We start from the raw sequence: 138116 nt of genomic DNA on the forward strand, positions 1-138116 counted from the left end.
ACAGGAGCTGGGACTTGGTCCTGGGGGAGTGGAGGGAAGAAAAAAAAGGTTTCAAAGTAAAAAATGGTGGGGTTTGCAGAAGCAGGTAACAACTTCCACTCTTCTCCCAGAGCCAGGATGAGAACCCGGGGGAAGGGTTCCCAGCTGTTTCAACCCGGGGAGCCTACTCTTGGTTCAGAGCTAACTATATCCTTTTCTTCCTTTCCTCCTTCTTTTCCTGAGTTTACTTAATTTGCTGCTGGTAGCCTATACTTTAAACTGACCTAACAGGCTTAATTGGTTTCTTTCCACCTCTTCCCCTCCTCTCCCCCTGCCTTTTCCACACCTTTGTTTTTCTGAAGTTTTAATGGAAGGTACTTTGAATACTTACGTGAAATGTTTTGGGGGTTTGTTTGTTATTTGTTTTGTTTGGGGCAAAGGATGATGGTCTGCTGTATTACACTGGAATTTTTGAAGTAAAAGATCCATGCGCAACCATGGAGACAAATGTTTTACTGCCTTTTCAACAGTCTCAAGGTAAAGACAGCACAGGTTAAGGCAGCTGTGTGGCAATAATTGTACTTGGTGGCTGAGTTGTTACAGACAAATTGCACTATCTTAAAGAACTAAATGTAGGAGTAAGTGATTTTAAAAAGTAAGTTAAAAGTTACAAATATCTTTTGCAAAAATTAATAACACAGTGTTTGGAGAGCACTCAGCAGGAGAATCGAACATCCAGGAGATGCACCAGCATCCTGCCAGGCTGGGGCCCGCCCAATCCACCCCCTTCCCCGGCCGCATGGCACTGGCCCTGCAGGACTGGGACGGGCAAGGAACAGCGCATGGGCCAGGATCACACAGAGCAGAGGCAAATGTGGCTGCCTGGCTTTGGCAAGGGAAGAGAGCGAGTCCAGTTAGCTGGTATGCCATGGCTGCTAAGCCCCCTCCCACTACTTGACCCAACGCCCCATCAGCCTAGGGCCACGGCTTGGAAGTTCCCAAGAGACAGGGCAGGGTGTTCCCAAGAGCAGGCCCTGGACTCCAGGACTGATGCTCCTGGCGTGGAAGCAAGTTGAAACGTGGACAGTTGCAGAGGGTGATGCTGGGAGACCTGCCGCCAGCTCTTGTCAAGGTCCCCGTCTCCCCTGGACACGGACATGCCCAGCCAGAGCAGCCTGGCTCACCTGGCTGTTCAGACACATATCACAATGAGCAGAAGGGGGTTAGTGTTTCAACTTAGGTGTGTGCATTGCAGCCTGCGTTAATCTCACTTGTAACAGCTGCAGCTCGCAGGCCAAGGTGATAGTGGAGCGTTGGCACAGTGGAAATCACCAGCTAGGAGGGGCATGAAGGGCTGGTTCCCCACAGGTGCCAGGTCCACCCCACAGGGAAGGACCAGCGACACCAGAGGGACAAGAGTGGAACGTTAAAGAGAACAAGACCTGGTTGTCTCTCTCCCCACCCCGCAAACAGCCGTACTGGGTCAGACCAAAGGTCCATCCAGCCCAGTATCCTGTCTGCCGACAGTGGCCAGTGCCAGGTACCCCAGAGGGAGTGAACCTAACAGGTAATGATCAAGTGATCTCTCCCCTGCCATCCATCTCCATCCTCTGACAAACAGAGGCTAGGGACACCATTCCTTACCCATCCTGGCTAATAGCCATTGATGGACTTAACCTCCATGAATTTATCCAGTTCTCTTTTAAACCGTTATAATCCTAGCCTTCACAACCTCCTCAGGTAAGGAGTTCCACAAATTGAGTGTGCACGGTGTGAAGAACTTCCTTTTATTTGTTTTAAACCTGCTGCCCATTCATTTAATTTGGTGGCCCCTAGTTCTTGTATTATGAGAACAAGTACATAACTTTTCCTTATCCAATTTCTCCACATCACTCATGATTTTATAGACCTCTATCATATCCCTCTAGTCTCCTCTTTTCCAAGCTGAAAAGTCCTAGCCTCTTTAATCTCTCCTCATATGGGACCCTCTCGAAACCCCTAATCATTTTAGTTGCCCCTCTCTGAACCTTTTCTAGTGCTAGAATATCTTTTTTGAAATGAGACCACATCTGTACCCAGTATTCCAGGTGTGGGTGTACTGAGATTTTAGGGTGACCAGATGTCCTGGTTTTATAGGGACAGTCCTCATTTTTGAGTCTTTTTCTTTTATAGACACCTATTACCCCCACTCCCCCGTCCTGATTTTTCACATTTGCTGTCTGGTCACCCTACATGGTTTTATATAGAGGCATTAAGATAGTCTCCATCTCATTCTCTACCCCTTTTTAATGATTCCTAACATCCTGTTTGCTTTTTTGACTGCCTCTGCACACTGCGTGGACGTCTTCAGAGAACTAGCCAAGATGACTCCAAGATCTTTTCCAATTAGTGTGATGAAGTGGGAATGATCTTGATGCTGAGTGGGGAGTATTGACCTGGGAAGGTTGCAGGGGAGTTGGGATGGTCTGCACTGGAGAAGGGAGGATACCTGAGCATGTCACCTCTGACCCCAGGATGGGGGTTGGAGGCCAGGTGACACCTCTGTCCTGGAAACTGGACAAAGGACACAAAGGCTGGGGGAGGAGCAGAGGAAAGGCCAGAAAGGAGAAGGCTGGAGGGGGGAACTTCAGTTTGGAGCTGGCTGGGAAATGGAGGGGAGCCCCGATGGGGCTTGGGTTTCCCAACAGGGCTGTGGCCTCCCTGGGGCCCCCCCCAAGATGGACTTGACTGAGGGGGTCCTGTTGTCTGTACTGGCAAGACCTGTCTTGGACTGTGTTCCTGTCGTCTAATAAACCTTCTGTGTTACTGGCTGGCTGAGAGTCCTGGTGAAGTGCAGGAAGCCGGGGGTGCAGGGCCTTGTGTCCCCCCCACACTCCATGACAATTTGTTGTAGCTAAATTAGCCCCCATAATATTGTATATAGAGTTGGGGTTATTTTTCTCCACTGTATGTTACATCCCTCTGCTCCCCCCCCCCCCCCCGCCAGTCTTGCAAGTGAATTTCTCCCATCAGCTGGGTGTGCAGGTCACAGCAGGAGGGGGAACGGCCTGAGGAAATGGGGCTGATTGCAACTGGGATGCCAGGGACAAGGAGTACTAGGCACTGACCAGAGCCCTGCTGCTGGACAGAGCCTGATCCCTGCTGAAGCTTCACCAGGGAGCTCCCTGGTCAGAGTTCACCTGTTTCAGTCTTGTAAATGTGATGAACTGGGGCTGTTCTCATTGTGGTCTGTGAATGCTGAATGGGGAGTGTTGGCCTGGGAGGACAGTCTGCACTGGGGGATGGGAGACTGGCCTTGAGGGAGGAGACCTGAGTGTGTAATGTGAGAACCCAGGCTGGGGGAGTTTTTCAGCTTAGAGCTGGCTGGGAAATGCAGAGGGGCCTGATGGGGCTCAGGCCTCTCAACAGGGCTCTGGCCTCCCTAGGGCCCAGAGGGACCTAACTTAGGGGGCCTGTTCTCTGTACCGGCAAGATCAGGTTTGGACTGCGTTCATGTCGTCTAAATAAACCTCTGTGTTACTGGCTGGCTGAGAGTCACGTCTGACTGCAAAGTGGGGGTGCAGGACCCTCTGGCTTCCCCAGGACCCCGCTGGGGTGGACTCGCTGTGAGAAGCTCACAGAGGGGCAGAGGATGCTGAATGCTCCCAGGAGGTGAAGCCGTGTGAGCTTCTTGCCCTGCAGACAGTCTGCTCCAAGGGAGAGGAGACTCCCCAGAGTCCTGCCTGGCTTTGTTGGGAGCAGGTCCAGAGCATCGCCTGGTGACTCCATGACAAATAACTCCTGTCTTTTCCCTGTACAATAAATGTGTAAATAATTACAGGCTTGGCTACAGGCCTTGTCCTTAATGTGAGATCTAGGGGGCAATAGCCCTGAGGTAAGCGACTGGCCCTCAGGGGGTGGGAGCAGCCTGAGCATTGCTGAGATTCTTGGCATACAGAGCAGTGCACCCAGGGGTCTGACTCAATGGCCAGGCTGGGGAAGGGCCACAGTTTACAGTGGAGGGCTGGCTGGCTGGCGAAGTCTCAGCAGGGAACTCACAGCCAATTTCGGGTTTGTGCCCTACATCTGAACAGTGCCAAGAGCATCTCCTCAGGCAGGCTTTCCACTCCCTGGCGGCTGCAGGCACTTGGCTGGCTTAGTTACAGCAGATTGCTCCCTGGCCAGCACTTTCAGCTCGAGCCCCACAGAGCAAGCCCAGGGCCCTCAGCTGGCTGTAGTAAGGGCCCCTGGAAACCCAGCTGGCAGCAGCTCATTGCAAGGATTGGCTCTGAGGTCAGGCTGTTGATAAGCTAATCACAGGGGTGATAGTACGCCAGCCTCCTGGCCCTGGTGGAGAGCGGCGTTTCCCCATGGAGCAGGCTTCCCACCCACTGGCAGTATAGGGAGCCCTAGGTGCCTGCCCAGGAGAAGCAAAGTGGCCAGAGTGCTGTAAAAATGCTCCCATGCCCCCCTCCAAGGGAGGCAGCTAGGGAAACACACAGGTTACATGACACCCCTTCCCAGCTCTGCACTGGGCCGGGAGGAGGCCCTACTGGAGCCTGGCTTGAGGCAGCTGCCAGCCATAACCATCCACTGGGGAAGCAAGTTCTCAGGATATTGAGCCTGGGGGAGCTGCACATTTTCCCTCAGGATACCCAAGGGGGTGGATGGTTTTTTCAAATGGGCATGAAGCAAATGGAAATGCAGGGAAGTCAGCCCGTCCCTTCCCCCAGCTGAGCCACTGTGAGGATCAAGGTATAGGTATCCCAGTACTGGTATTTGCCTGTCCTTCAAGCTGTGAAACACTCTCTTATTAAGACATAGCCTCTTAGCTACCACAAATAAAATGCAAATCAGGGCAGGATAATCCAGATTCTACACTCCGAGCAAAGCAAGGAACCACATTCCCCCTCTGCTGTCTCATATTGCACATGCCCCTTGTGTGCTGTGCTGTCACCTTGCACACAGGACAAGGCCTCAGCACAGAGCCAAGCCCTGAAGAATCAAGGCCGATTCAAGGAAAGCCAGAGTCCAGTACCTCAAGATACCTGCCTGACCTATCAGTCATGGATAAACTAGCTGCCTCACACCGCTGGGTGTATGCTGAGTGCATCTCTCAGCATGGCAGCACCGTGCAGGGGAATGCTGTCACCCCATGGGGCAGCTGGCAAGCTCTACACCTGGGCATATGGTGCAGAGTCCTGGGCACAGCCGGGCAGGAATGAGGAGACCCTGGACGAGGCTAAGTCTGGTCTCAATGCATGAAAACATTGTCTCATTATGAGTGGGCTGTACACATGCCGAACGCCAGCACGGCTCTGCCGTCTGTTCCACTGCTCACTGTCTCAAGCCTGTGAAGAACAGGACGCAGTCTCTCACAACTGCCCTGAACAACCCAGCTGGAAAACACATTTGGCACAACTTTTGCAACAGTGAAAGGGGAAGCAGCTTCCAGATTTGGACTCTCCCTTAACTCACCCAGTGGTTGCCCTGACTGGTAACCAGCTACAGTCCCCACCCACAGCAGAGTGTAAGAAAACCCATCAGTGATGGGTTCCAGCCCCAATATGCCCTGGGCTGCAGCAGCCCGAGGTGGCAAGCTGACCCCAGCCTGCTTTTCTGCCACGAGTATGAACATGAACTGCAACAGCAAATACACACACACACACACACTACACAAACAGTACAACTCTATTCAGAGCTCATCCTGGGGAAACAGCAGCTCCCTAGACACTGGGTATCAGACGAGGCAGCACTGACAGTACACGCACAAAGTGAGTTGTACCCCAGACTGCGCGGGAGCAGAGCCCACACGGCTCCTGGTGTTAACGCACAGTGCCTGCCTGCCTGCCACTAGGAACTCGAGACTGGCACAATGAGACTAGAGCTAGTAAGAGCAGCAGAGGATGGGGGTGTGCATAATGCACAGGGCGTTTCCCTCGGTTTGTTAGTTTACTGCTCATTAGACAGTCTGACGTTTGGACGGGCTTTTCAGCAGGACACTAAGCCAGCCTACAGGCGCCGCAGTACGGCAGGACTGGACAGCACTAGGCAGAGCAGCTGCAGCCTGTTCTAGTGCGAGATGCAGGTTAGGCTGCGGAGGAGAGCTGCAGCCTGGACTGGGGGCTGGAAGGGTGCTAGCTCAGAGATTAGCATTCAGCTGGTCCCCTTGCTTTGTGTTCACTTCCCCGGTGCTTGTCACCTTGGATACGCCTTGGAGCCCAGGTCAGCTCCCAGCCTTATGCCAACGTGAGCTGCTTCACACAGGACTCAGGGAGAAAGTCCTGGCCTGGATTTGTAATCCCAGCCACCTGAGAAGGAGCCTCCACAAAGCAGTAAAGCCTCTAGTCCAACCCCCCTCCCCCCAGCCTTGGCATCCACACAGCATCCACAGCTGTAACACTCCCGCCCATCGGCCCCAGGAAGTCACTGTCCAAATGCGTCGCAGAGGGTGGGCATGTCTCCCTCCTGTAGAGGGCTGGACGTCAGCAGCCGATAGACCTGCACAAGATGTGGGAAGCCCCAGAGCCAAGACAAGCCACATGAGAGATGAGATGAGGAAAGACAGCCAGATGGGGGCTTGCCAAGGCCTGGAATAGGGAAGGGGTGTCGGACAGAACGCGTGGACAGCCCAGTTGGGAGTGTGCAGCTTTGTGCAGAAGCTTAGCAAAGACTAAAAGGAAAATACCTCAGCTGAAGGAAAAAAAATACCACACAAATGTGATCTGAGATTCAAAGCCACCTTAGCCCTTCCTTCAGGGGTCTCCTCTACCGAGTTTGGGAGCATTCTCCCAAGGAGCTCAGCCTTGCTAGCAGCACATCAAGATTTGCTACCATCTTTAGGTTTTGATGGAAGATCACCTGATTCATCCATTTCCTCTGTCAGACTGACATGAATGTTTGACAAAAGAAACCTTTGCAAGGAGGGTTTGAAAGTGTCCTTCCTTTCAAGTGAAAAGTGCCAGGAGTGGAGGCCAATGGGGTCCAGAGAGTTCTCTGGAGACCCATCAGCTTGTACTCTCTGCTTCTCTGAGGGGCTGTCAGCTCCCTGTTTTAGCAGCAGGTTTTGTATGCCATACACAGTAACTATGTAAATAGACCACTAAATTGGACACTCCAGAACCAACATCTGCAGAGTTACAGACATGCCCTAATGGCAGTCAGTGGACCAAGAAACTTTGTGCACAATCACAACTGGGGGCAGGGGCAGGAAGAAACCTAGCTCTAGGATTTCCCAGTCTAAGCCTGGGCAAGGCTAATCTGTCAGTGTAGCGAAGCGTCCAGTCCACACCTCACCTCCTAGCCATTGCCCTGTGAGAGCCAGGAGCCTTCCTTCGGTGACAGATACCCCCTGGCACAGGATGTTGGCTCATCAGATGCAGGAATTCCATGCTGTTTGTTCTAGGTGAGGGAGGAGGTGTCCTTGAGACAGGCTATTTGCAGCTGTTGGACCCTGCCTGTACCAGACACATCCTCGCTCCACCAGCCACACAGGAAGAGACTGCACAATGAGAACCGCTCTTGGGGAGCAAGGTCCTGCTGTCCAACGTCTGCTTCTGCTGGATCCTTCGTCAAAGAGATGTCCAGCCTTGGGGCTGATCAACAGGCGCACATGGGAGGGAATGGCTTTGCTTATCCAGAGGGATAATGAAGCCACTGTGGGCTGGCAAAGAATGCTCGTTCTTGGGCCCCTGACAGCTCCAAGAACAGGGCTGCAGATTGCTCTAGAAGTCCTGGCTGAAGTAACTGTAGCCCCCAGGGGCCGTTGACTCTTCCCGAACATACTGCTGCCTTGGGAACCGTCCTACGCTGGGCACTGCTCCTGGCATCCTGCACAGTGAATGGAGAGGAAGAAAGGGAGAGTAGAGATAGTCAGAACCACTCTGGAGTCTATCAGCTATCACTGCAAAACAAGCATTGCTGTCATTAGCCATGCCCCTAGGCAGCTGGGCAGCACACTGACCTCGAGGAGGCAATGTGCTTTCAAGTGACCTATTTACAGCACTAAGCACAAATGTCAGCACCCAGTACTTGTTAGAACTGTGTGTTCACAGCGCCATTGCAATGTCTGTCAAGTGTTTCCATTATAAACCAAGTTTCCTTGTTTTCTTCCCAGTTAGGTTGTAGAATCCAACTTGGAGCTGGCAGCCAGCAGACTAGGGCTTAGACCAATAGCCGCTTAAAACAAATCAGGTCCAATGGCCGCAAAGACCGGCAACACCAGACTCTGTGCTCCCGGGAGCTAAAAGCAGCTTCCTGCTTAACTATGCTGTTGTAAGGATTTTTTTTTCTGTAACGGGGATAGTTATTGCTCTGTGTCACTAGGGAAAGAGCAGAGTTTTTCGGAACACATTTCGTTACACTGTTCTTTGGGCTAGCATTGAAGAGCCCTGTGTTGTGGCAGACAAGTGTCTCTGTGGGTGTTCTAAGCTATAGAAAGGGCTGTGTGCAGTGCAAGGAGCTGCAGTGGGTCCCACTTTGTTTTCTGTGAAGAACGTCGTAGATTTGAGGGCTCTACAAAATGGCTACCAACATTTAAGAAGTCACTAAAAGCAGCCCTGGCTTAAAAAGGCCAGCACGTGTTAGTCCTATTTCAGCAGCAGAGGCTGTGGAGCTCATTTCCAGTGCACACCCCACACCTCTGCCTGGAGGTGCAGTACCCCAGTGCGAGCAGCCAGCTCCAGCTCACCAAGTACACATGGAACACAAGCACTTGTGAAGGATGTGTGCGAGACCACAAGCACCCACATTCCAACTGGAGAGGGACACCAACAGCCTCCTGCCTCCCCAAAGTGTCCTGAGCTTGTACAAATGCAAACAAGGTCAGAACTAAGGCCAAAATGCAGGGCAGGTGAAGCCCTCAGCACCTTGCACTGCAAAGGTTGGGCACCTCCTCAGTGCAGCATCCTGCCTTGGAACACTGTCAAACCTGTCAGAGGAGTCTGCCTGTGCTGGAGTATTCCCCCCGTAACAAAATCCATGGAGGGGCTGCTATTCCCTATGGTACAGAAGGGGGGTGAAGCACCTTCATTCTGCCTGTCCCCATTCCCAGATCTTTCTTAGCATCTCTGGGACACTTGGTTGGACGGCAGGTTTCCACCATGGAGATTTCCTACTACTGAGCTCCCCTCCCTTTCTAAGGAACACTTCACCCTACCAGTTTGGCTTCGTTACGAGCACCCTCTAATTTAAAGCTCAGAATCAGGGCTCTCAACTGTGGAAGAGTCTAGTACAAATGTTTGTGGTATAACATATTGAATGTTTGCCTAGCAGCCTGTGCTCATGGAAGCAGTTCTCAGGTCAGTAATACACTACACAGAGCAGGTAATCTGATGTGCCCGGTTACAGTACACTTAGTGCTACTGTCTATGATTGAATGTGCCAACTCCAGACAGGGCAGCAGAAAAAGCTGGAGCTGCGAACAACTCTCCAGCTAGGTGGCTTTATTGCTCCAGAAATGTTGCTCAACAGAAGGAAAAAACAAATAAAAAGTATGGAACTTTCTCTGTAAGTCCAGATTTGCGTAAGCCAGGTTTGCATAACTCGGGGAGCATCTGTGCAGCCAACCCGCTGATCAGTTGCTTCGTGTTTTTGGTTCACAACTGGCAAACAGCTCTCATATGTAGCGACCTACCAAATTCATAGTCCATTTTGGTCAATTTCAGAGTCATAGGATTTTAAACATAGTAAATTTCATGATTTCAGCTATTTAAATTTGAAATTTCATGGTGCTGTAATTGTAGGGGTCCTGACTGAAAAAGGAGTGGGGGTGGGGAGAAGAGAGGAAGGAGAGTGGCAGGTTATTGGGGAGGGGGGGGAATTGTGGCCACACGGATACCCTTACTTCTGTACTACTGCAGGTGGCAGCGCCGCCTTCAAAGCTGGGCAGCTGGAGAGCAGCGGCTGCTGGCCAGGAGCCCAGCTCTGAAGGCAGGGCCCCGCCAGCAACAGCACAGAAGTAAGGACGTCACGCTACAGTACTGGTACCCTCACTTCCGCGCTGCTGCCTGCAGCGCTGGGTTCTCAGTCGCCAGCTGCCACACTCCAACTGCCCAGCTGTGAAGGCAGCAGTGCAGAGGGCGGCGTGGTGTGATATTGCCACTCTTACTTCTGTGCTGCTGTTAGCAGGGCGCTGCCTTCACAGCTGGGCACCTGTCCAAGAGCCGCCACTCTCAAGGCAGCACAGACGTAAGAATGGCAATACCACAATCCCCCCTAGAATAACCTTGTGACCCCCCTGCAACTCCTTTTTGAGTCAGGACTCCCAATTTGAGAAATGCTGGTCTCCCTCATGACATTGGTAGAGTATAGGGTAAAAGCACACAAAAGACCAGATTTCATGGTCTGACAAATTTTTCAGGGCCATGAATTTGGTTGGGCCCTACTCATATGCTAATGCGGCACCATGGATTGGCCTGCAGAGGGAGCTCTCTAAGCAAAACTGACCAGAGTGTAAACTGCAGTGTAGTCATAGTTGTGTCAGTCCCAGGATGACACACACAAGAGCCTGGTCTACACCACACGTTTAAACCGAATTTAGCAGCGTTAAAACGAAGTAACCCTGCACCTGTCCACACAACGAAGCCCTTTATATCGATATAAGGGGCTCTTTAAACCGACGAGGGGAGTAGCGCTGAAATCGGTATTGCCATGTAGGATTAGGGTTAGTGTGGCTGCAATTCGATGGTATTGGCCTCCGGGCGGTATCCCACAGTGCACCACTGTGACCGCCCTGGAAAGCCATCTGAACTCAGATGCACTGGCCAGGTAGACAGGAAAAGCCCTGCAAACTTTTGAATTTCATTTCCTTTTTGCCCAGCGTGGAGCTCTGATCAGCACAGGTGGCCATGCAGTCCCAAATCCAAAAAGAGCTCCAAGATGGGCCATACGGGAGATACTGGATCTGATCGCTGTATGGGGAGACAAATCTGTTCTATCAGAGCTCCGTTCCAGAAGACGAAATGCCAAAGCATTTGAAAAAATTCTCCAGGCTTCGATAGACAGAGGCCACAGCAGGGACTCAGAGTGCTGCGTGACAAGCATAACGGAAAGCCAAAGAATCAAATGGATGCCAATGGAGGGAGGGGGGGACTGAGGACTTGAGCTATCCCACAGTTCCTGCAGTCTCCGAAAAGCATTTGCATTCTTGGCTGAGCTCCCAATGCCTGAAGGGTCAAAAACATTGTTACCAGTGGTTCAGGGAATATGTCGTCAATTTACCCCCACTCCTACACCAGGGAAAAAAATCGTTTCTCACCTCTTTTCAATGTCACCGTACGTCTACTGGTAGACGGGGTGCTGCAGCGCTAAACAGCAGCATCCTCTCCCCTCCCCTCCCTGGTGGCAGACGGTACAATATGACTGATAGCCGTCCTCGTCACCATCCTGCGAGTGCTCCTGCCTGGCCTCGGTGAGGTCGGCTGGGGGGGCCTGGGCAAAAATGGGAATGACTCCCGGTCATTCCCTTCTTTAAGCTTTGTGTCCTGGAGATTCAGTCCTGGCAGATGGTGCAATAGGGCTGGTAACCATCCTCATCATCGCAGCAGGAGGCTGTGCTCCTCTTCCCCACTACCCTTTAATGAGTAATGGAGATGTCCTGCCTGGAATATCATAGCAACTGGAGGCTGCCTCCCCCTCATTTTATCTCACTAAAAAGTCAGTGTTTCTCGTTCCTGCACTCTTTATTACTTCATCACACAAATGGGGGGATAACTGCCACGGTAGCTCAGGAGGGGTGTGGGAGGAGTGAAGTGACGGGTGGGGTTGTTGCAGGGGCACCCCCTAGAATGGCATGCAGCTCATCATTTCTGTGGGATGTCTGGGGCTCTGACACAGAGTGGCTGTGCTCTCTGGTTCTCTAGCAGACTTGCCCCATATTCTAGGCAAGACTGACTATTTTTAGACAAAACAAGAAGAAGAGAATGACCTGGGGAGTCATTCCTATTTTTGTCCATGCGCCCCCGGCCGACCTCAGCGAGGCCAGCCAGGAGCACCCACAACAGCAGCAGACGGTACAATATGACTGGTAACCGTCATCGCCAATTTCCAAAGCAGCAGACGGTGCAATAGGGCTGGTAACCGTCTCTGCTACCTTGCAAAGGCAAGTGAGTGCTGCTGTGTAGCACTGCAGTACCGCGTCTGTCAGCAGCATCCAGTAAACATACGGTGACAGTGAAAAAAGGCTAAACGGGCTCCATGGTTACCATGTTATGGCATCTGCCAGGGCAATCCAGGGAAAAAGGGCGCGAAATAATTGTCTGCCGTTGCTTTCACGGAGGAAGGATTGAGTGACGACATTTACCAGAATCACCCGCGACACTGTTTTTGCCACATTGTGCATTGTGATCTCAACCCAGAATGCCAATAGGCGGGGGGGACTGCAGGAACTATGGGATAGCTACCCACAGTGCAACGCTCTGGAAATCGATGCTAGCCTTGGTACATGGACGCACACTGCCGAATTAATGTGCTTAGTGTGGCCGCGTGCACTCGACTTTATACAATCTGTTTTAAAAAACAGGTTTCTGTAAAATCGGAATAATCCTGTAGTGTAGACATACCCAAGATGGGGGAGGTAATCTTTTATTGGATTAACTGCTGTTGGACAGAGAGAGACAGACACATGCCTTCAAGCCACACCACTCTACCTTGAATGGTCCCATACACCAGGTGTTAGCTATTGATGCTAAACAATCTGTTCCACCCTGCATTTAGCAGTGACCCTGGGAGCACCTTTTCCAGACATGAAGAAGAGCTCTGGATGGCTCAAAAGCCTCTCTGACTAACAGAAGCTAGTCCCATAAAAGAGATCCCCCCACCACCCACCCATATCTGTGCAAACAGACACTAGTGGATCTTCGTCTTAAAAGGAGGCGCACAAATTTGCACAAAATGCTTCGTGTAGGTTGCGAGGCACCCTGAAGAGTGCTTCCAATTCAATGGCATGAAATTTAACTATACAATGTAACTACTGCCATTGTAAATGCATTTAAACCAAAGATCACTTACTGATTCTTGTGTTTGAAGCCGCTGATGTGAGCTTGGTACTGCTCTATGGAATTCAGTACTATATTACATGTGTTGCAGGGGTACCCCTTCCCAGCTGAAACAGACATCAATGTTAACAAACAGCTATCCAATCACTTGGTGCCTGAGGTAGAAATAAGCAAGATCAATCAATTGGACACACCAGTGAAACAGTTGCTAAACAGAAATAAATAGCATGTAAAATCCAGCATTCTGATTGGCTGAAGAGATAGAGAGCTTGCTATCTGCCCCGCTCCAGTGGAGCCTTAACAGAGGCCACAACCATTTGGGAACAGCATGCCAAGCCAAAAACATCGTCTCCAATCAGAGTGCAGGTTCCTTCATTACAAAATCCACCCTAATGTTTGAGATAGTTCACGCTCTTTTAATGGCCTGGGGTAGGGTTTGAGAGTTTTCAGTCCAAAATCTGACAGCAATGTCTCTGCAACTCCACTTCTCTCCATCTGTACATCTCAGTTTCAGAGAGTGAACTTTGTAATTTTTCAACTTGAAGCACAAGGGAAACAGCACCACACAAGATTACATACACAACATCAAATGTTAAGATATAGCATGACACGTTGTACGCCATCCCTCAGTCACACATGAAGCTCTGCCCTGAAGCATTTGATCTGCAGTTTGTGCATCATTCAAACGTAACTCTTTCCTGTTGGTAGCTGTCCCACATACATCAGTACTCTTGGGTAAGATGCCAAACTCCAGCTGGAGTGAGATTTCTGGAACTTTTACTGGAGGTCAGAGATGCTGAGCACAAGGGTGTAGGATCAGAAGTGGAAAACATGGCACAGTGTAGGAGGTTAGTTCAGGGGACAACCGCACAGAATTTTCTTCAAGATGAGAATTGCTGTGTATATTCCCAGCTCAGCCCCTCAGGCTGCAAGCTCCTTGGGGCAGGGCCTCAGTCTGTTTGCTAAAAGTGCCATGCACAAAAATAATAAAAACAGGTATCTTAGGAAACAATTAAGAGGCCAAGAACACATACCTCAGACAACATAACTAAGGGGGAAAAATAGCAGTACAATGACTAACAGTGAGAAGGGCAATGCAGCAAACACTCCTTACGATGCTTATGTACTGTCAAGATTTTGGACTGAGAGGTCATTTAGCTTCGAGAACAGTGATCTGGAGTCAGATTTTAAGAGCCAGAAGGGACCATTACGATCACCTAGTCTGCACTTCTGCACAACCCAGGCCAGAGAATGTCACTCCACCACACTTCCTTATGGGAAGATACTCAAGTTAAAGCGATTTAAACTGCATCTCCGCCACCCTAGGCTGCTTGTGTTTAAAGGGAGATTTTAAAATTGTGAGGTACCTAAAGTTACTTATATAAAAGTGAAGATTTTAGATGTGCCTGCTGGCTACACAGATGCAGCCCCAAGATAGACAGTCCAGGGAGATAACCAGAAGGACCATGCGAGGGAAGATGCCAAAGCCTCCATGAAAGTACAGATTTGACTTGGAGCCCAGATTTCATGGATGGGAGCATGGGTGTATGACATCTGAAAGAGCTAGACAGCCACTGTACAAGATCTGACAGCTGAAGGAGTTGCACAAAAATAGACAAGAAAGTAGCTCAGACCAATGCTCTTTGTGCTGCATTATCAGAGTGGCTCTTGATTGCAGCCCCCAGTCTGAAACCTTGTTTGTGATAGGTTAAATGTAACATGAGATGTGACAGACATTACAGGTGCCTCAAACATCCCATGGAAGACAACAGCACAGTCTCTCTACTTCAAAGATCCCAGAGGTCACAGCATCCACCTGCACTTTACAGGGTCAGAATTTAAGTGACTTCACATTGTCTTTATTTGAGCCACAACAGAAGAATGACACTAAACCAGGGCTCTACTATTAGGGAAGGAGCAGATTTTTAGACCATCAGATCACTCCATTGCCAGGCTATTTCTAGTCTAATGCTGGAAATCATGTGCCGTTGGAATCTTCAATCTTACTGCTCCAGGGGCAGGGCAGACTGCTTAGAATCAGCGATACCCATTACTTGTTAGTGCCAGCAGTGCCTGAAAGGTGACATGCAAAGGGTTAAAATCTGGGCTTGTGCTCTTGTACGTCTCTTTAGGCTAGGGAAAGAGGGCCTGAAATCGAGGTCTATAGAAAAAAAAAAAAAGATTTTCTTCTGGCTGTTCTTTATTTTCAAGATATCAGGAATGTAAAGTCTGGTTTCTCTGGTGTAAGGAGGTGCAGTGGGAGGCACAGAGGAGTTTATTGTGAGCTTTTAAACAGCTTCACTCCATCTTCACAGAGACTCTATACTCAACACTGTTTATAAATAGCAGTTAAAGAAGAACATAATTTTAATCAGACTACAAGTCCCTCTCAATAGCTCAGCTTTCCCTCCGGAGCATGTTGGGATGAAGCAAGCACACTACCTCATCAGATGGGACTGGGAACAGGCAGGAAAACCCATCACAGTTCCTATGTATGCATCATAGAGCAGCAAGACTAGTACAAGCCCAGTATTTTCTCCCCTGGCAGGGCACCTTGAAAGGTACCTTAGAGATGGCAATCAATGCTCCAATAGTTCCACTGAGGGATCAGTTCACTTAGCTGTCAAGATCCCTTGGAATCTTTACATCTTGAAACTTTACATCTAGACGGTTAACAGCCATAACACAATTCAACCCCAAGCTAATTACCAACAGCTAAGGTAATACTTCAAGCAGTAACAGGGGTTTATAATGGAAACACCAACAATCCTACCTTAAAAAAAAAAAGTGTCTAATTTGCTGTAAGTCTCACTCTGTTCTCTTCAAAGAGCTGTCAGTCCCAAAGCTTCCACACACCCACTGCCACCTTGAGCCCCTCCCACTCCATCCTTCAGCTACATCAGTAAACTCGGCTGCCCAGGACTCACCCATGGAGGAGGATGCAGGCGCGTCAGGAGTACGACCATAGTGTGCCATCAGCTTGAGTTTGGTCTCTTGCTTTCTGTGTTTCTTGCCTACATAATGCTGTTTTGCCATGAGCGGATTGTTGAAAGTGGCATGGCAGAGGCTGCAGAACTTGTCTGGGTCAGAAGTGCTCTGGTTCTCCTCGTTGGAAGATACAGCAGAGGGAGGAAAGTTAGCCGGGCATTTCTGTGGCGGCATCGTTACTGTAAAACGAAACAGACCACCAATTACCAATACTCAGAGATCTACAAACTAAGCAGCCAGAGTCAGTCTTTGGAATTTTTAGTTTGTTTCTTCAGAGAAGGGCTTTTGACAGAAGTTTTCTTGGAGACTTTTCATTTGGATCTGCACCCATCTCTTCCTTTCGTATCCATAAACGAATACCAAATGGTAAGACAAGTCAGAGTTCCCAAGTTAAATCAGAACTGCAGATCCTCCTTGACATTCACCTGGCCATATCTTGGAGCACAGCAGGCCAACAGTGATATCTTTAAAGAAACTGGAAACAAATCACCTCCACCCACAAGGATGTCAGTCACTCCCAGCAAATGGAAAAAGGGGGAGATACAGAACAGAGCAAGCCCTCCCATAATGTACTTTCAGAGTCACTCCCTTTCAATGGTAGGATATTTAAACTGTGTGTGGAGGACCTGATCCTGCACCATTTGTCAACAGTAGCCTTGCCACCAACTTTATGGGAACAGGACTGAGCCCGATTCAATTCATTCATAGACAAATGCACACAGTTCCATTGCTGTATGATGAAGACACATGCAACGTACTCTTATGCCATAGTGACAGTCACCTTCAAAATATCTGAGCGCGCTCCCCCCGTGAACTGCAGAAAGTGACTTGGTCTCCTCATGAACACCCCTTTATAAAGTCTCCTAATCTGACCCAAAAGAGGCTCCAACGGGTAAGAATGCCAGATGGGACCCAGAAGTTGACTCTCTCTGCATGCATTGCACATGGAGAACTAGGCACTCCAGTTGCTCCAAATTAGAATCGCCTTTCTTAAAGCAAGCTTCAGGGGAATGCAAATCTACAAAACAGACTACCAAAGGGGGGAACAGAGTTGTTGGCATGTGTTTCACCAGTTGCCACATGCTTCTGATTTCTAACAGCACTCGTATCACTAGGAAAGCGTTAGCACCCCAATGCCAATGGGTCCAGAGCTGTAGCAAGGTACTCAGCCACCCTCTAATCTAGGAATCACGATGTGAAGGGAGTGGAAAGATCACCTACTTCCGCTGCTCCTAACAGGACACACACACACATACTGCAGACAGCCATACCTTCCACTCTGGGGGACTGCTGCTTCAGCTTCAGGTTCTTGGCATGAGTCTTGCCTAAGTAGTGAGACATGGCCACAACGGGAGAGGAAAAGGTCATGTTACAGATGGGGCAGCATTTGTTCCTGTCCTCTCCATTGCTGCTCTCCTGTTCACAAGAAGGAATTGATGTTTGAGAATCTGAAGTAACCAGATATATTCAGCTGTCAAGGCCAAGGAATTTGGCGCTGCTTCATGCCTTCCTTTGAAGAACGGCGCTCTTATTTCTGACTAGTCTCACTTTCATCGGGTAGTGGCACATTTTGGTAGGCTATTATGACCCAGAGGAGTTGAGGACAAGGTAGTTGGCAGCATTGGTGCAGGTTCCCAGTCTATTCTCTACAAGGTATGGACCAAGCAATACAAGGCATTGCAGCCAACTCTGTCATCTCTAACTCAAAGCTACTTGACTAGGTTAACAGTGTCTATTTTACTCATGTCTGAACCTACCACCAGACACACAGATCCTCCTTTTATATTCATCCCTGCACTGTATATGCTATGGGGGCATACGCAAGAGGCTGGATTGGAGGTGATTAGGAATTACAGCTGAAGCAGTGATAAAACTTGAATCTGTTACTCAAACTGCATAATCACCATGCAGACAGATCGTGGGAAATGTGTTACCTTTACTGCCTTAAAGGCACCGTAACTACCAGCAATGGGAACTTTGAGTAACATGAGATCATCCAAAAAAGTAAAGTCCAGCAATATAATTAATTCACAGGACATGCTCACTGAAAGTTACACAGTAATTACATCCATGACTGCTCTTAGTCACCTTTTATGCTCATCTGTCCTTCCAAATGTTGCTTCACAGCAGTACTTCTCTCATGGGGGGTACACATTTGTTTAGGGTGCAGGTGTTCCACACACTGGCTAAGAGGTGTGCTCATTGCAGCAATGTGTAGCAACTAGAGGGCTCAGCTGTCCTCACTAAATTACCCAACGCCAACAATCCTCCCTCTGATGTATTATTCCATATTCCACTGCACCTGTCATGGACTGTGCCTGCTAAGTCCCTATGAGTGAAGCACTCCTCAGCGCTTACAGGACGCTAGTCCTCTTCTAGAGCTCTGACCTGGGAGGCCCTGTAGTCTTCTACATCACCTGCTTGGTTTCCAGCTTTATCTTCTTCCCCTGACGGAGCTCCTCCTCGCCGTGAATCGACATGTACCGCCGCACTTTGTTTGCATGTTTTTTGCTCTGGCAGGGAGCGAGGAAGAAAATTGGATTAATGTGCAACAAATATTCTATTCAATTACATCCAAAATAAGAAATCCAGCAACATCTTTGCGCCTGAAGTACCTGGTAATGAGCTAGCTTCTGGGACTCTGAGATGAGCACTGCACTGCACACTTTACACTGAGCGTCTGTGAAAATGTGGCTGTTCTCTCTGATCATACGATCAACTGTGAAGAACAAAACATGGAAACGTGTTGCAGTTTACTTTCAAACAAGGTAGCTATGACTTCAAGGTCCAGAGTCTTTTACTAACACTGTGCCACTACCACCATCTTCAAATATCTGTCACGATAATGTAGTTAGGGGGCCTAGAGTCTTGGATAGGCATCTTTATTATTTTAAATCTATGAGTAAATAATAAATCTCAGCGCACCCAAATCTGCATCTCCCATGCTCTGGTGCTGGAAATGTAGAGTAACTCTCCCCTAGGTTTCCAGTCAGGGTGAGAGAACACAGATGCATACAAATCAAGGAGGAAAGAATCACTATAAGTCTTGAATAACTTCTTAACCTCCCTTCCCACTTGGGAGAAACTCAGATACCACCACCACAATGCTAAAGCGCTGTTGTGTAGTCATGGCAGAGCACTGGGAAAGAGCTCTCCCACTGCTGTAAAATACCCCACCTCCACGAGGGGCGTAGCTACCAGTACTGGTGCGCTGTCTACACTGGTGCTTCACAGCGCTGAAACTTGCTGCACTCAGCGGGTGTTTTTTCACACCCCCTGAGCGAGAAAGTTGCAGCACTGTAAAGTGCTAGTGTAGACAAGCCCTAAGTAACTTAGATACCTAATCCATTTGTCAGAGAGAACTAAAAGTGGAGATGACCTTGAACCCCACTCTGTCCTCAGTCCTAAAGCAGACCTCACCTGTAGAGTGAGCAGGGGCTAATACATATTTTACACCTTTACTACATGAGCAAATAAGAACAGTTCAATGTTAAGGGATGTGCAGCCACAGAAATGCAACTCGGATAATTCACACCCCAAGAAACTCCATTGCAGACTATATAAGAATTCTAAAAATGAAAGAAAAAAATCCAAGGAACATTTCACTTTGGGAAACCAGTAATTAAATCACCCTGGTAACACCAGGGACGATTCAAACTCTCCTCCCGATCATCGACCCACCGCCAGTTTAAACATGGCCTCCAAGCTTCCTTAGCCTGCCCCGCTACCGAGCCAGGGGGCCGGACTGCGCAGCGGAGACGTCCCGAGGAGCCTGGCCCGGCTAGGGATCGGGGCTCTCCGGACTCCCGCTGAGCGCCACTCGCCTGCGAGAGGGGACAGAGAGCGCGGGAGCGGCGTTCAGCGCGGACCCGCGGGGGAAGCGGCACGTCGGGGCCACGCGCGAGGCGTGCCGGGCTCGGGCGGCTCCACAGGGCCCCGGCCCCGGCCCCGGCCCCAGCACCCGCCCCCTCGGGGCCGCGCCAGCGGGAGCCCCGGACCCACCTGCCGCCTTCCCCACCGGCAAGGCCGCGGCGTCCCCGTTGCTACCCGCCCAGGCCGCCATCTTCTACTGGCGCCCCGGCCGGCTCCGCCCCCAGCGCGGAGCTATCGCGAGCTCCGGGCCGTTCTCCGGCGCGGGCCACGTGACCCAGGAGGCAGGCCGGGGCCTCCATCTTGGTTGTGGGCAGAGGCGGCCGGGCGGGGTTGCCATGGGGACCCAGCCGCGCCCCCCCCCCCCCCCCCGGCCCCTGTACCAAACCCGTCCCGCACGCCGGGAGCGGGGCGGGCTGGCCCCCCTGTGCTGGGTTACCGGCCCGGGAGCCCCCGCCCCCTCCCCCAGTGTTCCCCAGTCACAGCCCTGGCTTCAGAACCGTGGAACGGGACGGGGCCATTGCGGGGCGGGGCTTGTGTTGGGGTTCCGAGCCTGCAGGCCCTGAAGAGAGCGGGGAGTCGCCGGCAGCCCCCGCGCCTCCAGGAGCTGGAGCTGTGAGAGCCGTGCCAACATGACAGGGCTCCAGGAGCAGCGGGGCAGCCGCCTTAGGCTGGATCTGTAAAAGCAGCAAAGGGTCCCGTGGCCCCTTATAGACTGACAGACGTTTTGGAGCGTGAGCTTTCCTGGGTGAATGCCCACTTCCTCAGATGCATGTACATGGGGGTATTCACCCACGAAAGCTCACGCTCCAAAACATCGGTTAGTCTATAAGGTGCCACAGGATTCTTTGCCGCTATCACAGGGCTTGTGTCAAAACTCTGAAAGTTGGCAACACTGAGATTCCCCAACACACGCGATAATGTCAAATAAAACACACCGAATCCTCAAGAGAGAATCAGTCACCCAGCGGGAAAGGCTGTAACACAAGAAAGAGAAGGTAAGAGCAAGGCTATGGTACAAACGTCCATAAACTAAAGGAAAAGTTCCTTAGACCACAACAACCTAGGGGAGACGAGGGGTGTGTAGATTGTGCAGACCTTTATATGACTGTCCCCCTTTTTAAAATCTGCTTTGATCAGCAGTGAAAAAGTTAACTGTTGACATTGAATGTCATTAGGCATCAGAGTTAACATTCCATGGGGATTAGGAGGGGTAGTTTACACCTCAGAGCTATTACATCAGGCTGGCTGTAGACTTAGGAAGACCTTATTGCATTAATTTTTGTTTGAGTCACATTTTGAAAATTAGCTTTACTACCAGACAGTTTACTGACTTTTTTTTTTAATTAAAATTTGGATTGTGGTTTGTTGGAATCATCCAACAGGAAAAAGTAATGATGATCTACCATAAACCAGCCCATAGTAGATTCCAGTTCCTTCTGCTATAGCAGGAATTAATTTAAATCCACAAAAAGAAAGAACATTCAGCAATCCAAGATGGTAAAATCTGGACAGAACTCTTCCAAAACCCATACAGAGAACCTCATTCAGAAAAATTCAGTCTAAAAAAAACATTTGTATGACCAAAATATATGTAGGAGGAGATGCCATTAAAATCTGCCAGACCCCACGGACTCTCCCACTACAATATAAACACAAAACTTCCAGAAACAATAGAGGAAGAAATCTTGAGGCCTGGAAAATATTTCATATATGCTTGGTTGTTTTGTAAAGCTTTAGTTCTAAACTCTTGTTCCTAGTGAAATATAAGAGAACCTATTTCTCTCAGGCCTTGGCTACACTGGCGCTTTACAGCGCTGCAACTTTCTCACTCGGGTGTGAAAAAACATCCCCTGAGCGCAGCAAGTGACAGTGCTGTAAGTGCCAGTGTAAACAGTGCTCCAGCGCTGGGAGCGCAGCGCAGCTCCCAGTGCTGCAAGCTAATCCCCACGGCGAGGTGGAGTACGTGCAGCGCTGGGAGAGCTCTCTCCCAGCCCTGGCGCCGCAACCACACTTGCACTTCAAAGCGCTGCCATGGGAGCGCTCCTGTGGCAGTGCTTTGGAGTTTCGAGTGCAGCCAAGCCCTCTCTGTTTGACTCCATTGTAAGTTGTCTCCATGATGGTTGCATCTGTTGATTGTACTGAGATAGGTTAAGTATCAGAGGGGTAGTCGTGTTAGTCTGGTATATATATATGCAAGCAAGAAGCAGGCTAGAGATAACGAGGTTAGTTCAATCTGGGAGGATGAAGCCCTGTTCTAGCAGTTGAGGTGTGAAAACCAAGGGAAGAGAAACTGCTTTTGTAGTTGGCAAGCCATTTGAAGACTCTAGCCTGCTTCTTGCTTGCATATTATATACCTGCCCCTGGACATTTCCACTACATGCATCCGACGAAGTGGGTATTCACCCATGAAAGCTCATGCTCCAATACGTCTGTTAGTCTATAAGGTGCCACAGGACTCTTTGCTGCTTTTGAGATACGTTAGTCTTTGTCCTCTACGTGTTCTCCTCCCTGCAAGTGATATCCAATCTACCATGTACCTTGTGCTTCTGTGCAGTTCGAACATTCACAATGCCACGATAGTTCAAGAATTGTAATATCAGTTGTTTAGATACTAGAATAACCTTTTTTGAATCCCTTCTCTTGTACACCTCCTCAGCTTCTCTTGCTTTATTTTCCATCTAGTGCCACAGGAGAACAGAAACAGAAGGAAAACAGCATAAAAGGTTGCAGAATCTTAACAATGTGCTGGTCTTCAATGCCTCAGAGAACTTCAGCTTTGAGAAACCTTCACAGTGGAACCTAGAGGCAAGATTTTGCAAGATTTCAAATAGCAAACAAGCTTTACAAAGACACTGGAGATATACAGGTATCATCCTTAATTTATGCTATAGAGAAGTGGACAGAGTATATCTTAAATTCTTTGACTTTTCTGAAGACAGTCACAAAGAGGATTATGAAAGGGTTCTGGTTATGTTTGATACCTACTTTATGCCCCAGATAAATGTGGTTTATGTTTTCAGCAGAAAATTCAAGAACGAGGGGAAAACGTTGAATGTTTTATAAGAGCTGTGCATGCATTGGCTGAAAACTATGAGTTTGGAAATTGTGAAACTCAAAAATCTTTCACAGCAGCTACAGTTGAAGACAGCCTAAGTCTAGCTACTCCTATACAGATAGCTGCAGCTGTGCTACTGTTCTGCTTTAATGCAGACACTAGCTGTGCCAATGGGAGAGGTACTCCCATCAGTGTAGCTAATCCGTCTCCCCCAGAGGCAGTAACTAGTAACTGTCTACAGTCCGGATTAGGTCAGTTTAACTACATTGCTCAGGCTGTGGATTTTTCATAACGGAGCCCACCTAATTTTTTAGTATAGACCAGTCCTAGTTTAGAAGCTGTTATCAGAGGCAGCTTGAATGCTAAAAGTCATTGTCATAAAACTGCTGAGGCAAGGTGTAACATTATTGACATGAACTGGGACAGTATAGGTCATTGGTGCAACCAAGGTCCTGTAGTGACACCAAATCTTGTATAAAGGGGGTCTAAGACAAGGTTCTGGTTTGCTGGTTATGATTATGCTATCTGTGTGCATGGATCATTTCTGTATTTAAAGTTATAAGTATTGGCTCTCGACTGTCTGTATTTCAAACTTGTGCTATGCTTCTGGGTGACACTCCAGACAATGTGGCGTCAGCACTGCCTAGCCTGCTTGATGGCCATTGAGGACCATCAGCTACACAACTGACCCATTGAGAGAAGGCAGACATGCCTTGTGACTCAGCAAGACATGCAGAACTCTAAAGTTCTTTTATGCCATGTGCTGGAATGCTTGTCTTTGGAACAAAGAAAAAAAGGCCACAAGGCAAGAGACTATAAAAGGCTGCAGCTCCTCCATCTTGTCTTCAATCCTGCCTCTTGCCTCTGGAGGGACTTTGCTACAAACAGAAGCTCTGAACAAAGGACTGAATGATCCATCCCAGCCGTGGATGTACTTCAGAGACTTGATTTGGACCTGCATCTTATTCCATCACTGCTATAAGTCTGAACCAAGAACTTTGCCATTACTGTATGTAATTGATTCCATTTTACCAATTCTAGCTCTCATCTCTATCTTTTTCCTTTTATGAATAAACCTTTAGATTTTAGATTCTAAAGGACTCGCAACAGCGTGATTTGTGGGTAAGATCTGATCTGTATATTGACCTGGGTCTAGGGCTTGGTCCATTGGGATCTGGAGAACCTTTTTTCTTTTACTGGGGTGTTGGTTTTCATAATAATTCATCCCCATAACGAGTGGCACTGGTGGTGATACTCGGAAACTAGAGTGTCTAAGAGAATTGCTTGTGTGACTTATGGTTAGCCAGTGGGGTAAAACCAAAGTCTTCTCTGTTTGGCTGGTTTGGTTTGCCTTGTGTGCAAAGGACCCCCAGCCTTAGGCTGTAACTGCCCTGCTGTAAGCAATTTGTCTAGAATTGGTACTCTCAGCTGGGTCCCACCAAAGCCAGCATCGTTACAGTGGTGTTTACAGAACATCGAACAGAAAAAAAAAAGTAGAACGTAATTTTAAATTGCTCAGACTTTCACACATGAAAGTCATACAATTTTGCTAATCATTGTCCTATACCTAGCTGGGTACTTTGGGAAGTGCTTGGTTCTGATTGTCCTGGCATTTTATTCACTGCGTGGTAAATATTTTATTTTCCCTCAAAAGTCTTTTTTTTTTTAAATATGCGTAAGTAAAAATCTAACCCCTTTGTGCCACTTTGGCACAGGAAAAAAGTGAGAAAGTGCATAGATCTTCCTAGCTGCTTCCCTTACTGTCATTTATAAGGCTTTACATCAATTTGGCAATGTAGAGGCCTTAAAACTTGTACAGATTTTTATGCTCCTGGGGGAACTGACTGAGAATGGGAAGAGTTAACTAACAATAGAATAATTAACAATGTTACTATGCAGACAGGTTGCTACATTTTGGCCTCAGAGAATGAGATCAATTAACCATCAACTGCAACATTAACAAAATGTGGTTTTTTTTTTTGTTTACAAAAGCTATTTTCTTCAACTTAAAAACAAAAAATTTTCAATAACATGATACCAATATTTCATTGTGTTTTCTTCAGTTCTCAAGAAGTTACAGTTTACTAGGCAGGCTGCTACACTTCTGCCTCGGGGACAGAGCCTTCCTCCTGTATAACAAAAAGACCTACCCTCCTCCATGCCCCTCCAGCCACAGTATCAAGAGAGAGGGACAGAGGCTGTGTCTACACTGCCACTTTCAGCACTAAAACTTTAGTTGTTCCAGGATGTGAAAAAACACCCCCTTGAGCGACAAAAATTTGAGCGTTAAAAACTACCAATATAGTGTGCTCTCGGTGATAAAGCTACCACCGCTTGTTCGGGATGAGGTTTTTTTATTGCCAGGAGAGCTCTCCCTTGGCTGCCGTGGCCGTGCTGTAACATGAGCAGTGTAGATATACCCAGAGTCTCTTTCACTTGTTGGTCAACTCTGCCCCCCAACGGTGATCAATGTCTTCCCCACAGGCACACACGCTGAGCCCCCCTCCCCCAGCAGTGATTTGTGTCTCTGAAGCTGCTCCAGGGACACTGGGACAGACGCGCTGCCTGGGCTGCCAGGGAAGAGACGTGTGTCTCCATGCAGATTTCTTCTGCGTTTTTCTGTGGGGCGGGGGAGCACAGAAATACGTGGGCCATATGAATTCTGTGCCTCCACATGGGCACAGAATTCTGTCAGGAATAAAATAGGCATACATTGTGAGACATACAAACAGCCAGCTGGAGACTGTTACTTCATATGCTACCCTTTGGTCAACTCATGCAGATATCTGACCCTGTGGATCCCTGTAAAGCCCCATGCACCCCTCTGTGCCCTCTGCCAATTGGCACCAAGGGATCTCTGGGTCACGCAACTCATTAACAACACTACTTGACAATGTAATTCAACTTATTGTACTAGATGGGAGTAGTCTGGGGCCCATTATGATGGCAGGTTATACCAACTGAGGCAAAACCCAACAGTAATTCAGAACCTGGCATTCTGCAACTGAGTCCTGTTTGTATGCAGGAACTTGCCCAGCAATGCCTGCAAAACAGGACTAGGGCAGTTTTCTCTGTTAATTATTGTACAACAAAAACCCACATACTTTCTAGAATCATCTCAATTAAAGCAACACACTCTGTTATAAAGCACATACGCTAGATAAAGAGGCACTCCATTCTTAGGTAGCTGCACTCCCAGCCCTCAGTAACATGGACTGCAAGAGCCAGACAAACTAGTTGACTCAGAACCAGATAATGTGTCCATACGCGGAGAGATTCAAAAGACTGGGACTGTTCAGTGTGCAGTTCTCATTACTCCATCTCAAAAAAGATATATTGGCATTGGAGAAAGTATAGAGAAGGACAACGGAAATGAGAAGGGGTCTTGAATAGCATCCATACAAGGAAAGGTTGAAAACACTGGGACTGTTCAATATGTAAAAGAAGAGACGACTAAGGGGGGATATGACGATAGAGGTCTGCACTATCATGGCAGTGTGGAGAAAGTGACTAGGGCCACGTTATTTACCCCTTCCCATAACACAAGAACCAGGGATATGCAAGGAAATGAATAGGCAGCAGGTTTAAAACAAACCTAAGGATGTATTTCTTCCCCCAACCCACAGTGAACCTGTGGAACTCATTGCCAGGAGATGGTATGAAGGCCAAAAGTATAAGTGGGTTCAAAAAGAACTAGACAAGTTTCTGGAGGACAGGTCCACCAATGGCTGCTAGCCACCATGCTCATGGCCAACTCCTGGCAACGGCTCCTTTCTGCCCGGAGGCAAGATGGCGGCGCAGGCCTCGCCCGCGGTCACATGTGAAAGGGCAAACACGTGATCCCAAAGTGAGGCCGCCGCCGCCATGTTGAATGAGGAGAGGGCAGTGAGGCCACCGCAGCCAGCTTGAGTGTGGGCAGCGGAGCCGCTGATCGCGGCGGGTGAGTCGGTTCGGGCCGCGGCGAGGGAGAGGAAACACCGCCCTCGCGCTGCCAAGCGGGCCGGGAGTGGGCAGGGCTACGTCCTGCGGGAGCCACGGGGCCCGGTGAGTAACCTGCCCCCGACCCCCCGCTCCTCCCTCCCGGCCTAACCTGACCCCTCCCTCCAGGCCTGCCCCCCCCGCCGGGTGTTCCCCCTCCAGGCCTGCCCCCCCCCAAGCCGGGTGTTCCCCCTCCCTCCCCCTCCAGGCCTGCCCACCCCCAAGCCGGGTGTCCCCCTCCCGGCTTGCCCCCCCCCCCGGCCGGGTGTCCCTCCCCCTCCCGGCCTGCCCCCCCCCCGGCCGGGTGTTCCCCTCCCTCCCCCTCCAGGCCTGCCCCCCCCTGCCGGGTGTTCCCCCTCCCGGCCTGCCCCCCCCCGGCCGGGTGTTCCCCTCCCTCCCCCTCCCGGCTTGCCCCCCCCCGGCCGGGTGTCCCCCTCCCTCCAGGCCTGCCCCCCCCCAGCCGAGTGTTCCCCCTCCCTCCCCCTCCCGGCCGGGTGTTCCCCTCCCTCCCCCTCCCGGCCTGCCCCCCCCCGGCCGGGTGTCCCCCTCCCTCCAGGCCTGCCCCCCCCAGCCGAGTGTTCCCCCTCCCTCCCCCTCCCGGCCGGGTGTTCCCTTCCCTCCCCCTCCCGGCCTGCCCCCCCCCGGCCGGGTGTTCCCCTCCCTCCCCCTCCCGGCTTGCCCCCCCCCGGCCGGGTGTCCCCCTCCCTCTAGGCCTGCCCCGCCCGCCGGGTGTTCCCCCTTCCTCCACCTCCCTCCAGCCTGGCCCCCCCCTCCCCGCCGGGTGTTCCCCCTTCCTCCAGCCTGGCCCCCTCCCGCCGGGTGTTCCCCCTCCCTCTAGGCCTGGGCCTCCCCCCCCCCAGCCGGGTGTTTTCCCCTCCAGGCCTGGGCCTCCCCCCCCCAGCCGGGTGTTTTCCCCTCCAGGCCTGGCCTCCCCCGCCGGGTGTCCCCCCTCCAGGCCTGGCTCCCCCTCCAGGCCTGGTGTCCCCCCTCCCTCCCCCTCCAGGCCTGGTCCTCCTTCCGACCTCCCCCACCGGGTGGCCCCCCTCCACCCCCCTTGCTGAGTGCCCTCCCCAGCTGGGTGCTCCATTCCTCTCTCCAGGTCTGACTCTCCCTGCTGGGTTTCTCCTCCCTCTCCCTGCCTCCCCCCTCCCTGGCTGGGTGCCCCTGTTCCTCTCTCTCCAGGCCTGATCCCCTCCCGGGTGCCCCCATCCCACCGCCCTGCTGGGTTCCCCAGTCCCTCCAGGACTGACCCCCCCCCCGTCCCTGTCCCAAACCCAGGGCTGGCTCCAGCATTTTTGCCACTCCAAGTGGCAAAAAAAAAAAAAAAAAAAAAAAAAGCCGCAATCGGCACTTTGGCGACAGCTCTACCGCCGCCGCTTCATTCTCTGGTGGCAATTCGGTGGCGGGTCCTTCCCTCCGAGAGGGACTGAGGTATCTGCTGCTGAATTGCCACCGAAGAGCCAGATGTGCCCCCCTTCCCCTTGGCCGCCCCAAGCACCTGCTTGCTGCGCTGGTGCCTGGAGCCGGCCCTGCCCAGACCACTCCTGCACATTACCAGGGTCAGGAGGGCTCATAGCAAGCGACTGTAGGACCCTGTCCAGGGGTGGGGCTCTTAGGGGTTAACTGGGGCTCCGGGCCAGCCTTAGCCCATACCCCCTAGCCCAGCCCTCTGAAAGCCGTGGCTGGTTTATGTGAACGCTTAGGCCCCTGTCCTGCAGGAGAGCCTGGGTCAGCAAGACTCTACCAGAGCACCGGCTCCTCCCCGCAGAGAGCTCCTGGCAGGATCAGGACCTTAGAGAAGTGCTGTCTAGTGGGTCAATTGCAGGCTTGGGACTCCGGGCTCCTGGGTTCTAGTCCTGCCTCTGTGACTGATCTGCTGTGCAATGTCCCGCGATGCTGGCCCTCCTACTGGGTGTTCCGTTCCTCCCCCTCCAAGCCTGCCCCCCCCCCCCGGCTGGGTGCTCCGTTCCTCCTCCTCCAGGCCTGGCCCCCACTCCACTCCCCCTGCTGGGTGTCCCCATCCCTCCCCCTCCAGGCCTGACCCCCCCCCCGGCTGGGTGCTCCATTCCTCCCCCTCTTTGGCCAGATCTCCCTAGATGCGGAGCCGTGGGCTGCTCTCATTGGCTTTAGTGGAACTGGTGTGTGCTCAGCACCTCAGGAAATGAGGCCTCTCCCTGGGACTCAGTGTCCCCGTGGTGAAGTAGTAACTCTGCTTTCTCTTCAGTTCGTATAAATCTTTCGCCTTTTACTAAAGATTCCTGTCAATAAGGCCAGGCTCTCGAGGCTGCAGGGAGGTGGAAGGGAATAATGGCTGCAAAGAGCCCCAGCCAGGCCAAAGAGGCTAGGGAAGGGCCTAGTGTGGTGGCTAGTTCATGGTGCTGATTGTGAGTGGCATGTATCATTCTTGAAGGGAGGGAGCTGTTTACAAAGCAGCAGCCCCTGTCTCAGACCTCTCCGAAACTTACCTGTGGAGGAGAGTCATTCATTTTTGGCCTCATTTTTCAAGCATTTTTAAGCTGTCACAGCTTGGCAGGTCTGTAGCTGCAGTGTCAAGATTTTGATGATCCTGTCAGTAATTGTTTTCTGATTTATCAAAATGATAGTTGGGGAGAGAGAAAGTGACAAATAATCACCAGTGGGGGATCTTCAAGGGTACCCCTACAAATGGTACGGGTGGAGAGAAGCATGTGGGAGTTGTCTCATTACTGGGTCACCCTTGCTGCGCTTCGTATCCAAAGAGAAACAAGTGAGTGACTGGAAAGCTAGATGCGAGGCAGTTTGCACAAGTTGTAGTAAGTAATTCATTCTTTAGCTATGTCATTGCTGTGAAAGCAGATAGCATTGCCTCAGTTACCGGCAGTTGTCCCCTCTGAAAGATCGCTGATAAATGCTTCCTTTTTTGCCTTGTTCACTTAGTGTATCTTGTACAGACACTCTCTCTGCCTTGTCAGCCCCTTCTGCGGTGGGAGTTGTGTGGGCAGAGCTTTGTGCATCTCTTTTGGAGAATGTCAGGGTTAAGTAAATCATCGGACCGCCAACTGATGCGTCTAAGTGATCCCTTCTCAAATGGGGTGCTGCACACAGAAGGTGCGTTGCACAAACGGAAGGGAGTTAGGGATGGGGATGCTTTTACTCATTTTTGTTTGCCTTGTTTTCCTGGTAAATCGAGGTTTACAATCAGATTCCCCAAACACGGGGCTATTACACAGCTAGAGGGACTCAGACAGCAGTGGCCAAAGGTCTGTTTGGTGCTGCTTCTGTCCATCATCCCAAAGGGCTTAGTCTGTGCACAGCTTTCCTCTGATAAGGCTCCTCCCCCGCTATAATGGAATCTCAAAAGTTCTGGCTGAGGGCAGTTGCCAGCATCCAGGAGGTGTGTGTCTGGTGCAGGGGAGGGAATCGAAGAGCAGAACGAAAGGAAAGGATAAGAAGGAATCTCCAGCCATGTCCAAATGTAGCTCAGCTGGAGCAGGACAGTTTTGTCTTTCAAGAGCTAATGCCCTTCCCCACGCTGCAGGGTCTTGGTGGGAGCCCTGTTTTATTTCGCAGTACCAGACAAACAGGAATTTATTGATTGTGCCTTAACAGTTGCAGTCACTTTTAAAATCAATGCATACAATTGATACAGCACTTTTCATCTTCGAAGGGCTTCCCAAACCTTATTCATAGATTGCAAGGCCAGGGGGGACCATTGCCATCATTTCATAGAACCATAGAATTGTAGGAGTGGAAAGGACCTCAAGAGGCCATTAGGTCTGGTCCCCTGCACTCATGGCAGGAGTAAGTATTGCCTCCCAGTGTTTCTCAAATGCAGCCACCAGGGCCTTTCCTTGTAGCCAGTCTTCTGGGCTTGGGGGCAGGGGTGGGCGCAGTGTCCCCTCTCCCAGGGCCACACAAACACTGGAGGTGCAGGCAGCTGGTGAATTCCCCATTTTCCCGGGGGTAGGGGAGGCAGGCTTTGGCCACAGGGCTTCAGGCCCCATCCACATGGTGGCAGGCTCTGGTTCCAGGCTCACCATCCCCTGCTGCCTCTCTGCCCACCTCCGCATCCAGGGCTTGCGTGGTTGAGTAAAGCTGCTGTGAAAAGTGATATTAATAAACATACAGATACCGCTTTTCACAGCAGAAGACTTTCCAGCTAGCAAGTCATAGAAGAAAAAAAAGTGCAACCAAAAAAGCAGAAGAAACAACAACAAAAAGACAAGAACATGCAAAGCGACTTATTTCTGTTTTTATTCTGTTTAGGTCCCATAAAGAACAGAGACAACTGTAAATTAGTTTTTACTGAGTCTGAAAAAACCCTACCTAAATAAATTACAGTGATTTGGACAGGAATATGCACATATTTATTTGTTCTTCCTAAAGTTAATCAAATATTTTAGGAAAAACTGTCAGCACGGCCACCAGCAAGAGTTGGTGGCCGCACTTTGAGGCCACCAAAAATTTTGTTGTGAGACCCCCCTAGTCTAGACCAGTAGTTTTCAAACTTTTTTTCTGGGGACTCAGTTGAAGAAAATGGTTGATGCCCACAACCCAACGGAGCTGGGGATGAGGGTTTGGGGTGCAGGAAGGGGTTCTGGGTTTTGGGGGGGCTCAAGGTTGGGGCCGGGGACTGGGGTGTGGGGTTGGGGCACAGGCGTACCTCCGGTGGCTCCCGGTCAGTGGCACAGCCGGGGTGCAGAGGCAGGCTTCCCACCTGTCCTGGCATCATGGACCACGCTGCGTCCCAGAAGCGTCCAGCAGCAGGTCTGCTCCCAGGCGGAGGTGCACAATTGTCTCCACGTGGCTTTTGCCTGCAGGCACCGACCCCCTCCAGCTCCCATTGGCTGCTTCTTGGCTAATTGGAGTACAGAGCTGGTGTTCGGGGTGGGGGCAGCATGTGGAGCCCCGTGGCCCCCCTGCCTAGAAGACAGACCTGCTGCTGGCAGCTTCCGGGGCACATTGGGGTGTTGGAACAGGTAGGCACTAGCCTTCCTTAGCTGGGCAGCACCGCCGATGGCACTTCTAACGTCCCAGCTGGTGGTGCTGACCAGAGCCACTAGGGTCCCTGGGTGCTGAGCAAGGCAACCCAATGCCATACATGCCACAATCCAGTACTGGGTCATGACCCGAACTTTGAAAATCACTGATCTAGACCATCCCTGACAGGTGTTTGTCTGAACTGCTCTCAGAATTCTCCAGTTATGGAGATTCCACAACCTCTATCAGCAATTTATTCCAGGGCTTAACCACCCTGACAGTTAGGAAGTTTTTCCTAATGTCCAACCCAAACCGTCCTTGCTGCAATTTAAGCCCATTGCTTCTTGTCCTGCTCTCAGAGGTTAAGAAGAACAATTTACCTCCCTCCTCTTGTAACAAACTTTTATGCACTTGAAAACTGTTAACACTCATGTCACCCCTCTCAGTCTCCTCTTCTTTAGTGTGACCTTCTCCCATATAACACAGGCTCTGGAACTGCCCCCAAAGAATTCTAGAGCAAATATTTTGGGAAAACATCCAATCTTGATTTAAAAATTGTTAGTGATGGAGAAGCCACCACGACTCTGGGTAAACTGTTCCAATGGTTAATTACCCTCCCTGGTAAAAATTTTACACTTTATTTCTAATATGAATTTATGTTGCTTCCCCCTCCAGCCATTGGGTCATGTTATAGCTTTCTGTGCCAGTTTGAAGAGCCCATTGTCAAATACTGTAGGGCAGGTTTTCTAATTCTTTAATCACTTTCATGGCACTTCTCTAAACCATCTCCAATTTATCAACCTCCTTCTTGAACCGTAGGCACCAGAACTGGGCACAGGGTTCCAACAGCGGGAGCACCCGTGCCAAATACAGAGGGAAAATCACTTCTCTGCTCCTACTCGAGATCCCCTGTTTACGCATCCAAGGATCGCATTAGCCTTTTCAGCCACCAGGTTGCACAGGTACCGCACGTTCAGCTGATTATTCACCACAATCCCCAAATCTGTTTCTGAGTCACTGCTTCCCAGGGTAGAGTCCTCCATCGTGTGACAATGGCCAATGTTGTTTGGTCCTAGGTGTACATGTGTACATTTAGCAGTATTAAAACATATTTTTTACTTGTACCCAGCTCACCCAGGGATCCAGAGCATTCTGTATCAGTGACCTGTCCTCTTCCTTATTTCCCATTTCCTCAATTTGTGTGTCATGTGCAAACTTTATCAGTGATGATTTTATGTTTTCTTGCAGGTCCTTGATAAAAATGTTAAATAGGAACAGGTCCCTGCAAGACCCCACTTGAAACACACTGCTTGCTAATGTTTCCCCATTTTAGTTACATTTTGAGACCTCTCAGTTAGCCAGCTTTCAATCCATGTAAGGTGGGCCATGTTGCTTTATATTGTTCCAATTTTTTAATCAAACTGTTATGTGGTACCAAGTCAAACGCCATTCAGAAATCTAAGTATCCACGTTGTTACCTTTATCAACCAAACTTGTAATCTCATCAAAAAAAGATATTGAGTTAGTTAGACAGGATCTGTTTTCCATAAACCCATGTTGATTGACATTAATTATATTTCCCTCCTTTAATTCTTTATTAATCGAGTGCCATATCAGCTGCTCCATTATATTGCCCCAGATCGATATCAGACTGACAAGCCAGGTCCTCCCATTTACCCTTTTTAAATATTGGCACAACGTTAGCTTCCAGTCTTCTGGAATTTCCCCAGTATTCCAAGACTTATTGAAAATCAACATTAATGGTCCACCAGCTCCTCACCCAGCACTTTTGAAACACTTGTGTGCAAGTTATCTGGACTTGCTGTTTTAAAAATGTCTGATTTTTTGTAGTTCCTCTTTAACATCCTCCTGAAATACTGTCGGAATGGAAAGTATTTCATCATTCTCACATGCTATTACCACATCCTCTGTCTTGTCCCCAAACACAGAACAGAAATGTTTATTGAATGCTCTGCCTTTTTTGCATTATTATTGATAATTCCCCCTTTTCCATGTAGTCATGGACCAACATCACTGTTAGAATTGTTTTTCTTCCTAATGTGCTTTAAAACTCCTCCTTATTGCCCTTCATTATCAATTAGTCCTCATGCCAAGGATTGTCATCCCAAATTTACAGATGGGGGTAAGCGAGGGAAATATACTAAGTGACTTGCACAAGGCTGCAGGAGGAGTGGATGGGAAGTTGTTGATTCCTGCCTCCTAGTCTTCTCTCACTGAGCCTAAGGCCATGGCTACGCTACAAGGTTTGGTTGACGCAAATTACGGCCATATATAGTTGGCAACTTTTGTATATTGCTGAGGTGTGTGCATACTTGGTTGCTTGCTTCAGCATGGTGCATATTCACCATGAGTGGATGCGTCAGTAGAAAACGTGGTGCCCCATGGGTAGGTGTCCTAATGTGACCTGTGCCACTATCTGACACAGTGCCATGTGGGACATTTCTGAGTGCTTTGTGGAATACTAATGATTTTCCCAGGGATTTCTGGGAACAAGGAGTCAAGTTCCCACCATGCATTTCTCCATTCCATGATGCCTGCTCCATGCTATAATTTTCACACCGTTTTAAAAATCTCAGACAGTCCCACACATCATCGCTTTTCAGTGTGCATCCTATTTCTGGCAGAAGCATGTGCCCTGCAGAACTCAGTGTAGTTGCTAATACAGGATGCACGATTCTCCTGTATTTGCAGAACCTAGGTAGTACCACTATAACTGAGCATGCAGTGCGGAAGCTGCAGGGCTATTCCAGTGTAAGAACTGCGTGCTGGTGGACACAAGAAGTAGAAATTCCAGGCTGTTTCTGACATTCGTGGAGCAACTCCACCCAGTGGATGTCGGCTTCTGGGCCTGAGAAACAAGCACTGATTGGTGGGATTGAATTGTAATGGAGGTTTGGGATGATGAATAGTGGTTGCAGAACATGTGGATGCAAATGGCCACATTCCTGAATCTGTGTGCTGAGCTCGCCTCAGATCTCCAGCACAGGGGAGGCCAAAATCAGCTGCAATGACTGTGGTGAAGCGAGTGGCTATCATGCTCTGGAAGCTTGCAATGCCGGACTGCTATTGGTCAGTGGCCAATCAGTTTAAAGTTGGAAAATCTACAGTGGGGGCCATTTTTTTCCAAGTGTGTAAGGCCATTAAGTATATCCTGCAACACAGGACTGTTAGTCTTGATAATGTGCAGGAAATAGTGCATAGATTTGCAGCAATAGGGTTCTTGAAAACTACAGTGGGGTGATAGATGGCACATACATCCTATTCTGGGACCAGCCCTCCTTGCCACTGAGTGCATAAACAGAAAGAGATACTTTTCCATGGTTATGCAAGCACTAGTTGATCTCTGGGGATGCATCACTGATATCAGCGTGGGCTGGTCAGGGAAGCATCTTTAAGAACACTGGACTTTTCAAAAAGCCGAAAGTAAACAGTGATAATGTATGTTCAGGTCTGTAAAATCTTTTGCAATGTAGTGCATTGTGGTTGATGTGTGGGTTTGACAGGTCGGTGGATGTGTAACTATGGTTCTCCATGTTGTCTGGAATGGAGTGATAGGATTAAGGATGCACCCCAAGTTGCCTCCCTACACCTATAGAGGAGTGTCGGGAGCACTGACCATGGGGTTCTCTAAGCCCTGGAAAGGCTGCTGAGTCTCGGCATCTTTGGGCATGTAGGTCAATAATGCTCAGGCAACAAACTCTGATGTTGCATGTAGGTCAAAAATACTCTTCAACATCAGAGTTTGTTGCCTGAGCAAACCCATGATGTCCTGGTGCATTTCCTGATGCAATTCTCCGTTGTTTTCCCTCTCCTGTAGCAACCACTGTCTCCATTCTCAGTCCTGTTCTATGCTCATGCTCATATGGCCCTTCTAAGCCCAGCGTTCACAATCCGAGGCCAGAGAGGACTGGAGGATCTCGCCAAACATATCCTCCATAGTTGTCCTCTTTGTCTTCCTGATCAGAGTCGGGTGTTCAGTGGGCATGGAGAGGGCCCCGCAAGGCCACGGCACCACAGGCTGCTGATTAGACGAGACAGCCACATCATTAGACTTACAGGTACACCGGGAAGTCTCAAGACTCCCTTCCATTATTCCGATGAACACCTGTCATCAGAAATGCTAACTCCCTTTGGAGTGCCTTTGTAGCACAGCTGTGCAGCTCAGGCCATGGTGAATATGGCCTAGCCTAGCAGGGAGGAGTGGGGATGTTTCAAGGAGTGGAAGGTCTAAATGCTGGCTGACTCTGGGCAGGAATATCGGGGAAGTGCGGTGAGTATTGCCATTGTTTTCACAGGCAGTGGTGATTCTGGCTGATATCGCGTGCCTGAGGGTGACAAAGGCACATAGACCCCAGCTGCTGTTGGCATCCCGAAGCTGTCTGGGCACTTACGCTTGTAGCCTATTTCCTGCCATGGTGCCAGCAGAAGTCATTGCAGAATGGCATGGGAAAGGCTCCTATTTTGGAAGGAGAAACAAGCTATTGTCTCTAGGGATGTTCAGGAGAGGTTTGTAGAGCATCTCCAAAAATGTTTCATTGAGAGTGTTCAAGAACGTAAAAGAGACGATCCCTATTCAGATAGACAAAGTACTACCCAGGACCTCCTGCTTAGCCCAACAAACCGAATAACTGAAAAGCGGACGCCACCTCTACGTCTGTGTTTGTTCTACCTCCAGCTAAGTGAAAGAACAGATAGGATGTGTATTGTGCATTTGGACTATCATATTACTTTATAAGAGCATAAGAATTGCCACATTGGGCAGACCTGTGGTTCATCTAGCCCAGTATCCCGTCTTCCAAAAGTTGCCAGTGCCAGATGTTTCAGAGGGAATGAACAGAATAGAGCTATTTACAGAGTGATCCATCCCTGGTCGTGCTGAGATGGAGTGATGAGAACTGCATGCAGTATTCAAGATGTGGGTGCACCATGGATTTACACAGTGGCCTTAATATATTTTCTATCTCTTTCCTAATGGTTCCCAACATGCTGTTAGGTTTTTGGGTTTTTTGACTGCCATGGCACATTGAACGGATGTATCCACAGTGATTCTAAGATCTTTCTTAAGCACTAATAGCTAATTTTGACCCCATCATTTTGTATGCATCTTTGGGATTTTGTTTTCAAATGTGCATTACTTTGCCTTGATCAACATTGAATTTCAATTGCAATTTTATTGTCCAGTCACCCAGTTTTGTGAGATCCCTTTGTAACTCTTCTGTCAGTTTTGAACTTAACTATCTTGGGTAATTTTGTGTCATCTGCAGACTTTCCCACCTCCCTGTTTACCCCTTTTTCCAGATCATTTATGAATGTGTTGAACAGCACTTGTTTACCCTATTTACCTCTCTCCATTGGGAAACTGGGCATTTATTTCTACCTTTTGGTTCCTGTCTTTTAACTAGTTACTGGTCCATGAGTGGACCTTCCCTATTATCCCATGACTGTGTACATTGCTTAAGAATCTTTGGTGAGGGACCTTGTCAAAGGCTTTAGATCCACTGCTTCACCCCATCCACATGTTGTTTACCCCTTCAAAGAATTTTAATATGTCGGTGAGGCGTGATTTAGCTTTTCAAAAACCATGTTGACTCTTCCCCAACACCAGCACGTCATCTTAATCCATGTTTCTGATAATTCTGTTCTTTACTATAGTTTCAACCAATTTGCCTGGTACTGAAGTTAGGCTTCCTGGTCTCAAATTGTCAGAATCGCCTCTGGATCCTTTAAAAAAATTACATTAGCTATTCTCCAATCACCTGGTACAGAGGCTGATTTAAGTGTAGGTTGCATACCGTGACTAATTGTTCTGTAACGTTATTCTCTAACGTTTAGTTTTCTAACATTATACAAGTAAAGGAAGCTATCAAAAGTCAAAGCCTTTGGTCTCTAAACTTGCGGATGGGGTGGGTGCCCTTTTACATGGGGGAGAAGTGCGGTGGGAGAGGAAAGGAGGAAGATAAAGTTTTGGGCAATGAAAAATGCTTATATGGAATAATGCACGTATTCGGGTTCCCTGACCCTTAATCAGCAGCTCATCTGCACTTGTCTGGCGGAAATGGCTTGACTCCAGTAGCATTTCAAATAGCTCCTGGGTCGCCATGTGGTTTGAGTCATCTGGTGTATCTCCTTCCTCTCCCCACCTTGCTTTTGCTGTTCACGGTAGGGGTCTCTGCCTTGGCATCCTGTGAAGTGTCCACAGTCAAAGGCAGGATCCTGGGGAGGTACCTGCCAGGTCTGGCATGTGGTTCATTGTAGAAGCACCAGATTCGTTGTTGGCCTCCATCGCCTCCTGGTATGCCTGGCAAAGTTCCTTTGCTTTCCCATGGAACTGCTGCTCATCCCTGTCATGCCCCAGTCTCTGCATTCCCTGTGTAACCTGCCCATAGATGTCTATATTTCTATGGCTGGTGTGTAGCTGTGTGGGCAGAGCGTCTGTCCCCACAGGCCAAGAAGATCCAAGACTTTTAGCCTGCTCAAGACAAGAGTGGGTCTAGTACTTGTCTTTACGCATGGAGCTGGCAGGGTGTCTGCATACAACAAAGGTGAGGTGGTAGGTGTGCTCGTCAAGGTGGGCAATCAGGAGACAGCATTTAAAAAGCACATGGAGGTTTGTAAGAGGAAAGGTGAGCTTCCAGGTTCTGTGACCTCTGGGCAGTGGGGTTCAAAACCATGACAAGAATGGCCACTGTTGTGGGGACAGGAGCACTGTGGGACAGCTGCTGGAAGACTGTTATGGTTGACACAACTAATGCAGGGTCTGTACTAGCACTTCGTCAACCTAAATAGGTCAGCCGTGGCTCTGCATTGCTCAGGAGTGTGGTGGTATTGCGTCGCTGTAACAGGGTGCTTGTGTCGGCAGGAGATAAATTTTGGTGTAGACACATGCACAACTAGGTCGACACAATTTGACTTAGGTCAACCTAACTTTGTAGCAGAGACCAGGCCTGCATGCTGATGGAGCAATGTGCTACACTCTTGTTCTTCAGTCAGCATGAGTTCTGAGCAGGTTCCTGTCCTTCACGTCTACTGAAGCCACGGCATGCTTGAACTCCTCAGTATCTGAGAGGGAATGTTCTGTTCTGTATTGGGTAATGGGGAAAATAGCCGAGGGTCATGGCTGTATATTTTCTTGTTTCCATATTAGGCCGAAGCCAGTAGATTCAATAGATTTCAACCATTTTAAGGGAGGCAGTGGACCAGTGGATAAGGCCTTGGGCTAGGAGTCGTAGGAGCCTGGGGGTTCTAGTCTTGCATGGTGTCTGTGGGCTTGCAGCGTAACCTGTCTGTGCATCCATGGCCTGGTCTATGAGCCTCTTTATCATAGAATCATAGGCCTGGAAGGGACTTTGAGAGGTTGGGATGTCGCACTCCATATGATTTTATGAAAATATGCTAATAAGTGTGAATGTAATATAACTGGAATATGCTTCATGCAAAAGGTCTCTTGTAAGGTATCATTACAAAGCTTATAATCTGCTGAATGTGATCATCCTATTTGTATGAATGTATCTGTCATGGAGTGTGCGGGGACACAAGGCCCTGCACCCCCGGCTTCCTGCGATTCAGCAGGGCTCTCAGCCAGCCAGTAAAGCACAAGGTTTATTTGGACGACAGGAACACAGTCCAGGACAGGTCTTGCAGGCGCAAACAACAGGACCCCCTTTAGTTAGGTCCATCTGGGGCCCCCAGGGAGGCCACAGCCCTGTTGGGAAGCCCAAGCCCCGTCGGGGCACCCCTCTCCATTTCCCAGCCAGCTTCAAACTGAAAAACCCCTCCAGCCCCTCCTCTCTGGGCTTTGTCCCTTTCCCGGGCCAGGAGATCACCTGATCTCTTTGTCTCCAACACCTTCAGTTGGAACCTTGCAGGGGAGGGGCCCAGGCCATCAGTTGCTAGGAGACAGAGCGTCAGATATTTAGGTGCACTGGCCCTTTGCTCTGCAGCAACCATACACCCTTATTCCACCACCTGGATACTTAAGAACTGCATAGGGGACACTGAGGCACCAACACAGTATTCAGAGAAAATATTAAGAACATTCCCTATTTGTTACAGTATCATTCTTGTATCTGAAACTAGAAATATGAAATATAACTCAGGTCCTGTTGTAATTATGCAAAGTGTGAGCCATGAGTGGTGGTTTGGAATCTTGATGGCTCCCATTAACCAGGGCAATTGACTGTAGATGGCTCTGTTTGCTTGCAAGCCTTCCTGTGAGTCAGGCCGGGAAGAATGAAGGCTTGGGGTCAAACAGGACATGTGACCATGTCACCTGCTACTGGGAATCTACCTCAAACCTGGTGCTTTTCCATTTAGAAGGAGAGATGGTGACAGAGAGACACAAAAGATTCCTGCCTTGGACCAAAGCTTTAGAAAGGGGGTGGAACGGAACAAAGGAGGTTCCAGTCATGAGAAATCCCCTAGTTACCACCTGAGCTGAAGCTAACAAGAATTGTTCCAGGGGACAGGATTGGGCCCAGACTAAGAAGTAGTCCAGTCTGTGAAAGAAGCTTATTGGAACATCTCTGAGGGTGAGATTTCATCTGTAATCAGTTTCTTAATGTATTAAGCTTAGACTCGCATGTTTTGCTTTATTTTATGTGGTGACTTGCTTTGTTCTGTCTGTTATTACTTGGAACCACTTAAATCCTACTTTTTATATGTAATAAAATCACTTTTTGCTTATTAATTAACCCAGAGTAGTAATTAATACCTGGGGGAGCAAACGCGTGTGCATCTCTCTCTATCAATGTTACAGAGGGCAGACAATTGATGAGTTTACCCTCTATAAGCTTTATACAGAGTAAAGTGGCTTCATTTGGGATTTGAATCCCATTGGGAGCTGGGTGCTAGAGACAGGAGCACTTCTTAAACTGTTTTCAGTTAAGTCTGCAGCTTTGGGGCGTGTGGTTCAGACCCTGGGTCTGTGTTGGAGCAGACTGGCATATCTGGCTCAATAAGGCAGGGTTCTGGAGGCCCAAACTGGCAGATAAAACTGGCTCAGAGATAGTCTCAGCACATCAGGTGACAGTCCCAACGAGGTCTCTGTGACCGAACCTGTCACAGAGGTCATCTAGTCCAGTCACCTGCACTCATGGCCATTCCTGACAGGTGTTTGTCTAAACTGCTCTTAAAAATCTCCGATGATGGAGATTCCACAACCTCCCTGGGCAATTTGTTCCAGTGCTTAACCACCCTGACAGGTAGGGAGTTTTTCCTAATCTCCAGCCTGAACCTCCTTTGTTGCAATTTAAGCCCACTGCTTTTTGTCCTGTCCTCAGAGGTTAAGGAGAACAATTCTTCTCCCTCCTTGTACAGTAACAACCTTGTATGCACTTGAAAACTGTTATCATGTCCCCTCTCAGTCTTCTCTTCTCCTGACTAAACAAATCAAAATTGTTCAGTCTTTCCTCACAGGGCATGTTTTCTAGACATTTGATCATTTTTGTTGCTCTTCTCTGCACTTTCTCCAATTTGTTCACATGGTTCCTGAAATATGGCAGCTGGAACTGGACACAACACTCCAGTTGAGGCCTAATCAGCGCGGAGTAGAGCGGAAGAATTAATTCTCGTGTCTTGCTTACAACACTCCTGCTAATACATCCCAGTATGATATTTGCTTCTTTTGCATCAGTGTTACACTGTTGACTCATATTTAGCTTGTGATCCACTATGACCCCCAGATCCTTTTCTGTAGTACTCCTTCCTAGGCAGTCATTTCACATTCTTTATGTGTGCAACTGATTGTTCCTTCCTAAGTGGAGCACTTTGCATTTGTCCTTATTGAATTTCATCCTATTTACTTCAGACCATTTCTCCAGTTTCTCCAGGTCATTAGAATTTTAATCGTGTCCTCCAAAGCACTTGCAACCCCTCCCAGCTTGGTATTGTCTGCAAACTTTATAAGTGTACTGTCTATGCCATTATCTAAATCATTGATGAAGATAATGAAGAGAACCAGACCCAGAACTGATCCCTGCAGGATCCCACTCATTATACCCTTCCAGCCTGACTGTGAACCACTGGATAACTACTCTCTGGAAATGGTTTTCCAGCCAGTTGTGCACCCATCTTCTAGTAGCTCCATCTAGGTTGCATTTCCCTAGTTTGTTAATGAGACGGTCATGTGAGACGGTCATGTGAGACGGTATCCAAACCCTTACTAAAGTCAAGGTGTACCATGTCTACCACTTTACACAGCTTTTTGATGCTCTTGGGAGAAGTGGAGAGTATTGCTCTCAGCAGTTTGCTTGTTCAGCTGAAACGCAAAACCAGCTTTTGGGAATGGAGAAGGAAAATGGAGGTTTAAGTCCATCACCATTTTGATGCTCTCATTTGGCCATGGTGTCTCTTGAGTCGTCTTGGCTGTGCTTTTGCTGATCAGAGCAGCCAGTGCTTTTGTGAACTCCCCCCTACAGTATATAGATGGACAGGGAAAGAAGCTACTTACTGATGCACTAGCTTTTCTTGCACTTATTTACTTGTGGGGTAAGTCTGATTCACTGCGCATGTGCAGAATTCACGTCTGGTGCAGAATTATTTTTTTTTCCTGCAGAAAATACATTCTGCCCAAGAAGCGCTGCTGTTCCACCTTTCGCCCACCTGAGGCCACTGTGGTGCATGAAGAGCCAACTGCATTCATTCCATTAGCCTGCCCATGGAGCCCTGTTAGGAGGCAGTGTGAGGCACAGGGCGTTGCTGGGGCGATCAGACTGGGGTTCAGAAGGGCTAGTGCGGGGGACAGAGTGGACCATAGGGTCAGGAGTTAGTGGGTGACAGCATTGAGCCAGGGGCTGAATGGGAGGGGGGCTCCAGGGCCACACGGGGATGGGGAAGATGTGCCTGCCTGAATGGGAGGGGTTTGGGATCAACCAGGGTGTGCATGGGGGAGTCCCCAACTCCCTAACAATCGCTCCCCTCTGTCCCCCAAAGAAACTGTTCCATACTTCTCGCATCCACACTCAATAGCCTTCCAGGTTTGCTCCTAGGCTCCTTCCCGCTCCCTCTGTTCCTCCGTTATCCCTGACTCCCCCAAGCCTTTGCACTGCTTCTGAGGGGAGCGGGAAAGATGTTTCTATATTGTAGTTTAAATGAATTACTCAAAGTTCTTGTATTAATATGTCTAGTAAGGAATCTATCTGTCAAAAAAAATATTCCTGAGTCTTTTTTTTGTCTGTATTGTTACAGACATACTTACTGAAAGGTATTTTGAAATAAAGTGCCAAAATAATTGAAACAAGTGTGATTATGTTGTGTTATTTTGACAAATAAAATATACAGAATTTTGCAGAATTTTAAAATATTGTGCGCAGAATTTTTAATTTTTTGGCACAGAATCCTCCCAGGAATAGCACTTGCACCTGCCCTCACTGGTGCTGCACGTAACACTGACAAGGTTGCAGTGATAATGCTCGACTCTCCTGGCATGTCAAGTGCCCTTGCTTATACAAAAGGCTTGAGATGACCCTTTAGGGAGAGTATTTCAGCAGAGGACAGCTTGAATTTGCTGTTCATTGGAAAGGCAGGTCATGTGATGTGCATTGCACATGACTTCTTGCTTTCGATCTCTTTCCCACTCTTCTGTCTTGCAGAGCTTGTGCAGCATTTCTTGGAGCTCCTGCTCTGTGAGCATAACTACGTTATTAGAAAACTATGGCTTTTGCACCACATCTAATTGAATGTGAAAGCTGACAACTGGTTTAGCTGCTGTGGTTTCCTATTCTGGAGTGCCAAGGCCACCAGGTTGTCAGCATGATTCACCACAACATCTTGGTTTGTTCTGCTCCAGTGGTAGTGAAGGGTGGTGCTAATAGGGGAAGGCAAGGGTCCTTGATGGAGGGCTGGCGATTTCCTGCTGTAAAATTAGGAATTGAACACATTTGCCGATGAGTGTTAGCAAGAGTAGTTGGGTGGGAATTTACTCATTGCTTTGGAGAACAAGAATGGAAATTAGTTCTTGTGTGTGCTGATGCTCCTCCAAAGCCCCTTCTGAGCAAATCAGCTATGTAAAGTATTCATAACTTGATGAGTAGGGACTTCTGCATGTGGCTCCCAACAGCACTAAATCTACCACGCTTTGCAATAAGACCTAATTCCTGGAGTATTTTGCTTAAAATAGTAAAACTGGATAGCTGTTATGGGAAAACTAAACCAGATGGAAACAAATGGCTGCTTTCAACCTCTTTCTTTTTTTCAGAGTCAGGATGCCGAGGAAGAAGAAGCATGCAGAAAGCCCTGACTTTCAGGACCTGGGCAGGGAGGAGGAAGAGCCGAGGGGCCTGGTCAACACCAAAAAGAAGCGTAGTTTTGTGGATGCCTTTATTGTTATATCTGACAGCGATGGAGAGGTCAGTGGTTAAAAAAGGCGGAACCCAAAATCCTGACTGAGGCATGCTTATCTACCGGTATGTTCCTGAGAAGAGACTTGCCTGAGCGGCACCTACTATGCATCTTGGGGCAGCCTGCTGCACTTTGCCATTAGTGGCCTGCTCTGTTTCTTTTCAAGGTGTATTTCAGATTAATCATGTCCCATTTGGCTACGAAATGAGCCATCTGATTGGCTGGCACTGAGTCATGTCTCTGAGATTTGATAACTAAAACCTGTCCAAACAGAATCTGAAATCTAATTGAAATCATGTTTCCTCAGTCACCTCGCAAATCTTTTTCCAACTTTTTATTTTATTGCTGTTTAATCAAATCACAGAAATGTGGTTCTGTTACATGCAAGTAACTGTTCAAAGTACAGCTAGTGTCAGATCATGAAACTGAATTAAGGAGGCTTGCAGGGGCAGCTCTAGGCATTTTGCCGCTCCAAGCACGGCAGGCAGGCTGCCTTCGGCGGCTTGCCTGCGAGGGTCCACTGGTCCCGCGACCGGCAGAGCGCCCCCCACGGCTTGCCTCCCCAAGCACGCGCTTAGCATGTTGGGGCCTGGAGCCGCCCCTGGAGGTTTGAGTGTAATCCACTCTCATTCTTAACCACTAAGCCGTCAGAGGTAACTGTATTGTTTGTGGTAGCCTGAAGGTGACTGATAGCGTCAGTGGCTCAGGGGCGCTCCAGAGCCTAGAAGCCTGAACTCATGACATGGAAGGTATGTGAAACAGGACCTGATTTGAAACAATATTTTCATTTGTAATTGTTAAGTCTTGGCTTTGCTTTGCTCTGTCAGAGATTTGGCAGCTTTAGCCGCTTTTAGAATTATACAATTTTAACAAGCATTTCCGCTCACTTGCAAGCTCTGGATCTTAAATCAAGTGCCCTTAGTGCCCACATCTAGAGCATCCGTCTTGACAATAAGGCAGTTAACATGTGAGGAGAGGGAACGCACTAGCAGTAAGCAGGAAAAACAAGCTGTAGGGCACATGCTATTGGCTGTTATTTCTGCACATTATCTGAGCTCTACCCCCATTGGGAAATTCCCTTAACTAGACAGAGCTAGAATGTCTGGCAGTAATAGTTCACTGGGGCTAAACCCTCAAGCTCTGTAGTAAGCTAAGTTAACTTCAGATGTCTGCTGCATCGCTGGCCTTTACTACGAAGCCGATAAGGAAAGAAGAAACCAACAGCTGTAAGAGATGTTGACGTACATGAACGATCAGGACCTCTCATTGTCCACAATTATTCCTCTTAACTTCCATGTGATTTGTCTCCTCACTTTCAAGCATCTTTTAAAACATGACTATGAAAAGATTAATCTCCCTGACTATACTGTATGATCAAGTCTATAAACAAAAAAGAGAAATCATGCCTCACCAATCTGTTAGAATTATTTGGGGTGGGGCGGTCAACATACATGTGAACAGTGGGGATCCAGTGGATATCTTGTACTTGGGCATTCAGAAAGCTGTGACAAGGTCTCTCACCAAAGGCTCTTAAGCATAGTAGGCATGGGATAAGGGGGAAAGTTCTCTCATAGATCAGTAATGTGTTGAAAGGCAGAAAACAAAGGGTAGGAATAAATGGTCAGTTTTCACAGTGGACAGAGGTAAATAGGGAGGTCCAGTGCTGTTCAAAATATTCATAAATGATCTGGAAAAATGGGTAAACAGTGAGGTGGTGAAATTTGCAGATGATACAAAGTTATTCAAGATAGTGAAGGCCAAAACTAACTGTGAAGAGTTACAAAGGAATCTCACAAAATTGGGTGACTGGACAGGAAAATGGCAGATGAAATTCAGTGTTAAGTGCAAAGAAATGCACATTGGAAAACATAATCCCAACTATACATGCACAATGACAGGTGCTAAATTATCTGTTAGCACACAAGAAAGAGACTTTGGAGTCACTGTGGATAGTTCTCTAAAAGCATCCAGTCAGTGTGCAGTGGCAAATAACGAACAGCATGTTCGGAACCATAAGGAAAGGGATAAATAACGAGACGGAAAATATCTTGAGGCCACTATATAATCCACAGTATGCCCACACCTTAAATATAGATTGTAGTTCTGGTTGCCCTATCTCAAAAAAGATACATTAGAATTGGAAAAAGTACAGAGAATGGCAACAAAAATGATTAGGGGTGTGGAGCAGCTTCTGTATGAGGAGAGATTAAAAAGACTGGGACTGTGGAGTTTAGAAAAGAGACAAGGGGGATATGACGATAGAGGTCTAGAAAATCTTGACTGCTCTGGAGAAAGAGACTAGGGACGTGTTATTTACCCCTTCCCATAACACAAGAATCAGGGGTCCCCTGATTAAATTAATAAGCAGCAAGTTTAAAACAAACATATGGAAGGACTTCTTTACGCAACGCACAATCAGCCTGTGGAACTGATCAGGGGATGTTGTGAAGGCCAAAAGTATAACTTGGTTCAAAAAAGAATTAGATGAGTTCCTGGAGGATAGATCCATCAGTGGCTATTAGCCAGGATGGGCAGGGTCACAACCTCCTACTCTGGGTGGCCCTAAACTTCTGATGGCCAGAAGCTGGGACTGGACAACAGGGGATAGATCACTCGATAATTGCCCTGTTCATCTCCTCTGGAGCACCTGGCACTGGCCGCTGTTGGAAGAGAGGACACTGGGCTGGATGGGCCATTGGGCTGATCCAATATGGCTGTTCTATGTTTTAAATACATTCTGGTGGCATAACTGGCCATATTACAGAAAGGGCTGCTCAGAGAACCCATTAATGAGCCACTTAGGTTCTGTTTAAGTGACAGCAGTTCACAGTCAGTTGGATAAGTGGGTTTATTCAGTCTGGTCTGTTTCTACCTCTAAATCCTTGGCTTCCAGATCCGGAGTTGTAGCAGTGCCCTCCAGTTTTCTCTCCTGGGAAGGATCTCTGCTTCCTGTGGGTTCTGAATAATAAATGCCCGGCTTCTGTAACTTACCCTCAGCCTTGCCGTGTACATCTAGTTGAAGTTTAGTCCTGAGCCTTGTAAGTGTTGATTTTGCTCCAGCAAGACCTTGTTACCTGTTGTAGGAGGCATGTAACTCTCCAGATAAATAGCAGTTTTAGAGAACAATAAATTCTGAGTTCATCTTGCAGTCGTTAGGGCATGGTTCAAGATTCAAAGACTACAAGGAGAGTCTTGGACGGCGTAGAATCAGTGGCCTTTTCCCTTGGCAATCTCCTGGCAGATATCTGCAGTCCCCAATTTTCCTCCTAGACGAGCAGATCTTGTAGCAGAAGCACCTGGAAGGCCTCTGGTTTCTTACTATTGATGATCTCTGGCAAACTGGCTGACTTGGGAATTTCTTAGTCATGCTATATTGCCAAGCTCATCAGTGCTATTTTGCCAAGTTTCCTCCATTTGCTATGGGCTTTTCAGTGGCATCTGAAAAGTTTCATCTGCAAGAACTTTTCTGGATAGTGGGTTGTGTAATCCACACTTGACTGCCTGTGACTTATCCTGGAGCCAAGGAACTCTTGTCCTCCTTCTTGGAAAGAGTCAAGCAAATTTGAAACTCTTTTCCCAACTCTATGGGAACAGGAAGAGATGACCATACAGCATTCCCTGCACAAACCGAGGTTCTGGAAATGCTGTAGGAAGTCTGTATCACCACATATAAAATGGTCCTGACACATTTTGGTTGGTGAAAGCCTGTGGGAAACACCAGGCCCTCTGTCGACAGAGATTGTTGATGCTTCCTTGAAGGACAATCTTCTGCCCACCCTCAGATCTGCAATATTTCAGCCAGCGCTTGAGAAACGAGCTGACACTAGCATCCTCGCCAGTTACTGCTCTGTCTCCTGAGAAGAAAGATGCTGTACAATTTGACTTGTTGCTGAGTCCCACTGATAGACCCTTGTTAGCCAGAGGTGGAACCTAGCTCTAGTATGGCAATGGTACCAGCCAAGCTGATGACCTGTGAACAGAGCCCAGGTAGCTATGCTAATACTGGTAATCGATCAGCAGCCTTTATAACAGGGATTGGCAACCTTTCAGAAGTGCTGTGCCGAGTCTTCATTTATTCACTCTAGTTTAAGGTTTCATGTGCCAGTAATACATTTTAACGTTTTTAGAAGGTCTCTTTCTATAAGTCTGTAATATATAACTAAACTATTGTTGTATGTAAAGTAAATAAGGTTTTTAAAATGTTTAAGAAGCTTCATTTAAAATTAAATTAAAATGCAGAGCCCCCTGGACCGGTGGCCAGGACCCAGGCAGTATGAGTGCCACTGAAAATCAGCTCGTGTGCCGCCCTTGGCACCTATGCCATAGGTTACCTACCTCTGCTTTATAAAGTGATTGTGAAGTGCTGCTGGTCTGCCTGTGAGGCCTTTCGCGGGGAGGATGGAGTCACTTGAAAGTGGTTTCACTCAGTCATCCTGGATAGAGCCCACAGGGCCCTAATGGGTAGCTGCTTCTATTCACAGAGCTCGTGTGAAGTCCCACAGAGACTCAGCATCTATACCAAACCCTTGGGAGAGGTTGCAAGATGCTATGGGTTGCAGTGCCATCTCTGATGGCACGCAGCTCCACATCTCCTTCTCATCTGGCACAAACACCACTGTTACTCCAGTGTCCCTCATTTGAAGGCACCTGGATAAATAGAAGCAGGTTTATGCTCAGTCCATTGATCAAGATGACGTTGGTAGAAGGAGAGGAAGTGGTCTGAGGAACTGGCAGGAGCGATAAGCTCAATGCCTGGCTTCTGTAACTTACCCTCTGGTAGTCGAGGTAGTGTGTAGCTCTTGGCTTAGGCAGTGGTCTTGTGCCTTTCTTCTTGGATGCAGGCCTAGCCGTGGTGAGAGATGGCTTTTTGACACTTCCACAGTGGGCTACTACAGGGCCCTCTACCTGGGGCTAACTGTGAAGGCCATGCAGTAGGTTCAGGTAGTTCACCATGTAGTCGTTGTGAAGAAGTGGGACTGTTTTTATTGTTTCCTCTGAATACTGTGTGGGTGCCTCAGTTTCCCCTATGCATTTCTTAAGTCTCTAGGGGGTGAGAGTGTTGCAGAGCAAAGGGCCACTGGCCATAAATGTCTGGCACTCTGTCTCCTGGCAACTAATGGCTGGGGCCCTTCCCCTGCAAGGGGATGCTAAAGGTGTCAGAGAACAAAGGAATCAGGTGACCTCCTGGCCCGGGGAAGAAACAAAGCCCAGAGAGGAAGGGCTGGAGGGTAAGTCAGTTTGGGGCTGGCTGGGGAAAGGAAGTGAAGTGAGGGCTTATGTGGGTGTCTGGCTCACGCCCCCCCCCCCCTCCCAGAATGGACCTGGCTGAGGGGGTCCTGTTCTCTGTACCTACAAGCTCTGTTTTAGACCGTGTTCCTGTCATCGAATAAACCTGTGTGTTATTGGCTGGCTGAGAGTCACGTCTGACTGCAGGACCCTCTGGCTTCCCCAGGACCCCGCCGGGGCGGACTCGCTGTGAGAAGCACACGGAGGGGCAGAGGATGCTGAATGCTCCAAGGTCAGACCCAGGAGGTGAAGCCGTGTGAGCTTCTTGCCCTGAACAAGTCTGCTCCAAGGGAGAGGAGGCTCCCCAAGGTCCTGACTGGCTTTGTGGGGAGCAGTTCCAGAGCATCGCCCGGGGACTCCGTGACAGTGGCCTACAATCTGGGTCAGGCAGATCCACGAGAGCACATTCCCATAGTGTTCCATGGTCTGCTGGCTCCCTGTCCACTTCCAGATCCATTCCAAGGTCCTGGACCATCTCTCCACTGGGCAAGGCCTTGCCATTTCTGAGGTTGGCTGCGCCAGCTGGGAAGTGGTGGCCTGAGGTCCCCAGGGTGAAACAGGAGGAGAAGGAGGGCATTGTCAGGGAGGGAGGGTCCTTGGCTCTGGAACTTGCTATCACTGGCAATAACAGTGAGGCTGGATCTGGTGCCAGGGACAGCCCCTTCTCTTTGCACAAGGCTCTCACCAGTCGGAGCTGCGAGTCTGGCACAGGCCCATTGCATCTCGCAGCTCAAGTCTCTGCTTTCAGCAGGTTTGTGCTGATGAGCTGAAAGTCTGAGACTAATAGAGCAGAGTGTGACTGATTTCAACAGCAGCCTTGGCTAGCGCCAGGCGTGGTACTTCCAACGTGGAATTGACTTTCAACGATGAAATTAGCCTCCCTGGTATGTGTGTCTTTCCCATGCAGGGCTCCGTCCTGTGGTTTTGGCTCTGCCCTCTCGTTGCATGCTTGGTAATGCTGCGCAGTTGTGCTGTGCCGCTGACCGGCCCTGTCTCTTTGGTGATCTCTTCTGGCTTCCAGTGACCATTTCTTTTCAAGGTGATGCTGGAAGCAAGCTCCCTGTCAAGTGTGAGAGCAATCGCTGTGTCCGGGGCATGGGAGGGGAATCAAACAAGCTGACTCTTCAGAGGCAGGGAGTTGCACCTGCCTGCATTGTGGCTGGATTTGCTCCCTGGAGTCTGTGCAAAGCAGGGTGAGCAAGGCAGTGTATTTTTCTACTGCCTCTTGGAGCCTGTCAAGAAAAGCAGATGTTTAAACAGCCAAGAGCTTTGGAAGCCAACCATTTTCGCACTTTTTGGACAATGCTTCCAATGAAATTGCTCGTGAGAGGGACCCAAACAGTAAAGAGCAGATTCCTACAAGCAGGGGGGCTGGGACGCTGAGAGTCATGGAACCAAAATGCAAACCCTGCATAGAATGCAAACCACTTCAAGTCAGGGGGTGCAGCAGCACCCCCCCCGCACCTCTAGCTCCAGTACCTCTGCCTACAAGGAGCAGGAAGCTTGGAGTCCTTCAGGTTGCTGTATTTGAAAGCTGTAGCCTGGAGAAGAGGCTTTATCCTGGGCTGTCACTGAGCGCAGCAGTGTACATTAGGTGCATCACACCAGCCATAGCTCTTAGTTTCTCCTTGTACATCAAGTGTGAGTGATGACCTTGGAACAAAAAGCATTGGCTGCAGCTGGGAGATATTTAATTGATTAAGGGTTTTTTGAACTTGTGATCTTATTAAAGAAGCATTTGGTTGAGTGGCCCCTTGAGTTTGTACCGTCCTTGTCGGCAGATGAGCACTGTTAAAAGGTTGGGTCAGCCTATGGCAGGCCCCTCTATCCGCTGCAGGGATCTCCAGGCTGGCTTTGCCTGCAAGCCGAGTACTTCTGGGCAAAGGGTTTCTCTGCCCCTGGAGGTGCAGCCTCCCACCATCAGAAGTAAAACCTAATTAAATAGTGCGTGCTGGTTCTTTGGTTCAGTAAATAAGGAAGATTTAAAACTTTCTGGAGCTCAGATGCTGTGTGCGTGTTTGGGCCCATCAGGCTTTGCTGGATTCCCTTCAGCAGTTCTTTGCACTGGAGCTGTACAGCGGAACATTGTGAAGCAAATTAAACATTCCCCTGCCTATAATTTTACTCCTGAAACTGTTAAATGTCTAGACTCTGTGTACCCACAAATGGTAAAACAGAGGGGCCTCCTGCTCTCTGTAACTGAGCGTATGAGACTAGAGACACATCAAGGGATTCTGGTATCCCGGCATGCTGAGCTAGATCCCTTTCCAGTCATTGGCTCCATTTCTGGGTAGCGGGTTTTGTAAGTGTTTGTTCCATGCATGGGAACAAGCAGCATCTGCAAAGGGAAGTCGAGTACGTTCCTAAATCACGTCGGGGATCTGGGATGAGCACTGAAGGCAGAAGTGTTGCGAGTGATCTTTGAGATTGTTTTGGTAGTTGCAAGAAGGAAGGAAGAAGACTGATACAGCTCAACTGGTGGTGCAGCAGTGCTTCGAGAGGTGGGCTGAGGATTACAGAGTCTGCCTGGATTATACAGGAGGGGGATAGACCCTCTGAGGCATAGAATTGGCAGGCCAGTGGAATATTATTTTAACTGCTGAACCGTGGGTAGGCTGAGGAGGGGTAGATGGGGAGTTGGAGGGGGGAAGTTACTCTAATCCCAGCTAGAGCAAATCATGGTGTGAAACAAAGTTTTGGCTTTGGGGACAGAGCAAAAGGGGCAGATCTTAGAAATGACATTAAGAGCGAAGTCCGAGCCTGGGTGTGGTTGGAGAAGGGAAAGGAATAGTTAGAACTAATCCTCTGGTGCAGGGGTGGCCAACCTGAGCCTGAGAAGGAGCCAGAATTTACCAATGTACATTGCCAAAGAGCCACAGTAATACATCTGCAGCCCCCCATCAGCTCCTAGCACCTCCCACCCACTGGAAGCCCTGCCAATCAGTGCCTTCCCCTCCCTCCCATCTCCTCCAGATCAGCTGTCCTGATCAGCTGTTTTGTGGCATGCAGGAGGCAGGGGGGGTTAGGGGGAGGGCATGGCAGGCTCAGGGGAGGGGGCAGGAAGGGGTGGAATGGGGGCAGGGCCTGGGGCAGAGCCAGGGATTGAGCAGTGAGCACTCCCTAGGCCCATTGGAAAGTTGGCGCCAGTAGCTCCAGCCCCGGAGTCAGTGCCTGTAGAAGGAGCCACATTTTAACTTCTGAAGAGTCGTGTGGCTCTGGAGCCCCAGGTTGCCACCCCTGCTCTGGTGGGAGCAGGAGCGTAGGGATAGGCATGCTTGCTCATTTTGATCCAATTCTGCAATCCGTGGAGGAAGGGACTGCAGTAGGCATAATGTATTAGGGGTTTCAGGAAACCACTTAATAGTGTGTCTTGCAAAATCTTACTTGGATAAATAATTCAGCTTGGTTTGGGTAGGGACACTCCTGGGCTGATAACCTGCTACGAAGGTATCAGCAAAGGGTAATGATAAATAGCCAGGAATCTAGTTCCGCAGAGGTCAGTAGCAGAGGCCACAGGGGCTGGTGTTAGGACGTTCAAAAAATCCACTGATATTAAATTGGGAGGAGTTCCCAACACATCAGTACAGAGAGACAGTCCAGGATAAAAACTATGGGCAGGAAACAGCAAAATGTAGATTCGGTTTGGAAGGCTGCAGCATAGCCGTCCAGGGTAAAATAACCTGAAGTGAGCACAGCACCTGGAAGGAGCAGCCTGGGACAGGACAGCGGCTCGAGGTGGAGGGTGAGGGTGAGGGTGAGACAGGTGGCAGATTCCAAACGTGCCTGACACTAAATGTCTTGGAAGCTGCAAAGTAAGAGAGCTGCTGGCAGGGAGCAGGGAGATGTTAGTGCCTCTCCGGCTCTCCCTGGAGAGCTGTTCCTTGCTGGGCCCAGCTTTACTAAATGATGCTAACTGGAAGGAATTCAGTGGCAAGCAATGTAAATAGCCAGGGATCTTCAGCAGCTGCCTGATGTATGTGGAAACGTGTGGCTTGACTAAGGCCTAACAGGGCAATGTATGTAAGCACACGTGTCATTTTAGTCATGTGAATAATCCCATTGAATCAATGAGCTTGTAGTAACACAGGTGCTTATGCAGTTTGCTGAATTGCAGGAAGCCACAAGACTACAAATGGTTGAAGGCTGCGAGCACCCAAAAGGAATGGCTGATGGGAACATGTGGAGGTCTAAAGTACTAGGATAAAATTAGGGGCCAAGTAGGCTGGCTGTGCTGGCTGGGAAGGGCATGAGGCTGTCTCCCCAAATGAAGGGTTGAAAGCCCTGCCTCTTGGGGCTTTTCCAGCTGTCCAGGACAAAATGCTAGAAGCTCTGCTGATGGGAACAGTCCTCACTTGCCAGTCTGCTGGACGTTAGGCATTTGCTTATGACTCTCAAGGCCAGACAGGTATAACAGGTGCACTGCATTGCAGTGACTGGCATGAAGTCTGTTGTCTCTTTCAGCTCCTGTCTGCATGCTTTGGTTGCTCTTTTAATGGTTACAGAATGTTCTTCAATGAACATTTGAAATTCAAATGTCACACAAATGGAGGATGGTTCCTCAGAGCCAGTGTTTTAGTCTGCGCGTCTTGGGGAAGGTCCCAACTGCTTGTGTCGTTCATGTACTTTGTTTTTTCCTTTGCAGCAGGAGTCCAAGGAGGAGAATGGATTACAGAAGAAAAGAACCAAGCAGCAGCTGGATAGAGTGAAGTTTGCTGCTAAAAGAAAAATTGCACGTAGGTCTCACGTGAGCTGAGTAGAGGGCAACTGGACCGCAGTCAGTATTTTTGGGGCGTGGGGATGGTTGCATGGGATTTTAAGCTGACCTCCTTGCACAGTGATGAATTTCACTCTTCCTGAGTAGACTGTCTGTCACTTGTGTGTTCACCAGGATGAGAGTGCACACACTAGTGCCCCTTCCTAGGTGTTTGTGCGAGCGAGCGCATATCGCATCCAGTATCCAGATGAGGTGTGGAGCTGTCAAGGAAATAACTGCATCCAGCAGCGCAGGGGTCAGGCTGCGTCCCCAGTAGAGCCGCTGGTTGGGAGCCTTGGAGGCTCTGAAAGGCAGCTCCAAATAACATATCCAGGTCAAAACAAAACAAGGAGTGAAACGTTGTAAGTGCAGCAGCTGCAGTGAGGAGCGCATCTCTGACCCTGCTGGAACGCCTATCTCAATGAATGGGGCCTGCTGCTTGCCCCATGGCAGACAGACAAAGGAGATAACGGAATAGGGCGGGGGCAGGTTTCCTGAAACGGCTGGAGGAATTGCGTTAAAATGGGACTGAATCATCGACTGTGTCCCTCGTGCGTGTGGCTCACATATGCGCTCCTTGTGTAACGAGAAGGGTGCTGACACTCCTGGCTCTGCAGCCACTCTGTCGTGGGTCGGGACCTTTGCAGTTTGCTGAATCTGGGCCAAATGGGGCAAATCCTGCCCCCTTGTCTGTGGAGGCAGAAGGCTAAGCCCTCTGTGTGAAGTAGCTGGAGTGGGGAACCTGAACAAAGGAGTGGCGGGGAGCTAGGACTGGGGCATATCCATTGGCCATTCCTTAGCATAGAGTTGGCCCAGCTGCCACAGAGGTGCCGCCTGTCCCAAGTCTTGGCTGGGATGACTCCTTTGCTGCTCCACAGCTGGTGGGTGTGCAGGGGGATTGACGTCCTGTCCCTTCAGCTCCCCGCACACAGCCAGCTGCTCAGACAGAGGCCTGCTGCAGGACTTGGGGCATCACGCCTTGTGTGAGCTCTTACGTCCTGACCTCGGATGGGGAAGGTTTCCATGTGATTTGGATGCAGGTCTTGTATTCTCTATGGGAGAGGGGTCAGCTACCAATAATTAATTCGGCACTTTTCAGTTTCAAGGATGCACTTTTATTTATTATAAACGAGAATGAGGTTTTTGGTGTTTAAGCTTTGCAGTAGAAATCTTTTTTTCTGTGTGTATTTAAACGTGTTCCTTGAATTGCATGGCAAATTGGTGTCGTAAAGGCTCTCTGGAAGCTGCCTCCCCATGCTGGGAGCTCTCTCCAGGCTCTGGTTTGTAAAACGTAGCCTCCCGTTCTTGCCTTCTCGCCAGGTTCCTCATTTGAACCTAAGCCATAAATCTAGTAGATCTGTGACATTTGATTCAGAGACAAACCCACAGAAATCGCCCTCTGTCTTTTCTGGCTGAAGTTGGGACTTTAAAGCACATTGGAACATCTTTATTGTAATTGCACTCTGGATATGTGGAAATGGCGCGATTCTGCATTTCCATTTTGAGTTAATCTCACATTAGCAAGTGTTAGAACTAGAATTAGTGGGGTTGGCATCTCATTCACTATGGAAATGTTAAAAGGAAACATAAATTGCACAGTAAATTGCCATATTAGCATTTTAAAAGACTCTGAAATGTTTTAATTTGTTTAGAGCTGTGATGTCTTAAAAACAGTCTGTCTGCATCTCTCTCCCCTGCCACCATGTTTCTTGGCTGGGCTTGGTCCTAGTGGGTATGGGCTGTTGGATTTCATGCCTTGTCATGATGGATGTCTTCAGTGTCTCTTGGAGTGTGGTATGTAGGAATCTCAGCTTTGGAATAATGGAACTACTGCTCCTTAAAAAATACAAAGCAGAGGCATTCTTGTGGGAAGACTCAGGGTGGGCATGGGCGTGGGCTCACACGTGCCCCTTACTTGCTGGCTGGTGGTTATATCTCTGAAATCCTGAGAATCTGCCATCTAATTTGGACACCCTTGAGATGAATCTTGCCTCCTAAAGCACAGCATCTATTTTCATGCCTCAGAGTTCTGAAATAGTCTGTTTGCACACATCAGTAGGAGGCCAACACAATACTTAGAATTTCTAATCACCATAAATTATGCCCAGTATAATCAACATCAAGCGCACACACATTGCGAGTGTCTGCATGCAGTGCTTAGATACGATCAGATGTACTATTCTGGGTCTCACAGACGAGTCAGTGTACAGACAGCTCAGCTGAAACAGATCAGCCCCTTTGGATTTTACGTGATCTGAGCGGCTCCATCCACTCTCCCAGCAGTTGTGTATTTCCAGGTGGAACTGGGCCTGGGGCTTCCCCACTCCTCAAAGCACCTACACACCTGGGGGGGAAACAAACACATTTCAGTTTTTTCTTGTTGGTTTGCCAGAGACAGCACTTTTCTAGCTTCAGAGGTGGGGCCGAGTTAGTCTGGAGCTGTAAAAAATGACAGAGTCCTGTGGCACCTTATAGACTAGCAGACATACTGGAGCATGAACTTCCGTGGGTGAATACCCACTTCGTCAGACCCACGAAAGCTCATGTTCCAATATGTCTGTTAGTCTGTAAGGTGCCACAGGACTCCGTCGCTTTTCTAGCTGTTCCACATCCACTTGGTTGAAACTGACAACAAAGGTACAATAGGAATTTACTGAGAAATCGGTGCATTTATTGACCTGCCTGGATGTCGATAGCCGCATTCTGCAAACACTTGTGCACCTGGGTAACTTTTAGCACACGGGGAGCTCCAGTGACTGCAGTGGTGGTTCTTTATATGCATAAATGTACTTGCATGTGTACATGCTTGCCCAGTTGGGTCATAGTCTTGCCTGCCTTACAGGGATTGGGGTTTGAACAAGACAGGTGCTGGCTGAGTGCAGAGTATTGTTATGTTTGGTGACAGGACCCTTCTCTGATATATGGAGAATTGTGCAGTGTTTACACTGAAGAGAAAACTCTCTTTTCATGGTTCCTTCTAGCTGGAAAATTACAGCATGACTTTGTCCAAGGACAAAGATTCCCCTGGGTCCTGAGTGCGCTGCAGTCTACCTTCACTTCACCTGTTTCCCTTTTTCTTTTCTTGATTAATTTGTAAAGAAAAATACAGAAACAAACAATACACTGCTCTGAGATGGCCCCAAAGTGAATGCAGCAGTTGTAGTCAGAATAGTTGGAAGAATGGTCCAACCTCACTTGAGTGGAGTAAATAACCTTGTCAGCACAGAATGGGAGAACATCCCCAAAATGTGATGTCCTGTGGCTGGCTGAATGCAGTTGTGCTGTAATGTGGTGTCATTACGCAAGCCAACACGTTCCTCGTTTTTCTCGAGTGAAGCAGTGCTGCTGGATTCTGCTTGCAGCTGGGAGGCAGCGGATGGTTTAGAAAGCAGAGGCCAGGAATCCCTGGGTGCGGCTTTACTGGGGGACATTTCTCCTGTGAAATGGGCTTGGTTCGAGATGCTATAGTTGAGAATGAGGAGGCCCTTTTGTTCAAAACCCCAGTGTTAGTTGCTTCTCAGCTTTCGGGCTAGGAGGGCTCAGGCTTTGTTTTACCCCCAGGTGCAGGCGTGCACATGCCTGAGAGGGTTGAAGGACATCTGCCAGTTGTGTTTGAGTTCTGACCATGGCAATATCTTTTTCAGCTCCTAAGAGAGCTGCTGAGTTGCTTTTCCACATTCTCCATTCTGCAGGTGTTGTGTATTTTAAGCATGGTGAAGAGTAGGGTCGGAATCTAAATAAGTAGGTGTTCTCCCAAGTAACTGCTTTGTTTGAAAAAGGCAACCTTGCGTCTAGGTTGCTGTGACTGAAGAATCCTTTGGGGAAGAAATGTGCTGCTGAACTAGCAGTTCTGAATGCATCAGACCTGGCAGAGTGATCCATCACAGCAGTGATGGGAGCAGGGCGAGGGGTCATTCGCCCCTCGTGGCAGATCTTTCTGGGTACTGTCCAGCAGATACAGCTTGCACCTGCTTCCTGGGGTGAGCCCCTTGCCCTGCTCTGCAGTAGGGCCTCCCAGGATATCGCACACCACAGGGCAATGTGGCCAGTAATAAAGTGTAATACAAAGGAACTTCTGCTCTCTCAGTGAGACTGAACCTTTTAAATACCTTCGTTCGTGATCAAAGTCTAGCTTCTTCCTGTGTCCTTAGGTGCACGTCCTGTCTGCAGCAATGCCAAATGCTACCTCTGTTGCACGCTGAGGGCATGAAAAGTCCTTTTGTAGTGAATACACCAAAGGAGTCAGAGCTGAGATTGCTATGGAAACCTTAACTGAATGTACGGACTTTGGGTCAGTGATTGAGCATTGCACAAGTGTATTATTTTGCGTTTAGTACTGTCTGTGCCCATATCAAAAGTACCGCTTAAGGAAAGCTGAGATTTAACAGCTTTGGTCTGCTGTAAGTTTTTGTCCTAGGAATGTGAGAGTCCCTAGGTACCGTTATCCGTGTGCCACATACGTGCTGGGTGTGTGGGGACATCCAGGAATGTTAATCTGAATTAATTAAGGTGTATATTTGAAGTGGATTAGTTAAACCACTTTAAACTCTTGTTTGAATCCTCCTCCCGCAAGTCAGAATTGAAGTGGGTTAATTCAGTTTAGTTTGTTTAACTTCTGAAGTGAATTCAAATACCGAACGAAGAGCACTTTAATTCTGAATTAACAGCATCCACACAGTGGTTAATGTGGGTTAACGAATCCATTTCGAATTCGCTCCTTTAGTTCATGTGGATTAATTTTCCTGGATGTCCCCATATACACAAGCCTGTAGCTTTACACCACCAGGTGGGTTAACCTGGCTTCTTTCTTTAGAGATGACTGAAGATGAGCAGTTTGCACTGGCTCTGAAAATGAGTGAGCAGGAAGCCAGACAAGTGAACTGCCGGGAAGAGGAAGAAGAGGAGCTTGTGAGGAAGGCCATCGCTGAGAGCCTTAATGTAAGTGTGCCTTTGTACAGAGACGTACAGAAATGTTGCTTCACATATTCCCTTTGGTCTCCATGCAGGAAAGGAGGCTGGTTTGTGTGGCCTGACGGGAGAACTGTAGCAGTTTGGGTGACTTGTAAGGAATGTGGGGACTAACCTCGGTTGTTCCTTGTGGTGGTGTGCAGTATCTGTGTGTGTCCTGCGCACTGGGTGACAGCAGGGCGTGCACGGCCAATATCCTTGGCGTTTGTTTTTGTAATAAAGAGTGTACCTCTTGGAAAGCAAATCTTCTGTTTTTCAGAGCTGCCAGCCTTCAGATTCCCCTGCTGCGACCTCTGCCCCACCTCCTGCACAGGCAACGTGCGAGCCAGTGCAGAGCCACCCGGCTGAGCGAGGAAAGGCTGAGATCCATGGAGCTGTGCCACCCTGCCCCGACTCCCCGCAGTCGGAGGGCAGCGCCCACTCCTGGAGCACAAAAGCTGACAGGAATGGACAGACAGATGTTGCCAAGAGCCCCCTTGTGGTGCTGACGAGGTTAAGCCAGGAAATAGTTGAAAGCTCACTACTATCCAGCATAATCGTATCTCCAGGGAAGAGCCAGCCTTTAACAAAGTCAAATGAAAAGGCTTCCTCGCCAGCAAGAAGCCATTCCAGGGACATGTTACCCAGCCCTTCTGGGGACAGCCTGATCTCCCTGAGCCCCACCTTTGACCGTGTTACTCCAGGCGCTTGGCAGCTGACGCCTCGGAGACTGTTTTCAGGGTCGTGCAGCACTTCAAAAGCAATGGGTGGGGAACAAGACAAGCAAGCTCTGGCCAGCACTGGAAGCTCTGCGGGAGGGCCCACGGCTGGCAGCTCAGCAGTGCTCCGGAAGGGCAGGCCCTTGGAGCCGGGTGGCATTCCAAGGCAGAGCTGTGGAGCCGGAGGCCCTGAGTGTGCTCCACAACGTGGGCACAGGGGACGAGGCTCTGTTTGTGCTGAGCACGTGGAATGGAACAAGGTGCCTGACAATGCGCCCGAGCTTTGTACACTGAGCATGGCTGATGAAAAGTGCAAGCAGGAAGATGCTAGAGACACGGTGCACTATTACTGGGGTATTCCATTCTGCCCCAAAGGGGTGGACCCAAACCAGTACACCCAAGTCATCCTGTGCCAGCTGGAGGTGTACCAGAAGAGCCTGAAGCAGGCTCAGAGGCAGCTCTTGCAGAAGAAGGAGTTTGGTGACCCTGTCGTGCCCTGCTCTTCTCCCCTGAGCCAGAATGAGCATGGGAAAGGGGAGCGAATAAACAGGGCCAGTGGCGTTCCCGACAGCACAGATGATGGCAGGAAGGAGCCAGAGAGTGCTGCCTGGCTTCTCGCCACAAAGGACAGGGAGCCCGAGCAGAATCCAGGGCAGAACTTGGAAGAGGAAAAGAACTCTGCGTCCGAGGATGAACCAACCACCAGCTATTGCCAGGTAATGGAGTCAGCTTGTACATATTGTACAGACAGGATGAGCAGGGGGTGCTAATGCTCTTCATCTCTGTCTAGAGGCCAACCTGTGCAACAGACCAGACACCAGCAAAGGTCAGTGCCTTTCATTTCTACTGTTTGTGCCCCGTGGCTCGCTTCCCCAATCACAGCTCAGCCCCTCTGCTGCTGTGGTCAGCTCCCAGACTGCGCCGAGCACTGCCGGGCATCTCACATGTAGAGCAACCTGCCTGGCAGCGCTCGCTCTTCCAAGACCTTCATCCCTCGGGATTCAGAGCTGCTGAGAGTGTGGAGCCTTAGTGCAATCCCAGGCAGGGCTGGCAAAGCGCATGTGACCTGTGGCACCGCAGCTTAGAGCCAGCACAAGCTTTCCAGATGGAAACGTGGTTCCAGGCCGATGGCCTGCCCTCTTCCTCAGGTGGGTGGGGTACCGACCTTTTTTCTCTTGCGTCCTTTCTACTGCAGACCATAGAGTGAACTGTGTGTGTGCTGCTTGCCCAAGGGTTGTGTGTGGTAGCAGGTGCTGTCCTGGACTAGGGAGTTTGCTGTGCTAGTCGGCCTGGCCCAAGTTGTTCTGCCGGCGGACGCTAGGTGTCGGTGTTTGTCCCTTTTCAGGGCTCTGAGGCAGTGCTGAAGACAGCTTTCTGTCACTGCTCAGTTTAAACAGATTTGGGGTCAGATGAAGTATTTATTACTGCTGTATTTTAGGTTTGTGTCAGCCTTTTCCAACCCTCATTTTTCATACTGACTTATTCCCAGATCCTTGTACAATTGTATCTTCTCCGGGACGGCCGGCTCCGCTCTGTGGTTCCTATTTCCAAGTGTATTTGGTCATTGACCCCAGTTGATAGAAAGATACTTACCTTCCTCTGTGATATTTATATTCTGTCTGGTACTAGTGAACGCTCTCAGGAAAAGCATCATGTCTGCATTTTCTATAGAACGTTGAAGTGCCGGGCGGTGTGCACTCAGCTTGCTTTCTTTCTTGCTTGGGCTTGGATTTGGAGGCTATATTTAAACAAGCCTTAAAGGTGACCTGCAGAGGGAAAAAATTGGCCTTGTGCCCTTTTTTGGCTGCTTTATGATGGATACAAAGGACCCAGGAGATTTGTGTCACAAGCATTTTTTTCTCCTCATCTTTTCCATTAGAAATTCAGGTCTTGTTTAACTTGGAAGGCTCTGTGGTTACTGGAGAGCTAATGAAATTATGGGCTCAAAAGACACTGGAAACTGCCGCAATTGAGGGAGGAAGGAGGGACGTTTAATCACATTGTTTAAAACTGGGGGGGGGTTAATACATATTTCACCCTAGTGCCTAATGAGCTTTGGGAGACAAGATGTCTCAGAGATGCACGGCGGGAGCTCACAGTGCTCGTCTTCCAAACCCCCAAGGGGCCTCCAGCAAAGCCAGGGAAGAGCAGATTTGACCCTGCTGATATTTCTAAGGAGGCAAAGCCTGAAAACTTTTCTGTGAAACCCAGAGCACAAAACCCTGCAGGTCTTTATCTGCCACAAAGAAGCAAAACCAAACCAAAGAGTGTGCATTCATTTTACAATCCCCTTTCCCAGTGCTAACGGAAGAGTGGAGCCCCCCTCCCGTTGACCTCGAGCCACTGTAGGTGATCTGCTGCCAGGGTCAGGATATTTACAGCTCACCTGAGCCTTGGCTGCGCCAGGTTTTCTGTCAGATTTCCCACCGCTGCTGCCACAGATGTTACTTCACTGCCAGCTGTGGTGATGGGAACCCAGGGCCAGTGTAGTTCTGATCCTGTTCGCAGTCGGCTGCCGGTGCCTTCCCATGGCGGTAACCGGGGTGGAGCTGACAGCAGGGGTGGGAAATTCTAGGCCAAAACTCCTGGTGTCGTCACAGCCTGGGGGGTGGGGGGTGACCAGATGTTCCAATATTAGGGGCTTTGTCTTATATCGGCAACTATTCCTCCTCCCCCTGAAAAAAAAAGTGTCCTGATTTTCACACTTGCTGTGTGGTCACCCCGCCTGGAGGTTCCCCACCCCCAGGCTGCTCTTTGTGGTCTGCTTGTGTTGCTGGGGCAGCAGCTGGCCATCCTACCACACCCACTTGGAGTGGTAACTGCTTTTCTGCCAGTCCCTCTGTGATCAACCCCCTCCCCTGGTGCCGTGGCGAGGAGTAGTGCTTGTGGTAGCCCTTCTGTACGCTGCCCTGGGACCCAAACCGGGCGAGAGACCTCCCGGATCGGTTCATTCCATGACTGGCCCCTTGATTGTCCTCAAATTGCCGGTGAGCCCCATTACATTTGGCTAATCAGTGTTGTCAGAAAAATGCACCGTTTTCAGACTCTTATGAACAAAGCTCAGAGTGAATTGAATTGAATCCTTCCTATTTTTCAAAGCCTTTCACGCATGCAGGCGGGCTTCTGGGCTCTGAAAGGTTTGCGCAGAACGGTGGGAAGGGAGCTTGGGAAATCTCAGCCAGCTCTGGAGAATGAGGAACTGGCTGCTAATGGCCTGTGTTTTATTTATACTCAGCATTGTTTCCTTTCCAGGCCTCCCAGGCGCTCTTTGCGGAGGACATGCCTGAAGATGGGGAACCAATGCAGATTACACAGAGGTGAGGAGCAGGGGTCATTTCATAGCCTTGGTTCCTGGACACACAACCCTGCAGCCCCGGCCTGGCAGCCCAGGCAGAAGAGTGCTCTGGGCATGGTGTGGGCTGCAGCTGTAAAGGCTGCTGGTAGATGTCGGTGGACGGTGCCGGCCAGAGTCAGCTCAGAGATGATGGGGAGAGGAGAACTCTCGTTGTTGTTTGACAACAGCATCCCGACATGGGCTAGGGCTGTGCAGGGCAGCTGAGTGGACGTGATCCTGGCCCTGGGGAGCAGCAGTCTAATCTGACTGAATGTAACAGAGCCATAGGATGGGGCTGGGCGGTGAGGATGAGACACTGCAGTAGGATTGCATGGTCTTTCCAGGAAGGCAAGTGTGCAAAGTCTATTAAAAAGGGATTTCGTTGAAGAAGAAAGAACAGAGGGGAAGGCAAAGAAAATGTCATGCTAGAGACAGGGCACGTCTGTGCCCCAGATAGAAACAGCGCTCCAGGGAAGCCAATCCAGGCCTCAGCCGGTGGCGGAAATGGGCCATGGCAACACAATTCTCCTTTGGCTTTACCTCTACCCCTTTGTCCGGTAAAACCAGGTTCTGAAGGGGACCCCAGGAGAGTTGGCCTCTGGTTGCCATCTCTCCCTGCAGGGCTAGGAGACATTGGCTGGGGTGGTTTGCGGTTCTTATTGCGGACTAGATAAGCTCTGAGCAGAGGCATGTGGGGAGGACTTGGGGAGCAGGTTACTAGGGAGGTTTCAATATTTGCAGGCGTTGCAAGCCCAGCTGTGGGAAGCTGCTTGATTCTCATGGTACTTTAAACTACTTTTATAGTTCAAAATGCTTTTGGCATAAAGCTGCTGCCTTTTCCCTGCCTGCTCTCCACTTTCTTCCCCCCTCACTGAGATGGCAGTATTTGGCCTGAACACCTGAGATTAGGGGCAGGGCTTGAAATGCCAGCTGATTGCTCACTTCGGGCCAGTAGGAAGCTCGCCTGGTGGAGCAAGGGGACCTATGCTGCCTGGCTTCTGCAGAACTTCAGCAGTTTTTTAAAAATGCAGAAAGTTTCTAGCTCTTATGGCTGTGAAGAAAACCTGCAGGTGTGAACCGATGCAATGCTGGCCTCTGTTGCCACCCAGAGCTTTCCCAGGCAGCAGAGGCAGTGAAATAAACCAGACTCTGGTAAGTGTCCTGGCTGCTGAAATGTGCTTGGGGAGTATGCCCTGTTAGGCTACTACCAGTTGTCAATTTCAACCTGTGCTGTGTGAGGCTGGTAGTGACAATGATCCCCTGAAAGAGGCTGGCTGGTGGAGCCTTCCCTCCCTTGGGAGCAGCAGGAGCCCTGTGGCTGGGCCATGAAGGAAGAGGCAGCTCCTATCCCCAGTTTCCAGATGGGGGACAGGAGGGTGTAATGTTTCAGGTACCCAGTAGCCAGAGCCTGTTTCAGAAGGTGGGGCTCCCTAGCAGAGACCAGGGCAGCACCCTGGTAAGAAAAGCTGGGCTGGATGCTGGCTTTGCAATGTAAGGGGTTCCAGAGGGCTCCTGCATCACCCTTTGTGTCCAGGTAGCAGGTTTAATCCTCTGTTCGATCTGACCCACGGGCAGCCAACATGCCAGAGTGTGGCCCTGTGAATGCTGCAGTGCGCCGATGGCTGCTGTCTTTCAGCTCAAGCTTCGTTACTCCCTGCTGTGACTTCTCATTTCAGCAGACAGCCCCAGTGACAGCAGATAATGGTGGCTGCAGTCTTCTGAGTTGTGTGCACATCGAGCGAGCTCTCTGGCTGCTGGCAATGTGCCAGTGCAGCCCTTTGTTGGGCAATGTCTGGGCATGCTGGGCAGCCAGCTGCTGGGGCAGCTACAGGAGAAAGCCTGCTTGGGTGTGGGGCGCCTGGCGCAGCATTAGCAAAAGTCGCACAGGCGTTTGAGTCCCATGCTCGGTGCAGAGCGCAGCGGATCGGACTGTGGTTCTGTGATTGGTACTCAGAGACAGGTAATGTAGCAAGCACAGTGGTTTGACTTTAAATTGATTAGCCCATTTTATAACTGTCACAGTAAGTTGTGTTGTGACATTCTTTTTGAAGTGATCCCAGTGTTACACACGCAGTAAACCATGCTCAGCTTAGGCTCATAACAAATGCTTTGAGATGGTTCCTTTAGAAAGAAGTTGCTTGGGGTTTCCACTCAGAATTTGGTTATTTATCATAAATCGATGGTGGCTGTTTCCTCCGCTCTAGTGTGTGGTTAAGTTAAATAAATCTTCAATTTGCAGGTGTGGGGATTCATGCTTTTAAAGAGTTCTTGCATACTCGCTGAGGGCGGAGGGGGTCAGCGTGAGGAACAGGCTTCCTCCACAATGGCTTCCTGTTTCATAAAGAGGTTGCACTCCAGCGAGAAAATGGAGGAACTGGAAGGTCAAACAGAGGAGCCAGACATGGTTACACACTGCACAAAAAGCCACTAAGCTAACATTGGCAGGACTCTGCTGTAGGGAAGCTCTGAGTAGTACCACGTTCCTGCTGCGTTAGAAAGCCATGTACAGGGATAAAAAGGAGAATTAGCAGTAAGGCTGGGGAGAAAGAGCAGTACAGTGTCAAGCAAACCTCCTCCTCTTTTGTCTCCAGCAAGTGCCTTGATAGAGGTAAGGAAGCACTGCTACCCGCAGAACTCCTAGAACTGAGAACAGAAAGGATCAAAGGCATCTATTAGTGCTGAGCTGATACTTTTACTCCTCTCACCTGACACAGTGACCCTCCAGATCCTTTTATCGTGGGCTTCTAGGAGAGGGAAGTTCCTTTCAGTCATGCGGCGGTGCCTGGCATTTAAACCTGTCTGTTAGTTCTCCGGGTCCTTTCTGGCGGTCAGACGGTAATTAGCCAAAGATCCTGGAGTTTGTGTCTGACCCAACTGCATGCTGTGACATTGATTTGATTTGATTTGACATGTGTGTGTTTGCTCTGATAGCATTTCTGCCTTGACCCCATTTGGCAGTAAGAGGAGTCCAGACATTGCCACAGAGAGCCCTGCTGAGGAAGAGATCACTGTTTGCCCTGGTAAGAGCCCTACTGAAATGTACTGAACTTTGCACTGGAAAGGACACATCATCTGCTCTTTAAATCCCACATCATTCTCCCAAAAGAGGAGCCCAGCATTTTTCTCTGTTTTTATTCACGGAGGAAAACCAAGATATCTGTGTTTTCACAGAGCTGAAATTCATGTGTCTGGTTGGTTTCTTTTCTTGGTTGTGCAGCCTGTGTTTGCCTCTTGATTTAAAGCAGAAATTCCACACTGAGAAACTTTCCAATCTGTCCATCTGAGCCCCAAGGTACTAAGGAACTAGCTGAAGCAACTCAGAACTGTTAGCGAATATCTTTGACAGCTCATGGAGGATGGGGAGGGGTGACTCTATGTATTTTGTCGTCCCAAGCACAGCAGTCAGGCGGCTTTCAGTGGCGCGCCTGCGGGAGGTCCGCTGGTAATGCGGATTCGGCGGCGCGCCTGCGGGAGGTCCGCCGGTAATGCGGATTTGGCGGCACGCCTGCAGAAGGTCCGCCGGTAATGCGGATTCGGCGGCGCACCTGCGGGAGGTCCGCCGGTAATGCGGATTCGGCGGCGCGCCTGCGGGAGGTCTGCCGGTAATGCGGATTCGGCGGCACGCCTGCGGGAGGTCCGCCGGTAATGCACCTTCTGCATACCCGCTGCCGGATTGCCGCCAAAGCCGCGGGACCGGCGGACATCCGCAGAAACACCACCAAAGGCTGCCTGACTGCCGCCTTCACAGCGACTGGCAGGCCGGCCCCCGTGGCTTGCTGCCCCAGGCACGTGCTTGGTGTGCTGATGCCTGGAGCCGCCTCTGAGGATGGGTGAGGTCCCACAGGACTGGAGAGGGCAGAAAGGGAAAAACGGGGAACAAAGAAGACCCAGGGAATTATAGATCACTCAGCCTGACTTCAATACCTGGAAAGAGACTGGAACAAACTATTACACGATCTATCTGTGAGCACCTAGAGGATAACAGATTATAAGGAACAGCCAGTTTGGATTTGTCGAGAACAAAATCATGTCAAACCAACCTAATTTGGGATCTAGCAGTATATGGGATCTAGCTTGATTTTTAGTAAGGCTTTTGAACGCAGTCCCACATGATATTCTCATAAGAAAACTGGGGGAATGCAGGCTAGATGGAATTGCTGTAAGGTTGGTGCACAACTGGTGGAAAGTCTGTATGCAAAGAGTAGTTATGAATGGTTTGCTGTCAAACTGGGAGGGTGCATCTAGTGCAGGGGTCCCCAACGTGGTGCCCGGCTGCCATCTAAATGCACCCGCGTCCTGGCTGGCGGTCGAGCATCCGCCAAAATGCCACCGCCGCCACAGTCCTTCATCTGGCTCCCACTGATCTAGTGGGAATCCTGAAGAGGCCTGTCCTGGGTCCTGTACTAGTCCGTATTTTCATTAATTACTTGGATAGTGGAGTGGAGATTATGCTTGTAAAATTTGCAGCTGACACGAAGTTGGGAGGGGTTGCGAGCTCTTTGGAGAACAGGATTAGAATTCAAACAAGTTTGACAAATCAGAGAATTGGTCTGAAATCAACAAGATGAAAATTCAGTGAAGACAAGTGTAGAGTACTTCACTTAGGATGGAAAAATCAAATGCACAACTACAAATGCAGAATCACTGCATAGGTGGCAGTACTGCTAAAAAGGATCTGGGGCACAGTGGGTCACAAACTGAATGAGAATCAGCAATGTGATTGTGACAAAGTAGGAGGTTATTTTCTTCATGTTTTGCATGAATACGGTGTGTGCCTCAGTTTCCCCTGTGTATTAAACAAACACCAGGTGGTGGGCCAAGGGGGTGTGATTTTTTATGAGACCCGATTGGATAGGTGGGACTGCCTTTAGCTGCCTGCATGCAGATAATGACCGAAACACTCCGAACCTGGCAACGGATGGCCGGGGGCCCTCTCCCTAGGAGCTCACCAGCTGCAACAGGTTGGACCCCGGAGAGAGGTGGCGACAAGGTGAACCTTTTGCCCAGAAATGAGACAAAGACTGGAGGAGGGGCAAGGAGTGTGTCTGAGGCTGGGCCTCTGAAAGCAGGGCTGGCTCCAGGCACCAGCCCAGCAAGCAGCTGCTTGGGGCGGCATGTCCAGGTCTTCGGCGGCAATTTGGCGGCAGGTCTCTCACTCCCTCTCGGAGCGAAGGACCAGCCACCGAATTGCCGCCCAAGACTGCAGCGGCAGCGGCAGAGCTGCAGATCGCGATCCCAGCTTTTTTTTTTTTCTCCCCCCTTTTTGCTGCTTGGGGCGGCAAAAACGCTGGTGCCGGCCCTGCCTGAAAGCGAGTCAGTCTCCTGGTTTGGGACTTGGGGAAGGATGGGGAGGGCCAGCACCCTAGGGTCTGGATTCCCCCCCACAGATGGACTTGCTGAAAGTTCCTGATTTCTGTGCTAGCAGGCTCTGTTCTACGCTGTGTTCCTCTTGACTAATAAATCATATGTGTTACACACTGGCTGAGAGTCACTGCTGACTATGGAGCTGGGGTGCAGGGCCCCCTTGGAGCAGTGTGAGGCTCCCCCAGGGGTCCCAGCCAGGGGAGCTCACGGAGTGAATAGGGCGCTGACTGCTCCGAGGTCAGACCCAGGAAGCGCCCGGTGAGAGTGGCCCTGAGGGAGGAGAGACTGTGCTAGAGTAGGGTTGCAACCTTTCTAATCAGACCAAACCGAACACCCCTGCCCTGGCCCGGCCCCGCCCCCACTCACTCCATCCCCCTCCCTCTGTCGCTGGCTCTCCCCCACCCTCACTCACTTGCTCATTTTCACCAGACTAGGGCAGGGCCTTGGGTTGTGGGAGGGGGTGAGGTCTCCGGCTGCGGGTGCAGGCTCCAGGGTGGGGCCAGAAATGAGGGGTTCAGGCTGTGAGAAGGGGCTCCGGGCTGGGACGGGGCTTAGGGTGCAGGGGATATCGGTGGGGCTGGGGATGAGGGGTTTGGGATGCAAAAGAGGGCTCCAGGCTGGGGGGTGGAGCCGAGGGGTACAGAGTGTGGGAGGTGGCTCCGGGCTGAGGCAGGGGGTTGGGATGCGGGGGGTGTGGACTCCAAGAGGGAGTTTGGGTGTGGGAGGGAGCTCAGGGTTGGGGCAGCGGTGCGGGAGAGGATGCGGGCTATAGACTGGGACCAGGGATGAGGGGTTTGGGGTGCAGGAGGGGGCTCAGGCCTGGGGCAGGGGGTTGGCATGCGGGAGGGGGTGAGGGCTCGGGTGGGACTGGGGATGAGTGATTTGGGGTGCAGGAGGGGGCTCGGGCAGGGGGTTGGGATGCGGGAGGGGGTGAGGATTCGGGGGTGGGACTGGGGATGAGTGATTTGGGGTGCTGGAGGGGGCTCGGGCAGGGGGTTGGGGTGTGGGAGGGTGAGGCCTCGTGTGGGACTGGGGATGAGTGCTTTGGGGTGCAGGAGGGGGCTTGGGCAGGGGCTTGGGATGCGGGAGGGGGTGAGGGCTCGGGTGGGACTGGGGATGAGTGCTTTGGGGTGCAGGAGGGGGCTCGGGCAGGGGGTTGGCGTGCGGGAGGGGATGAGGGCTCTGGGGTGGGACTGGGGATGAGTGATTTGGGGTGCAGGAGGGGGCTCGGGCAGGGGGTTGGGATGCGGGAGGGAGTGAGGGCTCGGGGGTGGGACTGGGGATGAGTGATTTGGGGTGCAGGAGGGGGCTCGGGCAGGGGGTTGGGATGCGGGAGGGGGTGAGGGCTCGGGGGTGGGACTGGGGATGAGTGCTTTGGGGTGCCAGGAGTGGGCTCAGGCAGGGGGTTGGGATGCGGGAGGGGGTGAGGGCTCGGGTGGGACTGGGGATGAGTGCTTTGGGGTGCAGGAGGGGGTGAGGGCAGGGGCTTGGGATGCGGGAGGGAGTGAGGGCTCGGGGGTGGGACTGGGGATGAGTGATTTGGGGTGCAGGAGGGGGCTCGGGCAGGGGGTTGGGATGCGGGAGGGGGTGAGGGCTCGGGGGTGGGACTGGGGATGAGTGCTTTGGGGTGCAGGAGTGGGCTCGGGCAGGGGGTTGGCGTGCGGGAGGGGTGAGGGCTTGGGTGGGACTGCGGATGAGTGATTTGGGGTGCAGGAGGGGGCTCAGGCAGGGGGTTGGGATGCGGGAGGGGGTGAGGGCTCGGGTGGGACTGGGGATGAGTGCTTTGGGGTGCAGGAGGGGGCTCGGGCAGGGGCTTGGGATGCGGGAGGGGGTGAGACTGGGGATGAGTGCTTTGGGGTGCTGGAGGGGGCTCGGGCAGGGGGTTGGGGTGCGGGAGGGTGAGGCCTCGGGTGGGACTGGGGATGAGTGCTTTGGGGTGCAGGAGGGGGCTCGGGCAGGGGGTTGGGATGCGGGAGGGGGTGAGGGCTCGGGTGGGACTGGGGATGAGTGCTTTGGGGTGCAGGAGGGGGCTTGGGCAGGGGGTTGGGATGCGGGAGGGGGTGAGGGCTCAGGGGTGGGACTGGGGATGAGTGCTTTGGGGTGCAGGATGGGGCTCGGGCAGGGGGTTAGCGTGCGGGAGGGGGTGAGCGCTTGGGGGTGGGATTGGGGATGAGTGATTTGGGGTGCAGGAGGGGACTCGGGCAGGGGGTTGGGATGCAGGAGGGGGTGAGGGCTCGGGGATGGGACTGGGGATGAGTGATTTGGGGTGCAGGAGGGGGCTCAGGCAGGGGGTTGGCGTGCGGGAGGGGGTGAGGGCTCGGGGGTGGGACTGGGGATGAGTGCTTTGGGGTGCAGGAGGGGGCTCGGGCAGGGGCTTGGAATGCGGGAGGGGGTGAGGGCTCGGGGGTGGGACTGGGGATGAGTGCTTTGGGGTGCAGGAGGGGGCTCGGGCAGGGGGTTGGAGTGCGGGAGGGGGTGAGGGCTCGGGGGTGGGACTGGGGATGAGTGCTTTGGGGTGCAGGAGGGGGCTTGGGCAGGGGGTTGGGATGCGGGAGGGGGTGAGGGCTCAGGGGTGGGACTGGGGATGAGTGCTTTGGGGTGCAGGAGTGGGCTCGGGCAGGGGGTTGGCGTGCGGGAGGGGGTGAGGGCTTGGGTGGGACTGGGGATGAGTGATTCGGGGTGCAGGAGGGGGCTCGGGCAGTTGGCATGCGGGAGGGGGTGTGGGCGCCAGGTGGCTCTTACCTCGGGGGCTCCTCGGAAGCAGTGACAGGTCTCTGGCTCCTAGGTGGAGGTGTGGCCAGGCGGCTCTGCATAGTGCGCGCTCACTGCGTCCTCCTGCAGGCACCACCCCCGCAGCTCCCACTAGCTGCAGTTCCCAGCCAATGGGAGCTGCGGAGCTGGTGCTTGGGGCGGAGGCAGCACATGGAGCTTCCCTGGCTGTCCCTCTACCTAGGAGCCAAGGGACATGTTGCCGCTTCTGGGGAGCCGCATAGAGCCATGTAGGGAACCTGCCAGCCCCACCAACCAGACTTTTAATGGCCCAGTCAGCGGTGCTAACCAGAGCCGCCAGGGTCCCTTTTCAACTGGGCGTTCCGGTAGAAAACCGGACACCTGGCAACCCTGTGCTAGAGTCTTGCCTGACATCACTCAGAGCGGGTCCAGAGCACCAAGCCAGTGACTCTGTGACAGTGATGCAGTTGTGAAAAATACTAATATCAGTCTAGGGTGTCCTGTGTCAGGCATAGGAGGCTCAGCACTGGGGAGGCCCCAGCTGGGGTGTTGGGTCCGCCCTTCGTGAAAGATGTGGATCAACTGGAGAGAGTCCAGTGGAGAGCAGCAAAAGTGATAAGTTTTAAAACTCTGGCCTATGAAGAAAGGTTAAAAAAAACTGGGCAGGTTTAGTCCTGGAAAAGAAGAAGAGACCTGATAAGTCTTCAATAGATTAAGGGCTGTTCTAAAGGGCACTGGTGAGTTGTCCTCCGTCCCTTAAGGCAGGACAAGAAGCGATGGGCTTCCTCTGCAGCCAGGGAGATTGAGGTTGGATATTAGGAAAATCTTTCTACCTCAGGGCAGTTCAGCTCTGGAACAGGCTCCCAAGGGAGGCTGTGGAATCTCTGTCCTTAGGGGGGTTGAGAACTAGTTGGGCAAACCCCTGTCAGGGCTGGTCTAGGGTTACTTGGTCCTGCCTCGGTGCAGAGGGCAGGGAGGTCCCTCCCAGCCCTGCATCCCTATGGCTGCGTCTATACTACTGCGGCCAGTTGACCTACGCTAGGCAAGTCGATACTGCGGGGGGTCGACAGGAGAAACTCTCCTGTCGACTTACCTAGAGTACAGGGATCTGCTGTCGATTTGGTAGGTCTTCACTAGACTCGCTAAATTGACCGCTGGTGGATTGAGGTAAAAGGAATTTTCATCTCACATTTCATTAGCAAACTTGATTGGAACTGAATCGTTTGCTTCTTCTTCGAGTGATTGCTCATATCCATTCCAGGTAGGTGTACGCGCCGCGTGTGCACGTTTGCCGGAAACTTTTTACCCTAGCAACTCCAGTGGGCCGGCAGGTCGCCCCCTAGAGTGGCGCCACTATGGCACTAGATATATACCCCTGCCGGCCCGCCCGCTCCTCAGTTCCTTCTTACCGCCGTGTCGGTTGCTGGAACTGTGGAGTGCGGCTTGCTGTCCTCCACGTCCCTAGCTCTCCTGTACTTTGTTCATAGTCATAGTTGTAAATAGTTCATAGATAATTCGTAGATAGTTTGATAGTATAGTAGTTAGTTAGAGTCTTGTATATAGTTGTTTAACTTGCTTGCGGGTGGGCCGTTGCCCTTCCCGGCGCCCGGCACCGGGCTCATGCCTGGTTCGCCGGGCTTCAAGCAGTGCTCGGCATGCAAGAAGCCGATGCCGACTAGCGATCCCCACGACGCGTGCCTTAAGTGCCTGGGGGAATCGCACATAAGTGAAAAGTGCGTATTTGCAAGGCCTTTAAGCCTCGCACGAAGAAGGAGAGGGATCAACGACTCCGCGCTCTCCTCATGGAAGCGGCGCTGACTCCGGCACCGGCGGCGCAGTCGGCCACTTGTACTCCGGCACCGGACCACGCCGGCACCGGCAAGACTCCCCGGCACCGACCATCCCCGGCACCGGGAGCAGACTCACGACACTCGGCGACTGCAACACCATCGAGGCAGGCCCAAGTGGAGCGCCCGGCACCTACCTTGGCCGCGGCACCGCCTGCAGGGCTGCTGTCGACTCCGGGCCCGGAAGGTCCGTCGAGTCCAGCCCCTCCTAGCTCCCCCTTAAGATCAGGGGTCGAGCTGCTAGTACCATCCACGCCGGAGACCTTTGCCTCGGCACGGGACTTGATCGCGCTGACGGAGCCATCGCAGCCTCCGACGGCACCCCCGGGACGGGTAACCTCCAGAGGCAAACCGATGCTGCGAGCGCTGTCTCCAGAGTGCCGGCACCGATCACCTCAGAGACGTGAACGCTCACGCTCAGGGAGCCGCTCACAGTCCCGGCACCGTTCTCCCAGGCGGTACCGGTCGTACTCGCGGCACTGATCAGCATCTGCACGGTCCCGGTCTGGCTCCTCTCATCGCTGGCACCGAGACTCTAGGAGCCGTTCACCTCGACGTTCGGCTCCTCGGTCGACCTCCTGGCACCGAACTGGTGGTAGGTCCTGATCCCGGTCGACCTCCCGGCACCGCGCTGGTGGCAGGTCCCGGTCACCACTGCCATCCCGGCACCGCACTGATCGAAGGTCGCGGTCCCGCTCCCGGCACCGACATCGCTCCAGATCCCGCTCCGGATCCCGGCACCGGCTACCACGCCGTTCCCGGTCCCGATCCCGGCACCGATACGGGTCGCGGCACCGACCCTTGGCACCGAGGGGAGCATCGGAGTTGGTGTACAGAGACGCCTACCAAACAGGCTCAGCACCTCCGTGGCCTTCTAGGGAACCATCGGTGTCCTCGCAGGCGGACAGCGCCTATGCCTTGGGCCAGGACAGACGCTCGGCCCTGTTCCAGGACCCTCCACCACAGGAACGAGGGCCTCAACAGTGGGGGTTTTGGACCCCATGGGCGTATTGCCAAGCCCAGGGTCCACAACACATTACCCCCCGCCCTACGGGGGAATGCAGGCCACCGGCGGCGACGGTGTCTAGGCCCTCTCCCTCCCTGGAAGCAGACGGCCAGTCCAGCCACCAGGACCCAGAGCTCCCTCCAGTGACGGAGGTGCAGCCCCAGTTAGAACCCCCCGTGGACGCTCTGTTGCCGGGGGTTTCCTCGTCGTCTTCACCGGATGAGGCAGTGGCAGGTACCTCGTCCTCCAGCCCTCCCCCGCTAGATCTTAGGGCACACCAGGACCTCCTCCGACGTGTGGCACAGAACCTAGACTTGCAAGTGGAGGAGGTCTCTGAAATCGAGGACCCGGTGGTGAGCATCCTGTCCGCCAATGCGCCCACCAGAGTGGCCCTGCCCTTTTTAAAAACAATCCAGGCCAACGCAGCTAATATCTGGCAGTCACCGGCCTCCATCCCTCTGACCGCTCGAGGGGTGGAACGGAAGTACATGGCCCCCTCGAAGGGCTATGAATACCTGTACGTTCACCCGACACCCTGCTCACTGGTGGTCCAGTCGGTGAACGACAGGGAGCGCCATGGTCAAGAGGCCCCAGCGCGCAAGTCGAAGGAGGCGAGGCGAATGGACCTCCTGGGCCGCAAGGTCTATTCGGCAGGGGCGCTACAGCTCAGGGTCTCCAATCAGCAGGCCCTCCTTAGCGGCTACTCCTTCAACTCGTGGGTAGCGGCGGGGAAGTTCGCAGAGCTCTTGCCACAGGACGCCCGCCAGGAGTTTACCACCATCCTGGACGAGGGCAAGAAAGTAGCGAGGACATCGCTACAAGCCTCTTTAGATGCTGCCGACTCGGCCGCCCGGACCCTGGCCTCGGGGCTCACGATGCGCCGAATTTCCTGGCTGCAGGTCTCTGGCCTTCCACCGGAGCTCCAACATACTATCCAGGACCTCCCCTTTGAAGGCCAGGGCCTGTTTTCCGCTAAAACGGACCCCAGACTAAAGGACCTTAAGGATAATAGGGTCATAATACGGTCGCTGGGGATGCATACGCCTGCGACACAGCGCAGGCCATTCCGGCAGCAGAACCAACAGCAGAAGCGTCGGCCGTATCCTCAGTTCCGTCCGCGGCAGGACCTCGCTAGGCACCGCGGCAGGAACAACCGACGCAGACAGTCCGGTGGCCAAACGGGGCAGAACCAAAGCTCCACCAAGGCCCCTCCGGGGCCTAACCCTTCATTTTGAAGGTGCGCCCGAGGGCGCAGTACCAGTTTCCCCTCCGGATCCTTCCCCGCAGTTTTCCAACCGTCCTTCTTTTTTCCACCCGGCGTGGACCCGAATAACATCGGACCGTTGGGTCTTGCGTACGGTGCAGGCCGGTTATCGCCTGCAGTTTTCTTCACCCCCCCCCCACCCTCCATCCTCGTCCCTCTTCAGGGACCCCTCTCATGAGCAATTCCTCTGTCAGGAGGTGCACACGCTCCTCATCAAGGGAGCCATAGAGGAGGTTCCAGAGAGCGAGAAGGGCAAGGGGTTTTATTCCCGCTACTTTCTAATCCCCAAGTCCAAGGGCAGCCTCAGGCCCATCCTCGACCTGCGGAAACTCAACAAGTATATGGTGAAGTTGAAGATCCGTATGGTATCCCTTGGAACCATCATCTCATCCCTGGATCCCGGAGACTGGTACGCCGCCCTTGACATGCAGGACGCTTACTTCCACATCTCCATTTCCCCCCAGCACAGACGTTTCCTCCGCTTTGTGGTCGACCGCCAACATTATCAATTTGCGGTCCTCCCGTTTGGCCTCTCTACGGCCCCGAGGGTGTTTACGAAATGCATGGCAGTCGTCGTCGCACACCTTCGACGTTGCCGCATTCACGTGTTCCCCTATCTGGACAACTGGCTGATCCGGGGCACATCGGAGCTGCAGGTCCGCGACCACGTCCGCAGGATCAGCAGCCTCTTTGCTGCCTTGGGCCTCGTCATCAACGTGGACAAGTCTACTCTGCTCCCCACGCAGAGGATAGAGTTCATCGGGGCCGTTCTGGACTCTACCCTGGCCAGGGCCTTGCTACCCTTGCCCAGGTTCCAGTCGCTGTCGGCCATCATTCTGTGCTTGCAGGCGGCCCCGATGACCTCTCTACGAACACGTCTGGCCCTCCTGGGCCATATGGCGGCCTGTACGTTCGTGACGGCATATGCCCGACTCTGCATGAGGCCTCTTCAATCTTGGCTCATCGCGCATTACCGGCTGGCCAGGCATTCGTTGGACACAGTCGTCACCGTTCCTCAGAGTGTGCTGGACTCCCTTCGGTGGTGGCTGGACCAGTCCGTAGTCTGTGCAGGGCTCCCGTTTCATCCGCCCCAGCCCTCGGCATCCCTGACTACGGACGCCTCAGATCTGGGCTGGGGGGCACACTGTGGCGCCCAGAGAACTCAGGGCTTGTGGACCCCGCAGGAGATGGACCTCCACATCAACGTACGAGAGTTGAGGGCGGTCCGTCTTGCTTGTCAAGCGTTTGTCCATCTCCTTCAAGGTCGTTGTGTCGCAGTGTTCACCGACAACACGACGACCATGTTTTAAATCAACAAGCAGGGCGGCACCAGGTCCTCTCCCCTATGTGTCGAGGCGATGCGTCTCTGGGAGTTTTGCATAGCCCATGCCGTTCACCTTTCCGCCTCCTATCTCCCGGGAGTGCGGAACACTTTAGCGGATTGACTGAGCAGATCCTTCCGCTCGCACGAGTGGTCCCTCCGTCCAGACGTCGCCCTCTCACTCTTCCAGAGGTGGGGTCGTCCCCGGATGGACCTCTTTGCGTCCAGGGAGAACAGGAAGTGTCAAGCATTATGCTCCTTCCAGGGTCGGGAGCCAGGGTCTCTAGCAGATGCATTCCTGATCCCATGGGCAACCCACCTGTTTTACGCATTCCCTCCCGTTCCGCTGATACACAGGGTTCTCCTCAAGGTGCGCAGAGACAGAGCTCGGGTGATTCTCATAGCTCCAGCATGGGCCAGACAGCATTGGTACCCCATGTTGCTGGACCTCTCAGTAGCCAACCCAGTTGCCCTGCCCCTACATCTGGACCTGATCACCCAGGACCACGGCAGGCTCTGTCACATAGACCTTCCGTCTCTGCACCTTACGGCATGGCTCCTGCGTGGTTGACAGGCTCTGAGTTACGCTGCTCTACCCCGGTTCAGGAGGTTCTCCTGGGCAGTAGAAAGCCTTCCACCAGGGCTACTTACTTGGCTAAGTGGAAGCGTTTCTCCTGTTGGTGTTCGGAGAAAGGTCTTCGCCCTATGGAGACTCCCATCACCACTATTCTAGACTACATCTGGTCCCTCAAGACTCAGGGTCTGGCATTGTCGTCCCTCCGGGTCCACCTAGCGGCCATCTCCGCGTTTCATCCTGGAGTGGACTGATGTTCCGTCTTCTCCCACCCTGTGGTGGCGAGATTCCTGAAGGGGCTGGAGCATCTCTATCCACAGATCCGCCCTCCTGCCCCTTCATGGGACCTCAACCTGGTCCTAACTCGGCTCATGGGTCCTCCATTTGAGCCATTAGCTACTTGCTCCCTGCTCTACCTCTCGTGGAAGACCGCCTTCCTAGTGGCCATCACCTCAGCTAGACGGGTGTCAGAACTACGGGCCCTCACAGTAGATCCCCCGTATACGGTCTTCCATAAAGACAAGGTGCAGCTGAGGCCACACCCTGCCTTTCTTCCCAAGGTGGTCTCAGCTTTCCACATTAACCAAGAGATCTTCCTCCCCGTCTTTTTCCCAAAGCCCCATTCGTCCCGCAGGGAGCAACAGCTCCACTCGCTAGATGTCCGTCGGGCGCTAGCGTTTTATGCGGACAGGACCAAACCGTTCTGCAAGTCCCCCCAGTTATTCGTGGCGGTAGCGGACCGGGTCAAGGGGCTGCCGATTTCCTCGCAGAGGATATCTTCCTGGGTTACCTCCTGCATCAGGACCTGCTACGACCTGGCCCATGTCCCGACAGGCCGTGTGACTGCTCACTCCACCAGAGCACAGGCATCATCGCTGGCTTTCCTTGCCCGCGTGCCAATCCTAGAGATTTGTAGGGCGACGACCTGGTCATCGGTCCACACATTCGCTTCCCGTTACGCCCTGGTTCAGCAGTCCAGAGATGATGCGGCCTTTGGCTCTGCAGTACTCCAGGCTGCGACTTCTCACTCCGACCCCACCGCCTAGGTAAGGCTTGGGATTCACCTAACTGGAATGGATGTGAGCAATCACTCGAAGAAGAAAAGACGGTTAGTCACCGTTGTAACTGTTGTTCTTCGAGATGTGTTGCTCATATCCATTCCACACCCGCCCTCCTTCCCCACTGTCCGAGTAGCCGGCAAGAAGGAACTGAGGAGCGGGTGGGCCGGCAGGGGTATATATCGAGCACCATGGCAGCGCCACTTTAGGGGGTGACCTTCCGGCCCACTGGAGTTGCTAGGGTAAAAAGTTTCCGGCAGACGTGCACGCGCGGCGCGCACACCTACCTGGAATGGATATGACAAACACATCTCGAAGAACAACAGTTACAATGGTGAGTAACCGTCTTTTTCTTCAGGACCGTCTCTCCTCGTTGGTCCTGCACTGATGTCCTGATTTTGGCTTTTCAGTTTGAAGTCAGTAGTAGGAACAGTTCTCGTTCCCTGGGGAGGCTGAGAGGTTCCTCGCAGCTGGCTGGATGTGACTTTTGTTGATATTGAAAACATGGGATGGCAGATGAGGCTCAGGAGAGGAGGGTGTCCTTGTGACAATGGGAATTCTGTGACTCTGCTGGGTTGGAGAGCTTCATTCTCGCACTGCACAGTTCACCAGCAGACGCCCTGCACGTGCTCTGTGGGTCCCATTTGGTCTCACTCCTGTGAAGCTGCAGCAGCTTTGTCCTTGCACTCTGTGCTGTGACTTGTAACCTGTCATCCAGCTATAGGGTTGCACATCTGCCAACATCTGAGAGAACTGGTTAGAAACGGTGAAAACACTGTCAAGCGACGGGCTAAGCACCCAGAGATTGCGAGGCTCTAGGAGCTGCAGCCCAGGCTGACATGACAGACTTCTGTTTCAGAGACCCAGCCAAATCCATCGGAAGCTATTGAGCCAGAGAGAGAAGAGCTCCATTCAGCCAGCAAAGATGCACCTCTGCAGGTAAGAGAGTCCCTGAAGGGAAAAAGCCAGAGAAGCGTCCCAGCTACAGACCATGTTTACGCTAGCGGGCATTCCAGCAGTGCAGCTCTGGGTCCATGGCCAGACTGCAGTGACGGAGGGTGTTCTGTTGGGTAGGAACTCCACCTCCAGGAGCAACACTAACTAAGTCCCTGGAGCTTCCTTCCATCAGCCCAGCTGTGTCTAGACCGGAGCTTAGACCGGCATAGCTACAGCATTTGGGGGGGGGGGTGCAGTTTTCATCCCCTCAAGCTCCGTCCTATGTTAACTTCCGTTTAAGTGTAGACCAGGCTCCTGGCCTCTATCAAACTGGAAATCCTCATGGTTCAGCAGCAAATTCTACTGGGTTCCCCAGGAGCAGAGGAGGGTGTATATCTGTGACAGTAGGGCCCTAACACCCTGCCCTGATTCCCCAATCCCAGCCACTGGCCGCAGGTCTGCCGGGAGCTCCCTTCGGAGCACCTAGATCAGCTGCAGTGGTTGCTGCTAATCCCCATGGTTGGGCTGCAAGGTGTCAACCAGCCATTGGGCGGAGGGGAGCCAGTTGCTTGCCCTGAGGCGAGAGGGATGGAGCCAAGGGGTATCAGTGCTGCAGGAAAAGTCCTGCTGGGTATCTGTGACTCCCTGCTATGACTGAACTTGCACTTTGGTAATCTCAGGGGTGAGGCTGGGTCTCTGAAGAATCAGTTGAACCTTGGGGCATGCTGCAAACCTTGCTTGTCCCCTGGTGTTCTTGGAGGGGATTGAGTGAGGAGGTTTGGTTTTGCTGGGTTGGACTGAGCCAGAGAGCCCGGGTCCCGTGTGGAGCCCAGAGAGGAGTGGAGCAGAGCGCCTAGGGACAGCACAGAGCCTTGGCTTTTATAAAATGAAATAAATTAATCTAGGGCCAGGCCATTCTCGAGGCCTCGTCGTGGCACTCAGTGCTGTCTCCCCCTGCCTGTGGTGCCACACCTGGGCAGGTGTCACAGCAGTGAGAGCTGGCTTCTGGACCTGCTCCTGAGAACGCTCCTTTGGGTATTAATTTACAGAGGGAAACCAGAGGGGTTCCCAAGCGCTGCTCCGGCAGAGTGCATGAGTGAGAAACAAGCTCAGGGAGTCTACAGCGTGTCTTTGTCTGGGCTCTTAGCAGCCCAGAGTCTGTTCTCTCGGGCCTCTCGTCCTGCCGCACCTCAGAGCAGGGTACATCCACACGCCAGCACTGTGCACAGGACACGGGTGCTCATGCAGCCTTTGGCAGAGTCGGGCTCATGGCCAGGACGCTGGGCTCGTCCCTTACAACCTTTAGATCGTGCCTGTGGCGTCTCGCAGCTAGTGGCTCAGATGTCAGTGACAGAGCACCCAGCGCTAGAGCAGTTACCCTCCTGGGCGTGGGCGCGGCTCCGCAGTGCTAACACTGGCGGTAGGCCCAACGCCAGGGTCGCCTTTGAGCTTTCAGCCTTCTAGGTCAGAGGCAGAAATGCCTGTTGCTTGGCTCGGGGGTTAGCAACAGCCAGGCCCTTCGCCCAGCTAGTGTCCAGGCCTGAACCTGCCCTGGAACTTGAGACCTCCAAGTGGGTGCTGCTTTGCGTTGGGTGCTCAGGCATTGCTGCCTGCAGGCTGCGCTCTCCTCCCGAGAGCAGGCCAGGCCTGGCTCGGCCAGCGCGCAGTCACAGGTTCGAAAAGCCATTCTTGTAAGGTGCAGCACAAGCCGTTTCAGGAGCTGGCTGACAGTTTTTGTTATATGCTGTTGTATTTACATGTAAAATGAGTTATTTACAGCGCGAGTGTAAGTGGTGTGTTTGGACACCTAGTATTTGCAAAAGACGTGATCTTTGCGATTGCTTTTCAAGTGGAAATGAGAAGGAGCAGCGCCTGCTGTTGTCTCCTCACATCTGCATGTGTCGTCTGATTAGGGTAACACCGATCTGATCTGAGCTTTCATATTCAGCATGTCTGATTTTGTATTGGCATGTCCTCATGACTCGCTAAAGTGTAACAAGATGCAGGGAGCCAGAGAGTGGAAAACGGCATGCAAGTGCCAGTGCAGTAACTGGGAGGTACCCACAGGAGAACTGAGAAACGTTCGCTCCAGCTCGGGAGTCAGGTTCCTTGGCAAGACGCTTGCCTGCGAGGCGTTCGGGTGCGGAGACCTGTCAGCCAGCAATCCCAGGGCATTTCCTGAGGTGCCTTGTGAGATACAGCCCAGTCCTGCAGGCCCTCCCACACAAAGTGGCTCCGCTGATGTGGGTGGAGCTCGTGACACAACGCAGGAAGAGAGTCCAGTAGTGAGCTCACTCCTGGCAGTGCAGATTCTTACTCAGCGGCAGAACATGCAGCGGGGGTTGAGCAGCCAGCCTGATCCTAATTATGCTTTTCCTGGAATTGCACTGTTAGAAGGAAGTAGCATCAGTTTCTCAGCTGCCTGTGTGTGTCACGGGCTAGCCCCACTACAGCCACCTCTGCATTCTGCTCCTGCAAGTTCCTTCCAGCTAGTTAACAGTTACACAGACCGGCCCTGGCTGTGGAAAACAGGGTCTGTCCCTTTGTTAAAAGTTCAGGAACCTCCGTGGGAGGCTGCCTGTCGGTAAAGCTTTCTTAGGCAGCTGCAGTCAGGCTGCCGCCTCCTCCAAGCTCTGCTAGGTTAAGGCTCAGTGCGCTGCAGAGAGTTGCTAGCACTGAGGTGCAGAGGCTGGGCCTGGGTGAGGCCAGACACGCAGGCACCCTGATGGTTTTGGATCACAGAGTACTAGAGAAAAGCCATGATTGGTAACTTGTAGTTACAGATTTTCAACCGTATCACCTTTATCTTTCCCCTTTGCCTCTGTCCCTCAGGGCCACCCCGAGGATTCCCGGGGCCTGGGGCAAAGTGGGGGAGCGGACATAAAAAAAGGCGCCACCCGCTGCGACACTTGTACTCACTGAGCAGTGCTCCGAGTCTGCGGCGGGTCCTTCGCTCGCTCCGAGTCTGCGGTGGCAGCAGGTCCTTCGCTCACTCCGAGTCTGCGGTGGCAGCGGGTCCTTCGCGCGCTCCGAGTCTGCGGTGGCAGCAGGTCCTTCGCTCGCTCCGAGTCTGCGGTGGCGGCGGGTCCTTCACGCGCTCCGAGTCTGCGGCGGGTCCTTCACGCGCTCCGAGTCTGCGGCGGGTCCTTCACGCGCTCCGAGTCTGCGGCGGGTCCTTCACGCGCTCCGAGTCGGCGGCGGGTCCTTCACTAGCTCTGCATCTTTGGCAGTTCTGAAGGACCCGCTGCCGAAGACCCGGAGTGAGTGACGGGCCCACTGCCGAAGTGCCGCCGAAGACCCGGACCGCCGCCGGTTGAGTAAAAATTAAAAAGGCTCCTTTAGCCAGGGAAGAGATTCTCAGCCACGGCTCACAAGGCCCCTGCGGGGTCCGGGGCAAATTGCCCCACTTGCCCCTCCCTTCCCCTCGGGCGGCTCTGCTGTCCCTACCCCCATTACCCGGAGTGGAGACTGGAGGAACCTGGTGTAAACGTGCCTCTGTGGGTCATGACTGAGAATGTCAATTTCAGGATGCCCTGCTGAGAAATAGGGCAAACACAACCCAAAACTGGTGGTGGTTCTTTTATATGACACACCAAAGCAGCCACAAAAGTAACCCCGCAACGCAAAATGGATGCAGGAAGTGGTGTCCCAGCCAGTACTGAATGCATCACAGGAATTTCCCATTCTTGGTTCTATATTACTACAGCTTCTAACCTGATATTAGAAGTATCAGTGTATAACCGAAATGGTTTATTAAAATCATGTTTAACAATATTGTTGAATCCCTTTACAAACCCAGCGTAAAACTTGGTTAGACCAAGAGTGGATTGGATCTGCTCTTCAGCATAATTCCTGCATGTTTCATGTGATCTTGCCAAGAACTAAAGAAAATAGCTAATTTATTGATTCAAGCTCTGGCAAATGTTTGGAACCCAATTAACAAGAAGTCAATGTAGATATTAACGTTCTTGGCATTTAGACCTGATAGCAATATGGTAGTGTGCCTCAGTTTCCCTTCTTATACAGCGCATTATGTGTGCAATGTCTTTTCTTCTGTGTACAGTTTCAAGATCTGTTATAGGCACTAACTATGAAATATCAGTATCCCAAGGTCTTTTAACATAAAGTGTGCTTCTGTGTCTCACTCTTAACGTGTTTAAGGGGTTTTCCAAAAGATTAGGCACATGGTACATTTTTACAGTTCTTAGTATTAGCAACGCATTAGAGACAAGAGTTAATATGAGTATTAGGGTTAACCTGTGCCTTTCATTAGCATGAGAAACTTTCCCCCTTTCTCCCTGCTCCATAGGGTGAAAATCTGAGCGAGCTCTTTTGCTTGACAGAATCCATTGGTTGGCTCGGTGGGTCCTCTTGCTACCAGCTATGGGCAGGTCTTTCTCCACAGACACCAGCTTGTTCACTAGTTTTCGGATCTGTAACTGTTACCAATTCCAAGGCTGGACTCTGTCTTACAGAGACACCGTCCATTTTCACTCACATGTTAGACTCAAGGTTCTATTGTCCTTCCATAACCTACCGCTGCTTCCACATGGAATCTGATGTCAAGTCCGCTAAGAGACTACAGGACATATCAAAAGAGTCTAGAGGTGAGAGTTTACCTGCCATTTTCACTCCATCTGAAACCTTCTCAAAGTTATACACACTGGGTCTTTCTAAAGCAAAATCAGTGGATCTATACATCTCAGAAAGACACTGTTCCTTTCTCTATACAGTGATTCACCCTGAGTTAACTCAAATCACTTCCACACCCAGCAGTTGCAGCAAACTGCTTGCAAAAACTACCCTGCAGATTTTTCTCTTCAGGAATCTTTCTAAGCAACAACCCATTTTTCACAGAAATTCTTCCCTTACCCTTTCCACCTAGAGCTTGCTGGAAAGGAACATTTTCCTGAGCAAGAACAGACTCTTTCTGGGTTCACTTAAATCCAGAATCACCACTGGACCATTAGGAGGATTTTTACAAAAACCCCTTTCAGGTAAATTGCTAGACTTCATATTCACAGGATTAGAAGCATTCTCCTTCCTTGTTACAAGTTTCCACACTGTCAGTAGATAACACAGTCAAATTACCTTTATAATATAATATAATATAATATAATATAATATAATATAATATAATTATAATATAATATAATATAATATACCTTCATGCTTTCCTCGTTCCCTGGCTATATCCTCACCCTGATCGGGCAAGGTTGTCATATCTTTACACAGCAACACTCTAGCAATAGGCAAAATAGAAGAACCAGAATTGCTTGGTCTCTGGGAGCTATTTATGATATTAACTGGATGATCCCTGTCACGTGATTGATTTGAACTGGGACCTTATAGAACATGGTTGCAACCAAAGTCCTGTAGTGGCACCACATCTTGTATAAAGGGGGACAAATGAGGTGTCTAAGACCAGGTTATGGGTTGCTGGTTATGATTATGCTGTCTGTGTGCATGTGTCATTTTTGTCGTTGAGGTTATGAATATTGACTCTAGACTGTCTGTACTTCAAATTTGTGCTATGCTTCTGGGTGGCACCCCAGACAAGTTGGTGTTAGCTCTGCCTAGCCTGCTTGATGGTCCATTAGCTATACAATTGACCCATTGAGGGAAGGCAGATAAGCCTTGTGACTCAGCAAAGTGCAGGGACTTGCCCATGTGACTCCAGACTCCATTTTGCTATAATTTTCCACAGTAAGAACAAAGAGGTTCTTAAACCTGGAAAAGACTATAAAGGGCTGATGCCTCATCTCCATCTTGTCTTCAGTCCTGCTTCTTACCTCTGGAGGGACTTTGCTACAAACAGAAGCTTTGAACAAAGGACTGAATGACCCATCCCAGCTGTGGATGTACTCCAGAAACTTGATTTGAACCTGCAGTTATTCTATTGCTGCTACAAGCCTGAACCAAGAACTTTGCCATTACTGTATGTAATTGATTCCATTTAACCAATTCTAGCTCTCATCTCTATCTTTTTCCTTTTATGAATAAACCTTTAGATTTTAGATTCTAAAGGATTGGCAACAGTGTGATTTGTGCGTAAGATCTGATCTGTATATTGACCTGGGTCTGGGGCTTGGTTCTTTGGGATTGAGGGAATCTTTTTTCTTTTATTAGGGTGTTGGTTGTCATAACCATTCATCCCCATGACGAGTGGCACTGGTGGTGATACTGAGAAACTGGAGTGTCTAAGGGAATTGCTTGTGTGACTTGTGGTTAGCCAGTGGGATGAGGCCAAAGTCCTCTTTGGCTGGTTTGGTTTGCCTTAGAGGTGGAAAAACCCCAGCCTTGAGCTGTAACTGCCCTGTTTTAAGCAATTCGTCCCGAATTGACACTCCCAGTTGGGTCCCGCCAAAACCAGCATCATTACAATCCCTATCAAACGCAAATTTAATAACATTCCCTTCCAGGGCTTTAGTTAAATACAGGTCCAACTCTGGGTCAACTGATCAATTTTCAACCATCATGGGCTGACAGGCTTCTGTCTGCTCCACAGGCAAAAGACGAAGTACACTCTCCTTCATTACACATGCTGCTGTTTGCAACAGACAAACAATTCGAAACAGTTTTTCCTTCAACAGATAAACTGTTGCTTTCCACGAACAGTGGCTTATCACACTGATCTACTTTAAGCACATCACTTTTACCTGTGTCAGGCTGACTTTCCCAAGCTTTATTAGCCAACAATCCATCACCCACAAAAAACTACCCTTTTCTTCCTCAGTTAGGGCTTTAATCTGACCAGCAACTTTGATCTGCTCTAGAGAAACATTTCCCTGAGCTTTATCTAATGCCAGATTCACTTCTGAGATACTAAACAGACATTTAGAAACTTCATTGGCAGACAAACCGCTCTTTTCCACCTTCCCCAGGTTAGAGACAGCCTCTTCCTGGTCATAGCAAAATGGGTTAAACACAGATAGAAGATGCAGCTGCCTTTATAGTCTCTTGCCATGCAGCCTGTGCTTCCTTTGTTCCAAACACAAGCTGCCCAGCACATGGCCGGGGAGAACCTCAGAGTTCTGTCCGTAGGCCTGTCCCTGCATGTCTTGCTGAGTCACAAGGTGTATCTGCCTTCTCTCAATGGGTCAGATGTAGCTGATGGGCCTTGATGGGCCATCAGTGCTGATGCCACTGTCTGGTGTGTCACCCAGAAGCATAGCACAAGTTTGAAATACCGACATATCTATACCTCATAATACAAAGGTGCTACAAACATATAAACAAGATTATCATATCTGGGAAATTATGACATTTTTGCAGATCTCTTACATGGCAGATCTGGCTGTGACCGGTGTCCCCGTGGGGGACAGCTGTGGTCACTCCATTAGGGTGAACTGCAAAGAATGGGGCAGACAATCCCCTTCAAGCTGGTGGAGATTCCAATACTTATAACTTCACATACAAAAATGATACATGCAAACAGATAGCATAATCATAACCAGCAACCATAACCTTCTTATCGACACCTCACTCGCCAACCTTTGTAGAGTATTTGCTGCAAATATATACCAGTGGTTGCAACAATGATCCATATGGTCATATTCTGATCAGATAACATCACATCTGGCCATTGCTCTGAGCTCACCCACTGCGAGGGTGGGAGTCTCCCTTCATCAGGGTCCTAGACATGCTGCTTGTGCTGTGCTGGGCCATGAGCCCCTGTCAGGTGTTGAACTCTTGCTTTGCCACATGAGTTTTTCATGCATCTCGCTGGGTTTGCTTCCTGGCATTCTTGGGGTCTCAGTTAGGGGTGCTTTACATTTTACCCAGCGATGCATAGTGGCAGCACAGGTGATCCTTGCCTTAAAAGGAACGTCCAGGGACGCCTGGTGGTGCTTCGGCAGGACATGTTGCCTTTGGAACAAGCATTTGATGTTAGTGTGGTGTTCGCTCATGCAGTGAACTAGTCAGTGCAATTACTAGATCTGACTTGTGCAGTGGGAATGAATGTGTCTGAGCAGTGCAGCAGCTGCGGGAGGGTATGTAGCTGCAAGACAGCCAGGCGCTCTAGGGTAGGCATGAAGAATGAAACAGCAAGAGCTGTTTGCCTGATTTCTTGTCCCCTTCCTCAGGCGGGTGGAGATGAAGAAGCTGGGAACGCAGTCTCTGAATGCAGCCCGTCAGCTGATGACAGTGTGTCGTGCCCGCTGTGTGATCGAGGGTTTCCAGCCACCGAGATTGAGCTGCATGCTATGTGCTGTAACGGCATCGTGGGACAGGATGCAAATGAAGACGTTCCAGGTCTGCTAAGCACATGGTCTCGTGTTTGGGTCCTGTGAGTGTGCGTGTGATTTCCCTCTCCTGCCCCAGCAGCCCTGTGTGCCGGGAGTCTCAGCACCCTTGACTCTTGGCTACAGAGAGTGTAGCAAACACCCTCTTGCTGAGGCCCGCTGAGAGGTGTGTGAGAGGCCTCCTCCCTCTGCCTGGTTCAGCCTGCCCTGGAGGGAGCTCTGAGCCCCCTGGCTTTCCAGCACTCGTGGAATTCCCGTGTAGTCAGTAAGTTACTTAGTAGCCCATTGTGACCATTGCTCCAGGTTCCAGCCCTGGCCGTCTCCTGCAGTCCCACAGTGCAGGACCCCTCTAGGGCCATAGCATACACCTCAGCTGGGACAATCCCAGGAGAAGGAGCGAGCCCCTCACAGGCTTGTGTGTGTGGGGCACAGCATGGAGCACACAGCCTGCACTGAGAGATGACAAGTCCAACACGTGGTACGCTGCGAAGCCCAGTGCTATGACTCAGTGAGTGGGACTATTTAGAGATCTCAAGGCCAGGCGAGACCATTGTGATCATCTAGTCTGACCTCCTGCATAGCACAGCCCAGAGCCCTGCCCCACAATCATCCTTAGGGCAGAGTTGTTAGACAAACAGCCAGTCGGGAGTTAACAATTGCTAGGGAAGGGGAATCCACCACCACCCTGGTAAGTTGTTCCAGTGGCTAGTTTCCCTCACTGTCAAATATTTTTGTCTTATTTCCGGTCTGAATTCATCTGACTTCAGCTTCCAGCCATTGGATTGGGTCAGACCTTTCTCTGTGGGACAGAAGGGCCCATTATTCAGTATTTGTTCCCCATGTAGGTACTGATAGACTGGGATCAACTCACCCCACACCTCCCTCTTTAAGTTAAATAGATGGAGCTCCTCAAGTCTGTTCCGACAAGGCGGGTTTCTAGTCCTTCAGTCATTTTCCTGGCTCTTCTCTGACCCCTCCCCAAATTTACCAACATCCTTCTTGAACAGTAGGCACCAGAACTGGGCACAGGGTTGCACCAGTGCTGAATACGGAGGGAAAACCACCTCGCTGCTCCTGCTCGAGATCCCAGGATCACATAGGTCTTTTGGCCACCATGTCACACTGAGAGCTCATGTCTGTCTGGTTAGCCATCACGGCTCCCAATCTTTGTCAGAGTTGCTAGTTCCCAGTGTAGACATTCGGGCTCAGACTAGAGCCCAAGCTCTGGAACTCTGTTGGGGAGGTCCCAGAGCCGGGCTCCAGCCTGAGCCCGAAAGTCTATCCATCCATTTTTAGCCCTGCAACCCAAGCCCTGCGAGCTCGAGTCAGCTAACCTGGGCCAGCTGTGGCCATGCCGCAGGGCTTTTATTCCAGTGTAGACGTACCCTTCATGTAGGCCCAGGGTTCACACTCAGGCTCTTGCCTAAACCGCCTTCAATCTCCTTACAAGTCACACTAACCCAGGGTCCCAGAAACCCAGGGAGGTGGAGGGTCTAAGCCTGAGTTAAGCTGGGACCTACATTCAAGCCCTGTTGCTTTGCAGTGGAGACACAGCCCCACTGGACTTGTGCCCTGGGAGTTGGCCAAAAGTGTCCCGCAGTCCAACTTCCTTTGTCCTGTGGCCAGTCAGCTTTGGTGCCCGGTCTCATTCTCTTACACTACACCTCAAACTGAGCGCTAGAGCGGCCGCATTTTGGGAGGGTGCAAGGAAGCCTGGTGTTTGGACTTGGGCTCACATAATGCAGTGTAGACGCTGGAGCCCCAGGCTGGGACCCAGGGTTCAACAATTCCTGACCTGGGCATACAAAGGAGTGTAGATGTTCAAACCCAGGGTCTGCTAACCCCGGGCTTACGCTGCAGCGTAGAGAGCCCTTAGGGCTTGTCTCCATGGGACTCTGTTCCAGACTAAAGGAGACTGTATCCCAATGCCTGCTCTGCTCCCAAAGGCCTGCTTCTGCTTTCCTGGGTGCTTGTTTCTGAGGCAGTTCAGTAGGGCTTGAAGAGCTTGTTCTAAGCCCTAAACACTGCGCCTGGACGGGAGTGGTGGGACCTCGCTGCTGGTGCAATGAACGTTCCTGACCCCTGTGCTCATCCCCAGTGAATGTGTGTGCCCCCCTCTCCCCACACCCCAGGCACAAGTGCTAATGGGCTGGTGAGTCTGGAATGAGAACTGAAGGGCTCCGAAGGAGTTCCCACATTCTGCCTCGGGTCACTGCCCTCCGCTGTGCTCTACGGCTGCTACCACAAACATCCCCAGCTCAGTGTTTGGGAAGAAAGCCTAGTATTTTACCCAATGCCACGGCTGTTCACTAACCTCCCATTCCATTATGGCCCAGCCTTCCTGGTCCACAGCAAGTGACAGGAGATGCCACGTGCCCCTCCCTCACCTCCCATGCCACTGACACCCCACCATCTGTTTCCAGAGCACCAGCAGCAGTGCTGCTACTGTACAAAGCTCCCAACACCAAGAGAAGTGGCACTGATGCAGCAAAAAGAGTCACACAACTGGGGCAGGGAAAAGCTTCATCACTTCTGAGAGGGGCCAACATGCTAGAGAATCTTTCCATTAATAGGATCTGCACAAAAATAGCCTGCTAGTAATGGGACTAGACAGCTTGGGGTGGGGAGAGGCAGCCTGAGCAGACACAAACCTTGTGCAAAAGGCAGGAAGCGTCGTCATGCACGGATGGCACTTTGCACCTGCTGAGTGTCGGGCATGCAGTTATTGAGCCTCACTACGCTCTGGTGAAAGAGGCCCACAGGCGGACAGACAAGGGACCTGCCCCAAGCCAGGCAGAAAGCCCTGGCTCCCATTCCTGTGCACTGACTGTACAACCTGCCTTGGCTGGCAGGCCAACAGCTATGCCAGTGGTGATGGGGACGAAGGGCAAATGCAGAATCATTTCCCAGGGGAGTGCTGGAGCCTCACACAGGCAGGGCACCATGCCTGGCTGTCCGGACATGGAGCTGTCTGGAGCCGATGGAGACAGGTTCATTTTCAGACATGCTGTGCATTGCAGAACATGGCCCGGGAGAGGTTACGAGGCTCCTAGTGTGCTGGGATAGGCTCTGTTCCCCAGGTGTGCTCTCCTTCTTGCGGGTCTCTTCTGAAAAGCCGCTCTAGGGATGGGGGGAACTCCTGGTCGGCATTCGGAAGCATAGTTAGTAAGCTGGCTTGTGTGCGTGTGGTGGAGTCGATCAGCAATGCTGGCCATGTTTCTCCATTCCTCCTGCTGCTCTCGGCAGTACAGCTGGGTCTTCCCACGTGATCCCAAAGATTTCTAACAGGCCTGCCGTGCCAGATGTGCTCACAGAACTGATTAACACCTGAGCGAGTGCACACGGCGTCCTGAGACGGCATTAAAGGAATATTAACAGCTGCACCCCATGGAGAGAGCTGCTCTCGCCATGCTGAGTTAGGCGGGCTCTGGGGGGCCTCAGGAATCGGTACCAGGACACGGGTAGGCCACTGTTTCACCCCTAGGCCAGGCAAGGGACAACTGCTTCATTTCTCCACCACAGGCATCTCTGCCTCGCCCCGGGAGCTCCCCGGAGGCTGCCCAGCCGAAGCGCTAGTCACGGACTGGCCTGCTGGGCCAGCACCAAAGAGAAAGGAAAATCAGGGCTTGCTTGAGACCCGGGCTGGACTCCAGATTGTAAGGGCTCGCTCCATTCTGCACAGGCGCCGAGCGCTGTGATAACACGTTAGCAAACAGTAAGAGGTGAATGGCCCTGTATACCGGAGTCAGGCCTTTCTTCTCAGGAGCCCAGCAAATCCCAGAAGCTCCGACGCCAGGCTGTAAAGCAGCTCTCCTGCACTTTGTCCCCATACCCACATTGCCTGGGAGTGCTTACAGTAACATCCGTTTCTGAGCTGGAAACTCAAACATCCCTACCGGAGCCGCCCGAGATATCGGAAACACTCCCTCAGGATCTGGGCGGGTGCTGAGAGCAATTCAACCGCAAGAGAGACACGTTGAAATTCTCCTTTCAGCTGGCTGGAGAGCAGGTCTGCAGAACTGCTTGTTGGCTCCACACACCAGAGCACTAGTGTGGAAGAGGCTGCAGCAGCCCCGGGCAGTCTGGTGGGGAAAGCCCTTTCCTTCACCCAGTGCCTATAGAGCGCTTTCCCCTGAGCTCTCTCAGCTCATGACAGTGGGGGTCGGTACCCCTCCATATCACACATGGGGAAACTGAGGCACAGAGTGAGGCAGTGACTTGAGATTTACTGTGCATGTCAGGGAGTTTGGCCCAGCCCTCACCCAGGGGAGGGAACTGGAACTTTCTTGGAAGCAAGTCACAGTCCTGGTGGGAGGGGCTCACCGGACCCACCCTCTGACCAGTCAGATCTTCTCTCTACCCGGTCCTTGATCCGGGGACATGGGGGAGCAGTGCTGTAGCTGGCGTTAGCAGGTTGTAGGCCACTGTTCCGTTTCATGGGAACTTTCATTAAACCACAAACTCGATCTGAAGCCCCTTCCCGGGGGGCTGCCGGAAGCCTCCTGCCGGGGTCACTGGTTGGCTTCAGGAAGGATAGCAAAGTCCCAGGCCCCTGGCAGGGCCACCCTGAGTTGTCCAGAAGGGAAGACTCCGCCCATCAGCATCCCAGTGCTCCTTTGGCCTTTCCCATCACACATCCCGCTGCTGCCAGGTGGCACCTGAGCTTGCCCCACGTCCTATGCTAGGTGCTTTGCAAGCCCCCGAACGCTGTCAGGAAGGGAGAAGCCACCCAGCAACTGGGTAACTTTCTGTTTGTGTCTCAAGTGCTCACTCAGCGACAGAGAGAAACAAGGAGCAGAGTTGGCAGAGGCAGAGCTGTCCCGCCCCCCGCAGCCATTGCCAAGTAAGTAGGTAGGCTGGCTTCGTAGAGCCTATTTCCGCCGCCCGCCTCGATTCCTGCGCGATCCTTGTAGCAACGGCCCCGTGATCTGGGTTCTTCTCTTGGGGCCCAGCACTGGGGTGTTTGAGCCCCTCGATGGCGTCTGGGGGGCCGCAGACGAGCACAAAAGAAATGTTTTGTTTCAGTTGAGCTCAGCCCACTCTCCATGCGAGGGGTTTCAGGTGGGCCAGTGCAGCACTTTGCTGAGTGCAGGAGCCTGTGGGAAGCAGAGGGTAGATGGGAAGGCTGACAGGATGGCACCTGGAGTGATGACCTTACTTCACTTAGACTTCCAGAGTTGCAGCGGTTTTGCTGAATCTCTCCCCGTGCAGCCCCACCTCCTCCCTCCCACACAGCCTCCGAAGAGAGGATCTGACAGTACAATCCCTGCCTGGGGAAGCCATTCTGCCGTTACAAACAGCGGATGGCAACATTGCTAATGGAATTAGGCTAATTACAGAGAGGACAGCGTCTGTTTAGACACATTCTCTGGTATTCAGCACTGCCTGGAAAGAAAGCATCCGAGAAGAACCCGCTGCGTGGAGCATGCTGGGGGCTCTCCATGCGCGTACTGGAGAGCGTGGGGCCCCTCACTTCCCTCCGGTAACCGACACCCCTCTCCTGAACAGCGATTGCTGTAACCACTGCTCTGTGCCCAGCTCACCCCTGCCAGCCCAGCGCTGGCCTGCAAGGCTGCTGGCTGCTGACTGACACAGGCCTCCCGGGTAGTGCGGGCTAAGTAGGGAAGGGCAGAGACAGACTTGGGCTGCCAGTCAGACAAGGTGGCTCTCTGCTTTAACACGCTGGGTTTGTCTCTCCAGCAGTATGTAACTCCCTTGTGCGTCCCCATAACTCTTCATTTCTGCAGTTTGACAGGGTGGTTTATGTCTGAGCCAGCAGCCGAGCTGATTTCATTACCATCCCACTGCTGCCGCCGCCCGTGGGGGACAGGGAAACGGCTCATCTCTCCATTGTTTAGAGTGGCATCGGGCTGGCTTGACGGGCGATTCCGCTGAGCCGATGCTGCTCCCCAGACTGGCCACCTCAGGGGAATGGCCTGGAGAAGTAAAACGCCATGTTGGGTGCTGCCGAATGAATCCCAATGCACGGCTTTGCTTCCCTTGCACGGCAGGTGTGAGAAGTGCTACCTTTGTAAGGCCCTGGTGCCGCTGGCGGAGTATCCGAGGCACGTAGACGGCTGCCTGCAGACTGCGCGGGACGCTCAGGGAAACCGGAGGCTGCGCAGTGCCAAGGTGAGGGTGGAGTCCGGCCTCATTCCAATGCCCAGATGGGTTTGTTCTGCAGCAGTGTTGCTGCTTGGCCTCCAGCGTGTGTGAGCGGTTGGGTGGCCATGGCTCTGCCCACGGGGGAGCTGCGGCTACGGTCACCTATTCCCTTGTTACAACATCACCGGCACACTCCGAGTGCGGGGAGAGGGGAAGGGCTGAGCCTGTCTTGCTGCATCCCAGTCCTGCCAGTTCCTGGGCTGAGCACAGGTGGAATTGCTGAGAGCGAGAGAGGTAGGCGGGCACAGGGCAAGGGGACAGAACTGTGAAAGGGAGCCCGGGCCCCCAGCCAAGTAACCACTGCTCATAGAACGCCCTTCGGGGGCAAGGAGGGTGGCGGCAGCGTATGGAGGGTGAGGGTGGGGGGATTATGGCATACAGGGGTGGGGGCGATGGCATGTGGGGGTTGGCGGGCGGTGAGAGAGTACGGTGGGCAGAGGGTGTGGGTGGGGGGGGCAGTGGCGGATGGGGGGGCAATGGCAGCAGGCGGAGAAGCAGTGGTGGGTGCGGAGCAGCGGTGGCCAGGGGAATGAGGGTTGAGGGGCAGCACCATGCGGGGTGGTGGTGGCGTAGAGGTGGGTGAGGGCGAGGGGGCGGTTATGGGGGGGGTGAGGGCATGCGGAGGTGCAGTGCTGTGCATGCGGTGGGTGGTGGCGTACGGGGGCTGAGGGCATGCGGAGGTGCAGTGCTGTGCGTGTGGTGGGTGGTGGCTTATGGGGGCTGAGGGCATGCGGAGGTGCAGTGCCGTGCGGTGGGTGGTGGCGTACGGGAGGTGAGGGCATGCGGAGGTGCAGTGCCGTGTGGTGGGTGGTGGCGTATGGCGGGTGAGGGCATGCGGAGGTGCAGTGACGTGCGGTGGGTGGTGGCATACGGGGGCTGAGGGCATGCGGAGGTGCAGTGCCGTGCGGTTGGTGGTGGCATACAGGAGGTGAGGGGGCGGTTATGTTGGGCGGGCTGAAGGCATGCGGAGGTGCAGTGATGTGCGGTGGGTGGTGGCGTACGGGGGCTGAGGGCATTCAGAGGTGCAGTGCTGTGCGTGTGGTGGGTGGTGGCGTACGGGGGCTGAGGGCATGCGGAGGTGCAGTGCCGTGCGGTGGGTGGTGGCATACAGGGGGTGAGGGGGCGGTTATGTGGGGGGGGCTGAGGGCATGCGGAGGTGCAGTGCTGTGCATGTGGTGGGTGGTGGCGTACGGGGGCTGAGGGCATGCGGACGTGCAGTGCCGTGCGGTGGGTGGTGACATACAGGGGGTGAGGGGGCGGTTATGTGGTGGGGGCTGAGGGCATGCGGAGGTGCAGTGCTGTGCGTGTGGTGGGTGGTGGCGTACGGGGGCTGAAGGCATGTGGAGGTGCAGTGCGGTGGGTGGTGGCGTACGGGGGCTGAGGGCATGCAGAGGTGCAGTGCTGTGCGGTGGGTGGTGGTGTACGGGGGCTGAGGGCATGCGGAGGTGCAGTGCAGTGCCGTGCGGTGGGTGGTGGCGTACGGGGGCTGAGGGCATGCGGACGTGCAGTGCCGTGCGGTGGGTGGTGGCATACAGGGGGTGAGGGGGCGGTTATGTGGGGGGGGCTGAGGGCATGCGGAGGTGCAGTGCTGTGCGTGTGGTGGGTGGTGGCGTACGGGGCCTGAAGGCATGTGGAGGTGCAGTGCCGTGCGGTGGGTGGTGGCGTACGGGGGCTGAGGGCATGCGGAGGTGCAGTGCCGTGCGGTGGGTGGTGGTGTACGGGGGCTGAGGGCATGCGGAGGTGCAGTGCTGTGCGTGTGGTGGGTGGTGGCATACGGGGGCTGAGGGCATGCGGACGTGCAGTGCCGTGCGGTGGGTGGTGGCATACAGGGGGTGAGGGGGCGGTTATGTGGGGGGGGCTGAGGGCATGCGGAGGTGCAGTGCTGTGCGTGTGGTGGGTGGTGGCGTACGGGGCCTGAAGGCATGCGGAGGTGCAGTGCCGTGCGGTGGGTGGTGGCGTACAGGGGCTGAGGGCATGCGGAGGTGCAGTGCCGTGCGGTGGGTGGTGGTGTACGGGGGCTGAGGGCATGCGGAGGTGCAGTGCTGTGCGTGTGGTGGGTGGTGGCATACGGGGGCTGAGGGCATGCGGACGTGCAGTGCCGTGCGGTGGGTGGTGGCATACAGGGGGTGAGGGGGCGGTTATGTGGGGGGGGCTGAGGGCATGCGGAGGTGCAGTGCTGTGCGTGTGGTGGGTGGTGGCGTACGAGGGCTGAAGGCATGTGGAGGTGCAGTGCCGTGCGGTGGGTGGTGGCGTACGGGGGCTGAGGGCATGCGGAGGTGCAGTGCTGTGCGGTGGGTGGTGGCGTACGGGGGCTGAGGGCATGCGGAGGTGCAGTGCCGTGCGGTGGGTGGTGGCGTACGGGGGCTGAGGGCATGCGGAGGTGCAGTGCCGTGTGGTGGGTGGTGGCGTACGGGGCCTGAAGGCATGTGGAGGTGCAGTGCCGTGCGGTGGGTGGTGGCGTACGGGGGCTGAGGGCATGCGGACGTGCAGTGCCGTGCGGTGGGTGGTGGCATACAGGGGGTGAGGGGGCGGTTATGTGGGGGGGGCTGAGGGCATGCGGAGGTGCAGTGCTGTGCGTGTGGTGGGTGGTGGCGTACGGGGCCTGAAGGCATGTGGAGGTGCAGTGCCGTGCGGTGGGTGGTGGCGTACAGGGGCTGAGGGCATGCGGAGGTGCAGTGCCGTGCGGTGGGTGGTGGTGTACGGGGGCTGAGGGCATGCGGAGGTGCAGTGCCGTGCGGTGGGTGGTGGCGTACAGGGGCTGAGGGCATGCGGAGGTGCAGTGCCGTGCGGTGGGTGGTGGTGTACGGGGGCTGAGGGCATGCGGAGGTGCAGTGCCGTGTGGTGGGTGGTGGCGTACGGGGCCTGAAGGCATGCGGAGGTGCAGTGCCGTGCGGTGGGTGGTGGCGTACGGGGGCTGAGGGCATGCGGAGGTGCAGTGCCGTGCGGTGGGTGGTGGCATACAGGGAGTGAAGGCGGGACGGGCGGTGGCGAGACGATGAGGGTGTATGGGGGGCAACGGCTGGTGGTGGCATACAGGGGGTGAGGGGACGGTGGTGTGGGGGGGTGAGGGCATGCAGAGGTGTAGTGCTGTGCCGTGCGGTGGTATACAGGGGCTGGGGGAGGGGGGTGTTGCAGCAAGGTCAGGCCACCTGCTATAGTCCCTGGGAGAGGCTGGGCAGGGCAGGCTGGGGCCGGAGGAGGGCCGTCCCTGGCAGCCCCGTGACGGCTCTGTGTTCTCCGTTGTCCCAGGACGTCGGGAGGAGCGATGGCAGACTCCTCAGCATGCTGGAGATGTCCGAGTGCAAGTCTGCAGGTGGGGACACCACATTTCCGAAGCGCACGCAGTGTGGGACCCGGGCTGTTCGACACAGCACTCCCTGCCCATGGGCAGTCACCCAGTATGAGCTGGCTCCGACCCCCCCAGGAGCTGGCTCTTGGCAAGCCGTGGGGGAAAGGCCAGGGCCTGTATCTCCTCCCCATACGCTCCGGGAGCCCCACTGATCTCAGGGCCAGTGCTCCTACCGGGGGCTCCAGCTCAGCACCATGACCAGCGCAGGCGGGGCAGAGGGACACCGATGCAACGTGCTTATGGGAGCCCTGAGCCCCTTGGTAACAGGCCCCTCAGCCTCCCCCTCCCCCCGTGGGCTGTGGCTGATTTCACCTGCAGCGCAGGCTCTGTTGGGGCCCAGCAGGATACCCGTGCCCCATGGCACCCAAGCTGGCAGCTGGAGGTGGGGGCGGGCTGCCTAGCCAGCCTTGGGTCTGTGGGGTGCAGTGGCCAGCTCACCCCTAAGCAGATGGAGCGCTGGGGGTGGAGAAGCCTCCCCAGCCCTGCTGCTGCTGTGGAGCAGGGGCTCCATGCTCCTGGCTTGTCCCCATGTTGGGCTCTAGGCCAGGTCCCTAGGTGTGCTAGTGAGCGCTGGGCTCGGAGAGTTGGGCCCGCTGGAACCTGGCATCGCTGCTCCGTGCGAGGGACGGCCCGGCCCGGCCCGGCCAGGGTTGGGAGTGAGATTCACTGGGTGTGTGAAATGCCCCTGCCCCCGCTTCCTGGCCGAAAGGGGCCACACTCTCCGAAGTGCCCAGGAAGCATGCTGCTCCTGCTAGTGGGTCCTCGGCCCTGCCTGCAGCTCAGCAGTGCTGCTGGCTCCGAGACAGAGCTGCTGCGTCGTGCGAGGCTCCGCTGTGTTCTCATTGCAGATGCTGATGTGGGGCCCATGCTGGCAGCAGGAGGAGACCCAAGGTCAGCCGGTGCTTTTGTGAACTGCAGGTTTCCTTCTCCCTGCCCTGCTGTGCCCCAGCAGTGCGGTGTGCCTGGCTGTCCTGGGCAGCGGCGCCCAGCACCGGCTGCAACCATGCCACGTGGCCGTGTACCGTTGGTGCAGAGCACGTGGAATGAGCTGGGCCTTGAGCTCCCCTCGCGCGGCTCCGCTCTGCCTGGCCAGGAGGCAGTGCCCTGCTTCCACCAGCCCCTTGTGAGCCTCAGGACAGGCCGAGCGCCCCCAGCCTTTGCCTTTGGCTCAGCCTCAGTGCCAGCTTCCCCCTTCCTTCCCTAGCCCTGGGCCGTTCCTTCCTGGATGCTGCTGCGGGAGCCGGGGCCTTTGCTTCTCTCCCTTGAGTGCTCCTCACCTCCTGCTGTCAGCAGCTGAGCTGGGGCTCCGGGCCCCCCACAGCTGGCCAGGCTTGGTGCTGCCCGAGGACAAACTGGCTGGAGGCTGTGACCAGCTGACCTCTTCGGAGGCTTTGCTGCGGAGCCACTGCTCCCTGGCTCCTTTGAGGGCAGGGTGGCCCAGCCAGCACAGTGGGGCTGGGGAAGGGGTGTAGCAGGCAGATCCTGCAAGGCAGAGGGGCGGCTCTCCACTCGGGGAAGGGCAGGTGGTGGCTGGTTCGGAGGGTGCGGAGAGCTTGGTTTGGGGTTGTCCTGGGCTGCTAGAGTAGAGGATTGCCTGGCCCACTCCTGCGGCTCATCCCCGGCCCTTCAGCGAGCTCCCAGGCCAGCTGTGCAGGGCGCGTCGGGCAGCTTCTCCCTCCTGGCTGCTGACCGGAGCAATGCCAGCGAGTGTTTGGGCCTGGAAAGGAGGAGGGCAGAGCAGATTGCAGCGTGAATGGGAGCCTTGTCGGCCGGGCCTAGACGCTGCTCAGCGGTGGTGGCTTCCTGCCTGGACTGGCATTTCTCTCACATTCTCTCCTCATTTCCATCAGGCACACCCTGTCGGGAGCTGAGCAGGAAGCTGGGTGCAGCCTGGCCCGGGAGAGCTCGCTTCCACACATGGCTTTCAGTGACTTGCCCAGTCCAGCCTTGGTGTCCACTCCCGAAGCCGCAGGCTACCCGAGGGGCTTCCAGCAGCAGAACAAGGGCAGCCGGAGGAGGAGGAGGAAATTCTGAGGCGTGAGCGATGGAAAAGGGATCTCGGGAGACCCACAGTGAAGGGGCAGCAGGGGCTATGGCCTTGTCCAGCCAGAGCCCCTGCCCACGGCCAGGCAGCGTGGTGTACTCGTGTGCCAGGACTGGGAGCCGTGGGCGAGAGACTCGCTGCGGCGCGTTCGCCAGCTACACATATATTTATGGATGTTTTTATGAAATGGCAGTGACCTGGTGGAGCATTCTGCGTCTTTCTTTGGGGCCGGGGGGCGGAGGAGGAACAGCAGCAGGGGATGCCCCAGCGACTAGAAATCTTGGTGCCCAGTGCTGTCCCCGGCCTGCCCCAAAGGCCGTGTGTCATGCAGGGCTGCTGCGTACGCTGGCCGAGTGTGGGGCTTAGTTCCTCACAGGCACCAGTGCGAGGCCAGCGGAGGATCCCAGCAATTGCTTTTGGGTTCTCCTGAAAGCAGGAGTGTTTTCAAAGCAGGGTGGGGGGTGCCAGAGCTGTGGCCCTAAGGGGCCGGGACGATTGGCGTTAGCTGTGCACCCAGTTGCTTGTTACGTGAGGCTCTGGTGCCCTTTGCTCCACTCCTGCTTCAGAGCCCCGTGCACTTGCTGGAGGCCTGGCAGGCTCCATGGGGACTGCTGGGAGCTGAGAGAGCCCTGCACGCCCAGGAAATGCCAGAGCTTCAGAAATGTGGGTGTGTGATGTGGAGGGGCCCTGCCCTCCCGAGTCCCATGGCATCTGCTCCAGCTGGGCCAGGCCTCCTGCAGTGCAGCAGCCTGGGCAGAGGCAGTAAGCCAGGCACCTGCTGCCCTGAAAGGAGAGCTGGGGGCTGGCCAGGACCCAGGCATGGCCCCAAGAGTGGCTGCTGGCTGGGAATCAGATGTGTGCTGAGAACTCTGCTGGTTTCCTGGCACGGCGGCCGGCAGGCACAGAGTGGCACGGCGGCTGGTGGGCACAGCAGCTGTCGGGCGCAGACTGGCATGGTAGCCGGTAGGCACACCACTGCTCCCCTCCCAACATTCACCAGAGTCTGCTGAGCTCAGAGGTGGGGGCTAGGGCAGCAGCTTATTGACCCAGCCCCCATACCTTGCATGAGGCCCAGCCACGCTCAGGAAGTGACACAGGAAGGTATGGCCCACGCTGGGCAGGGGGCAGGAGCAGCCCGGCTGCATGACCAGTGGTTGAGGGAGGGGGAGAAATTTGGGGCCCTCTGCAGGGGAGAATCCAACTGAAGTGAGCAAGGTTTGTCCTGTCTGAAAGCTGGAGCTGGGGTTTGCCCTGCCTGTCCGGCCCGAGGGACACTGCCCACGTGCCAGGGTGGGTGCTGTGCCCCAGGCTGGCTGCCCTGCCTTGTCCTCCCTGCAGCGCCCATGCAGGCAGCCAAGCCCAGCCCTGCACCCGGCCGGCCGGGTTGAGCGTGTTGCTTGGGCCCTGTGCTGGGAAGCAGCCAGTTGCCTGGTGCCCTTGAAAGATGCTACCTTCTGCCTCTGCTGTTGGTTTTCCCCCACCCCCTGCCATGCCCACGTCTCCACCCCCAGCCTCTCCCCGGACTGTGGGGAAGCCACTGCTGTGTCTTGCCTGCTCTGGAGCCGCACAAGGCCTATGCCCTGGGGCAGAAGGGTTCTCAGCCTCGCCCCTGTACTCAGCTGGCTCCAGCGTGGTATCTGTCCTCCCACCCACGGGGCAGCGGGGACCTGAGCTGCTATGGGGCACTGGCCGACCCAGGGAGTCTGTGCTGGGCAGGGACTGGAACCCACTGGCCAGGCTGCCTCAGTGAGAGCAGAGCCTGTGCCCTGCTCCAGGTGCTGCCTGACGCCATCAGCCTGGGCAGGGAGCTTGAGCTCCAGGCTCCATTGCAAAGTGCAGGGAGGGGGCTGGCTGCACCCAGCCCACACACCCATCCCTGCCCGGCTGCCCCTCATGGCCGGGGAGCAAACGCCAGACCAGTGACAGCTGCTGGGAAACACAGCTGGGAGCCTGGGCAAAGCTGGTACTTTCTTCCCCCTGCCCAAGTGACTGCAGCCAGCACAGGGGCTGGGGAAAGTCCCCCCTCCGGCAGGCGCTCAGCTCAGTGCCAGCTGGGCTGGGGCATGGAGCAGAACATGGTCCACATGAGTCTGTCGCCGCGCTGGCTTCTGCACCAGGACAGCTGCTGCCCCTCGCCCGGGCTCTCGTGTTCCTTCCAAGAGCCACAGCAACTGGCACAGCTGGCTCCAGGCAGTGCACATGTGTTGGCAAGGGCCCAGTTTCAGCCTGGGGCCATGCCAGAGCGCTCCCTCCCCCAACCCCACCACCCAGGGCTCTTTCTAAGGGCTCCCTACCCACGGCAGCCCAGCCCAGTCCCCCACTGTTACTGGCGCAGGGGAGGGGTTCTCTGTCCCTGCCCAGTGCCCCCTGGTCCTGTCAGCACCAGCAGGAATTCTGGGAAGGGGGTGAAGCCACATCTAGCCCCACATCCTGGCAGTACCCGGGAGCAGGCTGGGGGAGGATGGAGCATGTGGGACCCAGAGGCAGCTGGTGTGCTCGCCCTTGGCACCGATCCCACAGCTCTGATGTCCCAGTCCTAGCACGAGGTCTCTCCCTGCCTCCCCAGGCAGTGGGGGTGTGGGGGGTTGGCAGCAGGGCCAGTGCAAGGATATTTTGTGCCCCAGTCCCCTCCCCCAAGGGCATAAATTAACATGCAAAATCATATTTAATGCAATACGAATGTTGCAAGCTTAAAATATACAAAGACCATGAAATTAATAACAAGGTTTCAGAAAAAATGATTAATCTAATTTTAAATTACTTTTTAGTCCAAAGGAAAAAATCTGTTTTGTTTTTTCGTGATGGGGGGCTGGGATACTGAACAGGACATGATAGTTCCCGGTCGTACCAATCTTATAAACAAGAAGTGAAATAATGAATTGCTTGGAGTGACCCAAAATCCCACCTGTGAGTAAGTGACCATCTCACAAGGGGAGATTTACTAGTCATTTGTCTTGACTTTTGTTTCAGTTGCCGATTTCATTCATGTACTTTTTCCCTGGCGGGGAGGGCAGCATCCAGGGAAATAAACAGTCAAAAACTAACAGAAAAAACATAAAACAACCCGGGGCAAAGAGCCTTTGAGCTGAGGACCTGGGTATTGTACGACTCACCGAGACTCCGAGGTTACCCAGTCGGTTACTTTGGCTCCTCAGAAGCACTTCACCCTCCTTCGGGGCCTTAGAACAGTGCGATTTCTCCACCCGCTGACGAAGTGGGACTGGTCTTAATCTTCCCTCTGAATGCTGAGGAGTGGGGCTCAGTTCTGGCCGACTCTCTGTCTCCTGGCAACTAATGGCCAGGCCCTTCCCCTTGCCAGGGGCTGCTAAAGGTGGGGCAGACAGAGAGATCAGGTGACCTCCTGTCCCGGGAAAGAGAGGCCAGAAAGGGGCTGGAGGGGGTTTCCGTTTGGGAGCTGGCTGGGGACGGCAAGTGCTTAACTTAAAGCTCAACAGTGCTGTGATGGACCGCGAGGACAGGAAATTGACTCTTCTGTCTAAAATAAAGCAGGCACTCAAGCTGTCACAGAGTCCCCGGGCGATGCTCTGGAACTGCTCCCCACCAAGCCAGGCAGGACTTTGGGGAGCCTCCTCTCCCTTGGAGCAGACTGTCTGCAGGGCACGAAGCTCACACGGCTTCACCTCCTGGGTCTCTCCTCGGAGCATTCAGCATGTGCCCCTCCGTGCGCTTCCCACAGCGAGTCGCCCCAGCGGGGTCCTGGGGAAGCCACAGGGTCCTGCACCCCCACTTCGCAGTCAGACGTGACTCTTAGCCAGCCAGTAAAACAGAGGTTTAGTCGATGACAGGAACAGGGTCTAAAACAGAGCTTGTAGGTACAGCGAACCGGACCCCTCGGCCGGGTCCATTCTGGGGGGCAGTGAACCAGACCCCCACGTCTGCACTTCACTCCTCGACCACAGCCAGCTCTAGACTAACAAGCCCCTCCAGCCCCTCCTCTCTGCTCAGCTCCTTTCCCGGGCCAGGAGGTCACCTGATCCCTTTGTCTCCAACACCTTCAGCTGGCACCTTTGCAGAGGGGGGCCCAGGCCATCAGTTGCTAGGAGACAGAGTGCCAGGCATTTAGGTGCACTGGCCCTTTGCTCTGTAGCAATCACACACCCTGATTCCACCACCTAGATACTTCAGAACTGCATAGGGGACACTGAGGCACCAACACAGTATTCAGAGAAAATATTAAGAACATTCTCAGTTCGTCACACAAGCGTTTGCAGGATCAGGGCTTTAGTGGCTCGTCCGCATATTGAGAATTAAACAGCAGATCAGGAGCACCCCAGGGGACAGCCAGTGCCAGGGTGATGGAGGCTGCACAGCACCCGAGGAAGCCAGGCTGGGGAGCCAGACATGCCACCAGCACCCCCCACACCTGTGAAGTCCGACCTGAGCTCTTGGAGCTCAGCCAGCCCCCTCTGGCTCTGTGGGGCAGGGACCCCACCCCCCACAGCATCTTTCCATCTCCCAATGCCAAAGGCCCGGCCCCGCTTCCCTCCAGCTCCCTGCCGAAACCCAGCCCCGGCCCCCAGCACTGCACGCTCGGACTCCTGGTGCACGAGCAAGCGCCCCACCCTGCCCTGGTCTGGGCACGGACCAAGAAGCCCCAGCAGGATAAGCCACCTCTAGTCTCTCGAGTCCAGCCCGCCTGGCCGCGTGGGAAGGAACCTGCTGTCTCCGCCCCCTGGCCCACAGGCTATGCGCCAAGCAGAGCGGAAGCAGCAGCGGGCAGGGGTGAGAGGTGAGCGGCAGCTGCTTTTTGGCACCCCCAAATCTTGGTGCCCTAGGCGGCCGCCTAGTTTGCCTAGTGGTTACACCGGCCCTGGCTGGTGGCACTGCTCCCTGGTGCCTGGGCAATGAAAAGGGGGCAGGTTATAGCATGTTAAGCCCAGGGGGAAGTCTCCCTGCCCGCCTCAGCTGCTGCAATTGACTTTGGAGCAGGGGCAGCCTCAGGCCCACTCCCCATTCCCTCTGTGCATCTCAGCTGGCTGGGGAGGAGAGCTCAGCCTCGTGGTCTCGTCCATCCTCTGCTGTGACCAGAAGCAGATTAGGGGCTTGTGGAGCCCTGGGGAAGAGCAAGTGGGGGTCCCAACCCACCCCAATTGCCTGGGGCCCATGGGCACAGGCTAATCTGCCACTGGCTGCGATGGCCGCCAAAGGCCAGTGATACTAGTGGGGGCATGTTGGGAGATGAACGACCCTGTAGAGCAGACTCATGAATCTCTCTCTAAGAGCCACTAGACAGGGCAGAGCCCCACCCGCAGCAGGTGTGTGGGTTACACAGGCAGGCACCTGCGATTAACCTGGGCTGGGCAGGTTCCTGCAGCAGAGGGGGGCCCTGTGCATGGCCCCGGGCCCTGGGCTGCTGCAGTCTTTCCTGAGCATGGGAGCTGGGAGGAGAACCCAGGCATCCGGACGCCCAGCCCTGTGCTCCGAGTGGTGCATGTACAGGGGTGAGGGGCTGGGCACGGCTGTCTCTGGTGGATTCAGGGAGCCCAGGTCTGTTCTCAGGGTGATGTCCTGAGAACAGACCTAGGTCCAGGAAGCGAAATGTGTGGCTGGGAGGGCAGGGTCCCCGCTTTGCACTGGAGTCTGCACAGATTGGCAGGCAGATGAGAGGGCGGAGTACATGCAGTAAGGGAATACGTGTAGAAAAGCTTTATAAGTTGTCAAATGCTGCTTTCACTTTTGGTTTTCTGCCACAGCTGGGAGAGTGTGTGGAGTGAGCACACGCAGCAGTGCCAGGAGCACCCCGCAGCCCCCAGCACCCAACCCAGCCCCGGTAAGTCAGGGCTGGGCACCAAGCAAGGTGGCAGGGCTGGTGATTGTCACCTGGGCAGGCTGCAGTCGTGGGGGCAGGGAGGACGGGGGGTACTGAGCTCTGGCATTGGCTTGGTCAGGGGGTTGCTTTCACATCTGACCCTCATGGTGCCAGCCGTTGCTCTGGCATATGGGGAGGTGCCAGCTCAGAGATGAATTCATGCGGGACCCCTCCCACAGGCCCGGGCTGAGGAGCTGTTGGCCCATGTGGCAGGCCAGTGAGCAGTGCCAGGTTTCTCACCGGCGGGGCCAGGATGCTCCGAGCCTGTACAGCCAGCTCAGCACCCACTGATTTCCCCGTCGGCTCCTCTACCAAGGGGTGACCTGGGGAACCTGGACCAGGCAGCCCAGCTGCTCCCTGAGCCTCGGGTGGCAGCACCTGCTGGGACCCTTGCATGTGACTATGGTCAGGTCCTAAAGCCCAGTGTCCTGGGGTCACACCCTGCTCCCCCGCCGAGCCGCCCGCTGCTCCAACTGCTAGTTGGGAGGGGGAGGGCTCATTAATGTGGCTGCCTAATTAAAGGCACAAATAATCGCTGAGCTAATTAAAACATTGGGCTCAAATCTACAAGTGCTAATTGGAACTGAAGGTAAATGCAAATTGGCCTGGAAATAGTCTGTCCCGGCTCGGCAGGGGGGCAGTCCCACACTCTTGTCTCCTCCCTCGCAGTCTGAGACACCTCACCAAGGAGCCACGGCTCTCCTGCCGCCTTCACCCCAGGGCAGACACATCTTCCAGGACCAGCCCAGCAGCACCAGGCCTCTGCCGGGGCACTCAGAGAGCGGTGCCAGGACTGGGTGCTCGGCCTACCTGCGGGCACCTGGTATTGTCAGTTTCCCTGGCCCCACTGCCCCCACCCACTGCTTGGGGACAGCCCTGGCTGGAGCAGCAGGGCTGGACACGAAAGCAATTTCCCCAAGGATCCCAACTTGGCCCAGGGAGCCCCTCCAGCCCTGAGCGCTGCAATGGGGGACGCAGGCTCCTGGGCTCCAGCCAGCTGGAGAGAAATGCAGGGTGCCAGTGGGGCATGGCACATCCTGGCCCCAGGAAACATCCCCTCTCTGGGTGCTTAGTGTGGTGGGATCCCGGGGCCCGTCTGCAACTCGCCCTGGCAGAGCCGGTTCCAAGGAGAGTCTGGAGCCTTTCCTGGCACAATGAGGCTGTTCTCTGAGGGTCCAAGTGATTTCCCACCGCCCGCCCCCCCCCCCAGCAGCAGGGTGACAGCCTGGGAGGGGGCACCAGTGGGGCCGTAGGTCAGGGGCCGGGTGCATTGGCAGAGCAGGAGGAGGACTGGCTGGGGGGCAGGTCAGAGGCCTTGGCAGAGCAGAGGGTACAAAGCTGACACAGTGGCCCTAGAGTTTCCTGGTGAGTGTCCCAGTGAGGGGCAGCCCCAGAGCCTGGGCCCAGCCGCAGGCTCTGTGCCCGCACGGGCAGCAACGCTCCAGGGGCTTCCAGTGCCTGGGACACAACCCACTTCCTGGGGCTGAGCCGGGCGTCTGGTCTCCCGCGCCACCTCTGCCAGTTCAGTCAGTGTTGGGAGGGGTACAAGCAGCTCAGGGTAGAGACCTGCTCTTACCCCCCCCTCCCCGCCCCATGGTGCCAGAGAGCCCAGCCTGGCCAAGCAGTAGCTTTGGCTCTGGTGGGGCGGGAGGGAGGCTGCTCCCAGCCCCGGCCCGTGAAAGGCAGCTTCATGGGGTCAAGCCCTGCCTCAGGGGGCACCCGGGGCAGCCCCATGCCGCCTGGTGGGGCACAGAGAACTGGGTCTGGGGCAGCCCTATGCTGCCCAGTGAGGCACAGAGAGCAAGGGTGGGGCACAGAGAACTGGGTCTGGGGCAGCCCTATGCTGCCCAGTGAGGCACAGAGAGCCGGGGTGGGGTAGCCCCACACTGCCTGGCAGGGCATAGCTGCTGATGCCTCCCTCCAGCAAGGAGCTAGAGACCCCCAGCTGCAAGGAGCCTCAGCCTGTGAACCGACTCCCAGGCTGCCCCCACTTGCTCTGCCTGGCCATGCAGTCCTGCAGCCCCTCAGGGCTGTGGCAGCGGGAGGGCTGGGGCTGGGGGGACCTCAGCCCTGGGCCATGTGGCAGAACCAGGAGGGGAGGGCTCTGGCGACTCCAGTCAGGGCAGGTCTCTCCCCGGTGCCTTGCGCTGGGGCGGGACTGGACTGTCAGAGCTTTGCCCTGCTGGCGCGTGCTGGGCTCTGGATCAGGCTGGGCGCCCTGCAGGGACCCTGGGGACGGGGGATGGCAGCTGCTTTCAGGGACGGGGAGGGAATGCAAGGTGGGTGGTGGCCAGGCGAGGACTGAGCCCTGGCTGCCCTCAGGTTGGGGCTGAAATCAGGTCTGGGTGAGGGGAGGGGAAGGGGCAGGCAAAGGGGGGGAAGGGGCGGGGCAGGGGGGAAAGGGGCCGGGGGGGACCAGCACAGTGAGGCAAGGGGCAGTTACACAAGCACAAACTGACTAGCAGTTTCCTGTTCCTTGCCAGCTGACTCTGTTCCCAGAAAGGGCTGGGCCTGACCCTAGGCAGCGTGGGGGCAGGGAGGAGAAAGCTGTGGGGTGAAGCTAGTGCCAGCCCCACAGCCAAGCCTTGGGGTACAGTGGCTGTGCTGTGGCAGGGGAGCTGGTCTCCCAGCATTGGGCACTCCCAGCACTGTTCACGCATTGGCAGGGCCAGTTCCAGTGGGTGTCCCGGGGGCGGCGCTGGCAGGGGTGCTGTGCCCAGGCTGGGAGTGGGAGGGGGGCACGGCCTCATCATGCCTTAGCTCCCCAGGCCGGGCTATCGCTTTGGGTCAGCCAGGCCGTGACAGCATCAGGCAGTGTTCAGGGCTTTGCTGCGGCTTGCCATGCTCAGCTCTGGGCTCCTGCCCTGGGGCAGATTGGCCCCAGCTCCAGGCTGCGTTCCAGGGCAGTGCCCGGGGCAAGTTGTCCTGAAGGCCCCAGTTCCCCAGGCCCATGGCATTTCCTGTCACTTAGCCTGAGGCCTTCCTCAGTGGGACTTGGGGGGGCTGCCGAGGCAAAGCTCTGGCTGGGGTGTCCATGCAGCGGGCGTTCCTCGGCCGGCTGTTGGTGCCCAGGAGGGTGCACAGTGCCACGGGCTGCGTTTCTGTGGGTGGCTCTGTGACGGCCGGGCAGTGTGCGCCTGTGTCACGGCCTCCCAGGGCTCAGGCTCTCAGCTCCGTAGGGCCCTTGGGAGGAAATCCCTTCAGAGCGACAGCCCTTCTCGGGGGTCCACTCTCTCTTCTACCTCCCAGGCAGGACTGGCGCTAGCGGTTTGAGCGCCCTAGGTGCACCGCAATTTCGCCGCCCCGCACCCTGGTCCTGCGGCTCCGGTGGAGCTGCTGCAGTGGTGCCTGTGGAGGGTCCACCGGAGCCGCCTGCCGCCCCCTCCGGCAAAAGGGTGCCCACCAATTATTCTAGCACCCTAGGCGATTGCCTAGGCTGCCTAAATGGTAGCGCCGGCCCTGCTCCCAGGCCTGCACCTCTCTGAGTCTCTAGCATGCCTGGCTCTGCTGTGGGCCCCCACAGGGAGTCCCCTTGCTCTGGGCCCCCGGGGCCTCCACACCCAGAGGGAATAATGCCCCCGCCCCCCGATCTCCAGCCTGAAGTGACTCTCAGCCAGGATAAAACAGGAGGTTTTTGAACGTCTGAACCCAGCCCAGGCCGTTCTCAGGGACCCTGGGCCTGGCCAGTCTCAGCACCATCCATCTGGGCCTGTCCCACACCCCGGGTGGCTCAGGCTGCCTTTTGTCCCCAGTCCAGCAGCAGAAGTCCTCCTTCCAGACGATCATCCTATATCACCTTCCCCACCAGCCCCTCCTTTGTCCTTTGTCTTCCGTCCCAGGCAAACAGGTCACCTGGGCCCTCCTTCTGCCCTCCTTTGTTCCCACTAGCTGGCCCCAACTGCTCCCTCCTGTGATGAACTAGGAATGGTCTTAATGTTTTCTCTGAATAGTGTGTTGGTGCCTCAGTGTCCCCATGGCAGTTCTTAAGTATCTGCCAGAGCAAAGGGCCAGTGCACCTAAATGTCTGACACTCTGTCTCCTAGCAACTCAAGGCCTGGGCCCCCCCTCTGCAAAGGTGCCAACTGAAGGTGTTGGAGACAAAGGGATCAGGTGACCTCCTGGCCCGGGAAAGGAGCTGAGCAGACAGGAGGGGCTGGAGGGGCTCGTTAGTCTGCAGCTAGCTGGGGACGAGGAGTGAAGTGCAGACGTGGGGGGTCTGGCTCACTGCCCCCCAGAATGGACCCGGCCAAGGGGTCCAGTTCACTGTATCTACAAGCTCTGTTTTAGACCCTGTTCCTGTCATTGAATAAACCTCTGTTTTACTGGCTGGCTGAGAGTCATGTCTGACTGCGAAGTGGGGGTGCAGGACCCTGTGGCTTCTCCAGGACCCCGCCGGGGCGGACTCCCTGTGGGAAGCGCACGGAGGGGCAGAGGATGCTGAATGCTCCAAGGAGAGACCCAGGAGGTGAAGCCATGTGAGCTTCTTGCCCTGAACAAGTCTGCTCCAAGGGAGAGGAGGCTCCCCAAAGTCCTGACTGGCTTTGTGGGGAGCTGTTCCAGAGCATCACCCGGTGACTCCGTGACAACTGGTGGCAGAGGTGGGATGTACTGCACCCCGTGAATGGTGCTGCTTGCAGTAAGTGACTGGGGAGCAGTAAAACGAAGGGATAATGAGGACCAGGCGTGCTGAAGGCTCAGAGAGGGACCGTTTCAGGGGGGCAGTTAACCTCTGGGAGTGTGTGACCAGCAAGAAGGACTGTTGGAATAACAGGGTCCCCCTGAGGACTGCAGCGAGCAGTCTCAGGGGCGGAGGAGTTTGCCGCTCGACCCTGGGAGAGAGAAGGATTTTTGCAGTAGCAGGGTTCCCCTGGGGGTTGCAGGAGCAGTCCCAGGGGCGGAGGAGTCTGCAGCTCGACCCTGGCGAAGAGGTGGTGATCACGAGAAGGGCTGGCACACCAGGGGTTCTTCCTGGAAACCATGGGGGAGCCAAGAGCACACAGGCCTGTGAGTCCAGAGCCACTTGGGAACGGTGAAGTGATGGCCTGTCACCATCTCCTTAAGTAGGACATTGTGATCCTGTGCACAAAGAGAGGGTTACGCATGGGGACGTTAATCGTGCAGTTGGAGGAGGAGGACCGCTCTGAGGAGCAGATTCCTGACCCAGATGGGGCTACAAGAGGGTCTGGGAGCAGCTGGAGCAGCAGCCAGGCATCCCCGAGAGTCTGGTCCCCAACCAGACGAGGGTCTTCATGATTGGGTTCCCCATCAGGGAATCGGAGACAGATGGGATGGGAGCAGAGCCCGAGAGAGCGAGAGGACCGTGAGAGAGAGCAAGAGGCTGAGGAAAAGCTGCAAGAGAAGCAGCAGCAGCATGGACTGGTGATGGTGGAGTGGAGAGACATAGGGGGCTGCCCAGAGGTCAGTGGGGAAACACGCCTGCGGGGGCGAGACCCTGGGACAGAGAGAACTGGGGTGGTGCAGTCGCAGATGCTGAGGGACTGTGGGACCTGGGTGAAGGTCCCCGGGGTGAAGCCCCTCGCCCTGCCTATGGCCCGGATCCCTGTGCAGACGCAGGAAGGGTCGGGCTGGCTGGTCGTTGGGGTTCTCCAGGATATCGGCTGGGAGGTCCTGTTGGGGGGTGACTGTCTCCCCTCAGGACAGGATCCAGGCCCTGCTCGTGTAACGGCCGAGGGTTTGAATTCAAATCCAGGGAACCAATTGGCTAGGATGAAAATGGTCATTGAAAATGCAAATGACCTGGCTGGCAGGGGGGAGGGGCTGCTGGGCTCAGGATACCTGCCTACCTGTAACCAGCCCCCTGGGGCTGAGTAGGAGGGAGAGATGCTCCCCGCCCCCCCTGCACACCAGAGAGGGGGCTCACGCTGGCTCTGATGCTGTGACCAGAGCAGAGAGCTCGCTGCCTGCCCCCACTGGAACAGCAAGGGCAGCGCTGAGCACGGGGGGAGCTGAGACCCCAGCTGAGTGGGGGGACACCCAGGCAGGGCAGGTCAGCTGCCAACCAGGTTTGCCTGGTCCAGACATGCTGCTGGGAAGTGATTATACAGCAGGGAGGGAGCTACCAGGGACAGGGCTCAGGGGGGGCTGTGACCCCAGGCCCAGCCAGTGAGAGGGAGCAGGTCCCACTCCCTGCCCCAGCAGCTGAATCCCAGACCGAGCTGCAGAGGGATCCCTCCTTGGAGAAGCTGAGGGAACTTGCTGGCCACAGCGCTGCAAACCCCCTTGGGGAAGGCTGCAGGGACAGAGTCCTGCAGGAGAAGGGATTCCTGTACTGGGAATGGGATCCCCAAGGGGAAGTAGAACTGGGGGGAATCAGGAGGCAGCTTGTGGTGCCCCAGGAATCCACAGGGCTCTTCCTGTTCGAGCTGCTGGACGGGAGGAGAATGAGGGGACCCCTGGACCCGGAAAGGAAGGATTGGGAGGAGAAGGGGGAAGACCCTTGGGGGATCTCTTCCCTGAGGTGGGAGCCAATCTCCCCATCAGATGTTCCCCGTTCAGAGTCACTGGGAAAGCAACCCGGCTGATCCCCAAGGTAGACAGGATGATCCGGTTTTGTGGGGGCTAAAAGAAGCTTAAAGCCATCACAGTGTCCGATGCTGACCCCATGCCTAGGCCTGGGGAGGTTCTAGACAAGCAGAGGGCGATGGAGAACTTGGCCCTGGCAGACACTGATAACATGTGCATCTTTAGCCAGACCTGGGAGGAACAGGTGTCCCAGGTGAAGAGGGGGCTGGGCTGCCTCAAGGAGGTGGGACTGACGGTAAAAGCTGGAAAGTGTAAGGGGGGACGGCAGAGGTGTTGTGTCTGGGCCATGAGGTGGGGAGCGGCTGCCCAAGCCCAGAGCTGGCCAAGGCCAAGATGGGGGCTCTTAACCAAGAGAGCCCGAATCGCAGACCAGAGTGCTGGGAGAAGACCCCGTCCCAGTTTGAACCCCAGAGGTATTGGGGATAGCAAAAGGGTTCAAGCCGCATAAACCTTCCCACATGCAGCCTGCGAGTGCCATCAAGCACACCCGACCTAAGGGAGGGCGTGAGACTGGACTGTCCTGGTGTAACTCACACCGAGGAATGGGAGAGATGCTGGGGCATCCATGGGAACGTTGGTGGGTTCGAACTTCCCCAGGTCACTGGCTGAAGTGACCTCACTCAGTTCAGTCTCGAAGGGGGGAGAGATGTGATGAACTAGGAATGTTCTTAATGTTTTCTCTGAGTACTGTGTTGGTGCCTCAGTGTCCCCATGGCAGTTCTTAAGTATCTGCCAGAGCAAAGGGCCAGTGCACCTAAACGCCTGACACTCTGTCTCCTAGCAACTGATGGCCTGGGCCCCTCCCCTGCAAAGGTGCCAGCTGAAGGTGTTGGAGACAAAGGGATCAGGTGACCTCCTGGCCCGGGAAAGGGGCTGAGCAGAGAGGAGGGGCTGGAGGGGTTGTTAGTCTGGAGCTGGCTGAGGGCGGATGTGGGAGCCTGGCTCACTGCCCCCCAGAATGGACCCGGCTGAGGGGTCCGGTTCGCGGTACCTACAAGCTCTGTTTTAGACCCTGTTCCTGTCATCGACTAAACCTCTGTTTACTGGCTGGCTGAGTCATGTCTGACTGCAAAGTGGGGGTGCAGGACCCTCTGGCTTCCCCAGGACCTCGCCTGGGTGGGCTCGCTGTGGGAAGCGCACGGAGGGGCAGAGGATGCTGAATGCTCCAAGGTCAGACCCAGGAGGTGAAGCCGTGTGAGCTTCTTGCCCTGAACAAGTCTGCTCCAAGGGAGAGGAGGCTCCCCAAGGTCCTGACTGGCTTGGTGGGGAGCAGTTCCAGAGCATCGCCCGGGGACTCTGTGACACCTCCTCAACCCATTGTTCCCCCGCTGGGCACCCAATCTCCAGGCCATTGTCTGGGGTCCTGGCTGGTAGGCGAGGTCACACCTGGTCCTCTGCAACAACAAACCCCATCCCTCACTGTGACCTTAGCAATGTGGGCTAATAGCTCATTGGAAGGTGACAGGGCAGAAAGAGTTAATTACTTCCCAGACTCACAGACTGACTTGAACCAGGGCCGAACTAGTTACGAAGGTCTGTAAATGAGCAGAGCCTTGAAATGCAGCTGGGGGCATTGTTAGAGGTAGAAGGGGAGGTGTTTGCTCAGGGCTTGGGGTGGAAGCAAACAAGCCTTGTTTATTGCTATGGCTTTAATTCAAAGATCAAAAAGAGATGTTAACATTTGTGATGATACTTGGATACATGGCTGGACTTTACAAAAACCAGACAAGCCGTTTACAACACAAGCTTTCCTCTCTACAAAGGAAAAAGGACACTAAACTATCTAAACTGCTACATGCCACAAGGAGCCACAACAGTAGTTCCTTTACCCCACCCAACAACATTGTTACTCTTTCCAGCTATACTCTCAGCCCGGCAGAAGAGTCTGTTCTATCTCGGGGCCTCTTCTTTTGTCCCTCCAAACCCATGAACGTGATACAGTTCTGCTGTGACCTAAAATCCTACTTTTGACGTCTCCGACTCAAAGAATATTTCCAACATAACTCTGAACAGCATAGTAACCCACAGAAGGTGGGTTCCTACCAGCACTACATAAACAAGGATTCTGCGTGGACTCCTCCGGACGGTCAAAACAACAGACTGGACTTCTACATAGAGTGCTTCCGTCAACGTGCACAGGCTGAAATTGTGGAAAAGCAGCATCACTTGCCCCATAATCTCAGCCGTGCAGAATACAACGCCATCCACAGCCTCAGGAACAACTCTGACATCATAATCAAAAAGGCTGACAAAGGAGGTGCTGTCGTCATCATGAATAAGTTGGAGTATGAAAGAGAGGCTGCCAGGCAGCTCTCTAACACCACATTCTACAGGTCATTACCCTCTGATCCCACTGAGGGTTACCAAAAGAAACTACACCATCTACTCAAGAAACTCCCTGAAAAAGCACAGGAACAAATCTGCATGGACACACCCTAGAACTCTGACCTGAGGTATTCTATCTGCTACCCAAGATCCATAAACCTGGAAATCCTGGACATCCCATCATCTCAGGCATTGGCACCCTGGCAGCAGGATTGTCTGGCTATGTAGACTCTCTCCTCATGCCCTACGTTACCAGCATTCCCAGCTATCTTTGAGACACCACTGACTTCCTGAGGAAACTACAATCCATTGGTGATGTTCCAGAAAACACCATCCTAGCCACTATGGATGTAGAAGCTCTCTACACCAACATTCCACACAGAGATGGACTACAAGCTGTCAGGAACAGTATCCCTAATATTGTCACAGCAAACCTGGTGGCTGAACTTTGTGACTTTGTCCTCACAACAACTATTTCACATTTGGGGATAATGTATACCTTCAAGTCAGCAGCACTGCTATGGGTACCCGCATGGCCCCACAATATACCAACATTTTTATGGCTGACTTAGAACAATGTTTCCTCAGCTCTCGTCCCCTAACACCTCTATTCTACTTGTGCTACATTGATATCATCATCATCATCTGGACCCATGGAAAAGAGGCCCTTGAGGAATTCCACCATGATTTCAATAATTTCCATCCCACCATCAACCTCGGCCTAGATCAATCCACACAAGAGATCCATTTCCTGGACACTACTATGCTAATAAGCGATGGTCACATAAACACCACCCTATACTGGAAACCCACTGACCGCTATACTTACCTACATATCTCCAGCTTTCATCCAGATCACACCGCACAATCCATTGTCTACAGCCAAGCTCTAAGATACAACCAAATTTGCTCCAATCCCTCAGACAGAGACAAGCACCTACAAGATCTCTATCAAGCATTCTTACAACTACAATACCCACCTGCTGAAGTGAAAAAACAGATTGACAGAGCCAGAAGAGTACCCAGAAGTCACCTACTACAGGACAGGCCCAACAAAGAAAATAACAGAACACCACTAGCTGTTACCTTCAGCCCCCAACTAAAACCTCTCCAGCGCATCATCAAAGATCTACAAACCTATCCTGAAAGATGATGCCTCATTCTCACAGATCTTGGGGGACAGACCTGTCCTCGCTTACAGACAGCCTCCCAACCTGAAGCAAATACTTACCAGCAACCACACATCACTGAACAAAAACACTAACCCAGGAACCTACCCTTACAACAAATCCTGTTGCCAACTCTGTCCACATATCTATTCAGGGGACACCATCGTAGGACCTAATCACATCAGCCAGGACATCAGGGGCTCGTTCACCTGCACATCTACCAATGTGATATATGCCATCATGTGCCAGCAATGCCCCTCTGCCATGTACATTGGCCAAACTGGACAGTCTCTACGCAAAAGAATTAATGAACACAAATCTGACATCAGGAATCATAACATTCAAAAACCAGTAGGAGAACGCTTTAATCTGTCTGGTCACTCAATGACAGACCTGTGGGTGGCAATTTTGCAGCAGAAAAGCTTCAAAAATAGACTCCAAGGAGAAACTGCTGAGCTGGAATTGATATGCAAACTAGATACAATCAACTTAGGTTTGAATAGGGGCTGGGAATGGCTGAATCATTACAAACATTGAATCTATCTCCCCTTGTAAGTATTCTCACACTTCTTATCAAACTGTCTGTACTGGGCTATCTTGATTATCACTTCAAAAGGGTTTTTTTTTTCCCTTACTTAATTGGCCTCTTAGAGTGGGTAGGGCAACTCCCACCTTTTCATGCTCTCTGTATGTGTATATATCTCCTCAATATATGTTCCATTCTATGCGTCCGAAGAAGTGAGCTGTAGCCCATGAAAGCTTATGCTGAAATAAATTTGTTAGTGTCTAAGGTGCCACAAGTACTCCTGTTCTTTTTGTGGATACAGACTAACCCAGCTGCTACTCTGAAACCTATTATTGTCTTTGTGTCTCTTTGGCCTTGGCTACACTGGCCCTTTACAGAGCTGCAACTTTCGCGCTCAGGGGGTGCAAAAAAAACACCCCCCTGAGCGCTGCAAGATACAGCGCTGTAAAGCGCCAGTGTAAACAGTGCCGCAGCGCTGGGAGCGCAGCTCCCAGTGCTGTAAGCTAATCCCTGCGGTGAGCTGGAGTACGTGCAGCGCTGGGAGAGCTGGCGCCGCGACCACACTCGCACTTCAAAGTGCTTTGAAGTTTTGAGTGTAGCCAAGCCCTCTGAAGCTTGTGGTAACCTGTATCCGAACTGTTTGATGGATAAATGACCCTGTGCTAATTGCCAGGATGTTTGGGAGAAGGAGAGTTAAGCCTATTGTTTTCTCAGGCCGAAAGGCTGCTGGAAATGTATAAAGACCCTGGGATGTGATCCTGCTTCATCTCAGATCTGCTTTGGGTTTCAAGAGGGCGAAACCTTAGCCACAAGGATTGAGATCCCCAGTCACTGACTGGAGCCGCCTGAAGATAGACATTGAACTATAACCTAGGGACTATTTCTAAAAGGACTTTTGGCAACTACAAGCTCAACTCTGCTATGTCTGAACCTCAAGAATTGAATTCAAGTCTGTCTGTATATTGATCTTTGAACCAACACTCTCTCTCTTTTCTTTTTAAATATATTTTAGCTTAGTTAATAAGAATTGACCATAGCGTGTATTTTGGGTAAGATCTAAGTTCTAATTGAACCTGGGTGTGTGGCTGATCCTTTGAGGTCGGAAGAACCTTTTCTTCTATATGATGAGATAAGATTTTCAGTAACCATCATCATATCTGACAGGTGTGTCTGGACAGAGGCCTGAGGCTGAGCACTTTACGGAAACTGCAGTATTTGGACTTCTGAATAACCAGTGAGGTGCAGTAGAAGCTGTTCTGCGCTGGTTGGTAAATCACCAGCGTTTGGGGTTTGTCTGCCCTGTTCTGTTTGCAGTTCACCCTGACTGAGTGACTTCAGCTGGCTCCCACGGGCAGCACCGTCACACCCACTTTGTTACACACACAGAACAGGGAAACTGAGTCCCCTGCACTCTGCATGCAACCGACTGAAAAAACAAGACAATCCCCGCTTCGGCACAGCCTGTCATGGCGCCCCAGGCCCGGCACTCTCACACAGCTCTCAACAGTCCCTGGGGGGCCCCATTCGGAGTGTCGGCCCCGGTAGGCTCAGCCTCTCGACTTCCCCACCTCCTGGGACTGACCCCCAGAGCCCTCAGCACCCCCGGGTCACGCTGTGAGCTTCCTGCAGTGAGTGCACCTGGGTTGGACGCCCGAGGGAGCCGTGCACCCCCGGCTGCCTGACCCTGGAGTGACTCCCCACCAGCGTTGGGACAGCAGGAGGGTTAGGAGGTGTCTGGACACAACAGAGACAAAGTATCAGCCTGGTCCGGCTGGGGCAGTGCAGAGCCTGGAGCCCTCTGACGGCTGGACGCGTCTCCCCTGCCTCCAGCAGCCCCACCTCAGTCCTCTGTCCTCCAGCTGGCCACACCTGGCTGGCTTCCCAAGGATGGGGCCAGCCAGGGTTGGGTGTTGCTAGGTGCCAAATGTCCAGGAATTGGAGGGGCCAGTGTCTTCTGGGTCTCGCCATGGGCCTGGGGCCCAGGCAGCCTGTATTACTGGGCTTCTGCAAAGAGCAAACAGCCCTGTCCCCTCACCTAGTTACCCATGGACCACGTCAGGGAAACCGAGGCACACACACTATTCATCCAAAATAGTATGAAAAATTCCCACTCTGTCACAGCACCCTCAGTGTGTGGTTGTGCAGCTTCCACGGCTGGGTGCGTGCCAGGCTTTGTGCTTTGTGGTTAATCAGTGCTCAGGGATCCGTTGCTCTCTGCGCTCACGGGGGTGAGACTCAGGATTTGCACCCTGCTGGGGGCTGAGGCACTGGGGTGAGGTGGGGGGCTCATGCTGGAGGCCGCTCCACATGAATTATTGCAGTTGCTGAGCTCTGGGGGTGCTGGCAGAGGCTGGCTCTGCCTCCTGCCACTGGGAAGTGCCAGCGCCGTGGCAAGGCTGGCAGCTGGGGAGCCCCCTTGGCCTCTGATTGTGGAAGGGCTCTGGGCTCGAGGGCAGGGCACTCGCCCACCCTGGGGCCTGGTGCACCCAGTGAGATGCCTGCTCCTCCCAGAGCATGGCGGGTGCCTGGCCCGCAGGACAGGGGCTGCGGGGGCCATAGGCTGGCTCTGCAGCTGCCCCTTGGCACAGGGATCTGCCCCTGCTCTCTGCCCCTGCAGGCCCCAGATGAGTTCCGGCCAGGAGATGCCCTTGGTGGGAAAGCCCCTCCCAAGCCAGCTGAGCCCCACGTGCCCTGTCCATGGGCTGGCTGGCGTCAGCAAGAGCGGCAGCCCCCAGACCCAGAGCCAGCACCTCACCACGCAGGTAAACCCCTACTCGCTGCCCTGCTGCCAGCACTGGCGCTCTGCTGGGGGCACTCCCTGACCAGCCCTGCCTCCCCTCCCAGATGCAGAACTCCCTGCAGCCCCTGTGCCTGTCGTTGGAGACTCTCCATCGGGTTAAGAGCCGCATGCTGGAGGCCATGGAGCGGGGCCTGAGCCGCCGGACGCACTCCCAAGCCACAGTGCGCATGCTGCCCGCCTTCATCCGCTCCACCCCGGACGGCACCGGTAAGGGCTAGGCTGTGGGTGCCCGGGGCTGGGAGCCCTCCTGGTACCCGCCCCAGGCTCCCCCTCCAGGGCCAGTGCTCTGGGGTGCTCCGGAGCTTGGGTGTCAGCGCGCCCTGATTCCTGCTGGGCTGTGGCTGGGGGAAGGGAGCTATGCTGGGCCCCACACTAAGAACAGGGGCTTGGTGCCCCAGCTCAGAGTCAGGGCCAAGCCCATCGTGTGCAGCCGGTGTGGGGCCTGCACTCCTGCCTGCTCGCAGGCCCACGGGCACCTTTGCCCGTTGCTGACCACGCCGCACCTGGCGTCAGGCCTGCCCTGGGACCTGCGAGCCCAGAGCTGCACACTGGTTAGCGAGCTGCACCCCAGAGACCCTGGTGAGGGGGTGTGGTGCCAGCACTGTGGGGGGACACGGCTGCACAAGCTGGTGAGTGAAGCCCATCAGGGATGGTACCACTGAGTGACTGGGTCCCTGGATTCTGCCGGGCATGAGCAGCTCCTGCAGAGCCAGGCAGGGCACAGAGCACCCGTGTCCTGGGGTGCCCCCCGTATGCCAGGCCCTGACACCATGTCTGCTTGTCGGGCAGAGAGAGGCGAATTCCTGGTGCTGGAGCTGGGAGACACCCATTTGCGGGTGCTGCTGATGGAGCTGTCGGGGGACACAGACCAGAGGGTGACGATGAAGGAACGGTGCTTTCCTGTGCCAGACGCAATCGCCCAGGGCCCTGGCGAGAAGGTATGGGGGCAGGGCACCCTTGCTCCTGCTGGGTGGGCAGGAGATGGGACTGCAGCTGGCTCCAAGCCAGCCAGTTCTCTGGGCCCCACACAGCTGGCGCCGGGCAGAGGGTCCCTGGGAGCTGGGCAGCCTGGGGATGGTGGGAGCTGTGAGTGCTGCGCCAGCACACTGGAGCCTGGAGCCGGCAGAGGGGCAGGCTTGGGCCTGGGTGAGCGGCAGCCTCTGCCCTGCTAATTCCCAGCCTTGCTCCCCAGCTTTTTGCCTTCCTGGCAACGTGCCTGTGGAAGTTCCTGGACGGGCTCCACATGCCCCAGACGGACTTCGAGCTGGGCTTCTCCTTCCCCTTCACCTGCAGGCAGACGCGGCTGGACCAGGTGAGCGCATTGCTCCGGGCCTGCAGGGGGTGCTGCGGGGGGGATGGCTGGGAGCACTGGGGGCTCCCAGCAGGGGGCGCTGCAGGAGGGTTGGCCGGGCACGTTGGCTAGGTGTTTCCTGCAGGGGGCGCTGCAGGGGGGTTGCCGGGTGCGTTGGGTGGGGGCTCCCTGCAGGGAGCGCTGTAGGGGGGTTGGCCGAGGGCTCCCTGCAGGGGGCGCTGCGGGATGTGGGGCAGGGCTGGCTGACCCCAGTGCCTGGGCTCTTTCCCTGCAGAGCTACCTGATCTCCTGGTCCAAACGCTTCCAGTGCCCCGGCGTGGAGGGGCGAGACGTGGTGGTGTTACTGCAAGATGCCATCAACAAGCAAGATGTAAGGGGGGGATATGGGGGGCAGTGCAGGGTGGCGGCTCCCTGTATGGGGATGGCGCAGTGTGGGGTGGGGGCCCCATGGGTGGGGCACTGCATGGCGGGGTGGAGGTGGAGCAGGGTGGGGCGGGGCCCTCTGTGTAGGCCAGTGGGGGACAGGTTGAGGGCTCCCTGGGTGGGGGTGGGGCAGTGTGGGACAGGGTCCCCTGGGCGGGGCAGTGTGGGGTGGGGTGCAGGTTCCCGGGGTAGGGATGGGGCAGTGTGTGGCAGGCTGGGGGCTCCCTGACTGGGGTGGGGGGGCTCAGTGGGTGGGGCAGGGTAGGGCTCCCAGGGTAGAGGTGGGGCAGGGCCCCCTGGGTGAGGCAATGTGTGGCAGGTTGAGGGCTCCCTGGGTAGGGCGGGGCAGGGTGGGGTCTCCGGGGGTAGGGGTGGGGCAGTGTGTGGCAGGTTGAGGGCTCCCTGGGTAGGGTGGGGGCTCCCTGGGTGTGGTGGGGCAGGGTGGGGCGGAGGCTCCGTGGACAGGTTACGATGGTGGCTGCTGATCATGCCCCCTTCTCTCTGCCCGGCCAGCGCTACCATATCAAGGTCATCGCTGTGGTGAACGACACCACTAGCACGATGATGAGCTGCGATGCCAGTGCAGGGCCGTGCGAGGTCGGCCTGGTTGTCGGTGAGTGGGCCCTGGTTGGGGCCAGGGCGCCGGGGAGGTGTGGCGGGGGGGTGGCTCTGGCATTGCCTGGCACTGACTGGCCAGGTGTCCCAGCCCCCTCACTGCTCTCCTGTACCCGGCAGACGCTGGCACCAACAGCTGCTTCATGGCGGAGGCGCGGCACGTGGAGGTGGTGGAGGAGAGCGAGGGCCGGATGGGTGTGGTCACCGAATGGGGCTCCTTCGGGGACGACGGCGCCTTAAACGATGTGCTGAGCCCCTACGACCACCAGCTGGACCAGGCCTCCCTGAACCCAGGGAGGCAGAGGTGGGGTCAGGGGCGTCCCTGGCAGGGGAGGGGTGCAGAGCATTGGCTACCTCCGATTCCCTGTTGGTGGCACCTGCTCCACAGCACCTGAGCCAGGCTGCCCGTGCCCAGGACTCTCCAGAGGTGCCGGGCCCAGCCCCACGGCCGCCCGTGCCCAGGGCTCTCCAGGGGTGCCGGGCCCAGCCCCACGGCCGCCTGTGCCCAGGGCTCTCCGGGGGTGCCGGGCCCAGCCCCACGGCCACCCGTGCCCAGGGCTCTCCGGGGATGCCCGGCCCAGCCCCACGGCCGCCCGTGCCCAGGACTCTCCAGAGGTGCTGGGCCCAGCCCCACGGCCGCCCGTGCCCAGGGCTCAACGGGGGTGCCCGGCCCAGCCCCACGGCCGCCCGTGCCCAGGGCTCTCCGGGGATGCCCGGCCCAGCCCCACGGCCGCCCGTGCCCAGGACTCTCCAGAGGTGCCGGGCCCAGCCCCACGGCCGCCCGTGCCCAGGGCTCTCCGGGGGTGCCGGGCCCAGCCCCACGGCCGCCCGTGCCCAGGGCTCTCCGGGGGTGCCGGGCCCAGCCCCACGGCCGCCCGTGCCCAGGGCTCTCCGGGGGTGCCGGGCCCAGCCCCACGGCCGCCCGTGCCCAGGGCTCTCCGGGGGTGCCCGGCCCAGCCCCATGGCCGCCCGTGCCCAGGGCTGTGCTGTGCTGTGCTGTGCTGGGTGGTGGCCGTGCCCAGGGAGCGGTGGCCCTGTGGCCATGCCGAGTGGCTGGCGCGTGGCCCTGCCTGCCCAGTGCGCTGCTCACGCCCCTTCGCCCCTGCTCAGGTTCGAGAAGATGATCAGTGGCTTGTACTTGGGCGAGATCGTCCAGCACATTCTGACTGAGCTCTTCAGCGGGCGCACGACCCCAGCCCTCCTGACCAAGGGGTCGGTCCAGACCCAGGACATCCTGGAGATCACAGAGTAAGTGGGTCCCCGAGGCCTGGGGTACACAGCAGCACCCCCTGCTGGCCAGGCCTGGCCTGACCTCTGCACAGAGCCTGGCAGCCAACAGCTGCTGAGACCTGCAACCTCATTCCACTTGTGACCGAGTGACACAGGAACCCACCTGTGTTGTGGGAGCAAGTGCCCCCATCCCCGCGCCCCAATGTCAGGGCTCTGCCCCGAGCCCCCCCTGCACCCTAGGGGTGCTAGGAACACAGCCGGATGGAAGTCTCTTTGACCCCTGTGCCCTCCCCTCCCCAGGGGCACCAGGCCTGCAGCCAGATGGTAGGGCTCTGTCCCATGCCCTCCCCTGCCCCGGGGGTACCAGGCCTGCAGCCAGATGGTAGGGCTCTGTCCCATGCCCTCCCCTGCCCCGGGGGTACCAGGCCTGCAGCCAGATGGTAGGGCTCTGTCCCATGCCCTCCCCTGCCCCGGGGGTACCAGGCCTGCAGCCAGATGGTAGGGCTCTGTCCCTGGGCCCCGGGGGTGCCAGGCCTGGAGTCTCTCCCCACACGTGCCAGGCCTGGAGGCTGATGTCAGGGCTCTGCCCCGTGCCCTCCCCATGCCCCACGGGCACCAGGCCTGGAGCCAGATGGTAGAGCTCTGTCCCTGGGCCCCAGGAGTGCCAGGCCTGGAGTCTCTCCCCACGCATGCCAGGCCTGGAGGCTGATCGCCGGTTTCTGCCCCTGTGCCCTCCTCATGCCCCAGGGGTGCCAGGCCTGGAGGCTGATGGCCAGGCTCTGCCCCTGTGCCCTCCCCGTGCCCCAGGGGTGCCAGGCCTGGAGGCTGATGGCTGGGCTCTGCCCCTGTGCCCTCCCCGTGCCCCGGGGGTGCCAGGCCTGGAGGCTGATGGCCGGGCTCTGCCCCTGTGCCCTCCCAGTGCCCCGGGGGTGCCAGGCCTGGAGGCTGATGGCTGGGCCCTGCCCCTGTGCCCTCCCTGTGCCCCGGGGGTGCCAGGCCTGGAGGCTGATGGCCGGGTCCTGCCCCTGTGCTCTCCTTCGCAGCGAGCAGGTAGGACTGGCCACGGCGCGGCGTGTCCTGCGGGCGCTGGGGCTGGAGGCGAGCGACCAGGACTGCTTCAACATGCAGCAGGTGTGCAAGGCCGTCTGCATTCGTGCCGCCGGCCTCTGTGCCGCCGGCCTGGCTGCCATCGTCAGCCACATGTGCAGGAACCGGGAGCTGAGCCGCCTGAAGACCAGCGTGGCCGTGGACGGAGCCGTGTTCCGGGCCTATGCCAAGTAAGGGCCCCCAGGACGGTGCTGGGCACCAGGGAACACAGGGCCTGCTCTCAGGCGTGCCAGCTGCCCCTCCGAGGGGCGGATTGATGGGGAATGGAGTAGTGGGGCTGGTGCCGGGCCCTGGGCCTCATGGCGACAGGAGGGAGCTGTGGGCCCAGCACCCCCGGTGGGGGCTACGCTCCAGCCGGCTGGGGGCCCGGCCCCCTCACTCTCCTCCCCTGCTGCCCCTGTTCGAGGCCTTGCCCCATGCCTGGCCCGGCCCCCATAGCCACCTCCAGACACTCCTGCGAAGCTGGGCCTGGCGCCTCACCTCTCGGCTGCTGGGGGTCAGGGCGGGCCCGTGGGGAGCTGGCTGCTCAGCCAGTCCTGCCAGCCCGTGCCAGGCTCTCCCTTGGCTCCCCAGGTTCAGCCAGACGCTGCAGCAGCTGGTGAAGCAGCTGGCCCCCGAGTGCGACGTCACCTTGGTTCAGGCAGAGAGCAGCAGCAAGGGGATTGGCATGGTGACTGCTGTGGCATCTAGGCTGGCAGCCCAGCGCCTCCAGGTGAATCAAACCCTGGCACTGCTGCAGCTCTCGCCTGCTGCCCTGGGCACGGTGCAGGCCTTGCTGAGACGGGAGATGGAGCTGGGGCTGAAGAAGGAGACGAACGCCATGTCCTCTGTCCGCATGCTGCCCACCTACATCTGTGCCACGCCTGACAGCTCGGGTGAGGGGCCGGCGGGCTGGGGATCTGCGGGGGGTGCGGGTTGTGGAGGGGTCATTCCTGCCTTGGTGTGGCTGCTCCCCCCCGCCGCTGCCTCCCAGAGCTTCATCCCAGCTTGGGGGTCCCTGGGGGAGATGGGGACTCCTGGGCCTAGTGAGTCTGTGGCCTCCCTCCGCGGGCACGGGAAGGGCTGGGGGTGAAGGGCGGAGCTTATGGGGTGGGGCCCTGCAGGGCTAGGCATAGGGCGAGGGGTGCCCAGAGCAGGCCCTGGTGCCATGGCCCTGCCAGTGCCTGCCTGACTCTGACCCCCCCCATGCCCTTTGCAGAGAGAGGTGACTTCTTGGCACTGGACCTGGGCGGGACCAACTTCCGGGTGCTCCTGGTGAAGGTGGGCAGCCGGGAGCGAGGCGGCGTGCAGATCGTCAGCGAGGTGTACTCCATCCCGCCGCACGTGGCCCAGGGCCCTGGCAGCCAGGTACCGCAGGCACGAGGGTCCTGGGGGTGCGGGTGCCAGCTGGGGGGCTTCCCTGCCACTCCGGAGGGGCTGGAAATGCTGCTCCTGCTGCTGGGTGGGCTGGGGCTGCCTGGGGTGGGCACCATCTCTCACTTCCCAGCCCCTATGCAGGGCCTGGCTTGGGGCTGTGCCCCCAACGCCCGGTGCCCCCAGGTGGGTGCCAGTGCCCCGGGTGGGCTGCAGCCCCACTGACCCTCCCCCAATCTCTGCAGCTCTTTGATCACATTGTTGAGTGCATCGCAGACTTCCAGACCAAGCAGGGCATGATGGGCCAGACGCTGCCGCTTGGCTTCACCTTCTCCTTCCCCTGCCAGCAGACCAGCCTGGACCAGGTGAGGGGCCGGGGCATCCGGCGCTGCGCTGGCTGAGGGGACGTTACGCAAACACCCTGCCCGGGCGGGTCAGCCACTGCCCTGAGCTTCCCCCTTGGGGTGCTAGGCAGGGGAAACATTCGGGCTGCGACCACAGGCAGAGGCTGGGACATGCCAGGGGGCGGCTGGGGGGCCATGCCCCAGGCGGAGGCTGGGACGTGCCAGGGGGAGGCTGGGAGGCCGTGCCCCAGGAGGAGGCTGGGACATGCCAGGGGGAGGCTGGGGGGCTGTGCCCCAGGCGGAGGCTGGGACGTGCCAGGGGGAGGCTGGGGGCCATGCCCCAGGAGGAGGCTGGGACGTGCCAGGGGGAGGCTGGGAGCCGTGCCGCAGGAGGAGGCTGGGACGTGCTGGGGGAGGCTGGGGGGGGCATGTCTGTGGTCCCAGGAGGAGGCTGGGACATCCCAGGGGGAGGTTGGGGGGGCCGTGCCCCAGATGGAGGCTGGGACGTGCCAGGGGGAGGCTGGGGGCCGTGCCCCAGGAGGAGGCTGGGACGTGCCAGGGGGAGGCTGGGACATGCCCCAGGAGGAGGCTAGGACGTGCCAGGCTAAGACTGGGGGGCCGTGCCGCAGGAGGAGGCTGGGACGTGCTGGGGGAGGCTGGAGGGGGCCATGGCTGTGGTCCCAGGAGGAGGCTGGGACGTCCCAGGGGGAGGTTGGGGGGGCCGTGCCCCAGGCGGAGGCTGGGACGTGCCAGGGGGAGGCTAGGGGCCGTGCCCCAGGAGGAGGCTGGGATGTGCCAGGGGGAGGCTGGGGGCCGTGCCCCAGGAGGAGGCTGGGACGTGCCAGGGGAAGGCTGGGGGGCCGTGCCCCAGGAGGAGGCTGGGAGGTGCTGGGGGAGGCTGGGGGGGGCATGTCTGTGGTCCCAGGAGGAGGCTGGGACATCCCAGGGGGAGGTTGGGGGGGCCGTGCCCCAGATGGAGGCTGGGACGTGCCAGGGGGAGGCTGGGGGCCGTGCCCCAGGAGGAGGCTGGGACGTGCCAGGGGGAGGCTGGGACATGCCCCAGGAGGAGGCTAGGACGTGCCAGGGGAAGACTAGGGGGCCGTGCCGCAGGAGGAGGCTGGGACGTGCTGGGGGAGGCTGGAGGGGGCCATGGCTGTGGTCCCAGGAGGAGGCTGGGACGTCCCAGGGGGAGGTTGGGGGGGCCGTGCCCCAGGCGGAGGCTGGGATGTGCCAGGGGGAGGCTGGGGGCCGTGCCCCAGGAGGAGGCTGGGACGTGCCAGGGGAAGGCTGGGGGGCCGTGCCCCAGGAGGAGGCTGGGACGTGCCAGGGGGAGGCTGGGGGGGGCACAGCTGTGGCACAGGAGGAGGCTGGGACGTCCCAGGAGGAGGTTGGGGGGGCCGTGTCCCAGGAGGAGGCTAGGACGTGCCAGGGGGAGGTTGGGGGGGCCACGGCTGTGGCCCAGGAGGAGGCTGGGAGGTCCCGGGGGAAGCTGGGGGGGCCGTGCCCCAGGAGGAAGCTAGGACGTGCCAGGGGAAGGCGGGGGGGCGCACAGCTGTGGCACAGGAGGAGGCTGGGACGTGCCAGGGGGAGGCTGGGAGCCATACCCCACGCGGAGGCTAGGATGTGCCAGGGGGAGGCTGGGGGGGCCGTGCCCCAGGAGGAGGCTGGGACGTGCCAGGGGGGAGGCTAGAGGGGAGCACAGCTGTGGCCCAGGAGGAGGCTGGGATGTGCCAGGGGAAGGTTGGGGGGGGCACGGCTGTGGCACAGGAGGAGGGGGGACGTACCAGGGGGAGGCTGGGAGGGCCGTGCCCCAGGAGAAGGCTGGGACATGCCAGGGGGAGGCTAGAGGGGAGCACAGCTGTGGCCCAGGAGGAGGCTAGGACGTGCCAGGGGGAGGCTGGGGGGGCATGGCTGTGGTCCCAGGAGGAGGCTGGGATGTGCCAGGGGGAGGCTAGAGGGGAGCACAGCTCTGCCCCAGGAGGAGGCTGGGACGTGCCGGGGAGGCTGGGGGGCCGTGGCCAGGACAGGCAGCGCTTCCGTCCCTGCCCACAGCTGGGGCCTGTCTTCCCAGCGCTGTTGGTGCTCAGCAGCCTGGCTGGTGCCCAGAGTCCGTTGATGCTAATGCCAGGGGGCTGGGTGGGTGCCCGCAGGCTGGTGCTATGATGCCACAGGTGCTACTAGCCAGGTTGCTGCTAAGTGGACTGTTCTGTAGCTTGTTGACTCTGAATCCTAATGACTGGTCCCCAGGGCATCCTGCTGAGCTGGACCAAAGGATTCAACGCCTCGGGCTGTGTGGGGCAGGATGTGGTGAAGCTGCTCCGGGAGGCTGTGAAGCGCAAAAATGTACGACACGGGGGCCTGGGCAGGAGGGGTGGGGGGCGGTGCAGGGCGTTGTACTGGGCAGGTGGGGTGAGGCATCGTGGTGCTAGGCCAGGCATCATGCTGGGTGCATCAGGCCAGGCGGGGCGTTAGGCTTCCAGGTGGGGGTGTTGTGCCCCGCCAGGCATCGCGCCAGGAGCATCGGGCAGGCAGTTCGGTGCTGGGGGGCTCAGGGCTGTGTGATGCTGTCTCAGCCTGATGGTGCCCCGGTGATGCCCAAGCACAGGATGCTGGCGTGTCGGGGGCAGGGCCGGAGCCCTGTGGCCCTCGCCCGTATCAGCTGGGGGGCAGGTGGGCACCCGGCCTGGCTGAGGCTGGCAGCTCCCTCCAGGAAGACGCAGAGGGAGGGGCCGTTTCCCAGGAGAAGGGGGGGGCAGTGTGCCAGTGCTGTTGCTCTGGCGACAGGGAATTGTGTTGCCTAGTAACAGGTCTCATTCTTTCTAGCACTTTGCGCTGGATGTGGTTGCCATAGTGAACGACACCGTGGGAACCATGATGTCGTGTGGCTACCATGACCCCAACTGTGAGGTCGGCCTCATTGTGGGTAAGTGGCAGACACCCCCCCCCCCGTGCCCAGCGGGCAGGCGCACCCCCAGCCCCAGGGCAAGGCACTGCCCAGCTTGGGGGTGCAAGAGCCAGAACAGTGTTCAACCCTCTAAGCCTGGCCCCCACCCCCTGTAGCACATGGCCTATGACCCCCCCCCCCCGCAGTGCTGCCCCTTTGGCATTGCCCAGCTCCAGGGCTGGTGCAGCAGGGGAGGGGGCGATGCCGCTCCAGCCTGGCGACACCCCCTCCCTCCCTCCCGCCCAGGCACGGGCACCAATGCCTGCTACATGGAGGAGCTGCGGAACGTGGGCACCCTGGCAGGGGAGGAGGGGCGGATGTGCATCAACATGGAGTGGGGGGCGTTTGGCGACAACGGCTGCCTGGACACCTTCTTCACCCCCTTCGACAGACAGGTGGACGAGGCCTCGCTGAACCCCGGCAGGCAGAGGTGGGGCACTGGGGGCAGAGGGACTAAACAGGGGCTGTGCTGGGGTCGGGTGGGGGGGAGCAATGGCCACACCACACCAGGCAGGGGGCCATACCGGGCCTGAGTAGTGGCCGCACCAGGGCAGGCCTGGCCAGGGATAGTCCTGGTGTGGGGAAGGGGCTGGCCAGGGGCCATCCTGGGGCAGGGCAGGAGTCATCCTAGGGCAGGGCAGGGCAGGGCAGGGCAGGGCAGGGCAGGCTTGAGCAGGGGGCTGTACTGGGGTGGGGAAGGGGCTGGCCAGGGGCCATCCTGGGGCAGGGCAGGAGTCATCTAGGGCAGGGCAGGGCAGGGCAGGGCAGGGGGCTGTCCTGGGGCAGGGCAGGCCTGGCCAGGGGCAGTACTGGGGTGGGGAAGGGGCTGGCCAGGGGCCGTCCTGGGTCAGCGCAGGAGTCGTCCTGGGGCAGGGCAGGGCTGGCCAGGGGCTGTCCTGGGGCAGGCCTGGGCAGGGGGCTGTCCTGGGGCAGGGCAGGCCTGGCCAGGGGTCATCCTGGAGCAGGGCAGGGCAGGCTTGGGCAGGGGGCAGTACTGGGGTGGGGAAGGGGCTGGCCAGGGGCCGTCCTGGGGCCGCGCAGGGTTGGCCAGGGGCTGTACTGGGGCAGGCCTGGGCAGGGGGCTGTCCTGGGGCAGGGCAGGCCTGGGCAGGGGGCTGTACTGGGGCAGGGCAGGCCTGGCTAGGGGTCATCGTGGAGCAGGGCAGGGCAGGCTTGGGCAGGGGGCTGTACTGGGGTGGGGAAGGGGCTGGCCAGGGGCTGTACTGGGGCAGGCCTGGGCAGGGGGCTATCGTGGGGCAGGGCAGGCCTGGGCAAGGGGTTGTACTGGGGCAGGGCAGGCCTGGCTAGGGGTCATCGTGGAGCAGGGCAGGGCAGGCTTGGGCAGGAGGCTGTACTTGGGTGGGGAAGGGGCTGGGCAGGGACCGTCCTGGGGCTGCGCAGGGTTGGCCAGGGGCTGTACTGGGGCAGGCCTGGGCAGGGGGCTGTAGTGGGGAAGGGCAGGCCTGGGCAAGGGGCTGTACTGGGCGGGGAGAAGGGGCTGGGCAGGGGCCGTCCTGGGGCAGGGCAGGGGGCTGTGCTGACAGCCCGTTGGTCTCTCCTACCGGGGCAGGTTTGAGAAGCTCATCAGTGGCATGTATCTGGGCGAGATTGTCCGGCGCGTCCTGCTGGAGCTCACGGACAAGGGGTGCCTGTTCCGAGGCCGCCCGTCCCCCAAGCTCCAGACCCCAGACATCTTCCAGACTAAGTTCCTGTCGTCCATCGAGAGGTGAGTGCGGGCTGGGCGCAGGAGGGTGAAGGGGGCAGGCGCTGTCGGTGCTGATGGCTCCTGGGACGCCAGCTGCCAGGCAGGGCAAAGGACTCCAGCCCTTGCCGCTGAGGTGCTCCTGCGGGGGGGAGGGGGCAGGGGCGAGGGCCTGGGCCGCACTGATGGTGCCCGTGTCCCCACAGTGACGGCCTGGCCCTGCGGCAGGTGTGTGCCATCCTGGAGGAGCTGGGGCTGCACGTCAGCTGTGAGGACAGCGTGCTGGTGCGGGAGGTGTGCCAGGTGGTGGCCCGGCGCGCGGCCCAGCTCTGCGGGGCAGCCGTGGCTGCTGTGGTGGAGAAGATCCGGGAGAACCGGAGCCTGGAGCAGCTGGCGGTGACGGTGGGCGTGGACGGGACGCTCTACAAGCTGCACCCTCAGTGAGTGGGGGCGGGAGGGGCGGCTGGGCCCTGCTGGCATGCGGGGGAGCGCAGAGAGGAGGGGCTCGGGGCTCCCCGTGGCTGTGCCAGCAGATGGGTGCAGAGGAGCTGCTTGCCCCTGCGCGGGGGCGGGCAGGGATGAGTTGCAGCAGGTGCAGCCGAGGGCAAGGACACTGGGTTTGCCTGTGGGTGAGCAAGGGAGAGCGGCAATGCCTGGCTGCAGGGCCTGGCGGGCAGTGAAGGGGGGCTGGTTGTAGTTCCCGGAGGGCAGGGCCGGTGCAACCATTTAGGCGAACTAGGCGGTTGCCTAGGGCGCCAAAAAGCCCCCCCAATTTTTTTTTAAATGGTTGAGCAGCTGCTGCTGCTGGGACAGAGAGGGAGTCTGAGCTGCCCGCGGCAGCCTGCAGTCCAGGGTGTCCCCCGGGTCAGCGCGCCTCCGCGGCAGCCCAGGGGTTTCCCCGGGTCAGGGCGCCGCCGCGGCAGCCCAGGGGTTTCCCCGGGTCAGGGCGCCGCCGCGGCAGCCCAGGGGTTTCCCCGGGTCAGGGCGCCGCCGCGGCAGCCTGCAGTCCAGGGGGTCCCCTGGGTCAGGGCGCCGCCGCGGCAGCCGGCAGCCCAGGGGTTTCCCCTGGTCAGCATGCTGTTGCCGGCAGCCCAGGGCTTCCTCTGGGTCAGCGCGCCAGCAGGGCTGCCCAGAGAGGGGGACAAGAGGGGCAATTTGCCCCAGGCCCCGCAGGGGCCCCCACGAGAGTTTTTTTGAGGCCCCTGAAGCGGGGTCCTTCACTCGCTCTGGGAGGCCCGGAAAACACACTCGTGGGGCCCGGGCTCCTGGAGCTTCTTCTGCTCCTGGTCCTCGCTGGTGGGGGGTCCTTCCGCTCTGGGACCAGTCGCCGAAGTGCTCCGGAGACCCGCGGCGGGGGCCCTCGGCCACAGAATTACCGCTGAAGACCCGGCTGCACTTCGGCAGCTGGTCCCGCATCGACGGCAATTCGGCAGTGGGGGGGCCCCGTGGCGGGTCTCCGGGGCACTTCGGCGGCAGGTCCCGGAGCGGAAGGGCCCCCCGCCGCCAAATTACCGCCAAAGCAAGGGCCCCCCGCCGCCGAAGACCCCAGGCCCCTGAAATCCTCTGGGCTGCCCTGGCGCCCCGTTGGCAACCCAGGGAGGTCCCCTGGGTCAGCACAGCTGCTGCCAGCAGCCGCCAGCCCAGGGGTTCCACTGCGCAGTCCTGCTTGGAGAGGACACGGAGCAGAGGTGAGCTGGGGTGGGGAGGTACCGCAGGGTCCTCAGGCCAAGGGGTGGGGAGCTGCCACGGGGACGGGCGGCACACTTCAGGGTGGCGGGGGGGCGGGCAGCTGCTGCAGGGGTTGGGGGGGCGCAAGGTTGCACCGGCTCTGCCGGTGGGCAGTGAAGGGGGGCTGGTTGCAGTGCCTGGCAGGCAGTGAATGGGGGGGCAGGTTGCAGGGCCCATCCGGCAGTGAAGGGGGGGGCAGGTTGTAATCCCCGGCGGGCAGTGAAGGGGGGCTGGTTGCAGTGCCCGGTGGGCAGTGAAGGGGGGCTGGTTGCAGTGCCTGGCAGGCAGTGAATGGGGGGGCAGGTTGCAGGGCCCATCCGGCAGTGAAGGGGGGGCAGGTTGTAATCCCCAGCGGGCAGTGAAGGGGGGCTGGTTGCAGTGCCTGGCAGGCAGTGAATGTGGGGGCAGGTTGCAGGGCCCATCCGGCAGTGAAGGGGGGGGCAAGTTGTAATCCCCGGCGGGCAGTGAAAGGGGCCGGTTGCAGGGCCTGGCAGGCAGAGTTGCAGGGCACTTGGCCTCACTCCCCCCTTCTCTGCAGCTTCGCGCAGCAGGTGCAGGAGACGGTGCGGCAGCTGGCCCCACGCTGCAGCGTCACCTTCCTGCAGTCAGAGGACGGCTCGGGGAAAGGCGCCGCGCTCATCGCAGCTGTTGGCTGTCGTGTCGCTCGCCACCAACGGGCCTGAGCCTGCCCTGGAGTCCTGCAGTGAGGGAAGAGCAGCTGGGTGCAGCCCTGCCCCGCCCATGGAGGTTGCGCCGGGCAGCTGAGACATGGACGCAGCCTGGGCCCTATGCCAAAGCCCCTGTGAGACGGGCTCTCCCCTGCCCTGTGCCAGAGCATCATGCCATCTGACCTGGCATTCGGGAGGGGTGAAGAATAAACCAGCCTTTTGCACAACTCAGCGGTGCAGTGTCTTTTGCTGCCAGCGCCGGACACTGGAGGGCCCCATGTGGGGAGGAGCTGGGGTGCCCTGCCGGCCTTTTGCACCCCACGAGGCCCCAGGGAAGTCCCTGGCGACCTGGGAACCGTCTCCCGTCTGCAGCCAGCGCTGCCCTTCCCCCAGGGGCATTGCCCCCAGGCGGCCGGGTGGGTAGGGACTGGAACACTCCCCATGGGGCAGCTTGTGCTGCTCCCCCCCCAGCCCCGTGTCTGGTGACAGTGCGACTCCCAGCTAGCAATATAGATCCAATTTATTTACATGGTGCCCGCTAGCCCCCTCCCGCGATGCCTGCTATGTACATAAGGCCAAGTGTAAATACGCGAATGCACTTGAATACAGAATTAAAAAACGGTCTTTACACAACATGGGACAGGGCCTGGCACCGCCCGGCCCCACACGTTACAGCACGCACGACGCACAATGCCCGCTGCACACACAGCACCCGGATGGGCTGGGCTGGAGCCAGGCAGCCCATCCCAGCACCCCCCAGAGCCCCCGCCCACAGCCCCCGCCCTGGCCTGTTCTTTGGCTCCAAGACACCCCCGAAGGGGGACTGGCCCACAGCTCCTTGGCATGCGGGGGGTCAGGTGAGTCCTAGCAAGGGGCACAGCCCCCCGCACTCAGTCAGTGCCAGCACTGGGGAGCCCGTGCCCACCCAGCCAGCTCCCTGCCCCCTGTGCAGGCAGCATGAACAGGAGCCCAGCACAGGCCGCCAGGGGACAGAGCTGGCACCTCTGGGGCAGTGGCACCCACGCTGCTGCCCCGGGGCCTGTGCTCCCCCCTCTGCAGGGCCCTGCCCCGCCCTGCGCTGGCCCCTCAGCACTCAGCCTCCGAGACGGCGAAGAGGGCACTGTCCTGTTTGCCCACCTCGGCCACGGCGGCGGCCAGCTGCGCCAGGTTCCCGCTGGGGAAGTGTCGCGCCTCCCACAGGTTCAGGATCATGGCAGTCGGGCTGGCCTTCGAGGCGAAGAAGCTGAGATGGCTGCAGAGGAGAGGAGAGGAGTTAGCTGGGAGCTCCACCCCTGCCCCTGCCCGGGGCACCCCCTGCCCTCACGGGCTGGTCGGCCAAGGGGGGCTGCACGAGAGGCCTGGCACTGGGATCACTCCCTGCCCCCAGTGCCCTGGTGAGGGGACGCTCCTTGCCCCCAGTGCCCCATCCCTCACTCCCTGCCCCCAGTGCCCTGGTGAGGGGACGCTCCTTGCCCCCAGTGCCCCATCCCTCACTTCCTGCCCCCAGTGCCCTGCCCCTGGGATCACTCCCTGCCCCCAGTGCCCTGGTGAAGGGACGCTCCCCGCCCCCGGGATCGCTCCCTGCCCTCAGTGCCCCGCCCCTGGGATCATTCCCTGCCCCTAGGATCACTCCCTGCCCCCAGTGCCCTGGTGAGGGGACGCTCCCGCCCCTGGGATCGCTCCCTGCCCCTAGTGCCCTGCCCCCGGGATCACTCCCTGCCCTCAGTGCCCTGGTGAGGGGGCGCTCCCTGCCCCTGGGATCGCTCCCAGCCCCCGGGATCGCTCCCTGCCCCCAGTGCCCTGCCGCTGGGATCACTCCCTACCCTCAGTGCCCTGGTGAGGGGGCGCTCCCTGCCCCTGGGATCACTCCCAGCCCCCGGGATCGCTCTCTGCCTCCAGTGCCCCGCCCCCAGGATCACTCCCTGCCCCCAATGCCCCGCCCTGAAGATCACTCCCTGCCCTCAGTGCCCTGGTGAGGGGACGCTCTCCGCCCCTGGGATCGCTCCCAGCCCCCAGGATCGCTCTCTGCCTCCAGGATCACTCCCTGCCCCCAGTGCCCCGCCCCTGGGATCACTCCCTGCCCCCAGTGCCCTGGTGAGGGAACGCTCCCTGCCCCCGGGATCGCTCCCTGCCCCCAGTGCCCCGCCCCTGGGATCACTCCCTGCCCCCGGGATCACTCCCTGCCCCCAGTGCCCTGGTGAGGGGATGCTCCCCGCCCCCGGGATCGCTCCCTGCCCCCAGTGCCCCGCCCCTGGGATCACTCCCTGCCCCCGGGATCACTCCCTGCCCTCAATGCCCTGGTGAGGGGATGCTCCCTGCCCCCGGGATCGCTCCCTGCCCCCAGTGCCCCGCCCCTGGGATCACTCCCTGCCCCCGGGATCACTCCCTGCCCTCAATGCCCTGGTGAGGGGATGCTCCCTGCCCCCGGGATTGCTCCCTGCCCCCAGTGCCCTGCCCCTGGGATCATTCCCTACCCCCAGTGCCCTGGTGAGGGGACACTTCCTGCTCCCTGGGATCGCTCCCTGCCCCCGAGATTGCTCCCTGCCCCCAGTGCCCCACCCCCGGGATCACTCCCTGTCCTCAGTGCCCTGGTGAGGGGATGCTCCCTGCCCCCGAGATCGCTCCCTGCCTCCGGGATCACTCCCTGCCCCCAGTGCCCCGCCCCCAGGATCGCTCCCTGTCTCCAGGGTTGCTTCCTGCACCCAGGATCGCTCTCTGCCCCCAGTGCCCTGCCCCCGGGATCGCTCCCTGCCCCCAGTGCCCTGCCCCTGGGATCGCTCCCTGCCCCCAGGATCGCTCCCTGCCCTCAGTGTCCTGGCGAGGGGATGCTCCCTGCCCCCAGTGCCCTGACGAGGGGACGCTCCCTGCCCTCAGTGTCCTGGTGGGGAGACACTCCCTGCCCCCGTACCTGTCCAGGTGGAGTTTCTGGGCCAGTGTTCTCCAATCAGCCCCACGGGCGCAGGGCGTGTCCAGGCTGCCGATGATCTTCTGGCGGATGAGGAAGGGGATCTTGAAGGCACTGGGGCCCACCAGGGCTGGGCAGCTGGCCTCGCTCTCGGGCACCAGCCAGTCCGAGAAGCTCGTGTCCTAGGAGTCCAGCAGGGAGCAGGTGTGACGTTAGCAGTGTGGGCTAATCTCATTGGAAGGTGACAGGGCCAGAAAGAGTTAATTACCTCCCAGCCAGACCTGCCCCAGGGCCCAGCTTTAGAGACTGGTTAGGAAGGTCTGTAAACAAAGCAAGCTGGGAAATGCAGCCACATTGTTAGAGAGAAGGGGAGGTGTCTGCTCAGGGCTTGGGATGGCAGCGAAGGGAGGACAGGTGGATGCAGCTTGGCTAGTGCCAGAGCTTTGATTCAAAGATCAAAAGGGAATATTAACATCTAGGAAGACACTTGAGGGAAATAGTATTATTGTCTCTGTGAAGGTTGTGGTAACCTGTATCTGAACTGTTTAACGGATAAATTACTCTGTGCTAATTGCCAGGATGTTTGGGAGAAGGAGAGTTAAGCCTATTGCTTTCTCAGGCCAAAAGGCTGCTGGAAATGTATAAAAACCCTGGGACGTGATCCTGCTTCATCTCAGATCTGCTTTGGGTTTCAAGAGGGGGAAACCTTAAGCTACAAGGATTGAGATCCCCAGTCACTGACTGGAGCCACCCTGAAATGGACATTGGCCGGCAGTCAGCCCCCCACCCTCCCAGGGCTCCTGTTCCTCGGGCAGGTGGCTCCAGGGCCTGGCGCCTGCCCGCAGTCAGCCTCACTCACCGGTCCCAGCCTGCTCACCTTGGCAATGTTGAAGTTGATGTTGAAGCTCTGCCCGTCGCCCTCCACCTGCCAGACCCAGATCTTGCAGACCAGCTGGCAGGTGCTGGGGCTGAGACGCTCCAGCGTGAAGGTGCAGTGCAGGTAGGGCTGCAGCCCGCTCCACAGGTGGTAGAAGGGGATCTCCTGCGGCAGAGGGAAGCCGAGGGTCACTCCCGCCTGCCCTGGGGCTGCTGCAGGGCTCTCGGGCTTCAGGGGCGAGGCAGGAATCCCTCCGGCCTCCTCGGGAAGCAACAGGGACGGTCCCCACCCCGGCCAAGAGCAGGGGCCCAGGGCAGCAGGAGCTTGGGGCAGGATGGGGGGCAGGGAAGAGTGGGGCATCCCTGCCAGCCCCTGGGGTTCAGTGCCTGCTCCGCTGTGTCGCTGCTGCAGGGCTCACCCATCCTGCTGTGGGCAGAGCTGGGCCTGGCCCTGGAGCCCCGGCTGGGGCAGGGGGGGGCGCAGCAGTCACGGCTTGCTCTCCTACCTGGTAGCTGGCGAGGAGTTTGCTCTTCCACAGCGAGCTGGGCATGTCGTGGATGGAGAGACGCAGGTTGTGGTAACTGTCCTTGAAGTGCAGGATGCGGGGGGCTCCGATCAGCTGCCCCCCCAGCTGCTTCTCCAGCTGCATCACCTCCTGCCGGGAGATGGGCGCTCAGCCAGGGACCGAGCCCCAGCTCCGGCCAGTCCCTGCTCAGCCCAGGTCCTGGATCCCCTCGCCCCTCACTGACCCCCTGCCCTAGGGGCCCCCAGCCTGTCCCTGGGAAGCCCTGGCCTCAGTGAGAGCAGTGGGCTGAGCAAGGCAGCTCTGGGAGCCTCGTGACATGGGGGGAGCCCACTGCCTTTCTCTGCAGGGTTCAGCTCAGCCCTGCCAGGTCAGGGGGCATCTGGGCAATGAGCAGCACGGCCCTGCTGCCGTAATGGTGCCAGGAAGGGAGGGGAGACAGGCACTGGGTCACATGGGAGCTAGGAGAGAGGTCCTGGAGGGCACGACTAGGCTGCTAGGTAGGGGATTGAAGCCCAGGACCTCCCTGGCAGCTGTTCTCTGACATGCTTCCAGTTCCACGCGCAGGGCCAGGGAGACTGGCAGAACTGCAGGGTCTCAATGTGTGGATGAGATGATGGTGACGAGAGAAGGGGTTTAGGTTTATTGGGAAAGGAGGAACCTATATAGGAAGGTTGGGCTCCACCTAAACCAAACTGGTACCAGATTTCTGGTGTGTAACGCTAAAAGGTGGTAGAGGAGTTTTGAAACTAAGGGCTGGGGGAAAGGTGTCATGGAGTCACCGGGCGATGCTCTGGAACTGCTCCCCACAAAGCCAGTCAGGACTCTGGGGAGCCTCCTCTCCCTTGGAGCAGACTTGTTCAGGGCAAGAAGCTCACACTGTCTTCACCTCCTGGGTCTCTCCTTGGCGCATTCAGCATCCTCTGCCCCTCCGTGCACTTCCCACAGCGAGTCCGCCCCAGTGGGGTCCTGGGACAGCCAGAGGGTCTTGCACCCCCACTTCGCAGTCAGACGTGACTCTCAGCCAGCCAGTAACACAGAGGTTTATTCGATGACAGGAACAGGGGCTAAAACAGAGCTTGTAGGTACAGCGAATGGGACCCTTCAGCCGGGTCCATTCTGGGGGGCAGTGAGCCAGACCCCCACGTCTGCACTTCACTCCTCGTCCCCAGCCAGCTCCCGACTAACCACCCCCTCCAGCCCCTCCTCTCTGCTCAGCTCCTTTCCCGGGCCAGGAGGTCACCTGATCCCTTTGTCTCCAACACCTTCAGCTGGCACCTTTGCAGAGGGGGGCCCAGGCCATCAGTTGCCAGGAGACAGAGTGTCAGGCATTTAGGTGCACTGGCCCTTTGCTCTGTAGCAATCACACACCCTGATTCCACCACCTAGATACTTCAGAACTGCATAGGGGACACTGAGGCACCAACATAGCATTCAGAGAAAACATTAAGAACGTTCTCAGTTTGCCACAAAAGGCAACAGGTGCAGAAGAGCACATGGTTCGGACAGAGACATCCCTTGGGGGAGGATCTCTTAATGGGGATTCTCCATATCCTAGTAAAGGGGAGAGGATCGAAGCTGATAAAGTGCAGGTAGGAACTGAGGAGAAACAGTCCAATGAAGGGTCTCAGAGTGGTAGCCGTGTTAGTCTGTATCAGCAGTTACCTCACATGAAGGCAGACAACTACATATTGACAAATATAGAAATGCTAGAAGTGTAAATACTAAGATGGGGGAACTCGAGTGCTTGGTATTAAATGAGGATATTGATGTAGTCGGCATCACAGAAACTTGGTGGAATGATGATAATCAATGGGGCGTGGTGACACCAGGGTACGAAATGTATAGGAATGATGGAGCAGATCGCACTGGTGGGGGACGTGACACTGTATGTGAAAGAAAGCGTAGAGTCAAATATAGTACAAATCTTCAATGAATCAAACTGTACCATCGAGTCTCTCGGGATAGAAATTCCGTGCTTGAATAATAAGCGTATAGCAGCAAGGATATGCTCCTGCCCACCTGACCAGGGTGGTGAGGATGACTGTGAAATGCCCTGGGAGAGTAGAGAGGCTACAAAGACAGA

General features: G+C 55.2%; 4 protein-coding genes across 15 annotated transcripts in view; 2 read left to right on the forward strand and 2 right to left on the reverse strand.

Moving 5' to 3' along the window:
* Nucleotides 1–3461: 3461 nt before the first annotated feature.
* Nucleotides 3462–20020, reverse strand: ZNF346 (zinc finger protein 346). Of its 5 annotated transcripts, XR_007775414.1 has the most exons (8): nucleotides 19944–20020; nucleotides 18557–18660; nucleotides 18359–18454; nucleotides 17213–17357; nucleotides 15881–16120; nucleotides 12967–13060; nucleotides 7255–7788; nucleotides 5286–5357 (listed from the first exon to the last, which is right to left on the reverse strand). XR_007775414.1 is itself a non-coding variant. In XM_050961783.1 (7 exons), the coding sequence occupies exons 1-7, from the start codon at nucleotides 20002–20004 to the stop codon at nucleotides 7683–7685; spliced, it is 846 nt and encodes a 281-aa protein (XP_050817740.1). In that variant the 5' UTR covers nucleotides 20005–20020; the 3' UTR covers nucleotides 6685–7682. The 5 variants fall into 5 exon arrangements, 4 of the variants coding, with proteins under 4 accessions (XP_050817739.1, XP_050817741.1, XP_050817740.1 ...); XM_050961783.1 differs by lacking the exon at nucleotides 5286–5357 and having other exon boundaries at nucleotides 6685–7788; XM_050961782.1 differs by lacking the exons at nucleotides 5286–5357; nucleotides 7255–7788; nucleotides 12967–13060 and adding an exon at nucleotides 3462–3770.
* Nucleotides 20021–26752: 6732 nt separating this feature from the next.
* UIMC1 (ubiquitin interaction motif containing 1) lies at nucleotides 26753–99311 on the forward strand. Of its 6 annotated transcripts, none has more exons than XM_050961769.1 (15): nucleotides 26753–26809; nucleotides 44021–44171; nucleotides 54092–54182; nucleotides 59016–59140; nucleotides 59430–60584; nucleotides 60659–60694; nucleotides 63121–63185; nucleotides 66134–66222; nucleotides 79226–79305; nucleotides 87390–87558; nucleotides 92313–92391; nucleotides 93560–93680; nucleotides 96963–97026; nucleotides 97911–97953; nucleotides 98913–99311. In XM_050961769.1, the coding sequence occupies exons 2-15, from the start codon at nucleotides 44028–44030 to the stop codon at nucleotides 99094–99096; spliced, it is 2445 nt and encodes an 814-aa protein (XP_050817726.1). In that variant the 5' UTR covers nucleotides 26753–26809; nucleotides 44021–44027; the 3' UTR covers nucleotides 99097–99311. The 6 variants fall into 6 exon arrangements, with proteins under 6 accessions (XP_050817726.1, XP_050817728.1, XP_050817727.1 ...); XM_050961771.1 differs by lacking the exon at nucleotides 26753–26809 and adding an exon at nucleotides 26816–26913; XM_050961770.1 differs by lacking the exon at nucleotides 26753–26809 and adding an exon at nucleotides 32642–32768.
* Nucleotides 99312–102006: 2695 nt separating this feature from the next.
* Nucleotides 102007–131952, forward strand: HK3 (hexokinase 3). Of its 2 annotated transcripts, none has more exons than XM_050961763.1 (19): nucleotides 102007–102017; nucleotides 104821–104897; nucleotides 118344–118506; nucleotides 119089–119237; nucleotides 119492–119611; nucleotides 119886–119981; nucleotides 120548–120647; nucleotides 120770–120953; nucleotides 121760–121897; nucleotides 122923–123156; nucleotides 123560–123861; nucleotides 124185–124333; nucleotides 124585–124704; nucleotides 126931–127026; nucleotides 127507–127606; nucleotides 127874–128057; nucleotides 129198–129353; nucleotides 129536–129769; nucleotides 131596–131952. In XM_050961763.1, the coding sequence occupies exons 3-19, from the start codon at nucleotides 118344–118346 to the stop codon at nucleotides 131738–131740; spliced, it is 2670 nt and encodes an 889-aa protein (XP_050817720.1). In that variant the 5' UTR covers nucleotides 102007–102017; nucleotides 104821–104897; the 3' UTR covers nucleotides 131741–131952. The 2 variants fall into 2 exon arrangements, with proteins under 2 accessions (XP_050817720.1, XP_050817719.1); XM_050961762.1 differs by lacking the exon at nucleotides 102007–102017 and adding an exon at nucleotides 118117–118261.
* A 306-nt stretch (nucleotides 131953–132258) lies between these two features.
* The window catches only part of UNC5A (unc-5 netrin receptor A), a 35878-nt gene continuing 30020 nt past the window's right edge, over nucleotides 132259–138116 (reverse strand). The window contains exons 12-15 of one of the 2 annotated variants that reach the window (XM_050961764.1): nucleotides 136013–136162; nucleotides 135508–135672; nucleotides 134634–134812; nucleotides 132259–132977 (exon numbers count right to left, since the gene is read on the reverse strand). In XM_050961764.1, the coding sequence (XP_050817721.1) occupies nucleotides 132812–132977; nucleotides 134634–134812; nucleotides 135508–135672; nucleotides 136013–136162 (660 nt within the window). In that variant the 3' untranslated portion in view covers nucleotides 132259–132811. The remainder of the gene's footprint in view (nucleotides 132978–134633; nucleotides 134813–135507; nucleotides 135673–136012; nucleotides 136163–138116) is intronic. The other variant, XM_050961765.1, reaches the window with a different exon arrangement.

This window comes from Gopherus flavomarginatus, chromosome 7 (assembly GCF_025201925.1).
Source record: "Gopherus flavomarginatus isolate rGopFla2 chromosome 7, rGopFla2.mat.asm, whole genome shotgun sequence".
Taxonomy (NCBI): Eukaryota; Metazoa; Chordata; order Testudines; family Testudinidae; genus Gopherus; species Gopherus flavomarginatus.

What these genes read in the sequence shown, in the direction of transcription:
- UIMC1 (XM_050961766.1), top strand. Translation starts at nt 36,266, where the DNA reads ATGGCATGGGAAAGGCTCCTATTTTGGAAGGAGAAACAAGCTATTGTC. An exon ending in TCTAGGGATGTTCAGGAGAG is followed by an intron (nt 36,334 to 44,020) that starts GTTTGTAGAGCA and finishes TCTTTTTTTCAG; the next exon opens with AGTCAGGATGCCGAGGAAGA. An exon ending in GTCCGAGTGCAAGTCTGCAG is followed by an intron (nt 97,027 to 97,910) that starts GTGGGGACACCA and finishes TTCTCATTGCAG; the next exon opens with ATGCTGATGTGGGGCCCATG.
- HK3 (XM_050961762.1), top strand. Translation starts at nt 118,124, where the DNA reads ATGAGTTCCGGCCAGGAGATGCCCTTGGTGGGAAAGCCCCTCCCAAGC. An exon ending in ATGCCATCAACAAGCAAGAT is followed by an intron (nt 119,982 to 120,547) that starts GTAAGGGGGGGA and finishes CTGCCCGGCCAG; the next exon opens with CGCTACCATATCAAGGTCAT. An exon ending in GACATCCTGGAGATCACAGA is followed by an intron (nt 121,898 to 122,922) that starts GTAAGTGGGTCC and finishes TCTCCTTCGCAG; the next exon opens with CGAGCAGGTAGGACTGGCCA.
- ZNF346 (XM_050961782.1), bottom strand. Translation starts at nt 20,004, where the DNA reads ATGGCGGCCTGGGCGGGTAGCAACGGGGACGCCGCGGCCTTGCCGGTG. An exon ending in AGAAGCTAGCTCATTACCAG is followed by an intron (nt 18,455 to 18,556) that starts GTACTTCAGGCG and finishes GCTCCCTGCCAG; the next exon opens with AGCAAAAAACATGCAAACAA. An exon ending in GCCTGCATCCTCCTCCATGG is followed by an intron (nt 3,771 to 15,880) that starts GTGAGTCCTGGG and finishes TTTATTGTACAG; the next exon opens with GGAAAAGACAGGAGTTATTT.